The sequence below is a fragment of the Protomyctophum bolini genome (assembly GCF_963924005.1).
Source record: "Protomyctophum bolini genome assembly, chromosome: 2".
NCBI lineage: Eukaryota > Metazoa > Chordata > Actinopteri > Myctophiformes > Myctophidae > Protomyctophum > Protomyctophum bolini.
The window spans coordinates 38,482,900-38,604,808 of record NC_137863.1 but is presented as its reverse complement, the minus strand read 5'-3'; the positions used below and the strand labels follow the sequence as shown (position 1 = coordinate 38,604,808).

At 42.9% G+C, this 121,909-nt stretch overlaps 1 protein-coding gene across 1 annotated transcript; it reads right to left on the bottom strand.

The window, feature by feature from the left end:
- Positions 1–3,325: 3,325 nt before the first annotated feature.
- Positions 3,326–115,160, bottom strand: ppp1r16b (protein phosphatase 1, regulatory subunit 16B). Its single transcript, XM_080784177.1, has 11 exons — positions 115,024–115,160; positions 85,903–86,368; positions 54,276–54,346; positions 34,836–34,981; positions 31,548–31,651; positions 21,510–21,634; positions 14,195–14,320; positions 12,558–12,633; positions 12,239–12,368; positions 8,612–8,756; positions 3,326–7,386 (listed from the first exon to the last, which is right to left on the bottom strand). The coding sequence occupies exons 2-11, from the start codon at positions 86,168–86,170 to the stop codon at positions 6,853–6,855; spliced, it is 1,725 nt and encodes a 574-aa protein (XP_080640303.1). The 5' UTR covers positions 86,171–86,368; positions 115,024–115,160; the 3' UTR covers positions 3,326–6,852.
- Between the last annotated feature and the right edge of the window lie 6,749 nt (positions 115,161–121,909).

The window sequence follows — 121,909 nt, the reverse complement described above, 5'->3', positions numbered from 1 at the left end:
TAGACATTTCAGACAAAAATGTAAAAAGAACCACCTGCCACTCATCTGCTGAAAAAACTTAAGAGAGGTGCTGGAGCCACAAAGGGAACATGAGAAAAATAAAGGGAAGCTCCGCACACTCAGATCTGCGCACAATCAATGTATTTATTTAGCAAGCTTTCGGTCTACTGAAATTCCTCAGGCATCCCATAGACATTTCAAAAGGTATTTATTTAAAGACGGTTACGCCGTGGACAAAGCCAACTCGAGTCGTGACAACTCATGACAACAAACACAATATTTTGGACCAAACAAATAATTACAAAGAAGAAAAACAACAAAAAGTGTTGTAACCTGCCGTTTTTTTCTTCTTTCTAATTATTTGTTTGGCCCAAAAAATGGTGTTTGTTGTCATGATTTGTCACAACAAGAGTTGGCTTTGTCCGCGGCGTAAAACGTCTTTAAATAAATACTTTTTGAAATGTCTATGAGGAAAATGAACGGAGAATCATTTCCTGGGCCCTGGTAGGGGGGCGGGACTGCGACGCTCTATACTCTATAGCCTCTTGTGATACTGTCCTGGGCGATGGACCCTGTGCACACTATCACAAGTGTTTCTGTGCTCCTGCATGAATGGAAACCAAGAATGCGTGAAACATCTCTCTTTACGCTTAAGAGGTCTAGAGAGCAACCAGTCACAAGTGAGTGGAAGAGTCCAACCTGATTTATGCTTCGACACTCTTCAGTTGGAAATAGAATATATTATATGCATACAATATACAATGTTTGTGTCACACACAACGTTGTTGCAGAAACATAAATCAGGCTTTATACTCAGGCTATTTCCTCAACGGCTCTTCATCACCAAGTCTGTCAGACCTGCATGCATAACATGACAAAGAGTATCCATTTAGACCTCTTCAATTATGCATACAATGGGATGCAGTTCAAATAGCCGTGGCCAGCCACCGAGACCCCATAAATCCACCTGCTCCTGGGAAAAGAGCAGAGGTTCTGACCCATGATCAATCTGTCTTTTAGTGAATTAGCAGGTCAGTTCACGGCCATGTTCTCCTGTTAAAGGTCCATGTTCCTCCACACTGAATATTTATCCGTCTATATATCTTTCTACTCCATGCCTCCCTCTCAAGCTGTAGCTTAAGCCCTCCGTCCATGCATCCATCCATCTTTCCAGGTGGCGCGATGGAAAGGTACCTTCCCACCACTGCAGTTGAGGGGTTCGAATCCACCGTGGTGCAACCACGTACCTAATTTGGCCGTATTTGGGTGAGGGTCCAGGGAAGCCGGGCATGGAGGGCGATCTTTGTCCCTGCGCGAACCCTTATGCGCTGAGGTGACACCTGTCAGTGAGGAATGTTGAACGGGAGGAGTAGGACGGACGGAGGTGCTATGTCCCCTCGGTGTGGGCTCCTACAAAAGCAGTATAGGGTACAAAAGCAGTGGCAAGTAGTGGGAGGAATTAATTATTTGCATAATGACAAATTTGGGAGACAAAAAGATTATAAAAATCGATCCCTTCCTGTGAACAACAACCCATCCACCCCTCCCTCACACTTTGCCTCTATTCATTTGATCCCACTGTATCCCTACCGTATTGGGGAGGTCAGTGTCGATATCCAACTAGCTTGCTGTCCATCCATAAATAGTAAATACATATTTGACTCCCATTATCCCCTTAATTAGTGTGTTGGAATGTTGGAATCAGGCTCCCGTCCATCCATCCATCCATCCATACAATCTCCCTTCTTGCATCCCCCATCCATCCATCCATCCAATCTCCCTTCTTGTATCCATCCATCCATCCATCCCTCTGCGAATCTGTGGTGTGATCTGTGTCTTTATGCTATTTCTGGCCTGGATCCATTTCCCCTCTTCGCTGAAGAGGAGCGGAGGGTCTGAAGGGGTTGAAGGACTGGGGCAGGAGCCAGCTGGCTGGGCCTGAATACGGCCCTTCCAGGCCAGAGGCCAGCAGAGGCACAATGGGAGGGCCGTCATGGAGCACAGATGCAGCCTGGATGGTGCTTCTGTGTCTCAGTCTATATGCCCGCCACCAAGGGAACATAGGATGAGTGGCATATTTTCTCTAGACGTTGGGAGAAGTAGTTTAGTGTAATTAGGCAGTTTGTGTTTCAAATCTGTGGGCTACATTCAAAATAATGTACAAAATATAGGTGAACAATATGACAATAGCGCTATACAGCAAATATCAGTTTTCCTACCACCAGTCCACCACATAACACTCCCCTAAAGTGTTCAAAAATGCAGTTGTTGCTGGGCAGAAATTTACATCCACAGGGCTAGCCTAGTGCTCAAAATCTACTACTACTACTAATGTAGGATAGTAATATGAAATGTACTGTTGCCAAAATACGAGTTGTCTTTTACTGGCCCCTCTCCTCATCTCTGCCCCTTTCTAAACCAACTGCTGTGTCAAAGTAACGCCTCCACCACCACAGTGAAGCATTTAGAATTTCTGAGCCCAGTGACCCCAGAGCAAGTGAGAGGAAGTTCAGAGAGACAGAGAGAGAGAGAGAGAGAGAGAGAGAGAGAGAGAGAGAGAGAGAGAGAGAGAGACACACACACACACACACACACACACACACACACACACACACACACACACACACACACACACACACACACACACACACACACACACACACTCACACACACACAGAGAGACAGACAGACAGAGGGGGGGTATGCAAATCACCGGGTGAAGCAAGGCCTTGAAGGGCAGCATTACATTATAAACGGGGGCACATAAACGTAAACGGCACCATTAATGTGAATGTGACATGCATGTATTATAGTAGCTCGGACTTGCATTTAAAATTGCCATTAAATAGCAAAGAGCCCCGGGATTGTTTCATTTCACCCCCAGTGATGTGTCCATAGACTTCTGCTTATAGTATGCCAGGGCTGCACTGGCATACTAACGTGGAACGTGAATAAAAACAATGAAAAACTTGATATTAACCTGCATGAGATGCGTCTTTGAAGACTGGGTCACCTGTCTGGCAAGGTTAATTATGTGCAGTTTAACTACTGAAAAAAATCTTTTTGCATCTGCCCGTGTGAACCATAGAGTAATTGGACACCGAAATGCGGAAGTGCAAACGGGCGCTCAATGTTAAACTCCAGCGGCACGGGGTTTCCTCGTCATAAATCCACAGGTTCGCCAAAGAACCCTGAGGGTCCCTGGACCTAAACGCATGTTTTTTGCAAAAGATGGTGGTCCTTCTTTTGTTAAGACACAGCCTTGCAAATTCAGGAAAGACTATATAAAATGCTCAAAATATACAATTTATTCAAAATATGTTAATGCAACCATCAGTATTTTCCAGTAATTACAAAATCAGTAGTTCTTTTTTTTTTAAATAGTCATACTTGTTACAGTGAGGCCTGCATTCAGACAACTTACACAAGCCCTGACAAATCCTTCATAATACTAATTGCTCTTCATTTTACACCCATGGCTGTCCTTTCGCTGTCTAGCTTAAATGTCAGTGTTGACCAATTGCTATGGTTAAACTTTATGAAATGCATTTGAACGTCAATCCCCAATTAATTGATCCAAAGTAGAACCTGAATTTGAATAAAAATAAGGCATACTAAATTGAAATTAATTGATGGCCTTAAGTGAATTCAATTCAATTAATATGACTCAACAACCACACAAAAAAGGAATGAATATTGTAGATCATGTAAGTTTCACAATATACTACCTCTTTAAAAAAAGAAAGAAAAAACAATCACCCACAATGATTCTGAATCAACAGCAAAGCTTGAATTTGTAATTTGTAACAGTGGGGGGAGGGGATTGTAGTTGTAACAGTGACATAGGCCTAATGGAGTACTTGACTTTCCTGACAATTTCTATACAATAGCACTACTGAAGGAGATTTATACTCACAGCATCCCCCAATAACTGGAAATCTTTTCATATTGGTTAGCATAATGGCTATTTGTTTTCCATATTCCTAAATGAATGACCACAGTACAATGCCACAATAGTAACAACAAAAACATGGAAATGCAGTTCATGGGTAAAGGGCTAACAATAAACATATTTACAGTAATCTGTACATGTATTTGACACTGTACAATAAGGGGATGAGGCGTTAGTGGCATAGAGGGATACATCAGGCATTAGGGAAATGGCCACTAACCTGAACCAACAACTCATTACTGAATGTACAAAGAAAAAGCCTTCTCCACACGTTCTGAATGTTCAAACTTGTTCTTTTTTTGTATCATGGAAGACTCTTTGGCACTCGCAGAGAGATTAGAAGAACTGTTAAAATGGCTTGCTAAACTACTTCCCATTTCAAGACCTATTGACCTGTTGGATACAAACTGCAGGACAATATAGCATGCTAGTACCAGATAGTAGCATGTTATTGTTCTGTTGCATGCATGTTGCAGGTATTGGCATGTTATTGACCTGTTGTATAAATGATGGAGGTCAACAGTAGCATGTAGCATCATCAGTCAGTAGACTACATGGTTTAATCCTGGGAAGCGTCAGACTGCTCTTGCTCGGGTTATGCTCGATTTATACCCAGTTATGGGTGTTGTAGACCAAAAATAGACGATCTACAAGCCCACAAGTGGGCTATTTTGTGCGCGACAACCAGCGCAGAAGTATAAATCAAGCCTCAGTACTGCATGGAGGGTCATACGTTAGTCCAACGTACCAATAGTCCAACATACGTGGCCGGTTAAGACACCTGTGGCTTCCGCGTGCGGTTACGATTAGGATAGGGTTTGGGGTAGTGTGTCGGACTGTTAGGACGTCGGAACTAAAGATATGCACCCAAGCACATGTATAATTTAAGAAATGTATGTGTGGAATTCTCACTTTTACAGTAATACTGCAGGGTATAGCAATTCAGACATTATTCACTAACAAATTCTGCTACTCAAACAGGGACAGGAAAAAGGCCACAAAAAATGGCTAAATGTCTTTGCAATATATGTCTGAGCCATCCACCCACATACAATGGATTATTTTTGTGTGTCTCTTAACAACATCTAGATACAGTAAGTACACAATCCCCCCCCCCTTCCCCCCAAACCTCTTTTTCAACAGATGAATGTTAACATTTAGAATTTCTGTCCTACAAGGTGCTTTGCTGGAAGTCACATCAGCTCATCTGTTATTGCATTCGCTCTCCACAGCTCACACAGATAATAAATACACGCAACTTTATACCAATCATAACCTTTCTTCTTTGCACATAACATTATTTTAATATAAATAAGGAATACTAAAGCTGTACAATATTCTCAAACAATGCTTGCTTAAATTATCTATTATGGGGTAAATAAGCACAAAGTGGATTTGGCGTGACCTCTGTGTGTATGTTTTGGGAATGAACACGGAAGACGGTGAGGTGAGATATAGTCGACAGTTGGACGTTAAAGTTACAGTTTAAAAACACTAGTGCAGTATTGTATTCTTTGCAACATAAAACCACTTAAGCCCCATTTTTTTCTTTTTTGTAAATGCCCAATAATCTTTAAAAATTATCAAAAATGTTCAACTATTTTTCTTTTTTATTATTTTCAACTCAAAATAGATAATCTTTCAAGATTTGTGAGCTTCTAGATCTGCCATTTTCAGGACATAAAACTGAAAAAATAACACTTTCGCCTATTGCCCCACATGGGGATGCCAGGGTTAAAGTAGTTAAGTCTCTTGTGGGAGCACAACACTTGTGGGATATTTTAACACTGTTCTATGGCATTCCTTCCCTTTATTCAGACAGGCAGCATTTCATTTCATTTCATTTCATTTCATAGAGAATACTTCAGGAGAGACGTCACTCACTCATCTCTTTAGCTACGTTTTGCCACATATTTGATAGGCTACAGTACAACACACACCCAGATCCTTCTATGACGGCCTCTTATAGCCTGTTCGTGGCCTAACACCATGTAAAGGCTGTAGAACGTCGTTTGACATCAATGCGACCGTCCTAATAGAAAGGGTGTTAGAACATGGAGTAATGTGGTGATTGATTGATACGGTAAAAGAGTTGTTCTCTGATTCCTTGCACCAGGGTAGCGCATATACCATCTCACAACGTCCATTCATCCCATAAGACCTGATTGATAGCTAATAGTGGTATACCAGTGTCACGCATCAAATACAGCCGAGCTACAACGCAAACTTGTAGATCAGCTATTTGTGGTGCACTACACAGTATAAATCAGGCATAAGGCGAACTGGATCTGTGGGACAAGAAAACACTGCTTGTTCCACCTCTCCTTCCCTCTGTTCTCTCTTTCTTGTAAAGATTGTACCATGTTCCTTTGTTTCTTTTCCACAGCACTAAAACACGGGCCAGCATTTTGGAGCGCAAGGCCTCCAGTTTCAACAGGCATCGGATGGCAGAGTCCTGTTCAACAGGTGCAGGAACAAGCATCCATGCTCTCCTCTTACACGTGACCACAAAGGACCAGCAATGGCCCCCTATATCTCCTTGTCCAGGATGACGTTTAGGAAAGGACGTACGGTGCTTTGAGGACAGGAAGCGGCTCCATCCTGGCTTTCCTTCCCTTGTTTAATTTTCGATTTGAACAAGCGACGGCCACAGTGGTGATGGGACCCGGTCAGGTCTCCATTCGTTACAGGCCAGGAGTTTAGGGGGTTGTGGGGAGTGTGGGTGTGGTGGTGGTTGGGGGTCACAGTTCACGTACTGGGACAGGAACAAAACTCCCATCAGACTGGTCCCATTCCCCGTCTAGTGCATTCTGGGACCTCCTTCCTTCAGTAACTCCGCCCTCGCCTCCTGTGCGATCGCCTCCTGTTCCACTAAAGAGTCACACGAGCCGACGGCGGCGCTACGACACGCAGCAGCAGTCGCGGCCCTTGGGCTGCTCCTCCTCCACGGGCTGCTTCAGTCTGAGGATGGGCGGGTCGCCGCTGGCCGGCGTGTAGAAAACCGTGCTGCCATTGGACGAGACCAGAGGCATGCGCGGGTCCTCCGGGGAGGCCTTCACGTCGGCGGACAGCGGGTCCGCGGACCCGTTGCCGAGGTGGCCGTTGAGCAGCGGGTGGTTCAGCAGCTTGGCGGCGGACCTCTGCTTCTTCAGCTCCGACAGCGTCTGAGCGCGCTCCCGGGGCCAGGGCTCGTCAGCGGTGGGCTGGCTGGTGATGACCGCCGCCGCCTTGCTGTCGGGGGGCGGAGCGTTGCCGTTGGGGGGCGGAGCTTTGCCGTTGGGGGGCGGAGCGTTGCCGTTGGGGGGCGGAGCGTTGCCGTTGGGGGGCGGCTGTGGCGGCGTGGAGGTGGCGGTGGAGATGAGGCCGTTACGTTCCTTCAGGATGGTGGGCAGCGCCAGTTTGTCCGGCACGGCTACAGCCACTACTGGCTTGACCTGCAGGCGTGAAGGACATGGATAAGGTCTAGAGATGCTGAGGCATTTCGAAGGCCTGATTTCAGTTGTGGGCTAGACACCAAGTTTAACAAATATTTAGTCTCTGGGACCAGAATCTACAGTACACTGTGTCAAATGTACAATGAATTGCATTTTTATAATGAATTGCATTTTTATAGCGCTTTTCCAAGTTCATTCACTCATACATTTGGAGGTGAAGCGGCCAACAGTCGACGCCAGCGTCCTCACTTCCCACATTCACACACCAATGGTGGCGAGCTCACACCGACCGACTCATTGGAGGCAATGTAGGGTTCAGTGTCTTGCCCAATAGGACACTAGGACACACAAGGACACTTCGACATGTGGACAGGAGGAGCCGGGATTCGAACCGCCGACCCAGGGATCATTGGGATGACCTGCTCTACCTCCTGAACCACAGTCGTACAAATGGAACCAAATCCTTTTGTATTCACTCAGAGGTACAGACATGGGTAAGGGTCTATTTGGGCCCCTGTTGGTCCTTGGACTCAATGTTGAGAACCAGTGGGCTACAGCCTACAGCAGATCAACACCCACACCGTTATAATGTCAGTGCTAATCCAGTGCTTCAGCTATATGGCACACACAGACAAATATGAATTATAGCCAATGAATGTCATCATCAACACGTTATGTTGTATACGCTTTAACACTGTAAATGCTGTGCTGCCTCTGGGCGACTGAAATTCCCCCGTGCGATCAATAACAGGGTCCAAAACCTATAACATACTGTATACACAATAATAAATCTATCAAAACAGAATAACAAACGTATACATTAAAACAAAATTATATAAATATATATATATATGAGACAAAAAAGGGACTCCTGCACATCCAAAAAGACCCGTAGGAGGTGCAAGTCTAGTTAGCAGGTATAGACATGAAAAAGAGAAAAACCTTCCAAAGAAGGGACTGCACACTCCAGGGAACAGAGACTGACAACTTACTGCATCAACTTATATAAAAAAGTTGATGCAGTAAGTTGTCCGTCTCTGTTCCCTGGAGTGTGCAGTCCCTTCTTTTTCTCTTTTTGATATATATGTACAGTATATATATATATATATATATATATATATATATATAGTTATGTAAACATAAAGTTACAGACTATGCCTTCAATGCCTGTTGTTGAAGTGTGCATCAATAATGGTATGAATGAATCTCTACTAATCAGACTCACATTGACCACATGGCTGTTCTCCTGGTCAGACTCCTTCTCCCTCTCCTCCTCCTCCCTCCCTCCTCTCCACACGATGGCCTCCGTCTCGTACTCCTTGCGACACAGGTTGTGCCGGTCCGACAGGCTGGCTCGCCGCACCACTTTCCTGGGGATCAACAAGCACATATGGTTCACGCTGGGGCTGGACGCTATGAGTTCAAATGCCAAAACCTGTGCCTCGACTACGATTAATGAACGACTATTATTAAATAGTGAAAATAGCGGGTCAACAAGCTCACAACACACATTTGCTATTTTCACTATTTTTGTACGCCACCATTGTACAAATATGTATATAATACGGTCGATTATTAAAATAAAATCAATTTGATATTTTTCTGTTGAAAAAAAAATTAAAATACAAAACAGCTTCTCGATTCAATACATATGGTTAAATGACCCATCCCTTGTTCACGCAACAAGTGAGTAAGTAACAAATGTTAAATCTGTCATATAATTTCGACTCACAATAATTCCGGTAAAGTCATTCTTCTATTTGACAGGAGCTCTGACAGTCGTCTGAACAGCACGCGAGGCGGACAATGTCTCCAAAACACATTTTACACAGCGTATATTTATACAATTGAGGAGGAGGAGTATAGAAAGATTAGGTCTGTTTGGTGGACAGGCCCTTCTGATACTGTACAAGCCACAGGGCCTGAAACTTTACATACAGATCAATCTTCCCTGTAGAGGACAATAGTATCTTTTGATTCACTCACACCTTACTGAGCTAGTTCAAACACTACCCTGCCTGCCTGCATGGGAACCTCTGAGGGGATGAGATAACAGACAGACAGTCTCCTTACCAGCCAACATAGTTGACCATTTGACTTATTGGTTATTATGAATATTATGAAATTTGGATACCACAGCAGCATTACATTATAAAGGAGGGCACATTAGTAAACGGCACCATTAATGTGAATGTGACATGCATGTATTATAGTAGCTTGGACTTGCAGTCCAAAAGAGCAACTGAATACATTTAAACTATTCCATTAAATAGCAAAGAGTCCCGGGATTGTTTCATTTCACCCCCAGTGATGTGTCCACCTCATAGACTTCTGCTTTTTGTTTTAAATAAAAACACAAACAACGAAAAACTTGAAAATGTTAAACTCCAGCGGTACGGGGTTTCCTCGTCATAAATCCACAGGTTCGCCAAAGAACCCTGAGGGTCCCTGGACCCCACTTTAAGAACCACTGCCCTAAACATAAATGTGTTTTTTGCAAAAGATGGTGGTCTTTCTTTTGTTAAGACACAGCCTTGCAAATTCAGGAAAGACTGTATAAAATGCTCAAAATATACAATTTATTAAAAATATGTTAATGCAACCATCAGTATTTTCCAGTAATTACAAAATCAGTAGTTTTCTTTTTTTTTTAAAGTCATACTTGTTACAGTGAGGCCTGCATTCAGACACAACTTACACAAGCCCTGACAAATCCTTCATAATACTAATTGCTCTTCATTTTACACCCATGGCTGTCCTTTCGCTGTCTAGCTTAAATGTCAGTGTTGACCAATTTCTATGGTTAAACTCTATGAAATGCATTTGAACGTCAATCCCCAATGAATTGATCCAAAGTAGAACCTGAATTTGAATAAAAATAAGGCATACTAAATTGAAATGAATTGATGGCCTTAAGTGAATTAAATTAAATTAATATGACTCAACAACCACACAAAATAATATTGTAGATCATGTAAGTTTCACAATATACTACCTCTTTAAAAAAAGAAACTCACAGCATCCCCCAATAACTGGAAATATTTTCATATTGCACAAGCTCAGAACACACATTTGCTATTTTCACTATTTTTGTACGCCACCACTGTACAAAGATGTATATAATACGGTCGATTATTAAAATAAAATCTATTATATTTTTTTCTGTGAACAATTTCGACTCACAATAATTCCGGTAAAGTCATTCTTCTATTTGACAGGAGCTCTGACAGTCGTCTGAACAGCACGCGAGGCGGACAATGTCTCCAAAACCACCCGAAACACATTTTACACAGCGTATATTTATACAATTGAGGTTAGGTCTGTTTGGTGGACAGGCCGTTGTTATTCTGGTACTGTACAAGCCATAGGGCCATATTGGACTCATACTGTAGCTTCTATATGTAACCCGCTCTTCTCATATGGTCGTATATTGCAGGACACAGGTTCTCAGGGCTGTGAATAGGCCAAACAGACTAGACACAAATAACCCAAAACAGACATCTGTTCTCACAGCAGGGGCTAGCACAGGCAAAACAGAGGATCAAACTCTGCTGCTGTTGCGCAGAAACCAGCTATATGTCCAAAATATTCACTTTTCAGGAAATGAAAAATACAAAAACAATAAAACAAAGTACATGTTTTAGATTAACAACACAACACTGCTTCATCAAAGTCAGTATGGTGACTCTATATTGTCAGATACTTGAACGTGTCCTTATATTATCATCACTTTACCCAAATCCAGCTCAAGTGGAGTTAGGAGGTAATTGACCATTAATGTGGAGATTCATCATCCATACAAACTATCTAAGTCAACAAGTTGGAGTTAGGTGGTTTATCCGATAGTTCAAGGATCCAATGGAGTTAGGTTTAGTCAGAAGCGCCTTCTTAATACTTTTCATTGGTTCAATATTTGTAAAACCCACACACAGATGTAAAGGGTGTTCTATATATATAGATACACACACACACACACACACACACACACACACACACACACACACACACACACACACACACACACACACACACACATTTATTTATTTATTTGTTTCTGTCCGACAGCTATGATACAATTTGTACACAACGTCGCTGCATTGTTTTTTATAATGTAGTAGCCAAGTATAGTAGCCAGATTCCTCCTGTTCAGTGACCCCTGCTGAAAGGCTCTGCCCACAGTCCGTAGGTCAAAGGTCACCCTCCCCTGAACACAGGCCCAGAGTGTTTGCATAGGGTAAATGCTTGGCCAAACCAAGCCTCCTTTAGTTTTAAATGGCCATACCATGTTACATGATTAGCCCATTGATTATATGACACTGTTAAAGCGTTTACATTTTAAAACACAGATTGATTTGAGAAGTTTATCCAAATATAGTTACTGGAGAAAAGATTAATTGATGGGCAAAGTTCAAACGTTCATGATTTGATAAAGGGCAAAATGATAATGACTGAATAAAACGTAAACAAAGGTGAAATAAGGTATAATTATTCATGGGATGGTCCTGTGTTTATTTACCGTGTATGGTGAGGCTTTAATTCTATACTTGGTCGCCTACTGTTTTCACACCAAATCGTCACAGAAAATAGCCGATCTAGAAGCTCACAAGATGTTGCAATGAACAGTTGCACAGTGTCAGGAGTGATTTGGCAAATTGGTCTTCAATAGCGGAATTTCAACTTGATTTACTGACTTACATAATCCAATGCTTTAAATTATTCAACTCAACTGTTGCTTGGAACCTTTAAAATGGTGTGGCTTCATTGCTTTCGGACAGCTTCACACAAAAACATTTTACACTCAAACACTACTACTTGTAGTTACAGGAAGCCACCACCAGATGGCAGTACCTACCCACGGCTGCCTGCGCTGGACGTTCGCCTGCACAGCGAGGTCTTGTGTTTGAGTTGTGACTTCATGATGATGTCATGCTTGTGTTTGAGGTCCAGCAGGATGGCTCTGAACTCCTCATCCTCACACAGGTCTAAAAGCACAGGTTGGAAGCAGGGTTAGTATACGTAGTTTTGCATTTTCCATTACGTTTTACATTTTTTTTCGTTTTGACTTGATCTTTGGTCTGTGCTCTACATGTAAAGTGTCCTGAGACAACTTGTTGTGATTTGACACTTTAATAAAATTGAATTGAATTAGATTAGATTGAATTGAAACCTACCAATGGGCGTCTCCTCTAGGAAGGTCTTGGCATTGAGACTGGCTCCATGAGAGACCAGCAGCTCTGCCACATGCATCTGCAATGGAAGCACATGAACAAAAAGAGAATAGATCTTAAGCACACACACACAAAAGAACGTCAAATCAGTTCTTAGTAAAGGATACAAACTAAGCCAACATGTTGCAAGTGCATCAAATCACGTGAGACAAAGTCAATCAGTCACAATTAGTCACAATTTATACATTTGGGGTCTGTTAATTGGAAGTAATTGTGACTGATTGATCCTAGAAGCGCCATCAGTCTACGTTTTCATCTTTTTATCTCCACTGAGCACCTGGTTGGTTTCTGTGTTTCTCTCAGAATTTAAGTACAGTATGCTTTGTTTACCTGTATCTTGCCTGCATCGTGCATACGTGTGTACGTACGTGCGCGCGTGCATGCGTAAAGTGCATGTGACAGAGAGTGAATGTGCATGAATTCTCAAGCATATGGGAAGGCTTTTCTAGGATTTATGTGTATGAATGCCCAACCACCCTAGCCTGGCTAATAAGCCAGACTCAAATCACACGGCCGTGTGGTATTTGAGTCTGGAGAGGCTGTGTATGGATCGTGTTTCCCGGGGGGGCGGGTTGAAACATTTTCTCTTTGACGCAATTGGTCAGAGCTACTGTCAGTCAAAGGTCTCAAGCATAGAGCACCGAAGTCTGACGTCACTTTCAGTAGAGGGCGTCAGTCCCCAGGTTCATGTATTTTTTTAGTTGCATTGAAATCGCCATAGGAGGATTTTTAGATTGCTTCATATAACAACTGTGTTTGAAAAATAAACATGTCATCTCGGCCGCTTCACTCATATGGATATGAAGAATCAACTGACTGAGAGAAAACGCTAATGTTACTGCTGCTGAATTAGTTAGATTTTAGCTAGAAGCAGACTGTATCATATATGAGTGACTGACTGTTGCAAACGATACAGAAACACCTCCCTAACAATAACGCAGAGACAGCTTGTTTATTTTTGGACCACAACGCTTATAGTAGACGATATTAAGATCACCCCATGTTATTCTCCATAGAGAAATTACTTCCGCGAACCAGGGGAATCGTCGGGATGAGCGAGTTACGTCAGGACTTCGGTGCTCTATAGAAAGTCACTGTACCAAAGCCCGCCCATATTGCATACCGTGTCCCGATTGGCCGCCCCCAGTTCTCTGGTGTAGGAAATGGGCGTACAATTGAGCCTCTCCAGACCGTAATCCGCCGGCAGGCAATTTTCTTTTGCCAACGGCTGATTCGGTCTGGTTTATTAACCAGGCTACAACCACGCATGGTGGTGTTTGTGTGCAATCTCTCTCTCTCTGTGTGTGTGTGTGTGTGTGTGTGTGTGTGTGTGTGTGTGTGTGTGTGTGTTTGTGTGTGTGCGCGCGTGCGTGAATGCGTGCGCTTGCATTACTATACAGGTGTAGTAGAATTGAAGTCCTTGAAATTAAAATGGTCGAGAAACACCGATAGAGCAGTACAAATCTTCTCTTCCCTGGCACATCTTTTCTAATGGGCGTCCGCGGGCTGATATTAAAGTGTCGACTCTGGGGGTCCTTCCTTAACATGACAAAGGTTTGAGAAGCACTGCTCCAGTGTACCTGGCCCCAGCAGGCTGCGGCGTGCAGGGCCTGCCAGCCCTCAGAGTCCCTCAGGTCCATGCGCGCTCCCCCCTCCAGCAGCAGCTCAGCAGCCTGTACATAGCCGTTAGCCGCCGCGATGTGGAGCTGCAACACACACAGCACAGTTAGTAAGCAAGGAATTAAGTACATTTTATTGATGATCACGGTGCTCGTTGGCAGAACTATACCGTGCCACCGACCTGAGTGTTAAATAACACTTGTATGTTGTTAAATGCATCTCCACAAGGTCACAAGTTAACGCATGTCAACCAGGGGTCATCAATGTGTCTGTAGTACAAACAGTAGGTCTTGTCCGTGGCACATTTTTTGATTTTCTGTTTTATAAACCATTGAAATGTTATTATTTTTATCCCTGCAGACCCAATTACTGAATGTCAAGTCTCCAGGCTTTCTTCAGAATATGTATGACACTGATTTAATATGACACTATGGCACATTATGAGTCCACTAGTAGTACTAGTGGTGGTTCTCAAAAATGTTATTTGCAAGGACCCCCATATTCTGAGAGTGTACAAATGGAACCCAATGGACCCTTTGTAATTGTATACTATCAGAGTTACAGACCTGTTATGGTCATTCAAGGGCTATCTCTACGTGTTTTTGGTAATATTATTGTCTGCTCATTTTGTAAAAAATGTCCACCACAAATGAACATGGCGATGAGTATGACCCCTGGTCAAAACGCAATGTGTTGTGAGCTTGTAGACTGTCTATTTTGTCTGTTCTAGAAATGTTTTGAGTTCTGGGGTTCTATAAATCTTCATTTGCCTGGGTTTGCAGAACTCAGGGTTAGTACCGCCTCCTGAGCACGGCCCAAATTAGATTCTGAAAACCATATCTGAAACCAAGCCATAGCGTATGGAAACAAATCCAGAACCTGTGAAATATGTTACATGGCACTGTTCCACAAGATTCGATACACCACCAAGATACCCATGTACCTGTCTAGATACTTCTTAATGGTAACGAAGTCCACACCCACAACACCAGAGGGAGTGCAACGAACCATGTACAACCCAGATTCGGCACAAACAAGGGACTAAATTATTTTCGCTCCTATGCCACCAAAATGTGGAACACCCTACCAACAGTCATTAAGACATGCGAATCACTAACATAGCTGGAATGAAACCCTTTGTGTTTTAAGCTTGTAGGTCTGCTATTTTTGAAAAATCGCGAAAATGTGGCGCAAATCTTTGAATATATATTCAAACATTTCAACTCAAATCTTTGCTTCTGGGAGGTCCCTGGAACAACATATTTTCAAATTGGCGTCGGCGGGCCAAATACACATAATTCCGGGGGTCCTTGACATGAAATATTGAGCAGCACTGACATAGAAGCATGAGGTATTTCAGAAAACTGTCAGAATTTAGAAGACATTTTTAAACGTCAGGCCTAAATGGGTTAAGCTTTAGTCATACAATCTTTTTAACCTACTGTACTGAATGTCACCGGGCAGACACGTTTACACTGCAGAGTGTCAGAGCTGAGGCGAAGCTAGCTTAAAGCATGGATGGATCATGTAGGATTCTGGTCCACAGCCCAGACTAATTCAGCCACTATCGCCATAGCATTTAAACAGTGGTGGAAAGTTACTCAAGTATATTTAAAGGTTTCATGACATTCATTTTCATTTATAATTATTATATTTAGGCTTTTCTTTTAGGTTTTATGACCTCAATTACACCCAAACAACCTGAACTTTGAACCATTCAGTGGATTTTCTTTTCTCTGTGTGTTCTGAAGCCTTTTGAGCTGCAATGAAAACAGGCAAAATCTCTCAACAGTGACATCTGCTGGCAAATTGTTATGTCATACCGGTATATGGGATTTGTGGTCTGTTACATCACAGTCCACAGGCAAATCAAAGCACTTGTTTGAGCCTAATTATTCAGAAAACCCCAGACCACAGAAAATCTGAATGTTCTAAGTTACAAAAAATCTTTTGAAATGTCACTAGACCTTTAAGTATGCTAATTGATTCCTCCACACACATTTCTGTTGCCAGTGAGGAGCCTCCAACGGGAGGACGTAGTCGTAGAGCCTCCGTCCTACTCTTCTCGCCCAACACTCCCGGCTGACAGGGGCCATAACTGCCATCCCAACCTGTAGGAGCACTTGCAGTGAAAAAGATCACGCTCCCTGCCCGGCTTCCCTCCCCTGAACACAAGTCTATTCACCATATTTACACAGCGGCCATTTTGCTATTAAGTTAATGAAATAATGACACACCGGATGGCATTTCTTCCCCACCCGCAAATATGACGTGAGAGCAAAATGGCCGCTGTGTAAATATAGTCAATTGTGTTCGTATCCCTTTTTTGATAGGCTACTTTATACTTCTACAAGTCAGAGGCAAGTACACGCCACTACAACTATTTCTACTAGAGGTTCGGCCCTCAATATTTTTGGTATTGCTACATTTACTTCAGTAAAAAAAGTCTGAGTAGTTCTTCCGCAACAGCTTTTTTTTACTGTCCAAACTCCGGCGAGTGAGAACAACGCTGTAGCAGCGTGGTCTGAAAATAGATGGCCTGAAAATACTATTGTAATATTTCCAACGGATGGAGTAGAGAGGGAAAGTGCTTGAATGCTTTATGAGGTCAATCTGTTTGCGTGTGAATTGTGAAAGCAGATGCACTGTACCCCATACTCTGGATCAAATTGTTACTGTAGGGTGGAAACCATGTAAGTCCAAAGACGTTCCTGTTTTATTATCCTTGTGTTTTACTTACATTTGTGTGATACTCTTCTATTCAAGAAAAAAGAAAAACATACATACGAAGCCGAAATGTGGAGATACGAGGTTTAACAGCGACAAAATACAAATTGAAGCATCCTATTTACATCTGGGAAACAGAGAGAGAGAGAGAGAGAGAGAGAGAGAGAGAGAAAGAGAGAGAGAGAAAGAGAGAGAGAGATAGAGAGAAAGAGAGATGGAATCGGGGAACACAATAAATCTCGTCTCTCCTTTTGAAAAGAATGGGTGGGGGGGGGTTGGGGGGTGCTGTGTTCCAGTGCAAATTAAGTCGTGAAGAAAACAATAGATAGATAAATCACATCCCTGTGCATCATAGTGTATGACACAAGAGCTGTGTGTAGTGTAGTCCACACTTCAGGGCTATCTGGCTCAATAGACTATTGGGTGACTTCCTGTCCTGCCCCCTTTTCAAACCCTTTCACTGAATTACATTTTTATCAAGAGACATGAGCTGCCAAAGACTGCAAAACAAACGCCTACATGTTTGTTATGCGATCGCTGTGACATCAAACAAATAATGAAAGCGGAAGACCAGCGATCAATCAGAAACTGTGAAGATGCTTTACCGGTGACAGGGTAATGCTGCTGCAATATTGTTTCACATTGTAAATTTGGAAAAAAAGAAGAAACGTAGGGACCGAAACGTTGCCTTCTGAATAAGTGTAACACTCTTGTATCGAGCATATACCCCGTGTACGGGCGTATCTTTCATTCCTACATTTAAAAATGTAAAAAAAAACTGTCTTAATAATAAATGTTAGTTATTGTGCACTTTACATTTAGTCTCTGTCGGGGGGAAACCAGTCCAAAGCTGTGGATGCAAATGAGCTCAAAACGCGGTTGCAGATCTGCAACTAAAAGGAGTTCATTGTTTTGAGTGGAGGTTTGTGGCTTGAGCAGTTCCTTAAGATCTGCAAGCTCACGTGTCGCATCGTGAGTGGCTACTTTCACAACGCAACAAGTATGCAAATAGCGCTTAAGTGGTTTAAAAGTGTCAAGAGTATTTTGACAACTTTCACTGTGATGGTCTATGGTGTTTACATCCAACTCCAAACCACTTCATGGCATGACACTAACTGAAATGTTTGGAAAGCAGATGAACAGACTTCACAGAAAGCTCTGACGCGATCACGGCTGTTCCATCTCTGTGGACCTTAGATCTTTATGTTGTTGTTTATCTCAAGTGCAGAGACGAGGAGGCCTTTTAGAGAAATGTGTGGGCCGGTGTGAGATTTATCTGTTCCTGCAGGGCTCTGTTAGTGTCTGGGCTGCTTTTTATGACTTGCGATAAACAATTCACACCGCTACTCGCCACTCGCCAGACCCTACAGGGCGCGTACTTGTACATCAAGCTAGCTGCCTCACGCTACAGATGGCTCGGCAAGGCCTCCTTACTTATATAAAAGTATTTTCATAACTAAGTATGCTATCATGATATGCATTAAAACCAACACGAGGATGGGTCTTGAAATATAAAAGCTTAGTTCCTTAGCAATCCACTATGCCTTGCACCATAGTGTTTGTTGCTCATCGCTGCTGTCAGGTGGAAACCTCTTATGTCCAAAACTGTTTATTATTATATTAAGAAAATGCTGTCACTTGAAAATCCCAGAAGGGATCAAGACAGTTCTATAACCTCAATCAATCAATCTTTCAATCAATCATTCAATCAATCAATAAATACATCAATCAACCAATCACCCATCTATCCGTCCATTCATCAGAATAGACTGCCATTGTAAAAATGTATCTGTTCAATAAAAACATATTTGACAAAAAAAAGAATAGACTGCCATCACTGTTGAATGACTTCATCTGATTTCTTTGGTGACATGTTGACGATCAACATCGCTGGAATCAGATTGCTATTTTGGCCATGACCTTTTCCTGGTCACCACGGTAAAATAGAATCGCACTGTAAATGTCACAGCATAAGCCATGGATTTTTTTTGAATGCCAAGATCGGTTGGTGTCTCTGAACCAATTTTTATACAAAGACAATTACAGTTCTGGCAGAAATGACGACTCATATTAGATGTCGCATAGATGTGTCTTTCAAAAGTAATCATCAAAAAACTCTCTTGGGATTCAATTCCAAATTGAACAAAATCTCACCACTAAGGTTCAACTTTATTGTCAGCAATACCAGTTACAAGTAAAAGGCAAGTGGAATTCATTGTGCGTTCTAAACCCACACAACAGCTACACTAGCCACATCAATGACATACATCGTCACTATCAGGCAGAAACCTCTTATCTCCATATTTTTTACTTTTTACATGATTTGCTAAATTAATGAATGCCCTACTTCATCATACGAAAACTATTTTTTTATTTGAATCCTGAAAAGTAACAGTTTTGGACATACAAGGTTTCACACAGACAGCAACGAAATGCAACATTCTGGAGAACAGGAGATTAAGCAGTGCCTGACATTCACTCAGGCTTGAATTCATGATGAAAGTATAGGTGAAAGTTCTCAAAACATTTTCAAACATTTCCATTTTCTTGTACAGTAGATGGACTATTTGCAGTGGTAGACAGTAACTTAAATACTGTACTTTTTGAAGTATTTGTTTTTGGCAACCTGATGACTTTCACTCCGCTACTTCTGGTATACTTTATATACAATTAAGCAGATAGGGTGTGGTTTCACTTCAGTGATGCTTGCGGAACTCGACTTTGTCTCGTTCCTTACAGCATCACTGTCGTGGCAATAATCACGTTAAACCACACCCTCGAGTGTAATATTGCAATTATACAGTTACCCTTAAAACTAAGAAAATTGCTGAAAAAATATATTTTTTTAATGACAGATGTAGTCACTACAACCACAAATGTCCCAAGAAATTAGCTAGCCTAGCCACCGAGTTTGCTAGCACTCTGGGAGAACAGAGCAGCTGAATTCGCTTGACAGCAATTCGGTTTGATCCACGGCTAGAAGGCCGTTTCAACCAATCAGATTGCTTCCTCGAAACGACCTGTGGATAAGTGTATAAAATCAAGGTACATGCAGCTTAGGGACAAGTAGAAGTTCAGTCTTTCAGAGACCAAGTGCAGATAAGGCTATCTAAGCTCAATATTTGATTTTATCTTTATTCTTATGCATCTTGGTTTGGTTCTTGACTCTCACTTTGACCTATACCTCTACTATGCTTCATGCTCACTGCTGTTGCCACCATGACAGCTGCATTTCCCTCCAGGGATCAATAAAGGTTTATCTTATCTTTCTTTCTTTAAAGCTTTGCAGAGCTATATTGCCATTCCCAGCTAATCCAGTTTCTGTTGTTTCACGGTTCTACTTTTAATTCTACTTATCTATTTCAGTTAATTAGTTTCGCTTTAGTTTATGATCAGTACTTTATTTAGATTTTTTTTTTTACAAACACAGAAAACAGAAAACATAAAATACAAACACAAGTAACAACAACAGTTTCGCTTTAGTAAATTCAACATAATAAGCATCACACGGGACATTGTGTACACTCAAAATGCGCAATAGTTTCTTTTTTTCGTACATCCCCTTTCCCCGCAATGTAGTCGTTATGCCAATTGATTCCTCCCCACACACATTGTGTGTGTCACTACTGTATCATAACTGCCTCACATGCCAGGAGCCCCCACCAAGAGAACATAGAGCCTTCGTTCTACTCCTCCTGCCCAACACTCCCTGCTGACAGGTGCTGTCCCCAACCCGTATGATTAGGTGCACTGACACATTTCACCCTCCCTGCCCGGCTTCCCTCCCCTGAACACGGGCCAATTGTGTTGCTATAGATACAGGCGCTCGACAGAGCCAGATGCACCACGGTGGATTCAAACCTACAACCTCCGTGGTGGTGGGCACTTTAACACTGTCCCACCCCAGCGTCCCCGCTGTTAAACGGTCTTTAACAAATGAGGAACATTTGACTTTCTACGATGCATTTCTTCTGCTGAATGCTGGTAGTTGGTAGCTCTCATGTGACACACATACTGTACTACACGTGTATATGTGCTGCACACACATTTGTGTTCGTTTCCTACAATGTTTTTTGGGGGGGTTTTTTTCAATATTTTTGGGGCTTTTTTCTACCTTCATTTCATAGTGTACAGTAAGTTGACAGAAAATGGGGGGAGAGAGATGGGGAGTGACACGCAGCAAAGGTCATCGGGATCGGGAGTCGAACCCACAACACGCTGTCAGGCTGGATTAGCATCTGGGCCTACGTGCCCGGACCGCTAGGCCGGCCAGGGCCCTACAATGGCTATATATATAGTCGCTCTGGATTAAGAGCGTCTGCTAAATGCCTAAATTGTATACACCGCTGCAGCACTCTTCTCCCAACAGGATTTATTGGGACATTAAAGATGCGAGGAACATTTAAATGTCACACATTTAAAAGTGCGACAGGTTACGCCACTTTGGTGAATGCCATCTTGCAAGTGCAAGACTGTTGGCCCCCGTTGCGTGTGGGACGTTTCTTTTCTTCTCCTGCCCACACAAAGACAAACACGTCAAGGTCTTACCAGCGTGGCTCCCAGGGAGTCCTGTTGGTTGACCTCCTCTCCTTCTCTTAGCAGCTCCTGGATATCTCCCAGCATCCTCCTCTCCGTTGACGCCCGCGTCTCGTTGATCATCTCTTGGGTTATGCCTGTCAATCAAGGGATGTATAGATACATTAGATCAGTGGTTTTCAACCAGTGGTACGGGGACCACCAATGTGGGCCACGAGGGGGTTCCCAGGTGGTCCCCAGCTAGATGATGGAGAGTTGGTAACCAAATGGACCCTTATAGATCTTGAGAGTGTAAAATGAAACCAAACGGACCCTCAAAACATTATAGTGGCTATAGGCCATTATGGGAAATGTACACCAACTCATTTACATCAGAGAATGTTTTCATTCTGGATAAAAATCATAAAATGGTCTATGGTCTAATCCAGGGGTGCCCAAAGTTTTTTGACATGACAACAAGATTTACCCACCGAAAAAACATACCATTTCTAAAAAAGAGTTTAAATGAGGGGGCTGAGGGGGCTTTGGAATAGCAGCACTGGCATTACATATAAGACAAATGCACTTGTATTTCATTTATAATGCTACAGACATTTTTGTGCAACACTTTTGAAAACAAAATACTGCATTGTGGGTTTGAGTTGACAGGCCCTTTTGATGTTAATCAATCGTCATAACTCATCCATTTATTCCATTAGATTAGACTCTAATCTAATGGAATAAATGGATGATCAAATGCAGGAGTTTTGACGGTTCAACTAACTGTAAGTAGGGCAGTCGCCTTGCCCCCGCGCCCCTCGTCAGGAACACAGGGGACATGGCAACGTCAGGAACACAGGGGACATGGCAACGTCAGGAACACAGACAAACAGAGATCAGAGATGTCACACAATCCTGCTGACAGCTACAAAAAAGTCCATCACCAGAAGGTAAAGTTTTCAAGGATAAAGGAAAAAATCTATTTCCTGATTGACAGTCATGTGTTTTTGAAATTGTGCAGTGAGTTGTGAATGGTTGAGTGAACTGTTGCACTTCAAAGAAACTGTCAACTGTGAACTTAATGGGAGAAAATGGCAAGATTTTCACATGACTGTGCCCGTCCTACAACAAAGCGTGTCTGCCATAGTCAATATTGTCATGCCAAGGAAAATTCACAGAAAAATAAAATACAGTAAGTGGGTGCATTTAAAAAAACTGAATAGCTTGACAGCTGTCAAACTCAGCTTCCTCTGTAGACTACAAAAAGGGGAGAGGGGGGCGCTGCCTGGATACACTGTAAACCATGCAGTAAAAAGAGGGTAGATGGAAGGTGCTCTTTCGTAGGGTGAAATAATCAACTGGGGACAAATGGGTTAGGGCACATACCGCACAGGCTGTCTCCAGTTGAATTCCCAGCCGGCCGGACCATTTGCTGAATGTCAGTCCCATACTATCTGCATGTCTGCTGTCCTAGTCTCTACACCAGTGGATTACAGATTGCCTATTTTCATTATTTCTTATTTTTGTAGTTGAATTGGTCCTTAAAGTCTCAGAACAGACCAAGATTCTTTTTAAATCAACTCACTCTTCGGGAGCTATAATTACATTTCCTTCGTAAGCGAGTCACCACAACGTGTCAGAGTATTCTTTTTAAAGCTTCAACCTTCCATATTCAACCTCTTATGCAGAGTCGGGTCGAACATACCAATTTAAATGATTAACTATAACTTTACTTAACTATAACTTTAACTATAACTCCGGAAAAGTGCAATGGTTTTCCATTCCACAGGTTATGCTATGCTTAACATGTACTGTTACTTGTTCATCACAGCAAGGGTTTACATCAATTTGTACAAGAAAACGGTACAAAATAAAAGAATGTACTTGACAATAGCTCATCCCATTATTTCCGGGATAAAGACACAGGTCCTGGTCCTTGTTGGGCTTTTTTGGACATATTTGTGTTTAGCTGCAATTTTACCTATAGGTCTGCTACTGTAACATATTCATCTCTGCTGTTTTACCTATAGGTCTGCTACTGTAACATAATAATATCTGCTGTTGGGCAGAAACCTTTGTATTACAACTTTTTATGTGTTTTCTTTTTGTTGTAAAATGTCGACATACAAGAGAGTGTCACACAAGTAGTGTAAATAGCAGACCGACAAGCTCACAGCACATCACATGTAGATCAGCTATTCACTATTTTACTTACATATTTTTTAAGAATAGAAAAGGAACGGTTTTGGACATACAAGGTTTCCACCTGACAGCAACAGGGACATAAAGATGCACAGTATGCTGAAGTGCCTTCCCCTCACATGTAATGGCGTATGGAGTTTCTGCGGCCCTTGGCTCAGTTGGTGCCGTAACAACCGCCGTACATTCCACCTCTTAACCCATTCTGACCTGAGATCAGATTCATACGAGGTTTCCACGGGACACACACTGGTCTGATGAACCCATTCTGACCCGAGATCAGATTCTAAAAATGTCAGTCGTTCTTCGAATTTTTCAAAAATAGCAGACCTACAAGCTCGTATCGCGCCACTCGGTGGCGCGATACGAGCTTGTAGATCTGCTATTTTTCAATACATAAAGCGTAACATGATGCTAACACCAAAATGGGTGCCCGGTCAGAATGGGTTAATCCACCTCTCAACTCTACAATCCTGAGGTATTTAACTGCTCTGCAAATGTGCATTTTTAAAAAAACACTCATCGACTCTGAGAGAGAGGAAGCTTGTCGGTCAGAAACTGCGGTTTTCAAAGCCTTTGGGGGGGGGGGGGTTCAAAATATATCAAATTATTAATCAACTAGCAAAAATGCTGCACAAGCGTTTCTGATGTCATACTGTAAGATTTCACTCAACCTTCTTGGAAGCTTATGGCCAACTTCAGGTGGAGATGCCAAATGGCTTGAGTTAAACGTTATACAGCACAGACATTTCTGAATTAGGTCAAGGACGCCAAATGGCATAAGTCAAAGCAAATGCCAGCTATAAAGTGGGCTGCGGTTAACAACTTAAACCCTAGCAACCCCATTTTCTGTCTTAAAAGGCAAACATTCTGAGAAAATAGCAGATTGTCAACACTGCACTGGGCTCTGTCATGAACAAACATGAACATTGTGGACATTTAGGATTCAATACCTATACACAACTCTGTGAATCAGGCATATGTCCGGTGTCTGACTATGCTTCTGGTGTTTGGGGTTTCCGGGAATATACTAGTTGTAACAGCGTGCATCATAGAGCTATTAGATTAACGGGGATATTGGATGGGAACCTCCAAGCATCAGACACAAATGCCTTGTGGAGATATCTGATGAGAGACTCACAAAAAAGGTCTTTAACTGGAGAGGTGGTCAGCCCTGGGCAAGGGAACTTAAAAGTTTATTTTACTCTAATGATTTGTTTATTTTATTTTTCTAAATAAATTACAATGTAATGTTCATCATATTAGAAATATAATGTTCTCTAGATATAAAGAAAACTGGTGCAGAGACTGGTGCAGAGAATCTACCGCCTAATAAAGGACAGATACATCGTAGAACCTTATGTGAAGTACAATTTAAACAAAAGACAACGATCTCTCGGTCAGGAACATTACTATTAGCACTGGAGACTGGCAGGTTTAATGCCACTCCAGAAGAAGAGAGATATTGCTTGTTCTGTGAAAATGAGGTTCACCTTTTGTTTTTATTGCCCTAAATATGATGACATAAGGGAAATGATGGTTAAACACAAGATGTCTTCTATCTGTGGGGATTTCCTAGATTTAAATGACTATGAAAAAATGGAGATATGTTTTGCCAAAGGGACTTTTGTTGTGGCAGAATTTATTTGTCAAGCTTGGGAGAGAAGACAGAGTACGCTGTAATGAAATGTATTATGAATATACCCTGTAGCTGTAATATAAACGCAGATGTGAAAGGGTGTCTTATAAACCCATGAGGGTTGGGCACAATGTGTGCAGCACACGAAAATAAATAAACAATCAATCAAAGAAAATATATATACACCTAAATCCAATCAATCCCAACCCGATTTAAATTCTAATGGGGTGCAGAAGGGTGGCCAAACCCAATCAAAAGGACATTTCTTCCATGTATACACCTTGATTAGAATCTGATATGTTCTCCCCATCGTAAAGGCGTGGTGATGCTGTGGTGACGTTCTTTCTGAAAATGGCGGCGCCCATTCGCCCAAGCGCAAATGGACTCCTGGAGGCAACGCAACTTCATTAAAAGAGTCATTAGTCCGGCTCATTTACTCCAGCAGAAGTATAGTGCAGTGTGGAAGGCCAACTTCTGCTTCATAAACAACAGTAAAACAAATACAAATACTGTGCTGAGCAGACAAATATACATCTTCCCGGTTTTGTACCAAAAACCGAAGGAATAGTGTGTAAAGGCGGGAGGGAAGAATGCGAAAAAGTGGGAAAACACATGACGTGGTGACCATTTTTATAGTAATATTATGATTATACACAGCTAACCCAATTAAAAGTGGGCACATATAAACACCAGATCGGATTGATCTCTCCACATGTAAACACTGCATGGAAGAAAGGTGTTCATGTACAGCTACTGAGCATACGTAGATGAGCTGCATTCTAAAGGGAGAGGATCAAAGAGCTGTCAGATCAGAAGGGCCGGCTGCATATGCCGTGTGTGTGTGTTTCTGTGTGTGTGTGTGTGTGTGTGTGTGTGTGTGTGTGTGTGTGTGTGTGTGTGTGTGTGTGTGTGTGTGTGTGTGTGTGTGTGTGTGTGTGTGTGTGTGTGTTTCTGTGTGTGTGTGTGTGTGTGTGTGTGTGTGTGTGTGTGTGTGTGTGTGTGTGTGTGTGTGTGTGTGTGTGTGTGTGTTTCTGTGTGTGCGTGCGTGCATGTGTGCGTATGTATTATACATTGCTATATTTGTTGGTCAAATGTTCCCAAAAGTACAGTAGAATTGGAGAAATTTCCCCTGGTCCTCACGAGATAAACTGTTGTTTCATGCTTAAAATGGACGAGGGCAGTTAGGCTTACAATTAGGACCAGATTCAGTTTGGGGTTTTAGAGTTAAGACATTTAGAGGTTAGGTTTAGGGGTCAGGGTTGGATGTATGCCTGCTTTATACTTACAGTATACTTGTAGTTGCATGGTGGTGTTGCACACCTAAAAAAGCAGATCTATGAATTGGCTATTTTTGGCTTTAGGGTAAGGGTTAAAAATGGCATACCCTAAAATGTTGAAAACCCTCACAAGCACGGTAATACGACTGTGTGTTTGTGTGTGTGTGTGTGTGTGTGTGTGTGTGGTATTACTGTACTTTTTTACAGCACCTTGTATGTAAATGAATGTACTGTACGCGTGTCCTTGTATCTCTTATGTGGACATAGCGTACCTTAACTGCATTATTAAAATGTGCATGAGAGTGAGTGAGGTGGTGGGGGGGGGGGGGGGGGGGGGGGGACACTGTCCAGGTACAGTATCTGTGCGCCTCTGCGTGTCAGTGCATGTTGTTGGGTATCCCTGCAGTATATCCAGCATTGGGTTCATTGGGAGCAATTAGGCAGCTCAGTGCTCACTTTGATCGACTTAGTATTCACCTGCCACTGCTGCTCTGCTGGGCTAGACTGATCTTTATGTAAGCAAAGACTGGGCTAGACTGATCTTTATGTAAGCAAAGCCTGGGCTAGACTGATCTTTATGTAAGCAAAGCCTGGGCTAGACTGATCTTTATGTAAGCAAAGCCTGGGCTAGACTGATCTTTATGTAAGAAAAGCCTGGGCTAGACTGATCTTTATGTAAGCAAAGAACCTTACTTTTGGAAAGATTTCTCCATTGTAATCACACTTTTTATCCCCTCTCTCTCTCACACACACACTTCTGACTCCACTACATTCCTAGGAAGGAACTATTGGGACTGAAACATAGTTTATCCACTTATGCCCTATTTCTGACTTGAGTATATACTTTGTCCACCACTAGCTAAAGGGGACTTTGTCCTTGCCACTCTCACCAAAAACATGACACTTGACACTTAAACAAAATGTAACTTTGTTTTGTTTCTCTACATCTCACCTCTGCTTCAATCACGCTTGTCCTTCAAAAATGTAAATGTTACACCAAGTGTCACATTTAGATTTATAGTACACCATGTAAGTCAGTGGTGTAAACTCAAGTACTGTACTTGTTACTTAAGTACAAATTTCAGATACTACTCCACTACATCACCGAGGCAAATATTGTACTCCACAACAACTTTACTGTAAACTTTACTTTACAGATTGAAATTATAATGACAAAATATACAGTTTACATAATAAACACGCGCAAGTGCGCGCACACACACACACACACACCCACCCACACACACCAGTGACACAGCTACACACACACACACACACACACACACCAGTGACACGGCTATCTGCATCCCGCAGGGAGTGAGATGAGAATGTCCCTGGATGCCCTGCGGTGTCAATCAGAGAAATGGAACACTGTTCAATGTCACGCCCCCTACCGCTGTGTTCCAATCTGCAATCTGTTCAAGTGGCCAGGGCATTGCCGTCACACACACACACACACACACACACACACACACACACACACACACACACACACACACACACACACACACACACACACACACACACACACACACACACACACACACACACACACACACACACACACACACACACACACACACACACACACACACACACACACACACACACACACACACACACACAGCAGCAGCAGCAGATCTCTGTCACGACACACAACCCTTTTACCCACTACAGAGCCAAGGTCAGCTGATATAATCACAATAAGCTGAATGGGACAGGCCTTGTGGCATGTGTTTATGTACAGTATGCTGATCGATAGCAATACTGTATGTGTTTTATTATTATTCTATGCAGTGGGTTTGCTGGGGTGGCAGCATTACCTTGGAAGACGAGAGAGCAACTAATCAGAAAGGCTGGTTCCCTTATTGATCGATGTCACGTCACCCACACACTCTTTGGAGCAGTGGTTCTCAACTTGTGGGGTGGGGCCCACCGGTGGGCCACGAGGGCATTGCAAGTGGGTGTGTGTACACACAGAGAAAGACAATCCCTACGTCATTTGTGCACGGATCTGCACGTGCGACAAGCTGTTGGTGGACAAGCGCACGGTGTGCGCATGCGTGCACATGCATGTCTCTCCATTTCTCTCTCTGTCAATGTGTGTGCGTGTGTGAGTGCGTGTGTGTGTGAACGGTGTCGTCTTATTCGTGTCCACAAATGTGCTGTGTAACTGGAAAAATTTTACACATTTCATGCATGCACTGTGTAACCAGGAAAATGAGATGCATTTCATGCATGCACTGTGTAACCAGGAAAATGAGATGCATTTCATGTCGGAGCACTAATAACTATTTCATAATAGGTATGGCACAATAATGTAGTTTCATACAAATACAAACTGTACGGTAAATATGAAATTTGAGAGCATGCGTAGTTTATTAGATTTCCCATATTTTTGCATTGTGTGGAGGCTTTTGCTACTATTAGCAAGGACGGATAAACAAAGTAGCCTTCCTCAATTAGGGTGGCTTGTATTGATTGGTAACGTCTCTCAAGAGGCCCACTTTCCTTCCAATATCGCTGCGGTGGACAGAGCTTATTAGCATACCATTCAAACATTGTGTGACTGACGATATCATCCACACACAGAGCCTATACACTCCAGTTGAGAGCCCGTTCAGCATGGGGAGAGCCATGTTCTTAATAATCTCCACTCCAGCACCTCCTACACCATCCAACCAACCAACAGCTGGCGGAGAAGCTCTCGGTGATGCAGCCTGCATAGTGGCCTGTATTATGGACTATAGCTCACCGGCAGACATTGCTGCATCATCACACTTCAAAACAGCCTGTTCTGAGCAACTGTCTGACTGTCTGTGTTCTTTTCCTTTCCCTCTACAATGTGCTATCGGGCAGATAAGGACCTTCAGTGACAGACTCATCATCCCTCGACACAAGACTGAACAACAGTCAGTCCTTTGTGCCATTAAACCACATAACCTATGTGTTCTTTTCTGTCCTTGGATTAATGATTGCTTTGTACGCACTCTGCTCATCTGCCTGTCCTTGAATGAATGACTGCTCAATTACTCTGGGACTTTGTTTTGCCCATGGACTACTGGGATAAACGCTGTAGCTAGCATCATAATGTGATCATAACCAAAGGCGAACTACTGTAAATGTTTCCCTGCTATCTTTGGTTAGATTTGTCTATCGGTCACTATATTCTCAGATTAAAAGTCTACCTTCATCTGTACCCTTAGCTGTAGCAGCCTCATATCCACTATTGATATGCTAACCCTGTCAGTCCAAGTTTAAGGGCAGATTCCGTTTGATTCAGGGGGATTCACACTATGGACCCAACGACCCAATGACTCAAACTGTTCCTGAATACGATTGCTTGGTTCCCTTGGGTGGTGGGGGGTGGACCGTGTTGCCTGTCCCTTGTACACATTCAGATCAGGCATTGAATTGCTAATCTGGGTGCTTGTTTTCACCTGCCAGGTATCGGTAATGGGTATGCATACATATAAGCACTGTACTCTGCTTAGGCTACTCGATCACAATATGAAACCACCAGCAGCAAGAACACCCTGGCTGGCAACAGCGATGCCAGCCTGCCGTTGAAACCTTCCGCCGTCCCAGCGACAGAACACAGAACCTGCCGAGGCGGACATAGGACTATAGCCTGCAATCATGGCATGCTCTTCTGTTTATAATCTAAACACTGTGACACGTTTAAAAAGTGTTACAAATGTGTTACAAATAAGTGTTTAGAACCTAAACGCTTGGGGCGGGCCCCCATGACGATTATAAAAACATTTAGTCTCTGATATTGACCATATTTGACTATATAGTTGTGTATATTCGCACGTCTCTAATAGTTTTGATGAATTGAAAATGGTGGGCCCTGTTGTAAACAAGTGTAATGCTTTATGGTGTCGTCCACTCACAGTTAACAGTTGTTGTATTGAGGTGTACTTGAAATGTACTGTAATTCTGCAAACTGTTAATAAATCAATCAATCAATCAATCAATCAAACCTTTGATTCTTCCGCACCCGAGTACACTTCATTCAACTGTATTCAATTGCAGCGATTCGTATCCGAGTACACCTCAATCGGTCCCGAGACTACCTCCATGCAGTCCCGTTGAGTGATCTGCTCCGGGGAACGGTACGCAGCATTCACATTACCACAGTATCTGCCAAGTGGTCCTGAGTGCGCACCGGGACCGCAGTGTGAATAATCTGAATATGCCTTAAATTGTTTATATGTAGTGTAAGGCCCGGGATTCGAACTCAGGTCTCCCGCGTGAAAGTCCAATATCTTAACCACTAGAAGAAAGGGATATCCCTTTGGGGTATCCGGAGAACTCGCCAGTTTACCAACTGGCTGCAGGGAAACTTCTTCATCAATATCTTCATCATGCATGCTGTCTTCATCAGTGTAGTAGGTCAAACCCACAGATGTTATACAGTTCATTTCCAAAGTGATCAAATTGTTTTGTGCAATTAAATGGTCAGCTATTCAATGATAACAAGTTGAGTATGTGAATACCAATGATAGTAGGCCTACCAATTCAGGATATTGTTTACTAATGAATTACATTGTTTCGGTGCTTTGGTGTTTCGGTACTGTAGCATTCCTACTTCATCTACATCTTGTTGTGTGTGTGCATTGTGCAATCAATCCTTGTTAATGCACAGACATCTCAAAGGAGGACTGCAGAGAATGTTCCCAGAATGCACGCATGTACTGTGGCTCGATGTTTACATTCCCTTTGCCCTGCTATTTCAAACATTTCCCAAGGTTGGGAAAAAAAGAAAAGCCACCATTCCTTGATTACTATGTTTCTAAACAAAACTGTTCAGTTTGAGGCCTTTTTAGGACTGGACTTATGCATTTCACTTTAATTTAAAACAGTGTTTGCATCATGCCCGTCTTCTGTGTTGAAGGCAGAAGCTGCTGTATTGTGCGTGAAAGGTTTCCATAGGTTAGCTTAGCACCGTACCTCTGTTAGCCATGGCCGTCTCGATGATGTCCAGTGTGGGGTCATCTTCACAGAGGTCATAGGGCATGTTCCCGTCAGAGTTGACCCCCAGCAGATCTGCGCCGCTGCGGAACAGTAACAATTTAGGCATTTATCAGACGCTCTTAATCCAGAGAGACTTACATTAATTAAGCAATAACAAAAAGCATGGCATACATATAAAAAGTAGTTATCATGAAACATGCGTAAGCTAAGAACGTAACAGTGGACTATCTATGTAAACTATAAATACTATACTATATTATACATGTGTACTATAAAGTGCTATAATTACATAAAATGCAATTCTAGTGCTGTCTACGTAACAAGCTATAAGTCTGTTTAAAATACTATCGAAGTCTACATAAAGTGCTATCTAAGGGGCTAGGCTAGGGCAAGTGCTACGGGCCATGGTGGAAGAGGTGGGTTTTCACTCAGACTACGGCGGAAGATTGGGAGTGAGGCTGCCGTTTTGATTGTGACAGACCAGAGATCTCAAGAAGTGGACAAAGGGTTCGATGCTCTAGCTGGTTAGCTAGTGAAGTGTTTCTCAAGTTGGGAATCTCAACATCTTTAATTTCACGGGCCCCCAGTTCAATCAGAAATCCCAGTTCAGTCAGAAATCTCACGAATAGATTGTAAACCATTTTATTTATGAAATAGATTTTGGCGTTCAGGCTGAGGCTATGCTATATAGTATATACAGTACTACTTCCTGCTCAGCACATTTAGAAGACAACCATTTAAGAGCAGAGAGATTTATACAAAAACCCTTCGGGGAAAACAGAAATCTTAGGGAAATGTAAAATCCTCAGTGTTAAGTTACATCCCGTAACGGTCTATTTGGTTCCCAAATATCAATCATTTAGCTGGAGACCCCCCCTAGAACAGACCCCACGTTGAGATCCAGTGAGCTAGTGTTCCACATCCTTAGCTTCATACAATCACTTTGTTTTAATCTTTTGCAGAAAATACCAACCTTGAAATCTTATAAAGAGTGACATTCATTTAACAAATACGTACACAATAAGAGAGTTTGTGGTCAGACATTGTTGAACCGAGTGTGTATATGCTACTAAATATGCCGTGTGAGCTATCCTGTAGGGCGGGAACCCCTTTTTTTGTTTTAAATACTTTAGCTACTGAAAAATATCAGATCTACAAGCTCATAGCGCGCCACTGAGTGGCGCGCTACGAGCTTGTAGGTCTGCTATTTTCGGAAAAATCGTAAGAATGCGGCACAAATCTTTGGATATATATTCTTTCAGAGCAAACCTTTTTTGTTATTTCAACGTCAGGCCTAAATGGGTTATAATACTAGATGAAAAATGAGATATGCACCACTCAGTACATGTACAGTACGATATTCCCTGCCTTATTTCATTCCCCCCACTAAGCTACAGTACAAAATGCTTCCCCCACCCTTGTGGGCTTCGTTTAGCTACTTTCACTTTATCTTGCTCTAATCCTTAGATAATGTATGCATGTTTTGTCGAGTATTATTGTGTTAGTTGAACGTTAGCCAACTTCAACAGGAAAAAAAAAAGTACAAAGGAAAAGAAAATGAGGATATTAACATGGTGAAACTTTACCGCCAGCACAAGGCAAATAAGCCTGATAAAGTCAGAACGACGGCGTGTCTGATTTACACATGACGTGCCATTTGATGTTTTCATTCCTATCCATTTACAGTAGATAAACACTTTGGTCTTAGAATTGGGAGCCAAACATACATAATACCATGGGCTTTTATCTTTCATTTTGAACTGTTCTCTGTTCTGCTGGGTGAGTAGCTTAACAGGTCCCACGTGTCAACAGATGGCAGCAATGAGTGTTTGTTTTTACAATATTTACAATTTAGTCTTTTCGGGAAACAGCCCACGGGATTAGCTCTGAAGCGGCCCAGAGGATGCGTGTGTGCGTATCCGTGTACGCAGCACAGTGTATGGATTTTCATATAGCCCGTAATTCCACAGGTAGCAACAGTGTGTATGAGTATATACAGTATGGGCCTCTCACCACTTGTCTTAAACGCTCTACTGTATTGTATCGCATTGTATTGTACTGTATGTGTCATTGTATGTTTAGTTTTACTACCATTTTAAGAGTCTGCTCAGGGACTACAGATGTAAATTAGCTTATGGCTAACTCTGGCACATTTACATGGAAGTGAAAACTGAAATGTTGATTAATGAGCATTGTCCCTGTCAAATAAATAAATAAAATAAATAAACATTTAGAAAACTGGGCCTCATTTGACTCTGTACTTGGACCGCCTTTTTTTTAATTATCTTGTATATGTGGATCAGGCAATCCATGATTGAGGGGTGGTACATTCACTGGCACTTACTCAATAAGTCTGAAATTATGACACCAAGACACAAGTCTATGACACAAGTGAGGACACCTGTGTTCTGATCAGTTCACTCTCCACTGAGTGGGTAGATAGGCGGTCTGGGAATAGGAAGGTCGCCGGTTTGACCCTGGGCTTGCCCAGCCTGTATCAAAGTGTCCCTGAGCAAGGCAGTAAACCCCTAACTGCCCCCTGGGTGCTGGTAAAAATAGCTGCCCCACTCCTCCTAATAGTTAGGACGGGTAATGTAGAGGATGAATTTTAGGAATGGGCAAATGGTTTTGGGTCAACTTAAACCCTTAAGGCCTATTCATAGTCTGGATTTTCGGTGATGAGGTGACCACCACTCCGGTGGTGAGCTGACCACCAGAGCTGAAATAACGTTGAGCGGTGGTGAGTAAAAACAGAGAGAAGGGCTGGAGCGGTTGCGGTGGTTTGCTCTTCACCGCAGCTCGTGACGTCATGTTGTAGTTCGGTGGTCACCAGAAAATCCAGACTATGTATGAGCCTTTAGTTGGCTGGTGTCCCCCCAGAGGTCTATGTTCGGTCTGCTCATTTTTTCCCCTCTACATCAAATATTCGCCGAAAATAGCCAATCTACATCTACAAGCTCACAATTAGTCGCGCTGCGGACGGCTGAAAACTTGCAGATCGGCAATCTTTTGCTCGTCTATTTTCACAGAACGTTAGCCTATCATGACATGCCCAGAATAAGACATTATAGCCCACAAACACCAACACATTGCGACAGGGCAGTGTGTTTCTGCAGGGAAATGGTTGGTTTAAAAAAAACAAATACAGGGCAAAGATCCATACTATGCCTTTAAATGGGTTTTACAGGGTCCCAGAGAAATGGAGAGAAAAAAATCTAACTGCGGGGTTTCCTTGAAATGAAATGATATTGGATAAAGTCTTACTGTGCGATCAGTATCTTCACCAGGCCTGCGTGGCCACAGGTGGCAGCAGCGTGCAGCGGGGTCCACAGCTCGTTGTCCTGGGAGTTGACACTGGCCCCTCTAGCAAGCAGGATCTTCACCATCTCCTCGTAGTTATCTATACAGCACTGGAGGGAGGGAGAGAACAGGAGATTGATTCAGTTTTTAGAGTTTTCAATAAAACATGTCCATTGTCCATCTTGTGGGCGTGTGCGGGCAGATGGAGAGCAGGAGTGGCATAATAAAGTATAAGGAACACAAGACACGGAGCTCACCAGAAGATATACGAGAACAGCGGGGTGCAGAGGGAGAAGAGGAGAGGCAACAAAGAAAAACGGAGTAGAAAAATAAGCAAGAAACTATACAGCACGGTATAGCCAGTGAAGCATTTCTGTTCCAGTCCTCTTCGGTGCTACTGAAAATATCTGACGAGCCGAAATCATTTCGGCACTACAGCTCCGAAACAGCGGTAAAATAGGAGTATGAATCGGCCCTAAGTCCCCTTTTTTATTTCTAGATCTGCTATTTCCACAATTTTTGACAATGCTTGAAAATCTAAACCTTTTTCAACATGGAAATGATTTGTGACGATTATGCAAAAAGAAAACTGAGATTATGTAATAATTTAAGACAGGCTTAGTAGTGATCCACACACTAACCCGAACCCTCCTGGTGAAACCCCTCACTGTCAGGTGAACCCTCCTGGTGAAACCCCTCACTGTCAGGTGAACCCTCCTGGTGAAACCCCTCACTGTCAGGTGAACCCTCCTGGTGAAACCCCTCACTGTCAGGTGAACCCTCCGGGTGAAACCCCTCACTGTCAGGTGAAAAGAAGTGGCTGGCGACTCCAATGTGAGTCAGAGGAGATGTGGTTGTGTACAGCCTCCCCAAAGCAAACGGCTCAGGTTGACACAAGTGACACAGACAGAGGGAATTGGCAAAGTCACAATATGGAGAAAATGGAATAAAGAAACTAAAAAATGCGCCATTCAAAATCCTCATAGGGTTGCGTAGAGAGACCCGCCCCCGCCTGCCCTTTGCTCCGTGGTTACCAGACTGTCCTTCGAGGTGGAAAGTATGGTGACACTGTCACTGACGCAAGGTCAATACGAGTCCGTGGTGGGAAATATTGCTCTGTGTAGGCTCTGAAAGAACATATATTCAAAGATTTGCGACACATTTTTACGATTTAAAAAAAATAGCAGACCTACAAGCTCGTAGATCTGCTATTTTTCAATAGCTAAATTATAACATAATGCTTAAAACACCAAAAGAGGTTCCCGCCCAAAATGGGTTAATTAAAGAAAATAAGGCTATATGGGGCAACACAAAGAAACAAGCAAAACGAACTAAACATAACCTTAAATAAATTGGCCTAACAAACACCAACTAACCAAACAATAATAATAACAATAATGGTTACATTATGATTGTGTCCGGCCAACGAAACATGAAAAAATAATGGTTACATTATGATTGTGCCTAACCAAAAGACGCTTACGAAAAGCAAGCTCCCAAACTGTTAAATTATACAAACACACTTCTTTTTACAACTTAAGCAGGCCTCAATGTACTAACATTATCACTACAGAGGCAAAGAAATAGAAAACCTTTATCTAAAGCTCAGGGTGCTCCAAACCTTTAGAGTTTTTGACACGGCAGCAGCGCCCTGGACAGTGACAGTCAGGGGGCGGGTCTTTATACGCAACCCCATCGGGGTTTTGAATGACGCACTAATAACAATCACCAGGCAGGAAGTGTAGAAAGTGACCAGCGAACACTAATGTGCAATGAAATCCCCCGGCTCAGAGAACTGTGTGTGGAACATTAATTGCTTTGAAGTACTTCCTGTACTTTCTCATAGCTGAGTGGGTAGATAGGCGTTCTGGGAATAGGAAGGTCGCCGGTTTGACCCTGGGCTTGCCCAGCCTGTATCAAAGTGTCCCTGAGCAAGGCAGTAAACCCCTAACTGCCCCCTGGGTGCTGGTAAAAATAGCTGCCCCACTCCTCCTAATAGTTAGGACGGGTAATGTAGAAGAGGATGAATTTTAGGAATGGGCAAATGGTTTTCAGTAAACTTAAACCCTTAGTTGGCTGGTGTCTGCTCCTTTTTCCCCCTCTACATCAAATATTCGCCGAAAATAGCCAATCTACATCTACAAGCTCACAATTAGTCGCGCTGCGGCCCGCTGCAAGCTTGCAGATCGGCTATTTTTAGCAAGCGTTCGTCTCTTTTCACCGAACGTTAGCCTATCATGACATGCCCAGAATAGTGATGCTATCCAAAGAAGAAGCATAATGTCAAAACATGCAATTATACATGATCAGAGTGAGCCATTATTTATTTTTTTCCAAAGAGATCAAAGGAGGAGAATAGCGTGCATGAAGTGGGATTGTATCACAACTCTTCTCTTCGTTTTAACAGCATATTCCACTGAGCGCATTCTTCTGAATGCATTACAGCTGCACTGGAGGCAGTCTTGATGACATCTAGTCCATTGTGTGTGTGGGTTGAACCCCAGATGTCAGGCCTTATTGGAAACACACACAACCATGTGTGTGCCCACGCAAGCAGACACCAACACACACACACCGACACACACACACACACCGACACACCGACACACACACACACACACACACACACACACACAGAGCCGATGCTGACTCTGCGTACACAGAGTCAGCCAAACTGACAGCCAGAGACACACAGAGAAAAAGAAACAAAGTATTTTCCATTTAAAAGTGGGTGTGATTATAGGGTGGGGAGGAAGGGAAATTAAAAAGAAAATCCCGTGAAAAGCAACCGGGATGCCGTCAGCGTAAACTTGTTTTCTCCATCGCTGCTAATTGGCATGAGCTGGGAAAACGAAGACAACGGATGAAGATGCAGAGTTAGAGATATAGACAGAAAACACTCCAAATCAAGGAACCACGAGAAAATGAGCAGAGGAAGTGATCCATGGGGGGCGGGCGGGGGTGTCCATGAATACCAGCATCATCTATCTAATCTAATGCCTAATTCTGTGTCACGTTTTGTGAGCTGAAAATGTGTTCTTTTCGTCAAGCAATGTGAACGCATGAATTAGCCCTAAGGGTCCAACCCATGTGCTAATTTGTCATATTGTGGGAACTCAAGGAGAAGCCAGCTCATGACCTTTGTCGCATGGCATGCTCTGCGTGTTTAGCAGCTACGCAATGAAGCACAGAATGACTTTAAAAAGGCTCAAATTGGCACGGTGGTTAATCATTTCTGTCCATGATTCTAGCAGAGCTGAACAGTATCTCATCGAGACATAATAGACCAAATCTATGATGCCTACTGGCGTTGAAGCCATAATCTTTCATTCATATTCAGTTCATATCTTTTACTTGCAAATACATTTTAGTCTCCAATCTTCCTACATTCATTTAATCAATTTATTGTCCAGATAATGTTCCACAGATGTTTCAATGAGCGATGAATATATTAGCTCATAAAACACGAGGCGAGATGTAGAAAAATCTGTATAGTATCCTCGCTGTTGAGCAGAAACCTTCTATCTCCACATTTCATCTTTTTATGATTTATTTTTTTCATTTTCATAAATTAAACTTTCATAAATTAATCCCTATTTGAGTGGCGCTCACCTGTTGTGCACAGAAGAAATCATAGCACAGCAGGACAATCATTCAGGGAGAGCCAATGTTCAGAAGAGAACCATCTGCTCCTAAAACCACAGCATGTGATCTCGTATGGCTACTTGAAAATAAAGTGTTTTGTGATCTTGAGTTGAAACCTCGACAACAGCGACGGTATGATGCTGCACACTCCATGATGGACACACACAGGGTGATAGATTGGGAGGCAGCATTGAACAAGAAAATGTTATAGAAAGAAAATCAGGGCCAGGCCCTCTAAAACCTGATGTACTCCTCTTTTCGTTGTTGAGCAGAGTTTACCCAGCCTTGAATCTCATTCTTGAATAGCATTTTTAGATACTGAAGTAGTATCAGTTTATGGTAAATTAGATACGGATAAGAGTGAAAAGAGTGACAGATGAGTGACAGGTTTTAGATGAGCTTTTTTTAGATGAGGCCTACTACATTTACATAGAACTACAAGAGGAGAGAAGGCACTGAGTTCACCACGGATTTCAGTGTATTAGAGTCAGATAGACAGACAGACAAAACAAGTCCCAACATTCCACTGCTTGTACTTGTATAAGTTAGTGACAAATAAAACTTTCTTGATTCTCAACAGAGCAAAGGAGAAAGAAAGAGAGAGGGGAGAGATTGTGTGCGTGTGTGTGTGTGTGTGTGTGTGTGTGTGTGTGTGTGTGTGTGTGTGTGTGTGTGTGTGTGTGTGTGTGTGTGCACTCGCTAGTGACAAATAAAACTTTCTTGATTCTCAACAGAGCAAAGGAGAAATATAGAGAGGGGAGAGAGAGTGTGTGTGTGTGTGTGTGTGTATGTGCGAGCGAGCAAACGAGCGAAAGAGAAATTAGAGATAGAAATGTATATCAAGTGGATATGTGTTACAACTGGAACAATACTGTTCTGTTCTGCTAGCAACACTGACATGATTGCTATTCTATGTAACAGCCATATACCATTATACTTGACAGATTGATTGTGCACCTTTCCATTTTCAACCCCAAAGTGAATCATGTCATGCAGTAGTTTAAATAATAAACAACAAACTATACTATAAAGATTGTGAACTTGTAGATCGGCAATTTTCACATTATTCATCTGTGTTGAACCGAGTAAACAAAACTCTTACAATTCCAAATATGATTTTGAGGGGTCTCGACCTGAAAAGATTGAGAACTACTGGCCTAATGCATACCAAAGTGAAATAAAATAAAGTTTGAGAACCAGTGGTGTAAATAAAACAGTGTAGCCTTGCTGGTCTTTCCCTGGGCAGTAGCCTCTCTTGCAGCACTTGTTTGTCTGAATACATAATGAAGTGGTTCAAATGTACACTGTGTATTTGTATCTGTATCTGATTTAGATAAAAGGGTGAAGCGAAGGTATGGGGAGATTTAAATGCTGAGAAGATGTGTAACGGAAAAAGATAGCTAAAGCACGTGAGAGAAAGATATAGGGAGATTAATAAAACATAATGAAAGATTCAAGAGCTTTTAAAGTGGCGTGCGGAGCGCTCACACAGAGACGTGTAAACAAGACAACTCAGACGCCAAGGCGACATTTCAGGCAAGGAAACGGCTATGTTTAACACACGCTCAGATAAGGAATTCGATAAGAGAGACAGCATGAGGGGTTGAAAAGGACCGAAACCAAGAAAGAGAATGTTTAATAACTTCCTGATGGAGCTTTCAAAAGCAGAAGTCGGCTGCTGTGGAGGTCATTGGATTAATTTCGGTGGACTGTTAGTTCCTGTTTCATTACTGCCCATGGGGTTTGATGAGCAGCATCAAGTACATTAAATAGAGGAACATACTGAAAAATTAACAAGCCAGCAGAGATTGATCACAGAAGGGTCTACTTTATTTATGTCACGCTATAATTGAAATGAACCTGCCTGACGGCAACCACGGCCGGGAGACAAGTCTATAGTCTGCCATATTCAGCATGCTGTGAATCAGAAACCAGCTGTGGATGCCATTTCTGTATTAGAGTGTTCTGGCCAACTACTGCAAAATATTATCGATATTAGATCAATATCAGGATATGCGTCTAGATGTTGTTTGAGTTTCTTGAAAGGCTGTGAGCTTGTAGATAAACTAAATAAAATGTGTACCACAATATGGATATTGAGGTATTTAGACAAAGATATTGCAATATTTAATTTTGTCCATTTCACCTAGACCAATATTTCTAACTGAGGATATTAGTTCACAGGGAATAAAGAACATAAACGACATGAACAGGGTGGAATGGAGAGATACAAACTTGCCACTAATCCGGAAATCTAGATTAACCTACATCTGCAAGCTCTGGCCTGCAAGGAAAAAAAAATCTGCCCACATAATGTTAGCTGCTAAACTAATCTCTCAGCATTCCTCAACAAAAAAAATACTTGCACCCACAAGTAGCCACTAGGCTAATCTCCTTGCTTTCCCCTGTAGATCCCTTGCATATCTCCTCCCTCAACGGAGACAATGACGTGCATGAGTAAAGTAATAATGTGCCTTTCATAAACCCTCCATGAAAACTATTCAAACACAGAGATGTGAGAGCCGCCCTGACAAAGGCCCAGATTATGTCCGACAACAGAGGACACAGTGTTACTTGAACCTGCCTGTGGGCTGGGAGGCCTGCTGTGGCTCTGGCCTGAGCAGCTACGTGGCTGGGAGACTACATGCGCTCAGACCTGACCTGGATTACAGAGGCCTGGAGGAAAGAGACTGAAATGTGGACTGAATGGTTTGTGGGACTGCAGTTGTGGACACCGATAGTAAGGCATCAATGGCATGGGATATGGAGTTCTCAGCCAATAGCCAACGGTCTAGACTAGAGAACCTTTTTAGCATTTGGCAATATAAAAGGCATATATGCCTGATATATTTGGCATAACTAGGGTTGGGATCCTTTAGGATTTTGATGATTCCAGTTCCTTAATGATTTTCTTAAAGGTTCCTTTTAACGGTACCTATTTTTTCTACTTCTTTTATTTTTCAATCATACAGTATTGGACACATTATTTTAGTGGTTCTCAAAGTGAGGTCCAGGGACCCTCTGCGTTACTTGAGGAGGTCTCCTTGATCCTTACAGGACTGTAACTCTGAGAGTGTACAAATGATGTACACATGGACCCTTACTGTCTTACAGGTCCATTTGGTTCCAATTGCACACTCTCAGACTTATGATGGTCCTTGAAACTAAACTGGTAACACTGGTATTGTATTTTGTACTAGAAGCTCGACCCACCTGCGGTGGGTGGTCTAACTACGGTCCGCTGCCGTGAGTTTAGAAACTACATCTATTTAGAAACAAAATAGAAGTTTATGGACAAGCGCCTGCCCTGGCTCAAGACCTTGATGTTCCTCTGTCACTCCCGAATAGGGAAATCTCAGAAAATCACACAGACGAAAATGATCTTTAAAAATGAATGAGGACGTTGACAATGAAACAGGCAAGAGGAAGGTTGAAGCTGGGCTGCCAACTGGAGGGCGGCTGAGAGGAGAGATGTGGCATTGAACATCTATTGAAAAGACTGAAGGGCACATTTCCTCATTTCCACATTTCCTCAGTCAAGTTAATACTTGACTGAGGAAATGTGGACAGAGCAGCGGTGAGGTCTCGTAACGTCAGATCTTGTGATGGAATCTGAAATGAATCGTATTCAAATTAAGCGGTCCGCTAAGCTAATGCATCAGCAGCTGGGCAGCTGCAGAGTTAACGGCACATTGTGGTGAGGCTTGCATGCTTGTCTCTCAGCTCCGTACTGCATATTTAAACTTTTACAGTGACTGGACCACTGAAGCCAATGTCTTTAGAAAGGTCTCTTAACCACTATCAAACTGGTGCCCCTATTTTGGGCATGTCGTAATATGGCGAAAACATTGAAAATGTTCCCAAAACAACCAATATATCAGACCTACAAGACGTCTTAGTGACCTTGTAGCTTGGCTATTTTCACTATTTGTCATCTGACGAATCAAAGTAGTTAAAGCTGGGATCCATAACTTATTTTGGTGAGAATAAAACATTATTCTTTCTCTCTTTTTGGGTACAGGTTTAGTTCCGACTTCCTAAACCAGTGGTTCTCAACCTGTTATGTGGGCCGTTGAGGATGTTGCCAGTGTTCCCCCCAACTAATTAGCAAAACATTAAGATTGTAATGACAATTTAACATGAATGAATATATATATATAATATAATAAATATAGATTTCAAGGTGTTTTTTCTTTACAACGTATTGCTTCTTTTTTTTTAAATCACTGTGATACGGATAAATGAACCCAATGTTAGTTCCATTGATCCAAGTTGGAAGTTAGAACATCAATAAACATGCTCTGGAAAATGCACGGCTGCCGTGTTAAGTGGTCAAACGGGTGGACCGCGAACGCTAAAGACATTCAGTTGACAGTCGAGAATCACTGTCCAAAAAGCGCTCTCTGTTATAGCTCAACAGTAACATGCGCTCGTGCAGGGGTCCCATGTTCGCTGTGAGCTTGTAGACCTTTTTCTGCCGGGCAATACGTATGAATCAGACAAAAGTCAACCAGACAAAAGTCAACCAGACAACAGTGTGTGTGGAGCTGTGGACAGTAGAGGCTATAGTCCCAAAAATGGCACAACACACAAAACAGGTGTGATTAGAACCATCCCCAGGCGAGTTCACTATTCTCTCTCTCTCTCTGGCACACAGAGGCGCACAAGCATGCCATGCCCTGCCAATTCCCCCTCAGAGAAGTCAATCTATCCCGACACAAATCGCATCCCCGTGAAGTGAGGGCTAGTAAATTTGATACACACTCGTGCTCTCTGTCTCTCTCTCTCTTAAGCGCGCGCACACACACACACAATTACACATTTTCTGATTGTCACACCCAAAGCTATCAAGGTGCTTCCATGAAACATTAAATCCACCTCAAGGGGCTGAGGAGATGATAGTGATTGAAGCGTGCGTGCGTGCGTGTTTGGGTTTATTTATTTGGGTGTGTATGTCTGGGTGTGTGCTGCGGGCCATCTTTTGATTAATGTCCCATATCGGTGAGGGGAGGCCAACCCTACGTGGGTATGACATCTCATTTAGAAAAACATTAAACATTATCCCCACTAGCCTTGATCTCTCTCTGATCATCTCTCTCAGTGTCTCTTTCTGTCTGCCTCTATACAGTAATAGCATATCCAGTGTGTGTGTGTGTGTGTGTGTGTGTGTGTGTGTGTGTGTGTGTGTGTGTGTGCGCATCTCTGTAGTGTCCACAGCTTGTCACAGGTTTTTTTTTCCTGAGCAGGTCGAAATGAAAAACTTCGTCGTGTCAGATCTGTCATGGTGGCTGATAGCATAAATATAAAAACTTGTCATGTCAGATCTGTCATGGTGGCTGATATCTTAAATAGCAGATTATCTGTCTTCATGTCCATCCCACACAGCCCAGCTGACACAATCAAATCTGAAAGGTTAAACTGATCTCTTGCCTGCCTCCGGCGTCTCTTCTCCACTGCTGTCCCCTCCGGCTGACTGGTGGGAAGACCTCCCTCTACCCGCTACCAGCCCAGGGCACATGACTTATCCTTATCCCTGATCCTAAAAACTATTTGTCTTAGACAGCTCTATGTGTGTCCCTGGCTGTGTCTGTCTGTCTGTCCGTCCGTCCGTCCACGGAAATTGTTGTTGACCAATTGTGTTTGTTTTGTCCGGTGGGCTTAAGGTTCAGGAATTATTTACATCCAAATTGAAGCTCGATGCTGCCAAGATTGAAATTCAAGGATATAGATGGTAAATGGATTTATATACTGTAGCACCTTTCTAGTCTTTCTGAGCCTTCAAGGTGCTTTGTAATATATTCCACATTCAGCCATTCACACACCGATGGAAGAGGAAACCGTGCAAAGCAGACACACACATGGGAGCATTTAGAGTGTCTTGCTCAAAGACACGTCGACACGCAAAGCATAAACAACTTTGTTGTCCAGAGAAAGGTCCAACCTCAAAAACACGTTTGTGTACATCAATTAGGATTTCTCTGCAATGTGGGAAGTGAGGGCGAGAGGATGATGATGCCGTCTACAGTGTGTGTGTGTGTGTGTGTGTGTGTGTGTGTGTGTGTGTGTGTGTGTGTGTGTGTGTTATTAATATACTAGTGAGTGAGGGACTTACTATCTCCACAAGTATAGTAGAATGTGAAAAAAAGACAAGGGGAGAGAAATCGATGTTTTGTCGTACATTTATTTCTTTTTCAATGGTGTCCTAAAATGTTGATGTCCTCACAACTTCAAGTAAAGGTCAGTAATACAAACATGTGTGTGTACGTGTACTGTATGTGTGCACGCATGTGTGTGCATTTGTTTATCATAAACAGTGATACATTATCCAGATTACCTTAATGAACAATGATGTGTGTAATGCAGAAGCATATTATGCATAGTGATTCTGCAGCTACCAAGGAAAGGTTCAAGGACTGCACACCTACAGTGTAAGACACAAAATGCATGAGCTTGAATGGCTTGGCCATCTCCGAGACTCATTTAGATTCATTGATCAATGACACTGCAGCAGCAAATACCAGGTGATGATATGTATTACAGGCACGATAGAAATAGCTACAGTATACAGTATTTGGTGTGACTGTACGGTGTGTACAGTGGCAAAAGTATCGACGGTGCAACCGGTAAAATTCACCGGGGCCCAGGCCCAGCCCAACTGGTTTAAAAACAGCTTCAAGTCTGTACTACTGGCCCAGGCGGTGGTGTAACCGTCTGGGCACCCAACTGGTAATCCAGTCGCAGTGTGCCGCGGGTTCGACTCCCGAGCCCGACTCGGCCTTTACTGCATGTCTTCCCCCATCTCTCTCCCATTTCCTGTCAGCCTACTGTCTGTCCCTTCAAAAAACCAATAAAAAGGCGTAAGCCGCAAAAAAATAAATCTTTAAAAAAAGTCTGTACTACTTCCGTGTTGCATAACAGTGACATCACAGTCCACTCCTTCCTGGTATCTTTGCCACAGCCGTGTGTTACTGTGTTCATGTAGCGGTCGGCAGCACAACAAAGCTCAGCTGTAGCCTAGTTTGTCATGCTCCGTCGCACTAATGAAACACTAGATGGGATTATGTTGTCATGTCAGCATTCAAGTACAACTATCAGAAGATGTAACCCAGGGTAAAGTAATCCGTCACTGCAAGAAATGTTTTTCCATCTGTCCAAAGTCTTTTCTGATAGTCTGCAGGCTGCAGCCCTGCACTTATACATGTAGACATTACAGATGTTTGATTGAAAGTGAAACATACCAATTGATTTAAAGTTAAACATACATACAGATTTATTAAAAATGTACTAACAGATCGCTTAGGTACAGTTCAAGGAAGTTACAGTCAACTGCCCACGTTTGGTACAATGAAACAAGACGCACCTTTTCAGGACGTGAGCCCCAAAACGATCCTATTTGAACTGGGGGTCCAAAACCGTGACTTAAATATTTACAAAAACCTACAGACAGACTTAATGACTTTCGTCTCCACTATTTTGGGCACTATTGGTGAAAATATTCAAAATTCTTCAAGATCTTCTTTCAAAAATAGCTAAAATAGCCGATCTACAAGTCAAGCACGTGACATGGCCATTTTCTCCATTTATATGCAATACTGTCTTACAACAGTATCATTAAGTATGAAATATGGCAGTCGTTCAAAACAAAAATCAATATGGCCATGCAAGAACTAGAAACGATACCGTTGGCCGGGATGCTACTATTGACAACCTAATTCTGAGGCAGATTAAGCCAAAGCAATATCGTTTTATGCTTCTCAGGGTTACTGATGCAAAGAGGTGAATCAATTTTTGGGGTGAGCGACATCACAACATCGATTGGTTCACAAAAGCATGTCCACTAAAGAGGCTGCCAAAGTAATGTGTAATACTGCCAATGTACACACACACACACACACACACACACACACACACACACACACACACACACACACACACACACACACACACACACACACACACACACACACACACACACACACACACACACACACACACACACACACACCTATCCATTCTCTATGTTCATTTTCATGTTTTGTGAAAACGTACTGATACAAAACGTTCTACGTAAGGCTGGAACCTAGAAATGTATGCAAGGTCACTCAAACATTTCTGTGAGAAGGCTTTAAGGACATAAAGGAGTTATATTGGAACATTATCTGTACTATAAATAATATAGAGATGGTCAGTAATGTATTTTATCAGCCCTACAAAGCCAAAGTGTAGTAACTACTAACCTAGCCTTCATGATATTAGCGGATACTATAATGTTATATCGTGAACAGATACAATTTGTGAAATATCACTTAAGGTCCTTAACCCATTCTGAACGGGAACCCATTTTGGTGTTAGCATCGTGTCGTGCTTTAGCTATTGAAAAATAGCAGATCTACAAGCTCATACGAGCTTGTAGGTCTGCTATTTTTGAAAAATCGACTGAACGACTGACATTTTTAGAATCTGATCTCAGGTCAGAATGGGTTAATCAGACCAGTGTGTGTCAAGTGGAAACCTCGTATGAATCTGATCTCAGGTCAGAATGGGTTAAGGCAGACTGGCATCGATGAACGCAGACGCTGTCGTCTGGATCAACGACAGGTCTGCTCCAGCTCTGCTCATGAGGGCTGTGATGACGCAAGAGTAAAAAAAAAAGCTCAACTGAATCCAGGTCTGGTCAGTCACGGGCGTGTGCACGAAACGAGCACACACACGCGACAATTTTACGGGATCATCACACCCCTCGACTTCTCCTCGCGGCCAGAAAAAAAGAGTTACTGCACTTTGGCTTTGTAGTGCACAAAGATGATTCAAGGTTTTTAATGAACGGAAGAGATTAAATTAACAATTTAGCAACATAATCTGCATGGCGACAGACCAGTGCAGTGGATAAGTGGTTAGAGTGTTTGACCTGCAAATGGGAGGTTCAATTCCCAGGCGAGTCATATCAAGACTTTATTTTTATTTTTTTTAAGGTACAGTATCATTGCCTCCTTGCTGGGCACTCAGCATCAAGTGTTGTAAGCACTAAAAGTTAAAGTACTCATTATGTAGAATGCCATTTCACGTTTTCATCTTTTGAAAATAGCTGAGAGCTCAGAATGCATCTTGTCTGTTTTCAAATGGCCGAAATGTATATGGGGCTTTGTAATAACAATCAAGTAACTAAAGGTTTTAAATAAATGTAGTGGAGTAAAAGTACAATATTTGCCTATGAGATGTAGTGGAAATACTCAAGTAAAGTAGAAATACCTCAAAACTGTACTTAAGTAGAGTACTTAAGTAAATGTAAGTAGTCACTTTACACCACTGCTTGAGACATACTAGCATGTCCAGGAGATATACTTGTCTTGTACATCAAGTTGCCTCAGCAAGGGAACAGGAGAGTGAGTCTGACGGTGACCTACAGTATGGGCCACATGCATGGCTCAAGAACAGGAGAGTGAGTCTGACGGTGACCCACAGTATGGGCCACATGCATGGCTCAGGAACAGGAGAGTGAGTCTGACGGTGACCCACAGTATGGGCCACATGCATGGCTCAGGAACAGGAGGGTGAGTCTGACTGTGACCCACAGTATGGGCCACATGCATGGCTCAGGACAGGAGAGTGAGTCTGACGGTGACCTACAGTATGGGCCACATGCATGGCTCAGGAACAGGAGAGTGAGTCTGACTGTGACCCACAGTATGGGCCACATGCATGGCTCAGGAACAGGAGGGTGAGTCTGACGGTGACCTACAGTATGGGCCACATGCATGGCTCAAGAACAGGAGAGTGAGTCTGACGGTGACCTACAGTATGGGCCACATGCATGGCTCAGGAACAGGAGAGTGAGTCTGACGGTGACCTACAGTATGGGCCACATGCATGGCTCAGGAACAGGAGAGTGAGTCTGACGGTGACCTACAGTATGGGCCACATGCATGGCTCAGGAACAGGAGGGTGAGTCTGACGGTGACCCACAGTATGGGCCACATGCATGGCTCAGGAACAGGAGAGTGAGTCTGACGGTGACCCACAGTATGGGCCACATGCATGGCTCAGGAACAGGAGAGTGAGTCTGACGGTGACCCACAGTATGGGCCACATGCATGGCTCAAGAACAGGAGAGTGAGTCTGACGGTGACCTACAGTATGGGCCACATGCATGGCTCAAGAACAGGAGAGTGAGTCTGACGGTGACCTACAGTATGGGCCACATGCATGGCTCAGGAACAGCTGGTTCCCAATGCTGCTTAGTTACTACTGGTGATGAAGGTGAATGGCATGAACACTGTTTATTTAATCTGAAATCAACTCACGAACATTAATACTGGAAAATTAAAAGTAAATAGTAAAAAAGTAAACAACCAAAGTAGGATCAATTAAATAAAGAATCATGAAGACATGTTGGAAGAACACTGAACAATATACAGAGTACTGTAGGTCAAATAGACATACTCTTTACTATATTGAATCAGATCATAAAAACGATGATATTGCAAATTACTTGCATTCGGAAAATGTTTTCACCATGGTAAAAAAAAGTATAAATAATAATGAAATCTGTAATATACAGGGCAATTATTCTGTGGAATAAGTTTCGAACTTCCATAACAAAAGAGAAAAGAAAAACTAATTTAAAGATTTCAAATGGAGATACATAAATAAATAATGTGTCAGTAATTGTGTACTTGATTTAAAAAAATAAACATAGATAAGCCTTCAGGCTAATCCAAACTGTCAACCTTCCACATAGCAGATAAGTATAGCAGATAAGTACTGTGGCTCACAGTGATAATGGAAAACAGCCCACACAGAGAAAGCTTGATTAATTAAAACCTACAAACAAACACACACCATGCCATGTGAAGTTGTTGTAAACATGTACAAATAAGCTTTTTACCATCTCGTGATTTTCTTTGATTTTTTTGTATCAACTAGTAGAATACAAACACCACATTTGCCGGCCCTGGTGTTGTGTCCTCGCCTCACTAGTCCCTTTCATCAGATTCAGAATAGTCTTTATCCCAAGAGGGGCAATTTATTGGCAGCCCACTGCAGATCACACATGACACCAAAGAACCACACGCACGGAAGCAATACAGTATGTCAGAGCCTGAGGCAACAGACCAACATCCCTAAGGCAACAAGTGAACAAGTTGCAGCAAACAAATCAATAAAAAAAAATAGATATAGCAGTATGTGTGTTTTGTGACGCATTGTGAGCTTGTAGCTATTTTCCCCATCTTAAATTGGTGGCTTCGATTTCCAACTATAACAACGTTCCCAAAATATGGGAGGTCATGCAGGTTTAAAGTCGTTAAAGCCAATACATACATTGACAATACAAGTGTTCCGTTTTAAGCAGTGCTCGCGTTCTCCAAATAGTTTGTCTACTAGGTCAACATCATAGTTCTGCTGGGCTGGTTAGCGACTGTCATTTTCACGGGCAGATCAAAGAGTCATAAAATATTTTTTTTTTAAAGAAAGTCCGCGGCGGGGTGCACACTAAAGCTCCCTTAAGTGCAATGTATTGGTACATCTAACAGTAGTGGTGACATCTCCGGCCCATGCTCTTCATCACACTCTGATGATGGCAATAAATTGCACTTAAGGGACTCTACAGAGCCTGGGCATTCTTTTTATCGCTGATGATTGTCTTCCTCCAGTACCCTACCTTAAATGGTCTGTGGATGTGTGAGTCTACGGTGTGATTGTCCTCCTCCAGCCTCTACCGTACCTTAAATGGTCTGTGGATGTGTGAGACTATTATGTGCTGTCAGAGCAAAGACAGTGGTATATTAACCCATTTTGGTCTGAGGCCTTCTAAATACGGACCTAAGACTTATAGTAGCATAATAGCAGCATCAACATTTTTGATTTCTTTAATACTGTACATACTTCATACGTACATACAGTATACCAAAAGGGGTTCCCACTTCCCACCCAAAATGGGTTAAAGACACCCCCCAACCAACACTATACAGTATATATACAGTATATATACTAGTAGTACGGTGCCCATTTGTGCTATCTCTGCTTTATCAGTACCGTACCTTCATTAGCAAACAATATTATTAATTTAAGATTTCAGAGTAACCCACTGCTGGTATTTTGTCTTTGATTTCATGATTCTTGCAACTTTTTCTTTATCCTTATCTCAGAGAACATTCCGAGTACATATTTCTTAACCCATTTTGGTGCGGGAACCCCTTTCGGTGTTAGCATTATGTTATGCTTTAGCTATTGAAAAATAGCAGATCTACAAGCTCATAGCGCGCCACCGAGTGGCGCACTACGAGCTTGTCTGCTATTTTTGAAACATCGAAGAACGGCTGACATAGAAGCTTTTTCAGAAAACTGTCAGGATGTAGGAGACATTTTTAGAATCTGATCTCAGGTTAAAATGGGTTTTAAATGTAATACTGCCGTTATTCAGTGTAATGCACTGTCATCAATACAGATTCCTCATAATGTGCAAACGCAGACAAATCTATTCACGACAGATATAGGGAATAAACTGGGTCTGCATTTGATGTGTGTTTACCTTGCTTATGCTTACTGTAAGTCTCTCTGGAGAAAGAGCGTCTGCTAAATACTTTCTTTATTGTATTGTAAATTGGAATAGCTCAGTTGTAGATCTTGGACTTTCCTGTGGCTAGCTTGTGATGACATCCCGTTGATTTCCATTAGAAAAATAAAGTAACAAATATATGCATAAAGACGATGATATGATTGTGAGAAGTCAGAATACATTAATTTGTTGAATACGGAGCGTCAGAAACAATTTGAATGCTCCATTACACAGCAGTGTGTCAAATACTATTCCTGTAAAAATAATCTCTCCAACAAGCAACAATTTAATTAAAAGAGAACAGTATGAGTACCCAATATGAACTGTGCAGATCCTGCAATGTTCGACACTATTCACTATCACTGAGTGAACACCACTGACCAGACTCTTGTAGTTCTTAAATTGAACATCATTTGTTCTGATGATTTGTCATTTCCTCCACACGACCGGGAGGTCCCGACCTACCGAACTGTGGAATAAACTCCCTCTTGCGGTAAAAAAGAACGGCATACTGTACCGCTGTAGTCTGAAGACCCACCTCTTCAGACTGGGGTTAGGATTTTAACGATTCCTGTTCCTTAGCGATTCCCTTTAAACGGTCCGATTCCTTCACCATTCTCGCTATGAGCTTGTAGATCTGCAATTTTTCAATAGCTAAAGCATAACATAATGCCAACACCAAAAGGAGTTCCCGCCCAAAAGGGGTTAAATGATTCCAAAGGGGTTCCAAATAGACCCTTAGAAGTCTGTAACTCTGAGAGTGTACAACAAATGGAACCAAATGAACCCTTGAAAATAAAAAAACGTTTGATAACCACTGTTATTGTAATTGTATTGTAACCTCCATATATGGTCACGCCTCGTGACATCACGCCTCCATATAATGGTCACGCTTCGTGACACGTCACGCCACCATATTATGGCCGTCTCCATATATGAAGATCACGACACTGACCTCATCAAACCCTGGCTAGCCATACATGGAGAAGACATGGATCATAATATGGAGCCGGCCAGCAACTCTACATCTGACCTCAAACCTCCAATGCGACCTGGCTTCTCGCCCTCAGGGCGTCTCTTACTGGTTAACATACTGTAAGTGTTAAACAGCCCTATATTCTGATCAGTAATAATTGCTATAGTGTTTTTTTCAGTAAAAGGGGTCTCCCGTCTCTCCAGAACTGTAATAAACTGAAAATGCATTATCCTGATTGGATCTCTTATCCAATCAGGAGAGCGAACTCATACAGGATAAATAAGGATACTTTAATGAAAAATTGGAACTGGAACACCATCAAATTGATTACTAAACCTACACTATAAGAATATAGAGCCTTAACATTTTAACAAAAAACTTTTATTTGTTAAAAATATCCCTTACCTTACCTTAAAAGGAATAAATCACCCCAAAAAATACTTGTTTTCTATCAATTACTCACCCTATGAAGCCTTGAATACATTTTGTTGCATACCTGAGTCAATAATCCAATATTTGACTAATTGAAGTTAATAGGAGGCCAATCTTAACAAGATCAATATTATATTTGAAACTTTTTCTTTGAAACTTGGTTGTTTAAAGTAATTGTTCTTGTAGTTTTGCATTTGGTCTCCTAACACTTCCTATAAGCCTACATTTGGATTATTGGCTCAGGAATGCAACAAAAGTGTTTTTTGTATTTTGTATTTATTTATTATGTTTGCTAGGTTTGATGTTTACCTGGTCTTTGGAGTTGGAGCATGCACTACATTGTTCTCTTTGTACTCAACTTATGTGACTATTTATTACCCTGTTGTTTGTTGACCAGGGTCCATGCTTACTCTGTTTAGTCTGACCTCACACTCTGGTTAAGAGCATCTGCTAAATGCCTAAATTGTACATTTTGCTATTTTAAAAGGTTTTCATGATAATTGAAAAGGGAAATGTTCTCACAAGGCTTCCACTTGACGGCAACGATAATGTGTTTACTCCACTTCCAAATACAATTTATTTGTTTTTCACCTCCGTCGGAGCAACCTATCGTTGTTGCTCTGTATTGTATTGTTTTGCTGTACACAACAGTACTTATTCTATTTCTTACACTTTAGCTGTACTTTGTAACCTTAAGTGGAACTCTCCTTTCAACTGAACCTGTCTGCCTGCCTGCCCGCCCGTCCGCCTGCCTGCCTGCCTGTCTGTCTGTCTGTCTGTCTGTCTGTCTGTCTGTCTGCCTGCCCGCCGGTCTGCCTGCCCGTCTGCCTGTCTGTCTGCCTGCCCGCCCGTCTGCCTGCCTGCCTGCCTGCCTGTCTGTCTGCCTGCCCGCCGGTCTGTCTGCCTGCCCGCCCGTCTGTCTGCCTGTCTGCCTGCCCGCCCGTCTGCCTGCCTGCCGATCGATCGTCAACCAGGCTAGTAAATGGGGTTTCCATCACCTTCTCTAGTAAAACCAGAATGAGAAGAGTGGCAGGGTCTTAATTGGAATGTGCGTTGGCAATGTTGACAGCAAATCATTTAAAACTAAAGCAAGCCCCTTTCGTGCAGCCAATGCAGTGGCCTATTCGTTGGCGTGTCATGTGAAAACGTGCACAGATCTTGTATGGTGGCATATTTGTTGCTCTTAGTCTTGCTCCACAGTATTTTCTTGCGGCAATGCAAGAACAGAGAAGAAAACAGGAAGATGAAGAGACAGAGGGAGAGCTCGCACAGGTTACAGGAAAACTAAAGAAATATCTATATTTACTATCTATATACTGGTTTTCAACACTTTTCATTTGAAGGTCCACTATTTTATTCAGCATGGACCACCATTTGATGAGATTTTGCCTCGCCCCAATTCCATGCTGTATTGATGTTGGTAACATAGGAGAGACAACAGGCAAATGTTGATCAAAATAACAATTATTATAACATTTTCTAATTGTGTGTAGACTTCCTGTAAATTAAGTAATGCAGATGTTTAACAATAATTAAATTCTTGAGTGTAAAATGAAAGAAATTGACCCGTAAGAGTCCATTTGGTTTAATGTTACGCTCTCAAGAGTTAAAGATCTACAGTATAAGGGTCCATTTGGTTACCAACTCATCCTTTAGCTGGGGACCACCTGGAACCCCCTCAAGGATCACTGGTGGTCCCCGGACCGCTGGTTGAAAACCTCTGATCTACGTAAATGCATGGGTGGAGACAGACCAACTGTCAGACTACAGACTACAGACAGAGAGACCATCTCACCTGATGCAGGGCAGTGAGGCCATCTTCATTGCAGAGGTCCGGGCTCACGTTATTCTTCAACAGGTAGCGCACTGGTGGAGAGAGGGGGAAAAGATAACACTTTACACTGTAGCTCTGTAGGAGGCTATAATCCATGATGGTCAACTCGCCTGCTGTTAGAGCTTAAATTTACGCAACTTGTCGACTATTCAACTAGTCGCCTAGTAAATCCACTAGTTGACCTCATTGGTACTAGTTGACTAGTTGATGAGAAAAAAAGAAATATATATATACTTTTTTTTCTCCCGTTTTTGTAGGACTCAAGATCAGATAGATTATAGTTATAGTCACAGTACACAGTTTTTAAATTAAATGTACAAATATTATTTAAAAAAAGGGGCCTAGTTAAACAACTAGTCGACTAAGTAAACTAGACAACTAGTCAACTAGACAAAAATCACTAGAAGTGAAAGCCCTAGCGTGCATGCGTATGTGTGTGCGCGTGTTATTCTGGAGCTAATCTCACAAACCTTTTTCTGTTTTTTTTTCCTATAATTTACTATAATTTCATAATGGTTGTCAAATAACTTGGACTGAAACCTTTCCCAAATCATATTGTCGCTGTTGGTTGGAAACTGTGTATGACCAAAACCGTTGTAAAACTTTTTAATGCAGTGAAAATAGATTGAGCTTGTAGATCTGCTATTTTTACTACTTTTGTGCGACACCCCTAGGGCAATAATTTACAAAAGAAAACGTTCTGTCCAACAGCAACGATATACTGTATGTCTAATATAATATATAATATGTCTCCAAGAAGCACTTGGGAGCCATGCCGTTAGTACACAGTCTTGTACGTGTGCATAATAAGTAACTGCCATGGCATTTACAGACACCTCTAAAACAAATCCAATCTTCTCCCTCCATCAGCCATCACTGAAAAGCACAGACTTTGTGATGCTACAGTACATGCATACCAATGTGTAACGTGTACTATAAGCTGCTCTATTGGAATGCTCTCTGCATTTCTGCAGCTTTTCAAACAAATGGGACTTTTATGACGTTGACCATGTAATAAAATTGGTATTAGGTTTGAGTAACGCCTCCATTCCTCATATTTTACGATGGAAGCCTATCTACAGTATCAGTGAGTCTTCCAGCTTAGCCTATACTGTGCCCTAATGACCTCACCAATGAATCTGCCATCCATTAATCACATTGCGTCATACTACTTGGGTCAGCTGTGCGGAATCCCAATCAATCACATTTATATCAGCTGTGCCAGCCAGGATGTTTAACCAACAGACATTTGTGGGGGTGGATGAGTGACTGGTGTCTGATTGGTGGCCCGGGTGTGGAGGCAGGTTAACCACTTTCAACCCCGGTGTACCTATTTTTGGGAATGTCATTTTGGGTGACAATTCAATTAAAAAATCTTCCCGAACTACACTTCTTTTCCTTATCTTGTTCCTCTGCCCCAAATCTCTTTGCTGAAAGCTCACAAGCTCACAAATGTGTCACAACGCACCGTGTTATAGACCAGCTATATGTCAGCTGAATCTGAAGCCTATTTCTTCAGAACGTCGGCCTATTATTTAAAAATGCCCAGAATGGATGCTATAGGGGTTCATTCATGTGGGTAAGTGCTAAAGCAAGGCCCAGAGGCTGATGATGTAATGCCGCTTTGAGGATTATTCTGTTTGTCTGCCTGGTAGTCCAAAACACATAAGCTCCTTGAGTCTGGAACCAAATTATAATACCAGAAAATCACAGAATATCGGCTAACACAAGTTACAAAACAGGAAGTTTGCTCTCGCCTGCGTTGTTTCATAGCCATAACCACCAGTGTTGCCAGGTCTGCTTTACTATAAACGACTTTGGGCTTCTGTAAAGTCGATCGCTTGTGAAATTATATATATTTTTACCAGTGGCTTGAAAAGCACTGGTCTATGAATAGCCTTGAAAAACTTCGACATACTGACGCGTAGTTCTGATTGGCTGCCTTTCTACGCAACCCATAGGAGGGGGGGATGCAACCAGACACGTTTAATGCCATAGTCGAAACGGTTGTGCGAGAGGTGCCGCCGCCATGATGCCTCAGCACAGAAAAGCAGAGGCTGAGCACACCCGCTGATTTAACAGTAACACATTCGGACGAATCGCACCCCCACGCAGACTACCGCGGACCCCCGCGCCGACCTCCGCGGGGACCCCCGCGCTGACCTTCCGCGGGGACCCACGCACCTCCGCGGGGACCCACGTTGGACCCGCCGATCTGCGGACCCCTGTGACTTTGACACATGATGAGAGATGTTCTTTGTACCTGCCAAGCCAATGTCAACACCACAACCAACAGCTGTGTGTGAGGTGCGACATATAATGGCTTGGAGAATGTGCTACCTGAGAGTGCACAAATACAACCAAATACAAATTACAAACAGTCCATTTGTGTTTCCATCAGAGTTTGTTGTTATAAAAGGGTCCTTTGGTTCCATTTGTAGTAGGCTTAGGCTACACTGTCAGTTACAGAGTCACCTCGACAGATCCTGTTGTTGTTAATCAACGGCAATGGCGGTAAGCGTAGTATAAAGAAATAGGCTTCAATTGACCTACATCTACGGCAATGGCGGTGAAAGAATTAAAAATAAAATATTTACATTTCATAGCACAATTCTGGAGATATAAGGCAGCCACTAGTGGTAATTAACTGATAATTGATCTGTTCTTGTCGCAGTGTGACACGTTGTGAGCTTGTAGATTGGCTATTTTCAAATAACTGCAGAATAACACTGTATAAAGTGGTTAAACTGATTTTGAAGCTTATTTTGGGCTCGTTTTCGTAGACCTGTCCACTTATTTCCCTCGCAAAATCTCGCTCCCGTTCAGGAAACGTCTGTGGCACACAGCAAGGGTTCTGTTCCACATCATTATGCCACCGTTTTCTTTGGCACACTTTTTGGCACATTTCAGAGAAATACAATCACAAGTCTCCCTCCTGCCTTAATACATCCATCAGACTCTTTTGGTGTCAGCACATTCAGAAGTGGCCTACAGCATATTCCTGCTTTAATCAGCATTTATCTGTGTGACTGTGAGTGTTATCCCCCCTCCCTACACTCTGGGCTTATTATTTAAGGACAATTCATACTCCAGTTTTAGGTGAAAAGGTGACCACCGAAAAAATGACGTCACGCTGCGGTGATAAGCGACTCACCACCACACATCTCTCCGTTTTTACTAACCACTGTTTCAGTGGTCACCTTGTATCACCTAAAACGGGAGTATATACATAGGCCATAATTTAGATCACTTCAGATCAATAACTGAGAGTTTATTGCTATTGCTACTACTTGTACTTGCCTGTACCTCCTCCTCTCTGTCTCTCCTCTCTCTCTTTCTATCCACCAACACCAACACCCTAGAGTCGGGTTCTGCTTGACGTTTCAGAAAGCAAAATGGCTTGCTCAGGGTTGGATCTCTGTCGGTTCTCTGCTCTACATGTAATGTGTCTCGAGACAATGATTTTTAACACTTAAATCAAATTGAATTGAATGATATTTTACTTTAAAAATGTACTTGTAATCTTTTACACACACACACACACACACACACACACACACACACACACACACACACTTAGTTACTACTGTACAGTACTGTGTTTTTGTGGGCCTTTTTTGCCATTCAAGTAAACAGGGTTACAGTATTCCTGTTATCTGAATACTATTCACATGACTTTTGATCCAAGGTTTTAATCATCCATAATCTTTTGGATAAATGTTTTCGAACTAGTTACATAATGCTGATTGTTTGTAGCTTTAAGACTCCCTGAAAATGGAAACATAATAATTCATTATTTGTTGTCATATTCGTCGTGCACCCATGCAGGGGATTATGCAAGCACACATCACATGATTTGTTTTTTATTAGTTTTAGCAGTCAAAGGTCATTTGTTGGCCTTTTATTCTTTATTTAGACAGGATTGTGCTACTGAGAGACCCAGAGAAACATTGGACGGAGATACGGGAGACCCGAGGGGAGTCGGAATTAGGGCTCCAAAGATTATTTTCTTAGCGATTATTCTATTGATTACATTTGCGATTATTTAATTCAATGCGTTTTTGTTTACACATCAACGCAATTTATTTTATAACTACTTATAGCTGCTAAAAGCAATAATATGTCAACATTTTAATGACCTTTTTTTTTTGTATTCAGACAGCCAGCAATGAGTAAAACACTCTAAAGAAATGTAGTCTCTGTGACACATCTAGGGGCCACAATCTGCATTCAAAGATGTTCCTAGAAGCTTTGTCATTGGTCGATTCGCCTGTCTACTACCCGTCTACCTAGAGCTGTCACAAAGACAAAAAATGTCTTGGGAGCGTTTCATTTAAAAGCCACCTGTGCACAAGTGTTGACACTTAACAATGCACCTGGTTTGATCAATGTAGTGTCAAATGAAATAAACATATCATCACATAACACCGTAAAAAAGGTTTCCAAACTAAACAAAGTTGCTCGTATATGCCGATCACGTTCTTGCGCATTAGTCTCAATCTTGTTTTTACCACCAACCTGAATTTCAGACATAAGATGTATATGACGACTGTTCCTGCAGCATTACACGAGCGGTGCTAGCTGAGGTAAAGTGGTTTTAATCCAAGCAGCGGGTTGCAGGGGAGAGTGTAATTTTCTATTAAATGTATTATGTTTTGTAGCAGCTTAGCTGCCGCAGATAGGGGCACAGCTGTTCTCATTTAACTAAAGCCTTTGCCACAGTAAAATGCTCAGTATTACTTTATCCATTTGTAACCCGGGGAGTGTGCAAAATAAAACGCAACCAAATCGACCCGTTGGTTGCATTTTATGCACACTCCCCAAGTAAAATGAACACGGAGGACTTTATTTTTGTAGCCATTGACCTAGAGGAAGACAAATTCTGCATCCATGTGTATGACTACCACATTATCATATTATGACACTAATCCCATGTATTTATTTATTTTTAAGCAGAGCAGAACTTAATTATAAGTACAAACGCGCACACGGATGCCGTGGGTCTGCACAGCTTCTTTTTGAAGTCGCTGCGAGCTACAGAGGTTGGGTGCCATATCGTGACAGGTGATTTATTACATCCATGTCATCAGCCACCTGATGACACACACACACACACACACACACACACACACACACACACACACACACACACACACACACACACACACACACACACACACACACACACACACACACACACACACACACACACACACACACACACACACACACACACACACACACACACACACACACACACACACACACACACACACACACACAATATTCCACTACCAAACACCACACATTATACACAAACACACGGACATGCATACACAAGAGCAGATGTCCATATACACTCACTCTCCTCTCTTTTTCACACAGTCACACACACACACGCACACGCACGCACACGCACACACCAGGTGTCTAATGGGTTTATTGCTCGGACAAACACAGTCCAACAGGCAGGCTAGATGCTGGTACAGTACATGTGGTTTCCATATACACACATCCATCAACACTTCACAGTTGCTTCCTGGTTAGCATCGCCAACGCTAGCAGACTGTCAGTAGTGAAAGTCTGCGGTTATGGAAACCAGAGCTTATGCAAAACTGTTCACCTTCACATGCACCAATATATACTACCATTTATACAAATGAAACAATTAACTTAGAAGTAAAATATACACCACTGGGCAAATAAAAAAAGGTAACGATACACAACAAACATAATTATAGAATATTGATGGCCTGTGATTAATCTCCATTAGAATCAATCACACTACTGGCATCGCATGCTCACAACAAACTCAAAGTTGCAGGAACAAAATAACAGCAACTTTATTAGGAAAATAATTGTTAAAAAGGTTAAATACTGGTTGTTTAAAGGTTAAAGACAATTACATTAACCCATTTAGGCCTGACGTCGAAATAAAAAAAAGTCTTCTGAAAGAATATATTTTCAAAGATATGATAATTTTCACGATATTTCAAAAATAGAAGACCTACAAGCTCGTACATGAGCTTGTAGATCTGCTATTTTTCAATAGCTAAAAAACATAATGCTTAGTTAAAACACCAAAAGGGGTTCCTGTTCAGAATGGGTTAAGGCTTCTGATTAGGAAAAGATTCATGTTGGGTTTAGGGTTATAGGACTAGACATTTATAGGTTTGGTTTAGTGGTCAGGGTTACATTTATACCTGCTTTATAACATAATTGCGTGCCGATGTTGCAGCACAAGACATTGTGAGAGTCTGTGTGTGTGTGTGTGTGTGTGTGTGTGTGTGTGTGTGTGTGTGTGTGTGTGTGTGTGTGTGTGTGTGTGTGAGTGAGTGAGTGAGTGAGTGAGTGAGTGAGTGAGTGACAGTGTGTGTGAGAGGCTGAGAGCGTGTGTGCGCATGCAAGCGGTAGGTTTTGTGCATGCATTTCTCATCATACATTTTCAATGCATGAGCTGTGTGCATAACAGCACACAGTCTCCAATACAAGTGTTTTCCATGCATGGGCAGGGCTGTCACGATGACAATTACTTGTGATTAATTGTGTTTTTGGCATTTAGAACATCATTGGAACATGTAAATAGACAAATTCCACAGGGCAGATATGACAAATAACTTATATTACATATGCAAAGAAATGACTGACCTATAATAACTTGATTAAACTTGGTAATATCAAATTATTGCAACTAGAAATGTAATAATTGTGACCCACATGTGTGTCCATGTCCATAGGTCTCCATGCATGTGTCCGATATATACTGGCCTTGCAGACAGCCATCAATAATAAGCACACTCTGTATTCTCTTTGTTTGAGTGTGGAGAAGCAATCAGAAACTGACAGCTGCCTAATGGTATCTGTCAGTGGCAGAAGTCAGATAGTTTTGGCAGGTCTTCTCTCACAAAGACACACACCCGCCCGCCCGCCCGAACGCACACACCAACAGCAGCAACAGATTATACATTTTGAAATATGCATTGGACAAAAAGGCAGATCAAAGGCAGAGAGGGAGATCGACACACAGTTGAGATAAGCAACACCAAAGCACTCAAAGCAAAACGAAGATGTACACCCCCATCCCCGAAATGGAAAAATATATGCATTGGTATTAGATTGTTTGCAGTGGCAGACACACACATGAATGTAGTTACGGTATGATGCGTTGTATAGAAGATAGATGGCTTGATCGGAAGGAGAGAAGAGCAGAGAAGAGAAGAGAAGAGAAGAGAAGAGAAGAGAAGAGAAGAGAAGAGGAGGTACGGCTCAGTTCTAAAAGAGAAAGCTCCCGCTCCCTGTAAACGCTCCCCAGGCTTCTCTTTAAAACCCCTGTAGTCTTAGTGAACTGGACTTGAGTTACAACTCAACTGTACTTTGATGTTATACCTGATGAAGATGCAATGACATCGAAACGACGTTGTCGCCTTTACCTGTATACCCTGTAAATAAAGGCTCTAAACTGCCGGAGACTGCTCCAGTGCCTTCCGTCCACTATATACCAGACCTGTTCCTGAGATGCACTGAACCAGCCTAACATAGGCTTGAGGCGTGGTGGAACCCTGTTGTGCTGTATTAGTAAGTATTGCAATCCAATTCAAGCGAGATAAAACATTGAGAGCTTCTCCTCTGCTGTCTGCACTGCAGACAGGGCCTGCTGTGTTGTGGCGTAGCTGTGGAAAGCCTGATCCAGTCTAGCCCGCCATGCACAGCGACTAGTCTCTGTTTGTCTAGCCTGGGGGCCCCTACTACTGTAAATCCGGCACTGCTGCAAAATTAACACATGCACCTGTACAGTAGGACAGTTCAAATGCCATTACAGTATACGTGCTGAACAGCTCTCAACAGTTGAAACACCATAAGAACAAAAGGACGAAAACAATGACAAGAAATCTTTGCAGTAGTCCTTCAGCACACTAAAGCAGACTTTCATGATAGCATTGTGAAGCCTTGTTAGTTTGAAAATCCGTCATTATCTTGAAAAACATCCGTTTATATTGTGATACACTGTTGCATAGTTAGCGTGACAATCTGCTCATTTCATTTCATTCATACAGACAATAAAGTAGGCTTAAATCTCATTACTTTGACTCCGCTTAGCCTTAATGGGAAACATCAATCTGTTCCTCAATTAAAAGTGAACTGATAATTCACAACTACTTTACTTTCCTCTCCCGAGTTTTATGATAAAACAAATGAAAGAAAGAATGCAATGGATTAGAGCACTGAATGGGAGGGGAGAAGAGGGAGACTGATAGGCAGCATTAGGGGGAGGTAGTAAGAGAGAGGGGACATAAGAGTGAGTAATGAGACAGAGTAATGAGAAAGCAAGATAAAGCAAAGAGGACGAAAATGCAAGGCCACAAAAGGAATGAGTGAATGAATGAATTGCATGTGATATATCACAGCAAACGTAAAGGGCTTTGAAAGGAGACACCAGAGGGGAAGAGCGAGACAGGAGAGCAGAGATATTAGAGCCGGTTGGAAGTTTATGACGCACAGTGTAGTATGGGGGTGATGCACATCAGTCTCATCCACCAACCGCTAGGATCAGTGGCGCCAGGGAGGACACGCACACACGCACAAGACATTATTAACCCTACCTCTAAAGCTTGCGTTATACGTTCTGTAGTTGCACAAACATTGCGGATCTACAAGCTCTAAATTGTATAGAGGGTATGCGTGTGACATCATCATCAAACCAGGAAGTGGAGGGAACGCCTACTGAGTGGCAAAAAACTACTTTCTGGCCTTGACAGCCCATACTGTACATCCAAACAGAAAAGTCCTATCTGATTGCATTAAACAACGTTAAACAATGTTAAACTCACTTTGCATGTTGCTTTGCCACTCGATGTGCCATTCACTTTAAGCATGCGCATACCCTCTATTCACACGTCGTTCAAGTATAAACCAGGCAAAACTCTAACCCTGATCCCCAAGCCCAACTTGGCAACGGCTAATACCCTAACAGCAACCTGATCTTTACCGCATATTGACCCTCAGCGTAGTAAAACAAGCACGCACGCACGCACACAACTTTAAATTGCGGTCCATCAATTTGAGGGTCACTATGGAGATTATCTGCGTGGTTCCAGTGGCAGCAGAGAGGGGAGGCAGTGAGTTCCTAGGCGGGTCCACTACATTCCATGAGAGGGAGGAGAGAAAGAGAGAGAGAGACAGTGTTGCCAGGTCTGCTTATTCTAAGCGACTTTGGATTGTTTTCCTGCAAAGTTGCTTCTAAATATCGGTCACTGCGGGTTGCGTTTTTTTTTTGGGGAGGGGGGGGGGGGGGGGGGGGGTGGGCTTGTTTCTAAAGTGCAGTTGCTTATCTGGGCTTGCAGCCTAAAGACATTTTAATTAAACCTGTGGTTCTCAAACATTTTCACGTCAACGACCGCCCAAATTAGTCCGGTGTGTATTCGTCCGTGGATCCCCATCTGAAAAGATTCAGTTCCAATAGGAAACCGCAGGCTGGGACTAGGGGGCCTGGGCCGGCCTAGTGAACCGGGCACCTAGGCTGCTGATTCTGACAATGGGTCACGGGTTCGACTCCCGATCCCGTTTGCTGTGCGTAACTAAAATGCACAAAAAAAACAAATAGTCAAAAACAAAGAGTCACTTCGTCTAGGCTCCTTTTCGTGCACCCGTCAGCTTGTTTCTCTCACAACATCTGGCATGCTGCTGTTGCCGTTAGATGCTTCCCAACAGATAAAAGCGCAGCAATGAACAACAGCAAGGGAAGTTTATAGACCCACCCCGTTCCTTCCTGTTGTCCAAGACGAGCGCACCGATAACACCACTGTGTATCTCACTGTGTTTCTATAGCAGCCATCTCGGTTCCGCAGCATTTAGCAGGCCCACATACACACACACACACGTGCGCACACATCACAGACAGGTGATGTGTACGTGTGTGTGTGTGTGTGTGTGTGTGTGTGTGTGTGTGTGTATGTGCTTGTATCCATTGTGTGCAAGTGCATGTTTGTTTTTGCCTATTTGTTTGTATTCTTTGTGCATGTGTGTGCGTGCGTGCGTGCGTGCGTGTGTTGGCAAATAAACCCCCGGCGGATTGAGGCCACATCCGCTCTGAAGACACTTCTCATTGATAAGGCAACGGTCACATCATGACAGCCATGTCCTATATAAAGTCGCTGTCAGGTGGAAACCTTGTATGTCCAAAACCTCTTCTCTTTGTAATTATAAATTTAAAAACACTTGAAAATAGTGAAAATAGCAGATCCACAAGCTCACCAGATCTTTTCACTGCGTTTGTAGGGCCTTAATTTACGGGGGGGGGGGGGGGGGGGGGGGTATTTATAACTATAAATATTCAACATAAAAAGTTGTATGTTGAATATGGAGATACAAGGTTTTCTGCCTGACAGCAGCAAATAACCTGCCCATTTCTCCAGAGTTCATGCAGGACTGCCCCTCTATCTCCTGCACAGATAACAAAGTCTGCTCTTATTAAAGACCATAAATCTGCCTCTCATAATGCAGCGCTGGAAATCAAGCCTGCTAGACCGTGACGAGCGTTTTCTTCTCAAACCTTTCCATGTGAAGGATCCTCTTAGACCGACACTCAGTCCGAATTTTCATTTTGTTTCACTTCATTATTCCCACTGAAAGCCCTTCCCATGGCAGCGGCGTTGCCAAAGCGGTGCAGCCTTTGGCGATTGGTTCACACCAACGAATCAAAATCGTCACAAAGCAGATGACGTCATTGTGGTTAACCAGGTTGCTAACCAAACAAACACAGTAAACGAGCGATATACTAGAATGTAAACAAACACGGTAAAATATGTCGGATGATGATGTTTCTAAAACCTGTCCTTTTTGTAAAGAAACTATTTATCATATGGCGATTTAATAGTCAGATCTATACGGTTGCAAGTTACCACAGTGAGGGCAGCCATGTTTGTTGTTTGACGTCATCGAGTTGAAACGACGCTGATGGCCAATCGGCCGCTGTATCAGATTTTCAACCAAGTCTAACATCGCCATAGAGACAGTCACCAGACCTGAATCGCCGGAACATGATATTTTTATGGGCGTGACTAGCGATTCAGGGCTGGAGCCAGGCTAGGATCCTCTAGTCTAAATTAATATAATATATTTTGCCGCAGATCCCCATCTGATAAGATTTTGGGCAAAGATGTGTGTAAAAGATTTACAAATTATTTTGTAATGTTTTAAATGTTTCTGAAATAGCAATTCTACGAGCTCATAACACGTGTTGTGAGCTTGTAGATCAGCTATTTTTAACAGCCAATGTATAAAATAGGGTTATAGTTGCTATAGTAATAGTGACTTTAATGCTATATTAATTTAGCTAGTTTCGCTGCAGGGACCCCCTGGAACCCCCTCAAGGACCCCACTTTGTGAACCAATGTTTTAGTTGAGTCCTCACCTGACTCAACCCCCCCCCCTTTTTTAACAAATAGAAAACTAATTTCAGTTTAATATTATCAACGACGGCTGCCCATTTTAACAAAGAACACTGGTTTAAATTCTATTTGACACTGTGGATGCTCTCTGGACATGCATGCGGGGGTTTAGCTGTAGAGCTGATTTCATCATGCTGACTCTTGTGCTCAGTAAGGCCCCTGGTCACCACGGCACTGATGAGATGACATGCAACCGCAGGTGGGGGGACAGCAATCTTACTGTAAGAGGGTCCGTGAGTCTGCATACGATACATCCAATTGAGGAATTAAACATTTCTCCAGTTTGTCTCCTCTATGTTGAAAAGAGGAGGCACACGTTTTGTTAAAAAAGTTTTTTATCTGAAGTCTACAATATAAAAACACTGTGACAAGTAAAAGGCCTGTATTCAAAATTGCACGCGAGTAAAAGGTACCAAATATACTTGCAGTATAAGTGAAAGTACTCAAATATTACACTGTTTCTTTTCTTCAGAAATACGCACAGCCGTACAGATTAAGAACAGTACTGTCGGATACAGTAATACAAAGAAATAACACAGAAGCACCCAAAATAAATTGCAGCTCTGCAAGCTGACAGCGTGGCGTGGTGTGGCGCGTTGTTGTGAGGTTGTATCGGTGTCTTATGTATAGTCAGAGCTAGCTATAAAAGAAGTACAGGCCCCTGGGGGACCCCAGGAGAACCAAGTATAGGGTTTAAGTGGTTAGTATATGCAGTTCCTTCATTGCTTACTGCAGTGCAGTGAGGGGCACGCTGTGCTGTTATCCCTCGGTGTAGAACTTAACATTACAATATGCCTATTCAGCTCTGCTCCAGCCTCAGAGCAGTGGTACTTAAAGGAGAATGCCATACTAGAAGGCTTTCTTACCTTTATTTGTAGTTGTTACGTCCCCACCAAAGAGGTCCAGGTGTTATTTTGTGCAAAGGTGCATTATTGGCTATTTCCCCTACCATAAGACCTCATTGGATTGCATTGAATTGAATGGGGCATTGGGGTGTTGTTCGCCTGTTCGTGTTGTTTCCATGGCTCAAAAACACTTTACTACTTTTGAGCCCCCAATTGAGGTCTTATGGTAGGAGAAATAGCCAATAATGCACTTTTGCACAAAATAACACCTGGACCTCTTTGGTGGGGACATAACTACAAATAAAGGTAAGAAAGCATTCTAGTATGGAATTCTCCTTTAAGTACTGTACTTAAGTACAATTTTGAGGTACTTTTACTTTACTGTAGTAGGCTAGCCCATATCTCCCATTTTCAGTACTTTTACTTCACTTCATTTATTTGAAAACTTTTAGTTACTTTGTAGATTTAGATTATTATGACAAAGCATACACTTCAGCCGTACACATTTCGGCCATTTGTAAATAGCAGATATACTGTACTGTACAAGCTCACAATGCGTCGATCTGCTATTTTCAAAATACTTTTAATTATACATTTGAAAACTTGAAATGGCACATTCTGTATAATGATTACTTTTGCTTTTGGTACTTTAAGTACATTTAGATGCCAATACTTTCACTCAAGTATATTTTGTATTCCGGAGTTGTATTCCAAAACCATGAGCCCCACAGACGGTAGCCTCTGTAATGATCTGCTCCCTCTTATCAAGGCTCTGTGCTGCAGTATCAATAATGAAATAGTCACCCCCAGAAATAATGGATTTGATCAAGAGAATGTAAAAACCAATGTATTCGCAAAATAATGTTGCACACACAGCACACACACACACACACACACACACACACACACACACACACACACACACACACATCATCAGCTATACTTGGATTGCTATAAATATCGGAGAAAATGAATTAAATCCGCTCTTCCAGTCGAGTAAGAGTCTTTATTAATAGAGATAGTGCTCCGCAGCAGCAAGTATAGTGGTGCTCACAAGTATAGTTCTACAGGCACGCCACACGCACGCACACTATCACGCACGCACACTCTGCCAACCACTGCACTGATTTGTTCATTGATTCGACAGGTATTTGATATACCACCTTAATTCACTGCGGATTAAATCAGGGCCATATACTGTAACTTCCACACCCTGGAGCGTCGCTTACCGTAAATAAGCTCTTCTGGTTACTGTCTCTCATCACGAAGCACCACTAAGCACACACAAAAGAAAAACTCAAGCGATTCACCCAAACTGACATTTATAATTACGTTTCAGTCTATTTCTGGTAAAATAGCCTTTTTCTCTCTCTGCCTTGCCGTCTGCTGTGTAGAAAAAGTGGGCCACATGACAAGAGGCAGCTGAATGACATTGGCTTTTTAGTAGGACGTTGAGGAGGGAACATCATTGTTATAATTAGCATCCCGCTGTGTGTTTTATAATTATCGCCCACATGATGAGCTATTAAGGGGTGTTAATTGTATGTTACACTGCTTTTAAATGATGCAGTTTTAGCGAGTGAGGCAGGGCTGAAAACTGTAAAGCAAGCATAACAAACTGTGACAACTGACTATTACCACGGGCCATGTATGCACAGTGGTTCTCAAACTGCCACCAGTGGGAGGGGCCCGCAAAAACATTGATATTAAAATTTTATATTGTTGTATTTTTGCTTTCAAATTTAAGAAAATGTGTTTGCATTGGGGTATCGATAAATACAACGTTACTTGTCATCCAAGCCGCAAACACAATCGATTGATCGATCATTCAAACAGACACAGTCTGAACATGGCCCACCCATCTGGCCACGAACTCCCTTGAGATTTCCAAGTGAGCCCTGGTCCAGACAAGGTTTAGAACCATGATGTACAGAAAGTGCAGTTTAACCACACAAAGAAAAAGCAACATTCAATTGTGTTTGGACAGCTGGAGGTCCCGTTGAAGGAGAGGAGGAACAGTGCCTTCGGGTCTGGAGACGAGGCACTTCATAAGACGACGAGAATCCAACTAGATAAAAGGCATTAGGCGGGCTAAGGCAGCATACAAGAGGAAGATTGAGGACCACTTCAGGAGCAATAACACAAGGCAGATGTGGGGTCAGCACTGGTGCTCCCAACACACAGCCCTGTGGCTGTGTGTTGAGCCCCCCTACACACTCTACACCCACGACTGTACTCCCACCCATCTAGTAATGCCATCATTACGTTTGTGGATGACACAACAGTGGTGGGACTCACTGCGGGAGTGGACAAGACTTGCATACAGGGAGGAGGTGCAAGGGCTGTCAGACTGGTGTGAGATGAACAACCTCATTCTCAACACCTCCAAGACCAAGGAGCTGACTGCCTATTCAGCCTATGTACTGTACACCAAGGGAGAGGAGGTGGAAAATAAAGGGTCTCAGACTTCAGGTTCCTGCCGGGCATGAACATCTCGGACAACATGACCTGGAAAACAAACACCACTGCACTTCAGAAAAAAAGGTCAACAGAGACTGTATTTTCTGAGAGTGTGCTGAGGAAAATGGACCTGGCAGAGACTCTACTACCGTCTTTCTACCGCTGTTCCATTGAGTCAGTGTTGACCTGCGGCATCTCTCTGTGCTCTGCCAGCTGCACGGTGGCAGAAAGAAAGGCACTTCAGGGGGTCATATAAACTACAGGCTACACAGCCCAGAGGACCATTGCATGTCCTCTTCCCTCCCTGGAGGACTTCTAAAAGAGACACTGTGGCAGAAGAGCTACTGTAACGGCATCCTCAAGGATTCATCCCACCTGTTTGAACCTCTGCCCTCAGGGAGGCGCCATAAGGTCATGAAAGCAGGAACACGCAGACTGAGAAACAGTTTCTACCCCAGAGCTGCCATCCTCTAAACTCTGCACAGACCTTGACATTTGACACTTTATGGACCTTTTATGGACCCATTGTGCAATGTCGTTTCTTTTTTAATGCACTGAGCTGGATCGCTAATTATACTCCATTTCGTTGTCACGCACAATGACAATAAAGATATTCTGATTCTGATACTGCATAACAGGATGAAGAAGTCAGAGTAAAAGGAATAAAATTGACCATGATTGTCAGCATTGTCATTGAGAGACGAACTCGGGAGGCGAGCCACTGGCCATGGACCGTTGGTTCTGTGTAACAAAGCGATATAACTGCCATGGGTGAGATTTACAGAGACACGGGCAACACTTTGTGAGCCATAAACCCAGACTGCACTTTAAGTAAAACAGTACTTAAGGTCCACATGTGTGCTCAGTTGGCCAAGCAGTCCAATCCCATCATTGCTTTTCTGCTGCATCTCCCCTAGTTCAATGCCTCCCTCTCAGTTTCCAAAAGTGTTTCCCTTATAGGGAATAGGCGCGTAGCCTGTCCACTTTCCTTTAAATAAAAAAGACACTATAATGCTATTAGGTTCATTAGGAATAAAAACATTCAATTAGGCTTCTATGTTACCTTTAAAACACAACAACACAAAACAAAAACTGATCATTCATGTGGGTTATTAATGTCCGTTAACTTTGAGTGGAGCTTTTCTTGTCTGTACAGATTTGACCAAGATTTCAGGCAAAACATTGGAGTCTTTCTGAGGGTGGATTTTCCATTGAAGAGAGCAAGCTCATGGTAAATATATTTTGATGCTTACAAACTCCTCAGAATATTACCTACCATTTAGGTTTTTATGCTAAAAGGGCAAGATGCTATGATTATGCCCAAGTTAAAACACAAATATGAATGCACTTAGACTGCATACAGTAGACTCCTGCCAAGGCCTAAACGTCTTCCCAATTTCCTTATTCCAAGGTGTGTCAGTTGTGCTGCCATGGGGTCAACAAAATCAATATGATGTTGGCATCATAACCTCCTCAGCAGGGGTAAAAAAACAAAAAGCATTGCCATTATTGCGTCAGGTTATTGTATACAACGTGTGATAGAGCACGGATTGAAACAGCGCTTCATCATATTACACTATGTTCCATCTGAGCAACCACATCCTTTTCATGAAACCTTGCTCTTGATAACCTGAACCTTGATAATAAACTGTATACATAATTTATACTGTGTGCATGTACACTGTACAGTCTAGCAACAGCGCATATGAGTAAGTATACAATATATCAACATCAACAATAAAACGTTTACAGCTGCAAATCTTTACAGGCATCTGTGGTTATGTAGTGTAAATACTGTAGGGGGTAGAGGGAGGAAAGCAGAGAGAGAGAGAAAGAGAGAGAGAGGGATAAAAAAAGAGACACAAAACCAAGAAAGAAAGAACGGTCTCAGATACAGTACACACAGCCTAGGCATACAAAGACGAGAGCAAAAAATCAAATCAAATCAAACATAGCTCAGCCCAACCCTAAGGGGTGAGGTATCAAAGCTAAGAGAGAGTGCATGAGGAGGACAGAGGCGGAGAGAGTTTTCTTTTTGAAGTTGAGAGAACACCATGTTCGGTTAACGATGCCCCCGATGCCCAATACGAAGGGAACACGGAAAGCTTGTTAGGCAGCTGACCCGTGTCCTCGTTGAAATATGTGACTACCATCCTCCAAGGTCCTCAAATCAACGTCCACTTGTTTTTCCCTCTTGTTTCCAGGAAACACGTTTTAATTAACTAAAAAGGGGGGCCGAATGCTGCCGTGAAGTAGGCATTGGGTACGTCTGTCTCTCAGTCAGCGAGTGTATCGTTCCATGGCAAAGTGCTTGGAGAAAGTCGTCTCTGTCGAGTGGAAACCTCGTATGTGACAAAACTGTTTCCAAATTCCAATTCGAAAGTAGAAAAAGCAGCACATCTACACGCTCAAAGGCAAAGCGACGAGCTTGTGGATCTGCTACTTTTGAGTGACTCTGTAGTATGACCGAGTAGTGTGTTCATTTATGGACGAGTTAAGAGGTCGACGAAAGTGATAAACGCAAGCATGTAAACAACATCTCTACTTCAGCGCCAAGTCTTCTAATGTCCCCACACTGCCCAGCCCCAGAAATCTACGTTCTCATGGCTTGCGTGACCTTACCACCACCACACCCCCTCTAGTCCACACTCCACAAAACGGTCCCTTAGGGGTTACCGTCGCACATACATACATACATACAGTCAAGGTCAGTCCTTTGAGCTTGCCTGGTCTGACATCATCATTCCTCGGTTTGCTAATGAGGCTCATTATACCATTCCCATTTCCCACTTGGTCAGACGAGGCTTAATCCTGCTCCGATAATCCTCCGACCTGTGGCAGTACTTATACTACTAATATACTAGACCCAGTGGGGAGAGAGGACCACCCCATGGGAGTACTTATTATATATACTAGACCCAGTGGGGAGAGAGGACCACCCCATGGCAGTACTTAATATATACTAGACCCAGTGGGGAGAGAGGACCACCCCATGGGAGTACTTAATATATACTAGACCCAGTGGGGAGAGAGGACCACCCCATGGCAGTACTTAATATATACTAGACCCAGTGGGGAGAGGGTCCTGTCTGTGGCAGTACTTATACTAGACAGTAGAGACCTGCGGATGAGCTTTTTTGTCACCCGAATCCGTGTGTGGATATTCATATCCGACCATATGCATCTGCATTAATACATTATTCCAATTTATCAATCCGCAACCATCCGCGGATTGCGGGTGGTTATATATTATTATATGTTATATATTCCTCTGCCTAGTAGGAAAGTCTGTGAAAGATTTCACATAAATTGCACGCTGCGTTCATGATTTGAGGCTTTTTGTTCAAAACGGGCCAATCCTACCAACTTTGAAAGCCAATGTTAGCCAATTAGGATGGAATATGAAATATCGGACAGATCCGGCTTGAACACATAGAGATAGTGTGAAACGTCGGCCTCCTGGTGGCGCAATGACAGGCCGTTCTGGAAAATTTGGGGTGTGTGTGTGCAAAATTTGGCATCGACCGGGTTAACTGTGCCGGAGATTAGCTGGTAACAGACGGATGGACGGACACACACACACACACACACGGACGGAGTGCAAAACATACTCTCTCCCCATGCCTTCGGCCTGGTGGAGACAACAAAAACTAAAAAGTGTTACGGTGAGCAAAGCCGATCACAAGTCTAGGAAATAAGGTTGTTCACGTTGATAACAGCTGATAATAGATGATCATAATGTTATGGCTGTTAACGGAAAACTTTATTCCAAGGGCAGAAAACAAGTTTCTTGGGTTCATGGCACTCATGGCACTACGCACTAAGTTCAAACTCAGTCTAGTTATAGCTTAAATACAGAGCAAATCCACATGCTTCAGGTTGGCAGTGACTCATACATTGTAAAGCTCTTTGAAAAGCGTTGAGAGTAAGACTAGAAACACACTATATAACTGCCAGACTCCACTTGAGCTCTGATGCAGCCTAGCAGCTCTGAGATACAAATGATTGGACGTCTCGTATCTCTGCATCAGTTACCATGGAAATAAGTCAATTTGGGCGCCGCCGGGGCCTTCCCAGGGGGATGCCACTGATGTGACGGGAGAGGATGCGGACAAATAAGATAAAGGACAGTATCCTACACAGTATGGAGGATATTTGGTAGAAGGTAACACTCTCTGCTGCCTGTGCAGATAACTCTAGAGAGCATCTAAGTCACGACAGTCAGCAAAAGATGTTTCAAGTTCTATGAAACGAATTTATACGAGCAACGGTATAGGCAGCTAAGCTCCTGAACACAGCAGAGTCAGAGAAATGTCTTTCAGCCAACAAACAGCTTCAAAAATAAATATAGAATATTTGGTTATTCAGTCACACTTAACCCTTTAAATAAATAGCAGATCTACAAGCTCGTAGCACGGCGCTAATTTTCAACAGCTAAAGTTTCAAATAATGGTTAAAGTGGTTAAATGCTAAGGTGACACAGATGCGTTCCTATGATCTTAATGGGTTAAGGGCCAAATTACATTTTTTCCCCACAATTATGAAAGCTGAACAATCTGGAAACCAAAATGATTAGCACTTCCAAATGACCGGGCCATCCTCTGACACAAAACACTTTTCTCATGTGGGTTCCCTTCAGTTTTTCTGCCCCGATAACCTCTGGCAGAACTAGCTATGTCCATGGCTGCCATGAGGCCTGGGCTTGGGCATGAAAGCAGCGCAGTGTGGTGCCAGTGTGTGCCAGGCGGAGGCGGGGCCATGTCATGAGGACGGCGGTGCCCAGAGCAGACCTTCAGTGACGATAGTGTCTAACGAGCCTCGTTAGGAATGTTAATTTGGAGAGAAGGGAGGGGGGGGGAGAGAGAGAGAGAGAGAGAGAGGAAAGGGAACCAGAGCGAGCAAGTGTTCGTTTTGTGGACTAAACTTTTGTCAGCTACCCCTCGACATACGCCATGTCCTAGAATGAGCGAATAAGGGAAGGGGAGAAACGTCGCGTGATTCTCTGTTTGACTGCAAAAACGTTCATGTGTGTCTCAAAGAATATGTTTATTAGCAGTATCTCGGAAAATTTCGAATATTTGGCGATCCCCTTTTAAAGTTTTCACTGCATCGGTGGTTGTTGCAATCACCTGCACTAAAATACTTCACCATATGTTGCGCTATGACGAAAAACCCCATAAGATTAACATAACTATGTGTAAGTTCCCTACTGCAATTCCAATGGTAAGCTGTGTTGTTTTCATCCCATGAAGCAATGGTGGTTTCGGACACGCCCCGAAATACCCGAATGTGTCTCTCTCAAAGAATAAAAACGAAAAAAAAACTAAGCTCTGAATCAACTGTAGACTTACTCGACTAAAACTAGGATGCCCATATGAATACGGGCTAAAAGAGAAAGTGAGACAGAAACAGAGTTCCACATATAGGAGCTCCTTGACAGAGAAAGCCCTGCCTCAGTTTGCTATGCTGCAGACAGCCCGACTGACAAAAGCTAGAATAACAGTAACAGTAACACAATAACAGTTGAGTTGCTATAAGAAAGAAGTTACCACGGAGCATAGCACATTATCTTTGAGTAGAGAGAGGCTCATCATTAGATTAACCACATGCACCGTAGCGTAGCATCCCTATTCTGGGATTGTTATAATAGGCGATCGTTTAACAAAAATAGCCCGCAACAAGCTCGCAATGCGAATGACCAAGTTGAACCTTGAACTGAGCACTATCAGTCAGTGGACTCATCCACCGTCACAGCTTAATGCACTGTGCAGTGTGCATGCATGTCTTTATCAATCATCATAATTCAGTTCAGTTCAGTTTATTTTCGGAAGGAGGACATACAGTTCATACATAGCACACATAGTTTCCATCTTTTTTTCTTTTTCTTTGTCTTCTACTGTACATCCTGACAGTTTTCTGAAAAAGCTATGTTTCTATGTCAGTCGTTCTGTGATTTTTCAAAAATAGCAGACCTACAAGCTCGTAGCGCGCCACTCAGTGGCACGCTATGAGCTTGTAGATCTGCTATTTTTCAATAGCTAAAGCATAACATAACACCAAAAGGGGTTCCCGCCCAGAATGGATTTTAACATGTGAACTCCACACACAATATACACCCCCCCTTCATTGCATGCCCACGAGTTTGGTTAGTTGGAGCCACTTGTAGCCAAGCGGTGTATGGATTGGTGAGAGTTACAGATAAAATAATGTTCTCTTGTTGCCACGGGTCCTCCTTCACAGCAGCAATGCACTGGTCATTACAATCTATACCGGGGGAATTTAGACCATGACCGCCGTGTCCATATAGCCTGTGGCGAAAACACTAAAAAGACTAGTAAACTTCAACAGTAAACTTCAATTTGGGAAAAGTGACAAATCTTCTTTGTCAGTCCCTATACATTATGCCAATGCTCAATGCCCAACGTGCCCTTTCCAATCGAGTGGCTAAAGGAGGAGAGGAGAACGATGCATGAGAACGCCCAAATAACGGAATAAAATGCCTCTGTCCACCTATTGCTAGTTATGTCATTGTTGCACACTCAGTGTTACCGTGGCTTCTTGCCCTCACGTTATTGATGAGATCGTTTTGTGATTAAACCCGCTGCACGGTATTGAATACACACACGTACATGAAGAACAACACAGGGTTATATCGGTGCGCCAAGAAAGTCTATACAGCCAGCCTTGCTGCGTCTGCTGCTGGCAATGCATTTAAATCAAAGTTATTTATAACTCTGTACCGTTGTGCCAGCTCTCTCTCTCTCTCTCTCTCTCTCTGTGTGTTCAGCCCTGAGGCCAGGTACAGCGCGCTACGACAAAGCAGAGCGCAATTAAGACAATTGGAAACAAATGCTGATCAATTAACCCCTGGCACAGCAGAGCCCCAAATCACACACCCCTACTACCACAATCACACGGACAACCAACTAACAGCCTATAAAGCCACATCGTAGCGGTCCTTCAGGGCTACAACTGTGACTGCAGATCCTATAAAGTGTGGCAATAAGCAGCTTAAATTTGGGGAATTCAGTCCCTGCATATGCCCAATGGCCAACATGTGCGATTTCAGATTGTCTGGCCATCCCACTGAGCAGGTGAATGCATGAGAATGGAGAGAGTTCACACAATTGCGACAATCAGTGAAACATCATCCCCATCAGTCCTTGCAATCAAATTTGGGACAAAATGTCAAGCGTCGTCTTCATCAGTCCTTGATTGGGAGTCGAGACGATCAAATTTGGGACAATAACTGATAAATTGGTCCCCGTCTGGGAACTGGGCTTCATCTCTGGTCAAGTCAGATGTTCTCCTTCCTCACTCGCCTGAGTGTGCCAAAGGTCAACGCCCGTCCCCGACTTCAGGATACTTTCACATGCATGAGAACGGACTGAGGACAGAGTGACTTTTCTTCACTTTACAGTGGTTTATATTGTTGCCATGATGTTATGCTACACAGACAGTGGGCTCAGTCGTAAACTTTGCCAACCCAGATGGCCACGGTCTTCCACAACAGCTTGCTTTAGGTCAGTCACAGTACAAATCTGCCACAAAGATCTCATTGACCGTCTCTGTGTGCACTGAGGGCCCACTATATCGTCTCCAACGACGATCGAACGAGACACTGTCTCCACTGAGGACAGACGCGGCGGGGGTGACAGTTAAGCACATGTCCTCTAGCGTCCCTATGGCAAGGAGAATTCAGAAGAAAATAGCAAATCTACAAGCTGAACACGTTGAGGGCTTGTATGAGCTATTTTCATTGACGTCTAACCTCTACAGCCCCTACAGCCTACTGAAGTGTGTGCACAACAATTAAGGAAATATACACTCCGACACTTACAAACCGTGCACACACACACACACACACACACACAGACAGTCAGTACCCCAGGTGAAGGAGTTTATGCATCATCTCGGGGTCTTGTTCACGACAAACGATCTGATGGGAGGACGGAAGGAGATCAGCCTAGAGAATCGGAGCGGCAGGGACGGTATTGCAGTGGCTGTACCGCTCACTGTTGTGACGAAAAGAGAGCTGAGCCAGAAGGCAAAGCTCTCCGTCTACGGAGCAATCTTCCTTCCTACTCTCACCTATGATCATGAAGCGTGGGTCATGACCGAAAGAATAAGGTCACGAATACAAGCGTGGACGAAATGAGTTTTCTCCGACGGGTGGCTGGCATCTCCCTTAGAGATAGGGTGAGAAGTTCAGTCACACGAGAGAGACTCGGAGTAGAGTCTCTCTCGCTGCTTCTTCGCCTGGAAAAGAGCCAGCTTAGGTGGTGCGGGCATCTGGTTATAGGATGCCTCTCGAGTGTCTCCCTAGGGAGGTCCTCGATGCACGTCCCACTGGGAGGAGACCCCGTGGCAGACCAAGCATGAGATGGAGGGATTACATTGCCACACTGGAACGCCTCGGGGATCACCCAGGAGGAAGTTACTAATGTTGCTCTGGAGAGGGCAGTCTGGAGCTCTCTGGTGGAGCTGTTGCCCCCGCGACCCCGACTATGGATAAGCGGTTGAAGATGGATGGATGGATATGTGTACGTGTGTGTGTGTGTGTGTGTGTGTGTGTGTGTGAAAATATCGTCGCTGTTGGATGAAAACCTTGTTTGTCCAACACTGTTACTTTTCAGGAAATGGAAAAAAAAAACTTGTTCTTGATCCACTGTAATTATTTAGCTCTTGTTAATACTTTTCCTTTGTTAAATATTTAGAAAAGCCCACTACTTGTCAGCCAGTCCATATAAGCCCAACTATACTGATAAATGTTGGAGAAACTGTGACATGATTGGTGACCATACTGCCATATATTTAAAACCAACCCCCCTACTATTGATCAGTGGCTACAAAAAGTTAAACAAATATATAAGATGGAATACATGACAGCCCAGTTACAAATTATGCTCCCCAACTTCAAAAGGAGATGGGAGTTAGTGGCAGATTATCTGGGAGTTAGTGGCAGATTATCTGGAAGCAGATTCTACAAATGGGCAGAAACGTTCCCCAGATACCCTAAATTAAAACCTCCCATATCACTGTGAAAAGTAAAGGTTTGCCCCCAAGGCACTCTCAAGGCAAACAACACTACTATATATTACTACTTTTTTCCCCCTTTTTTCTTGTAATTTATTTTACTTTTACACTTAAAAAGAAAAAAAAAAGGAACTGAGAGAAAAGGAACATGTCTTGTAATATGAAATGAAATTGCCTGCAAATTATTCTATAATGGCAATAAACAAGTTAAAAAAAGAAAAGCCCACTACACAGGCATGCTAGTATAAGGTAGAATATGTTAATGCAAAAATCACGGTGGCTGTGAGACATTTCCAAGGTCATGTCTCACCTAGACACAGGATCTAACACCATCTTCGACTCAATTGAGCCCCAGGCAGGTTCCATTATCTCCATGGTAAAAAAATGTCAGCACTTGCACAGGAAACCTCTGTGTGTGGAATGTAGCGATGCGAGTGAAAAAAGTTAAATTTGGCTTTGGGTGACTGAAAAGACTACATACTTCATGAGTCCTATCTAGACTTCTTCAGGCCACTGTGTTACATCAATATGCCTGGCAGGCAGATAAAGCCTATATAAGGCCTCGGAGGGGCAGCCTTACCAGTCTAATAGAGCGAGGGAAGGAAGACAAAAAAATCCCACAGAGAGCCAATTTACACACAAATAAAAAGGAGAGAAGAGAATGGAAGCCTCCCACGCCAGTTCTGTTTCAAAGAGAACTTAAGCACTGCTTGTGTATGTTCTATACTATCTATATAAAGCAGTTATTCCTGCACTCAATGCATTTTTTTTTAGGATGATAATATAGCAAGGAAGAAGACTGTGGTGAGCCAGCGACCTAAGCCACACTCCTAAAAAAGGAAATTGGAAGTTAGAATGTGGCTTCGTTTTCTCTTTTTTTCCGACAAGCACGCAAGTTGTGATTTTCGGTCGGGACAAGACTGGCAATTAGCGAATTGGGTGTTGCCACGTTAAACGGGTGGATACATAATGTGGGAAAAGCATGGAACCATAAAGTGTAGACAGCCTGAACAAAACAAAAAGGGATGGTTTATATGTTTCTGCAGCCAATTTCATATGCATGCACGTCCACGCACACCCATGCATGCACGCACGCGCACGCACGCACACACATGTCAGCCTGACTTTTTTTTTTTACTAGAGTTAGACATAATTTTGGTAAAACCTCTTACACTATCCAGGAACACGGACACTCTGTTCCTGCACCAACGTCCCATGTCTAAATGACTCAATCGCAATGCAGGTTAACTTAAAACGCTTTGATGTACCGTGAGAGAACATTTTCGGGATTTCAGTTCGACCATAGACTGTAAAGAATGTATGGTGGAAGAGAGCCCTGCCATCACACCACTATAATAACTCACGTCTTTACTGTGAACTAAGTTAATGCGACATATTGTCTTTGGCCCCATTCTACTTTCCTAATCCCCATTAGTGGGATATTGGTCACTTGTTTCTCAACTAGTGACACAATTTTACATTAAACCAGATCACTAATTCTGTAGGATTGGGGTCAGGTCAAAGGGCACTGTTCACGTGGTTATACAAACACTTAATTAAAACCCTCCCCTTCCGAGTACCACCACGTTTAACTGCCTGGACTCTGTCCTGCAATTGAGGAATAGGAACCGCATGACAAATATAATGTACCCATAATAAAAAGCAACACTTGAACGCCACTGCAGCATCATTCCCTATTTTTGGCAAAGAGAATTGGTGTACTTGTACTGTGCAGTGAAAAGATGTGCCGTACAATTGCAACTCATGTCCTTTTGACTCAGATTAAATGGTTTAAGTGGTTAGAAACACAATTAACTGCATGCTAATCTGCAGATGATCAGAGATCTCCATCAACCGATACATCTGGGGACTTCTAAATTCAATATGTGGACTAGAACAGTGGCAAGAATGGGCGCTGACAAATGCTGTACGCCCAGAACTATTCAGCGTTCCAATATGGACTGCACTCCATTTGTCTTTGCATTGGTTCTGCAATGCTATCATTTTTTATTTCCGCCCAGTTTTAGCCCAGACTTCGAATTTAGTTAGATGTCAGCAGACAGACATACAGTATCAGTGTGTCTATGTGTGCATGCGTGTGTTTGTGCGTCTGGCAACGAATGTATTTGCGCGCATGTGTGTGTGTGAGAGCGAGAGCAAAGTGCTTGCTGATTGTCCGTTCTGTCCGACCCCCATCCTCTGCACCTTTTGGCAGATAGACGGCAGCTCTCTGGAGGGAGAATGAGAAAACATATCAATCTCAATTGGCCCCAGAGAGCCACGCTGCAGAGACGCCGAGGCGTGGGGCAGTCATTTCACAGCCATCAGCCATCATTACCTGGCGGGACACTAAAGCGCCCGACCCCATGGGGTTGAAGTAATGACCCGGACAGAGGACACCATCCCGTTCGAAATGGTCGGGTGGAAACCTTGCATGTCCAAAAACGGATAGCAAAAATATCACAATGCATCGCTTGGAGATCAGTTATTTCGCTACTGTTCTGTGACACACACAATTTGCAGAAACAATCTCTGTGAAAGAACTAAGAAGGGACATCCGCACACTGCCACTTGCTAGTTCAGAGCAATTTTATTGAGCAACGTTTCGGTCTTGCGACAATAAAATTGCTCTGAACTGGCAAGTGGCAGTGTGCGGATGTCCCTTCTTTCACATTGTATACTCTCTGTCATCATCGCACCTGCTCCAAATTGCCTGCCGGGTGTGCGGAAGTCTTCTCTCTACAGAAACAATCTCTGAAGTGCTCACAGTATATGCAAACACGCAAGCGTACTGATCCCTTCTCTATTGCTCTCAGCATCTTCTTTATCATATACAGTACACAGAGGCACACGCACACATACTTCAGCTCAAGAACTAATCCTCTTCTGCCACATCTTCTAACCTCCGCTCCCAGCGGGCGCGCGCACACACACACACACACACACACACACACACACACACACACACACACACACACACACACACACACACACACACACACACACACACACACACACACACACACACACACACACACACACACACACACACACACACACACACACACACACACACACACACACACACACACACACACACACACACACACACACACACACACACACCCTGGTGCATGGACATGGTAATTACGACGCAGTGAAAGAATGACAGGAAACGGCCCCTCCCTCCATGTCCAATCAGGGATTAAAAACGAGAGTTGAAATCTCTCATGTGATTATAGACGGTGGGTCCATGTGTGTGTGTGGGGGGGGGGGGTCAGCCTCGGGTCAAGTTCACTGCACTGCAAACTGCACGCTGGCCAGTTTATTAAGTTGTTCATTACCGACATGGCCAAATGGCCATAGGACACCATCACCACACTACAATCAGCATGCCACAACCTCCATTATTCCAGTATAGTGCAGCTTCGCCACTGAACGTTGCATTATGATTTGTGCATCTTTGTTAGCGGACTGAAGATTAACTACAGCTCCAACAGGCAATGCAGTCTTTAAAAAATAAGACATCCGTTATTCCATCTGTTGTTACGATATCCAAAATCCAAAATTGTATCTAGTTTTTTGTCAAAATATTGGCATATTTCCCAGACAGCAAAATCTCGGTTTTCTAATTCTTCCGGTCTTTGTTGGAAATAAATAAAATAAATACATTTTAAAAAGCTGTGTTTTAGTTTTAACTTATACTGTACATGTAGTCACTTTCAGACTGTACTTCTGTACTGTACTACAGACACATACAGAAAAAGAGATTTGAATTGTATGGTCTGTGAGCAGCATGATGGAGAATGGATCAGATTGCTTGCTGTGGACACCAGAAGGAAAGAGAGACGAGATGAATAGAATCATGAGATTCTATGCCAGTGGGGCAACGTGGGCAGACTTCACTCTCTCTCTCTTCCTGTTGTTGGCTCCGTATCACACACACCCAATGCGTGTGGCTTTACAGATGTGTAGAACAGAGCTCAGGCGCTGGCAAGAATCAGGACAACAGACAACACTTTCACGTAACAGCTGTTAGCTCATTAACACAAATTAATGAGCTCAGTGGTCACTGCATCTTGTATAATGATTTACAGAGGCGGCATCCTTCTTAAGGCTCATGTGTATACAGTATACACTTAGGATTTCACTTATTGGTCAGTTATTAACCCCTTTTGGTGTTTTAAACATTATGTTATAATTTAGCTATGGAAAAATAGCAGATCTACAAGCTCATAGCGCGCCACTCTACGAGCTTGTAGGTCTGCTATTTTTGAAAAATCATGAACATGTGGTGCAAAGCTTTGAATATATACTCTTTCAGAGCGAACGTTTTTAACTCAAATCTTTGCTTCTGGGAGGTGGTCCCTGGAACAACACATTTTCAGATGGGGGTCAGCGGCCAATTTCATATATTTGTGGGGGTCCTTGACATGAAATATTGAGAACCACTGATATAGAAACATGAGGTTTTTCAGAAAAAAATACATTTAAAAAAATACTTTTTTTTAAATTTCGACGTCAGGCCTAAATGGGTTAACATCCCTAGGACTTACACCCCTTCGCACATACTATAATTAGCAAACACAAGTTAGCTATCCATCCTTTCCCTTCCCCACAATGCTCCAGACTACTTATGTAGACTCTTTTTTTCTTACTCCAAATCTAAAGTGACCGGTTTCTAGCAGAGGATTTTAAAGTATTGTAACTGCAAACCTACTGTACTATACTGCTTTAATAACCTTCTATAGCAGGTGGGTGTGAGTCTGCAGGAAGAAATATCAGCAGAGCTATTTGTTTTCGCCTGCCGTGCCATAAAATTGGGGTTATGAAACAGGAGCCATCCAATTACAATGTTTTGTTTTTGTCTCGGTCTAAAATTTCGGATGATTTCTCGCCTCAAAAACGGTCCAATAACCACACACAGAACAGAAGCAACCCTTTGCTTAATGTGTGTATAAATAGTATACAGAACTATACACATTGCCTTGACCGAGCAGAAATGAAAGGCAATAAATAAATTGCCCGGTAAATTGATGCAGCAGGGTGAGCAGCGTTCTTGTACATAGAAATATAGTGACCGAGAGAAACATTTCTTCTTTTTAAAATATCCTTCAGAAAGAGAGAGCACAGAACACTGCAAGGATACAGCAATTCAGCATAGAGGTGCACTGGTGCAGTAAGTGATATTTTATTGTTACAATAAGTGTTAAATACCGTCGCTCTATGCCGTATTCCCATAGCAATCACTGCTATAGATTATTCAGTAACAGCGGTTCTCTTTAGTGAAGAGAGCAATATTTCTTTCATGTCAGGATACCAATTCCATCCAATCAGGACTGGAGAGAGAACTCATGCAGGAACAGGATAAATAAGAGAAATTGGAATTGATTAAACAGAGCAGACAATGGAATTTGGAACCCTATTGAAGCTGACAAATGGAGAGTGGTCTTTTCGTTTTAACCAAAAACATATTACTTGCAGCATATAGTTTTTTCCACTACCAACCCACCAGTAGGACCAACACCATCTGCAACAGCACCAACACACAGGGTAAGGGTTCAAAGTCTAAGATACTGTCCTAGACGTTCTGTTCTGTTCTGTGTGCGGCCGATGTGGAGCAAACAGCAGAATATAGTGAAAAGCTTTTAGTGTCATTCAATAAAGCCATTTAGTGGCACTTCATACCGTATCACCACTTAAATCTGTCGGAGGCAAAAGCAGCAACAGTCTTAATGACATTACAGACAATTGCTGAAAGTAATTCTAATGGTCCAAGATTTGGTTCAGAACAGCAGCCCTTCTATCCAATTAGGCCGACTAGCCTTTGAACACCACCTGACTGGATTTAATCTTGATTTAGATATCCCACCACAGTGAAATCCAATAGAATATGCAGTGGTAGAGCGTGTGTGTGGCTACTTGATTGAGAGGTAGAGCTGAAGTTAAATGGAGCGAGGGAGAGAGAGAGAGAGAGAGAGAGAGAGAGAGAGAGAGAGAGAGAGAGAGAGAGAGAGAGCTCGGCAAGTGGCATGCAGCAAACGGTCAAGCAGGTTGGGAATAGAACCGGGGACTCACTGTAGTGACTCCAGACCAAACAAACTAGTCAAAGACTACTAAAAACTGTCATATTGCAAAAGACTAGAATTGTTTAATCAGACGAAACATAATTTTTCCCCATGCAAATTGCAAAAAGCCTGCAGCACGCGACTCACTCATTCTCATGCCAGTTGCCGCGTGTTTCCACACACGCCACCACCCGCCTCCCCGTTCTCGACATGACAGCGCGAGCTGCGAGCGGAGAGAGAAGAAAATGAATCCGCAGCATGACAGGCAACGCTGAAGCTAAATAATATGGATATAGGTCTAGTGCTGGTTGATGTGTTTGTATAAGCGTTATCCTATGTCCTGAGTCCTGACGTCACTCACTCATCCCATGGTTCATGGAAGTGTTTCTCTATGGAGAATAACATGGGGTCATCTTAAATCGTCTCAAAAATAAACAAACTGTCTCGGCAATATTGTTGGGGAGGTGTCTCTGTATTGTTTACGATAGTCAGTCATTCATATTTGATACAGTCTGTCGTGTAGTCGGGGCCAGAGGAGCGGGTAGGCGGGAGGGCCAGAGGAGGCGGGTATAGCGTGCCACCGAGTGGCACGCTACGAGCTTGTAGGTCTGCTATTTTTGAAAAATCAAAATGGGTTAAGGCATTAGAGCTTATGTGGTACGTGCCCTAACCGCTCGGATATTGGGTCGGCCAACATTTAATATAGCTTACAACAGAAAAGAATGCACATAAGGAACTTCATCTTTTCTCCCACAAAAGCACAGTTCCCTTTCATCTAAAGCGAGAGAGAAGTTAAGTGAAATGTGCCATATCTGATATGTCGCTTGTTACCAGAACTATGGCTCGTCTCAACCATCATGGCCAGAGAACAGAAGCAGCCGTGCCATTGGCCAGAAAACAGTTGGTGCCAGAATACCGTTTGCGTCGGTAGGAAACAATTATCTCAACACAGCACGCACGACACAAATAAATTAAAGTGTTTCATCGCAGTGTGACAACTCCATTATTTCACCATGATGAAAGGTTCTACGAACTTCAGTTGTTTTAAGCATCTCAGACCGAGCTAATCATTTCACCGACCTTGGTAGTGTTACATCCAACTGAAGTACTAAGGTGAGTCTGAAATGGCTGTAATTATTCACATCCAGTCCAGTGAACAGAACCCAAACCAGCCGCCTCCATGCTTTAGAGATTATTTGTGAATTACCTTCCACTTGCCCTGCTAAATGTGGTTTAGCTTGTGCGTGCGTGTGAGTGTGCGTGCGTGTGAGTGTGTGTGCGTGCGTGAGGGTTCATCCTAGCGTTTGACTCTAATGAGTCATGTTTCCGCTACAGGACCAAACAGAGCTAATCAGGCATAATCAATTTCTGTGTGACTCATTTCCTCACAAGTCAGCCCCACCATACCACCGGGTAAGAACCCACCTGTAGGCCTGTCACAATCATCACATGTTCACCTGGTCGCAATTCGTTTGTGCTAATCACAATTATTTGGCATGATTGTTATTAGAATCATTTCCAGTCATCTGTATAAACACAGCTGGACGAAATCAACAGAGCATTTTAGACATTGTTCTGTTGGTGTAAAATGGATTACAAATTGTTCAAATATTCTTTGTTGTTTGTATGACAATCGTCATAATAATGGTGACAGGCCTACCCCCCTGAGTCCTGACCCTGCCATGTGTCAGGTGACAGGTCCCACTATACCGTCGCCCGCAGGCCTACGCACCTTCGTCTGGGTCGTTCCTGGCGGAGGCCTCCAGCAGCGCCACGCTGGCGGCGAACGACACGTGCCTCTTGGCGGGGTGGCCGCTGGCGTTGCCGCCGCGGTTGCCCTTCTTGTCGGCCTTGCGCTTCTTGCTCTGCATCTCCTTCTCGTAGACGGCCCAGCGCTTCAGCTGCTGCGTGCGCCGCTTCTGCGCCGTCCGAAGCCTCTCCAGGCTGGGCACCTTGTCCAGCTGCTGGAGCTCCTGCAACAGCTCCAGGTGGTTCGCCATGGCGCCTGGAAGAGCGGCTAGGTCGGAGAGGGTGGCGGGCGGCCGGTGGTGGTTACGGAGATGGTGTGCGTGTGTGGGGGAGGGGGGTTAGGAAAAGACGGTGGTCTTTTTCTAGCGAGGACTGCACCTTCGGCCGTGGCCTCCTCCCATCTTCAGCAGCGTTTTTTCACCCCTTGCCGTCACCAGAAGCACATTTCCCTGCAGGAGGTTGTAGAAAGGAAAGGAAAAGGAGATGAAAGAAGAGAGAAGAAAAGAGAGATGGGGGGGAAAGAGGCAGAGAAACATGCTGGACGTTAAATTGAGGAGTTAAAGGTCTGAATCTATAATGTGGGTAAACAGTAGACTCTTTCTATTGTATTTTGGTGTAAGACACTTTCCGAGTTCACCCAGCGACTCCATAAGAATAACAATGCTAAACAATAAACCACTTCAACATACAACAATCACACCGGAAATCAATATTCACCACAACCTTCAAATTTCCCATTTCACAGAATTAGATTGGAGCTTTAAGTCATGCCGAGTCCATAGACAAGACTCAACCACATACGTTTATAGTAGGCTACAGTTTATGAATTCATGGGGAAATAAAATGCAGAAGAAGGCACACTGTATGCAGCCATGCAAGGAACGGTCGCATACACTGGAGACACATTGAGGTTTTAGGTACTTATCTAGAGCTCAGCTAACTGCTTTGACCGCAACGATATTAGTGCTTCCATTCCCGGCGTTCTCATCAATAAAACAACAGCTTATGTAATGGTAGTACCGTCCGTGTCAATACTTTATGTGGCACATGATTTGCATGACATTTGGATCACTTTCCTTGTCACACTAATAACATAGCTCCAGCTGCTTAGACAGAGGATATCACCCACTCTTCTTGTCACGCTGCTAATAACATAGCTCCGGTTGAGGATATACCACCCACTCTATAGCATCATGTCTGTGAAACAAATGACACAGACAATCATACCACCGTTACATCCAATGCTAATAGGATCGTATCAACGTGAAATTTGTATTATGTACAACATGTGGACAGGGTGCCATGAACATCCCCAACGTCCCTATTTTGGGCAAGTCATCATACGGTAGGTGACATTTTCTAAACGTTTTCAAAAGTAGTGAAATGTACAAGCTCTACAAACTCACGACAGGTGTCAATGGGGGCTTAAGTGGTTAAAGGAGCACTTCAAGTACTGTGAGTGGATTGAATTCTTTCCATTTACACGCAGAGCTGTTATAGTCCTTCATCCGTTTACCACTTCCTGAGATCAAACTTTGATGACTTGGGAGAGTTTCCTTTTCCATGTCTCTTGGTGTCATTATTAATTTCAGTTAGCAGTCAGGCGTGTAAAGAATGAGAACTTTATTTTCTAGGGGGGTGCACGAGGACCCCCTCCTGGGGCTTCTACTACATCTACATGTAACTATTTTAACATATTAATTATTGCAAGATTCTGAAAAGGAAGGTTAAGATAGAAGGTTCAAGCTTATTTCCAACCAAACAAGATTAGTACTGTATATGACATTTTTTTTAAAGGTTACTGTATCTCCCATCTTCAACTAGTGCAAAACAGAGCTCCTAGAAGAAGTAATTTTTTTATTATTCATAGTCTATCCTTTGATTTTGACTGTACTCCCCTATGGCTGTGTACTTAGTCTTACTATTGTAAAGCAATTTGTAAGCCCGTTTCAAAAAGCACTTCATAATTAAAGTTCATTACATTATCATATAATAGAAGCAGCATCAATGTAGTGATGGTGTCTGCCGTCTGGTGTGGTGGAGTTTATGCCGAGCGTGTTCTCAGATATACGCGCGCACACACACACACACACCTCATCTCTCTTCCATGAGAAGTCGTCACAGCGTGCCAAGTTAATTAAATTCAGGCAGGATGTGTGACAAATAGGGAACGCTCCATGTTTTCGTTATGTGTCTTTGATAGTCAATTACATTAGCTTCAGCTGTGGTAGACCCAGGAGCATCAGTCTGATCAAGTTTAGAGCAAAAAGGTAATTAAATGATTGGGAGTGATTAGTGATATTTCAGAAGTCATAATAGAAGCTGGGCCATTGATATGCATACAGTAACGTGTGTATCGTTCCACTGCTGATGCTCCGGTATGTCACACAAGTAATGTACATTGTGTGTGAGAAAAACAAAAGTGAATAACAATACATTAAATACATCAAATAATCCCTCAATCAATGTCACTTCTCCTTCAATTATCACACATGCGTTTTGCATCTAATGCATAGGCCCTACATTCATGTAATGTGCATTATTTACAGTAACAATTCCCTAATGTAAAGATATTAGGGTTGTATGGTTTATAACATTACACTAAACAATGTGTGCATACACACACACAGACACACACAGTAAATTCCCAGTTTGAAGTCGACTCAGAAGAGTGTACAAATGCAAATGGTTCCATGTGTGCAGTCATCAGAGTTAAATTAACCACTTGAACTCCAGCATCCATATAACTGGGAGCGAACATTAGCCAAAAGGCAGTTCTACAAGGCCACACAGCATCACGTCGCCATGCATTGTGAGCTTGTTGATCGGCTGTTTTTGGAGAGAAGAGATTTGTGTAGTCTGTAGACAGAAAAAAAGCAGTCTAAACTACAGTACGGTCCACTAGGAGACAACCATCACCCAACTGCTGAGAACATGGACAGGAAGCCAGCTGTCTAATCACTTCCGTCACTCTCATTCTACATGATTGTGTGTGTGTGTGCGTGCGTGCGTGTGCATTCTCAACTGGCAGCCAAGTGGAATTCCTCCAATCTCGTCCTTGCACACATACCGTAGAGTAGATGTTCTGTACTGTTCTGTCCCAAAGTTGTCAGATATCCAGAACTCGACAGTAACAGTTTCAGGCACACGAACGCGTAAATTCACATTTCGCTTGTCCAGGCACAAAAGTCACTTGTCTGGGTCAAAATTACTCAATTTACTCTAATTTACTTTTTTAATTTAGTTTGTGAATGCATAATGCAGTAAAACAAATAGACTGTTTGTGTTGCAGCCTCGTCCTCAGTCATTCAAATATAAACTAAATTAACTTCTCAAATTTACTTTTCAAATGTTACATGACAACATAACACAATTCGGTGTCATGTTTCACCAAGCATGTAATGCATTGTTGACATTACACAAGAATACTTCTGTTTACTTTTTTCATTTAGTTTGTGAATGCATAATTCAGTCAAACAAATAGACTGTTTGTGTTGCAGCCTCGTCCTCAGTCATTCAAATATAAACTAAATTAACTTCTCAAATTTACTTTTCAAATGTTACACAATTCGGTGTCATGTTTCACCAAGCATGTAATGCATTGTTGACATTACACAAGAATACTTCTGAAGAACTTCTGATCTTTTACACACTTGAGGCTGAAAGCCTGCCAGATGTTGACAACAATGAATGAAATGCACACCAATTAAACAAGCAATAGCAATTTAGCTTAGCTGAATCTCTCTAATCTTGCCTGCTCTGTGTTTCATGCCTACTGCAGTGCTGCTATGACTATGACCCCTTGAATTTCCACCAATTATAAAATGTTCTATGTACTAGGATTATAGATATAATGGTATATCATTTGGGAATTTTTATATTGTAAAATCATGATGTCTTTTCCTGGTTTTAAAATCAATTAAGCCCTGCCTGGCTATTTTATACTTTCAGATATTGTCAATGTTAACGTCACAAAATATCGATAATTATCAAGGTATTAATATGGTTAAAAACTATAAACTATATCAACTATTGTGATATTTGATCTTGTCCATATTACAGCCCAGCCTCTTGAATCATGTCCGTCTACATTACAATAACTCAGCCAGCCTGCCAGCCGCTGCTCAGTGTCCGCTGCACGTGTACATCTCTGTTGTGACAACTGCACCGTGGCTTAAAGCGTTCATCACAGTGGGAGAGAGCCGGGAACACTGGGGAGACCCATCACCTGCAGTATCACTCGCTCCGCTGTCCCAGAGTAAAATATAGGCCCCGCGTTAATGTATGCAGTGCATGGCTGCAGTTCTTGTTTGGCGTCCATATAACCGCCACCTGTTTTTTACGAGGCATGAGTGATGATACTTGATTAGAAATGTATACGCCTACGACTATACATAATTCTTTCAAGCTGCCTTTGTTCACTATGATGGATGATGATCCTTCAGTTCTGCGCTACTTCTGTCATGTCTCTCTGAGTGCAAGAGTGCAACAAGAACATGACATCAATACCGACAGGCCGAGAGGCACAATTTCCCCGTTGACACGAGAAGCATGCGTTTGCACCTATCCTGGATGAAAGCATCTGCCAAATGGAATTAGTCAGGTATAGGCTACACCTGACACTCATTGACAATCTGTGAGTGATTATGATAAGGGCCACGCAGCCACCCACGCAAGTTGTAGAACTTTGGAGTATATTTTGACACTGTACATTTGCTAATTTATCTTACTGCATCTAACTATTAGGAGCAATGGATGCTGGGTGCTATTAATACAGCACCCGGGGAACAGTTACGGGTTGTGTCTTGCAGAGGGACATTTCGACACATAGATTAGGCTTTCAGCTATGGCTGATTTAATACTGTGTCACATGCCCAAAAATAGCTGATCCTCAAGCTCACAACGTGTCACATCCGCAACTCGTGTTGAGCTTGTAGATTGTCTATTCGGCACTCAACAGCCTCATACCACAGAGCAAGCATAAGATGAAAATCCTGCAGCCATATGTTGTTCTGGTACATTCTGTCTCGCTAGTGTAGCACACAAGATAACTTAGACTTTGACGTTCGGCCGTGTCGCTGGCCGAAAAACACAACAAATCCATTAAGTAATGATAGGAAACAGATGCAGCAGGACGTGTTAATATATGCTGGCTGTGCTAAAACAGGAAATACAAACGACATGTGCAACGTCATGCTGGTGAAAGAGCAGACTGCTTTCTTTGAGGATGTGGTTTTTTTTCTTTCCATCATTTTTTTAATATAAAGCCAGGTTGTGAGCAACAGCACATGCACACAAGTTCCACAGTGCCGATTGAATGTTTAAACTCAGAGCCCCGACCCATAATGTCAGGGTTAATTGTATTTTTTATTAATGGCTCAATTTGTACCTGTGCGAATAAAATTGCGACCAGGAAATAAAAGTGTCTGGTGGCGGGGGGTGGTGCTGATATGGACAAAATCAAATGATGATTTGACAAAATATGTCGATATCTTTATTGTGACTATATTGGGAGGTTGACTATTGTTGCTTTCACAAAATATTTACACAACAGAAACACTCGTATCACAATATCCAAAATCCCAGATGACATTGAATCTCATGTTCTACTGTCTTAAGCCCGACACACACCGGCTGCGTCCCCCGCGCGGCGCACACAGCCGCCTCCATTCTTTTCAATGAACCTAACGCACACCGGCTCCGTCCGCCGCGCGGAGCCGCGCCGCGCCGCCCGGCGCGCCGATAGAACACAGTTCTATTTTCCAGGCGGCGCCGCGCAGCAACGCGCCGCGCCGCAGACGGTCGCAGCCGGTGTTTGGTGGGCTTTAGTGGGGCTTGCACTTGCACCTACAATCCTACATCCTCATCCCTTGTTCCATCTGTCACTATGACACAATGAACGAGGAAGAACCATAAAAGGCAAGTATAGCATGCATACTGTACAATGTGTACATATGGTACAGACACGCATATACAGTAAGGGTGCGTTGCGTAACATATGGCAGAGACACGCAGTCCACACATGGGTAAGTAGGAATCTGAGAAAGATACACACAGACATCGAAGAAACAAGACTGACTTGAATATGTCATTTACAGGTTGGCGATATATAATAGTCCTATAAAGAAAATGAGTGCATCCGTTTCACTCTGTGTGTGTGTGTGTGTGTGTGTGTGTGTGTGTGTGTGTGTGTGTGCACCTTGCATCACCAGGTTTGTACTCCAAACAGGAGGTGAAATGTTGACTCTGTCGAATGAATATACCAAGGATTCGTCAGCAACTGACTATGGTTTATAAACAGCTTAAATGTTGCATAGCATAACAGTTGACACATCACATCGCTGTTGAATCCTTGGTGTCTTTACCGTTCACGTGTATTCAGTGAGCAGCTGCAACAGCGTAACAAGCCGCTAATGCCACTAATGAAACAAATCACTACGGAACGGAATTATTATTTCATGCCAAAACATTCAAGTATCAAAATATGTCGAGATGCTGTCGCTCCGGTCCTCCCTCTATCCTATATAACTCTATGGGGAACCCCTGCTCTAATGTGTCCAGACCAAGGGGCCAGCTAGGCACTCCAATGTTGAAGCGCTGGGCCCTAGTGGTAAGAGGAAGGACTGCAGACGGACCCGTGGATTCATGACGAGGAAACCCTGTGCAGCTGACTTTAACATGGAGCGCTCGGTTGCACTTCCACTGACATGAATAGCGGAGGGGGTGGAGCTTCGCGCCAGATCAGTCTCTATCCTTTTAATACTCTATGGTCCAGACTCCAGAGCCCATAGTTGGAGTGGATGGCGACATTGGCGAGCCATCACTGGCTGGCCTCTTGACAAGGCCAGCCAATGAGGAGAAAGTGAGGACTAGTTGCAGGTCTGTTCATGGACAGGCTGACTAGCCAACCTGAAAAAGGCCACAGAAGTGTAGCTTGACATTGGGACCTATACTCCATGGGGAGCTAACACAAAGCACATACGAATCCCATATGCTACATTTTATGCTGAGGGCTGTTATTCCCCCTCCCTCTCATACACACTGTGGTGGTTGAGAGCATGCACGGCTCATCTCTCTCCTACGAGGAGCCGTCTCAGTGGGCAAAGTGAGTGAATTAACTTCAGGCAGGATGTGTGACAAATATGGAGCGTTCAGTCTTTGCTTTATGTGTCTGTCAATGACAGAGACCCAGGAGCATCACTTGATCAAATTGAGAGAAATGGAAATTAAATTACTTTGAGTATAAACGCACACACACACACACACACACACACACACACACACACACACACACACACACACACACACACACACACACACACACACACACACACACACACACACACACACACACACACACACACACACACACACACACACACACACACACACACACACACACGTACGTTTAGGTCTACCAGCAAGCAAGTCTGCAGTAGGGATGGCTAATTAATCGTTCATCATATCAGTATCATATCAGCAGGAAACCGGTGGATTGTGCAGTCCGGGTAGGGAATGAGGCATTGCCCCAGGTGAAGGAGTTCAAGGATCTCAGGGTCTTGTGCCGCACTGTTGTGAGTGACGAAAAGAGAGCTGAGCCAGAAGGCTCAGCAAATACAAGCGGCTGAAATTAGTTTTCTTCCACGGGTGGCTGGCTTCTCCCTTAGAGATAGGGTGAGAAGTTCAGTCAAACGAGAGAGACTCGGAGTATATAGAGCCGCTGCTTCTTCGCCTGGGAAGGAGCCACCTTAGGTGGTTCGGGCATCTGGTTAGGAATTAGGATGCCTCTCGGGCGTCTCCCTCGAGGCACATCCCACTGGGAGGAGACCCCCGGGGCAGACCAAGAGCTTTCTGGAGAAGCTCTCAAAAGGGTCAACAAGGTGGAAAATGTTTAAATAAAAATACTACATTCAAGCATGGTTGGTGGGCCAACATTTCAATAACGGTGCATCCGTACTATAAAGAGGCATTGCTTTTTCAAATTCAGTGTTTATATGCCTTTTTCAGAATATACTGTAGTAACATCAATGGCAATTTTTGGAGAAGTAATTCCAGTCCAGCATGCTTCAGGCAGCAGAAAGCATAAGAGCTCATCTATGCTCAACAGGGTCAACTTGCATCAGCGAAAATACTACCTGCAGGGCACATCAGGAGAGACTGCCCAAATAAAATATACAGGAGCACTCGACTGGCCTGCGCGTATTTTGTTTTTGCAGGGGTGCAAACGGTTTTTTGCAGTGGTTACCGACGTTTCGACTTTCATTTTGACTCTGGGGAAGGTCGATAGTTGAAACATCACTTGGGCATTTCTCTACTATATATAGTGATGAGGCCGTTTTAATTTTGGCACGGCTATATCATGGCTGATATCAAGCACAGAATGCATGAATGGAACTACCCACTGATTTGAATTTGTTTTTTATTAAACATATGGGGGAAATTCTGCTTCACCCAGCTGATGGCTGCTCAAATGTCTGTATGTCTGTATGTCTATGATGATGAATGGGGGGGGGGGGTCAGTTAGCAGTTGTGCTCTGGACTGCAAACGGTCTTGTTGTCCCCATTAGTGGCATCAACACGTCACTCCCAGGGCCAAAGCATCACTTCCAATGCTGGAGACGTGTCACAGAGACACACACTAATGCATAACATCAGTGACTATTTTGAACCGACAGTAACCCTCATACATTATGCAGACCATTAAACCAATTTAAGTAAATAGCGTGAAGATTAAGGCCTTCAGCATTATAAGCGCTTCATCTTGTTGAGTTTGCTGCACACTTAGGCTATACTGCTACAGTCAGTGCCCTTATACTGTAAGTGGTACACAGTAAAATCCTTACGTTTCAATTTAACTCTGAAGAGCGCACAAAATGGTGCCAAATGGACCCATTTTGGCTCCATGTGTACACTCTTCACTTTACAGTGGTCTTTATCCAAAGCTATTCACAATGTGCGTTACATTCACACACCGGCGGTGGAGGCAAAACCATTCAAGGCCCCAACCTCCCGTCTGCGTCTTGCTCAAGGAGACACTTCGGCACAAAGCCAGGGGGAGGTGAAGGATCACCATTCCGTGCCGTCCAGCAGGTGGTGCCGTTTGCCGTCTAACGCTTGCCTGATCCCATGTGAACGCAGCATTATGAGATCATGACAGCGCTGCTCGTCTTGGCACCCTGATGACGAGAAATTGTCAGTACAAAAGGGGTTGACTTCTTCCACAGTCTCCCTCTGATAATCTTCACGCATGTCTGTGTGATGATATCAGTTTTAATTGACTCTAATATCTCTGCAGGCCAGCTGGACTTGGGTCATCTTGGACCCTCTGATGTTATTACAAAGGTGATTTGGCAAGGGGGGGGGGGGATCTATCACAGATGTTGACCGTGGAGAAGGAGGCACCATGCTATGGGTGCATTCATGAATCCACTCTGGACTAATAATAATAATAATAATAATAATTTTAGTTATCTATACCGTTTTAGAGGATATTAGACCGTGAAGAGGAAGAATATGCAAATTAAAATATATTTGTGTAAGATAATAGATCTAAGTGTCTGGTTTGTGCTCTGCGCAATCCCAGAGTGCAGCTTTCTGAACTTAAAGTATCAATACTTGTCGCTCGCCTATTTTCTCTGAAGAGATTCCTCTACACCAAATCTCTTCGACCCCGTACGTACGGACCCCGAGCCGAGGTGGTCAGTAAAAAGTAAAACAGTTGAATAATAATTAATTGAAACATTTTTCATTTCCAAAGGAGAAGAAATGTCATCAATATTAGAATATGGATTATGTCATTTCCATATGTTGATCCTTCCCCATCCATCCTTCAATGTCTCCCTTTTGACTGATACCTGTCCATTTAAACTCTGGCCCCAAAGTTATTTGTGCAGCCGCGCCCGGCAGCCAGCGAAAACTAGACTTCTCAACAGGCCCGAAAATTAAGGCCCGGCCCTACCTGTGCCCTCATCAAACCCTGTACACTCAAGACACTGCCACCGCTGCCACCCTTAGATATCCATATATGGAGCTGACCTGTTCTGACATTCCATATGTTGAGATCAAAGCCTGTACACTCAAGACACACTCCATATATGGCCAGTGCACGAGACCTCGCCCCCAGGCGTCTTACTGGTGTTAATGTTGCCAGAGCCACATTAGAACAATACTGTGGTTTGTATCCCATGTTTCATGAGGAGCTGCAAAAGAGAACACAAAAGTCAGTTCCCGACATAGACAGATAAGATGTCCTATCAGCTCATATTTTTTAATGGTGGGAGTCGGACTAAGAGCTAGAATTTACTAAATCAATTTGAATTTCCAGAAAAGACAGATGCTCACATTGGCTGCATTTGAGGATAGAGTCATAACGTGGATTGATTTGGAGAAAGAATACATTAAGTCTAATGGACCCAAGTCTCAAAAGGGACATGCAGTGACTGAACAGCAATAGACTTTCATATCGGGTGGAAACAGAGTATGTGAAAACTCCAAATCAGTAACTTTAAGGGAATGAGGCGGAAGATATCTGTGCTCAAGTCGACCCAATGTACTTATTATTTAGTCACAAATCACAACACAAGCTCTTGTTAATCGTTTTCATTGGTTAAATATTTATAAAAACCCACAGAAAGCCTTAACCACTTCCAACCTGCCATTCCTATTTTCAGAAAATTGCAAAAATAGGAAAAAAGCTCACAACCTGTTGTGACGTGTTGTGAACTTGTAGATTAGCTATTTCCGGTATCCTTATCCACAACATTGTCATGCAACAAATTGTAAAATAGCCATTCATTTATGAAAAGAAAAGAAAATATGCAGATACAAGGTTTCTGCACCAACAGTGACAATATTTCTCTCTCTCTCTCTCTCTCTCTCTCTCTCTCTCTCTCATAAGCTCCTGGTGGAACATTTTGGAGAAGGAGGAGGTCTAACTCCAACATGGCCCCAATCAGCCCTGTAAGCACTGAGCAGGGGAGCCCCTCATGAGACTGGATAAGGAGAAGACAAGAGGGGATGAGTGCAGCAAAGAAATATGAACAAATGGCTCAATCTAATGGCAGCTGGCTTATGGAGGGGTAATCTCTACAAAGGAATCAGAATACGCCCACGCCTGATGAGATTTTAAATCAGGCGCTGGCACTATACGGTTGCCCGACTGCCCATGGCAAGTAAATAAAACAAGTGCAGGGCTTTGCTTTCAGGTTGCCTGACCGAAAAGTGTGTTTGAATGGGGAGCAACTGTCTTCATTAAATAGTATTGGTTATTCATAAAATAACAAAAATAATACTACCCTTTTACAAGTAGCAATTGTGCTCATTCAGACTTTCAAAGTGACTGCTGCCACTCGATTTGGATTTGAATGAGTTTAAATTTCTTTAAACAGCGATTAAGCGATTACAGTATGTAATAGTGGTGACAGGCCCAGTTTGACAGGCTTTCCACTGTCTGCAGGAGCAGACAACAAAACAGCACAGAGCTTACACTTCCTCTCCGTTATGACGACCAGTCGGACAGATCAGGTGCCAAAAACCAAAATACAAACAAACTACGCCTAGCAAGTACATGCACATGGACGCATATAGGTATTAATATTTACTTTTGTGGCTGTGTGTGTGTGTGTGTGTGTGTGTGTGTGTCAAGAAGACTTGGATTCCAATGCTAAGGAAATCAGACCTTGCTTTTTTAAAACCAAATGTCCTAATTTTTTTGTGCTTTCAGAATTACGTAGTCCTTTTTTGCATGCATAGCTGCATACCACTATGTGAAGGCATAGATGTTAAACATTGTCAAATGTAGTCTTTTGTACGGACCTGTAGTCAGTTCTAGTCACCACACTGCATTTACAAGTGAAGAACGTTGTGTGTTCGTGGCGAGCGTGCATGACATCAGGGCCGCCTCTGTGAATCAAATACTTTTGTTCCAGGGCATCTGATGACCACTGTTGTCCTTTCAAGGTCCCCTCCCCTCTCAGCCAATACATCATACGAGGAGAGAGGCCGTTATCAGACTCTGCCTGCCTGCTGCATGCCCACACAGATGTGAGCACAAAGCGGTGCACACAGGCAGTGACCGAGACTTGCATGCCGCAGTGCACTAACACGACCAGGAAAAGCAGGCCGTCCTCTTATGAATGTGTGAGCGAAAGGTCAGAAAAAGGCCTATACAGTGTACAGTATATATATATATACACACACAAAACACAGGCACAAAATTGGGAGTACATGCATGTTGCGCATGCACACATACATATGCACTGAAACAGTGGCCCATCACGTTAATGGTACGGTCTCTGTAACAGTTTATGACATTTAGCAGCAACGAGGCGTGCGCTGTGTCAGTAATAGTCCAGCAGAGACAGTGATGGTACTGTGGCACACAATGGCCCACAATGGCCCTGTGTGGCTGTGACTGGCTGTGACTGTGTGTGACTGTGTGTGTGTGTGTGTGTGTGTGTGTGTGTGTGTGTGTGTGTGTGTGTGTGTGTGTGGTATAATGGGCTATATCTTGCGCACCCCTTAACCCTAAACTTTTTTACTTCTATTTTAAAAAAAAACTTTTAAAATAGTTCAAATAGCCGATTTACAAGCTCACAACGTGTAGATGTAGATCGGGTAGTTGAACTATTTTAAAATGATTTTCAAAATAGTAAAAAAAAAGCCCCATGTGTATTTCCCTATATGTGTGTCCTTGCGAGCTGCCTGCACCCAGAGAGGCCCATACCACTCTCCATGTTATGAGAGCATGTGTGTGTGTGTACACTGCCTGCTTGGAACTATCCCCCCCACCCCACCACCAGCCCCTTGGGGCCCCCTGAGCCATTGGCCCAGCGTTCCAATCCAGGCCAATGCCTACTGTACGTCTCCAGGTCCCACTAATTCATCTAATCACTTCGTAATACCGAAGGCAGGCCAAGCTGATTAAAAAACCCACAACGACCACTCAGCCAAAAAGCAGTTAGCAGCACTGCAGTGGGGAAGACAAGGGACCAGAAGATATCAGTCATCGACTCATCGTAACGTGTTGAAAATGTAATTTTCTCATGTCGTGCACAAACTGTCATTTACCCACCCTCATAGAGTTGGGTTTTATTTTATTTTCCCCCCCCATTTGAGAACGCTTTATCAATGGCTGGCTTTGCTCCAGAGTCATGGAACCATTTTAGCAGCCCTCTAGGGAAACAAAGGCAGACCTCATACAGGATTTCAGCAGGGTATTATTAGAGCGACACAAATTACATATAATCACATATTAGACGTTAGCTCCCATTACCAATAATCGTATAATCATTTGCAATGCATGCAATATTCATGTCATTAAGTTTTGTTGCGGTAGTTGACAATGGTCTACGTGATTTCAGAGCCATAATGATCCCTCAAGAAATTATCACCAATTGTGACAAAATATTCGGATTAGCATCGTTTTAGCAGTAATAATGTGTCCCTGAGCTCGAAAGAAAGAAATCAGATGAAAAGGCTTGGTGTGGAGACCTTTTGATTCAGCTTACCTTTTATTACGCTTGTTTGGGAAAAGATCTGGAATTATAGTATTATTATCACCTACAGATAATTTCAGGTAAAGATTCAGCATCATCGAATTTCATGTTTAAATTCACCTCATATAGACGTATAGTAGTAATGTCCAAAGCCCCAGCAGCTTCTGGTGTTATGCCTTTAACATAACCTTTGACTGTACTACCTGTACTGTTAATAAGTATGTTAATAAAGAATTCAATCAATCGATGTTTAACCACTATTCATTGACCGGGGTCCCGCAGGTAAGGGGTTTTCATACTTGGCCCCCTCCTTTTTGAGTGGTGCAACCACTCCAAGGAACAGCAATGTCCGTGTGTATGGCCATGAGCACCAGTATATGACTATTAGTACCAGTAGGGGCGCTGTTTGCCAGAAACAGAGAGAGAGAGATAGTATTAGTGCTGCACTGTTGAGAGAGAGAGAGAGAGAGAGAGAGAGAGAGAGAGAGAGAGAGAGAGAGGTGGGGGGGGGGGGGGGAGAAAGGGGAGTTGCACCACTCAGTTCACACGGGTGTGATTATTTTCAATCTACACCAAATCTCTTTGACGAAAAATAGCTGATACAAGCTAACAATGTGCGACAGCAGCGACACATTGACAAAATGTATTCATTCAGTTTGAAATCATTTTGATCAGAGATTAATTTACATGGACGCTAAATAAAAGTAATCCAAATTTACATGGCTCAAAGCCTTTAATCGCAATATTACTTTTTGACATGCACAGAGTGGTTCTGCCTGTTTTTAATCTGCCCGTTTTACAAACGGAGACCAACCAACCAGAGAGAAACGATCGGAATAAGTGTTTTACAGGCTGATATTTTCCTGTTGATCTGAATGTCAAAAGCTGTACTGTATACCACCTCTCTCAGCCAGAATGAAAATTCGTTCCCATCTGACCGGATCTGAACTTTCTCATTTAAATTGACATGTTTACACAGAACCAGTCATTCTGAATGTAACTGGAACATTAGAGTGTAAACACGCTTACTGTGAGCTTGTCGTCGATCTGCTTTTTGCTTCATTCCTTTTTGCCAGGCATAAAGCATGCATAAAGCACACTCACACGGCCGCGCTGAGAGAAGGAAGCAGACCAAATCAATCCCTGTGCACAAGGGGACTGTACACAGTGCTCATCTGTGACTAAAGAGTTGTGTAGGTGCTGGCCTAAGGGGGTTTCCAGGCCCTGACAGATAGTACTGCCAGACAAATCAATGTAGTGTATAGTCACCTTGAATGACAAGAGAAGCCGTGAGAGAAGATGTGAGACGTATTTTAACCCATTTTGACCTGAGATCAGATTCTAAAAATGTCTTCTATACATCCTGAAAGTTTTCTGAAAAAGCTATGTTTCCATGTGAGTCGTTCTTCTATTTTTCAAAAATAGCAGATCTACAAGCTCGTAGCACGCCACTCGGTGGCACGCTATGAGCTTGTAAATCTAATGTTAACACCAAAAGGGGTTCCCAACTTCCCGCTCCATGGTAATGGTATCAACAAAGGATTGTTATTTAGCACATGTTGATGACTTGTTAGGGTTTCTGTGTATTTCAGTCTCAGTTCCGGTCACGTCGTAAAGGGCCCAGACACACCGAGCCTGCATCGGCCGGAAAGTGATCATTGAGCCTCCGTGAGAGGCCGTAGTGTTTGCGGTGTATCTCATGTCATTGGCAGTAGGCGGCCATTAGCAGCCATCCACCCGACTGAGCATGTTAAATCAGCGATGGGGGGGGGGGGGTCGGTGGTGAGAAGGATGAGCAAATCAGAACATGAGAAGACAAACGGAAGTGAGCAGCAAGCCAATAATGACAGATAGAAATGCAGTCCGCACACAGATGCAATATTGACATCAACAAAATGGCCGTCTCTGTGAATGAATAGCCATATCTATCTTTAAAACAGGCAATCTTATCAGTTGCCATTACCTAGGTGTTTTAGGGCTTTAACTTATTTGCGTTAAGGCTACAAACCGGCAAACAGAGATGTTAGATTTTCGAGAGTAGGCAGCTTTTAAACTCCCTCCCCCGGCCCAAACCCCCCTAACGATTAAGACCGCTAGTTTCACCACAAAGACCCATGATCATCATTACACATAATGATTATTACACATGATTATTTTGGATCCCACGCTGTATTTTAAGTCAGTGACAGGAGTGACTGCTGACCCAGCACATGGCCCGGTGTACAGGAAATAGTTGGCCACAGATTTGACCTCCAACATCTCCGAGACTCTGACAACGCCAGCCATTAGCCGACACATGACCCCTGTTATTGTAGGTCTAACTGATGCTACACAGGCCAGCCTTCAGGGGGGTTGAAAGACAATACCAGAGAGAGAGAGAGAGAGAGAGAGAGAGAGAGAGAGAGAGAGAGAGAGAGAGAGAGAGAGAGAGCAAAACAGTCGCGGTGAACACTATTGTAGGCTTACGATTATTTTCAACTATAAAATGATTTGATTTTATACAAAGTTTGTTTTTGTCATACCAACATCTTGTGTTTTTGTGCCCGATGGTAAAGAAATCACTTCTGTGCACGTTTTTATGTGCACGGTATTTTTATGTTGCCAACTGCTGCCAGCTTAGTTACATTGTGTGTACAGTGTTGACAGTGTTTGGTCATTTATTTGTCCTATGGGTCCATTTGAATTTGGTTCATTTGTATACTCAGTCAAATTAACACTTGGGATTTACCAGTGTACACAGAGAGAATAGGAAACAAATCAGCAGCAGTCAGTGGTAGAAAACACCTTGAGGGAGACGCGTACAGACGGGGCAGAGAAAAGATGGCCAGTGGCCATGCTCATTCACGGCACGCTGACAGGAAGGTCATGAACAGTGTACAAACAACAGCTCAGTACAACAGTGGTGTGCTGTACAGAGGGGCAACTGAACACACACAACTCATCGTACATTGTGCCGCGTTCACACTGGCAGATGCAAACGATTCAAATTAAGATGCAAAGCTACACAGCGTATTTGTAGCTTTGTACCTTTGTAGCTGAAGTTGAAACCAGCCCTTTTGCAGCAGCTACAAACGTCGGATCATGTATCTATCTTTGTATCTTCATGTCGCTGGCTTCCATTGAAAATGAATGGTAGACTGTATCTTTGCATCTGCCAGTGTGAACACAGCATTAGAGCAGTGAGTGAGTGTGAGTGTGAGTGTGAGTGTGAGTGTGAGTGTGAGTGTGTGTGTGTGTGTGTGTGTGTGTGTGTGAGTGTGTGCATGCACTCTGTGTAAAAAGTGGACACCTGTTGCTTTCCCTGTACGTCACAGCATCCTTTTTTAGTCATAATTTGTATATTCACTTTAACCAACAGCATTTTGATTCTGTTGAAGACCAATACTGGTGCAGAGGATAAAAACAACACTAATGTCGCTATATACACTATAAAATGTTGAGTGTTCATTTTATGTGTTGAATGTGTTAGTTTAACTGTAAAGCGAGTCTCAGAGGTAATTTTTGCTGTGCAGGCTAGTTCCTGTATGAGACAATAGCAGTAATAACAATAATCAGTCTTAGCTAATTTATTTAAACAGACAGGAAGAAGGTAGGAAGGAATTTTTAAACAGAAACATAATATGCCTCGAGTCTTTGTTGCTTGTTGTTCCTGACTGAACTGATTTGGCAAAAAAAAAAAATTTGTCTTCTGCTCTCTTTAATGAGCGGGACTTGACTTCATCAGTGGGGGAGCTGACCGAGGAGGAGAGGAGAGAGAGAGAGAGAGAGAGAGAGAGAGAGAGAGAGAGAGAGAGACATTCAGAGTAGCAGCTGCTCCTGTATGCATACAGATACACAGAAAATAGTGCAGGCTTCACTGGACCATGAATCTCCACAGACTGCACACCAGAACTAGCACAAATATGCATGCACCTTTGTGCACAAGAACACACACATGAGAATACTCATTGTGGAACACACACACACACACATGAGAATACTCATTGTGGAACACACACACACACTCCAGGAGCATGCACCTCACAGGGGACTGGGGTGTGGAGGCAGATATGATAGTTCTTCACAGGAACTACAACTGCTCTGAAGGTCAAACCCTTTTATGTCTTATGCTTGTTAAGAGATGAAAGGCTGACAGTGTAAATTCCTTAGCTTGCATCATAGCACACAAAAGTTGCTCTATTACTTGAGGTAGATAGTAAATGGGGGAGAGAGAGAGAGAGAGAGATGGGGAGTTACACTCATTAAAGGCCGTCAGGATCGGGACTCAAACCTTTGACAAACACACATCTTAAAGCCGAGACGTGAATTATTCAGACCAACTAGGGTTGCAGGTCTGCTCTGAGCCTCGCCAGCGCAATGTGTGTTTCACAGATACAGTACATCTGTATGCAGAGACTCATTCTCATTACGCTGTGAGGGATATAATAATAATACAGGTAATACCTGGGTGACTGATTACTTCAAACTTAAAAATTCAGAAAAATGCCTCTGACCAAGCCCTTGACTGGCATGAGTCTGTATTCATGCCCGGAGGAATACTTATACTGTACATAAGCATCAGGCTATGAAAAGGCTACAGAGAGAGAGAGAGAGAGACAGACCACTTTATGCATGTACAAGAGGAATGGAGTGATGGCGAATAAAGACAGGATAACCGACTGCCCAAACCTCTCTCAAGTGGGATCACTTTTCTTATCTCAAGAAAAACTCTAAGCCAAGCCGTCACAGCATTGCACCACCCCTCCCCTGCTCCAAATCTCCATGCCAATCTCCCCCCCCCCCCCCACTCCATTCCTCCATCACTCTCTCTTCCCCTGACGTCCCCCGAAGAGGCCGTTTTTATTCGGTCTGGATTACTTGTCCTAGTTGGCGCTGGGCGTGCTGGTGGGGAGAGAACGTATTTCCTCCGGTGATGCCTTGATTTAAAGTGCTCAGGTCAATCTCATTCTGGGTCACAGTCTCCCCTGTCGTCGGAATGAACCAGGGCAGTATAGTAGACACACAGACGACAGCACTGCAACCATTGACTAGTAAAATAACTGTCATCCAAACTCAGAACAGAGCTGACACCGCATAAGCACAGCAATGACTGGGACAGGCCTATCTTTTCCCATCAAGGCAAGAAAAAACGGAAACACACACACACACACACACACACACACACACACACACACACGTACAAAACACACTCAGCCAAACTCAAGACTGGTTTGAGAGTCCAGATAAAGTATTGGCCACTAGACAGTACATAATCCATCTGTGTGCAGCAATCTCATGAAATATGCATTGCATGTAGTATCTCTAGCCAGGACTTTTCCCACAGGAAAACGGGCCAATAGCTCTGCCATTGACCCTGTAGTCAAAAATTCCTGTTAACCGACTTTAAGCAGTGTTGGCCAAGCCTGGCACAGCCAGGTCAAACTATGGCATAGGGCCGCAACACCCCCGCTATTGTACTGCCTCCAGTTAAGTATAGCCAAGCCGACATCCGACTACGGTGACAGAGTTGTAGTAGGTCAGAGGAGAATCGACCCCAGATTACCGAACAGGCGAGGGTGTGAAGCAAGCTAGGGATTAAGCTCACCCTTACTGTACAGCTAATTAAGCCTCTTGTTTACTTCTGCCCATGTACAGTATGCTTTCATATGCTCGTTTCCTGCAGAGGAACACAGGTCAACAATAGCAGCCTTTAACTGGAGCTTACGCGAGTAGCAGGGTAAGCTAGGAGGTGTCAGAGATTTTGTCCTGTAATAGAAAAGGCTACAGGTTTGATCCCAGGCAGAAATCGTAATCCGTTAACCCATTTTGGGTGGGAAGCCCTTTTTGGTGTTTTAAACATTGTTATAATTTAGCTATTGAAAAATATCAGATCTACAAGCTCATAGCGCCACCGAGTGGCGCGCTACGAGCTTGTAGGAGAATCGTGAAAATATTTATTTCAGAAATTTTAGAGGACTTAGAAGATTTTTTTTTTCATTTTGAGGTCAGGCCTATGTGAGTCTAACAAGTCCTTGGAGCTAACATGGAATGCATTACCCTGTGATATCACGATTTATGACATTACTATGATCTATCACTGTTTGAAAATAAAGAATTAAAGCACAGCGCAAATCATAAATGTTGGGCAGCATCAGGGCTGTCAAAAGTACTGATCCTAGAATTAATAGCATGTAATAAAAAGAACACTTACTGCTTCCTCTATACATCAGCACTCCATGCCATCTTTACAGCCTTGCTCACTCACTGCCAGTCAGTGACACCAGTACAGTACAGTAGGAGGTACAGTATGTTCCTCACCACTTCCCCTGCACCAAGCCGCCCATGCACCAAGGGTGACTAACCAGGCCTATCGTAGCAGTGCTTCCTCATGTTTGCACCTCAAAGCGTCAGGTGCTCTGTACCAACTACTATTGTTTACAAATCACCCCCGTGTGAAGTGAGGGACGCTCTTATCATCATATCTCATCATTCATCACTTTTACTATTATTATTATTTATTATACATACAAACATCCTCCTACACTTGAGCATCATCTCATTCTGGCCAATCACAATTTGCGTCCTCACTGCGTACTTTGCTCAGCGAATCAAATCATCGCTATGGGGTGATCAGCCAATCAAATCAACGCTATTATTCACACACACACACACACACACACACACACACACACACACACACACACACACAAAGCTGGGCATAGGACGGAAAAATAGGATGCGATGCTAGTGCGCGGTCTAGACGGCACCAACCGGGGGACTCCTGAATGGCTGCTCTCCTCTCCTATCTAACATCAGGGTCTTGAGCTCTGCAGTTTAGTTAGCTAAGCTGTAGCACCGTGACCGCAGTGCATCTACGTGGGCGCTGCGCTTCTCTTGCCTTTCCTGGCTTTGCCCTGGCTTGACTCCCATTGTGTCAGTTTGGAAATTAAATAAATAAAAACCACTTATTTAGACTTCTCTAATCTCTAGGTATAGGAGCTGCCTTTTAGCATAACTCTGTATTCTTGTACTTTTAATATTCTTGTACTTTTTGTAGCCTTTGACCGTCAGCATTTCATTATTTATTTTAATGTGGGGGGCTTTTAAGACCCATGTTTAGCTTTTGCTTTTATACTGACCGTACAGTGTTTTGAAAGGCGCTTTAATATATTAATATTATGCCCAGGGCTTATGGGAAAAGCCATTCTACAAATGCAATGGCAGCAGGAAGTCCATGCTTTGATTATAAAAAAGGAGCAGATCCCACAGCAGGGGTCCAGACCTGTCCTCATTGATGTCTGTAAAGGTCTGTACTCCTCAAAATGTAAAACCCGGCCTTTACTCTGTGAAGTAAAACCGTTTAGGGAAACAGAAATCAACCTGCTGGTTACTGACATCAATGCACACAGACAGCTTCTCTCAGAGGCTGTATATATATATATATATATTTTTTTTTTTCCACTTCCAAGCCCCTGCTATACTAGTTATTTCAGTAGAATTACCATATTTTCCCTCTTTTTCACGTTGGAGGACCCCTACGGGTCAAGACCCCAAGGTTGGGAAAAAACCTGGCCGAGAGCCTCTCCCCACAATAACAGCTGGTTAGAGACTGCAGGCCCGGCCCAGGGTGGGGCCTATACAGCCACCCATCTACACGCTGCTGTGCACCGTTTATTTTGGACCAATCTGGCTGTTTATTTATAAAAAAAGGGTTTAACCACAGCACACCCTGTTCTGCTGCTTGTAAATGTACCACCCCTGTTGCATCTGCCCTCTGTCACAGTGTCACCGGGAAAGCACAATTATCCAATCACTTTGTTTTGTCATGAATCTCAATGTTGTCACTTCCATTTCTTCTTTAACCGCTTAAGCCATATAGGGTTAGGAATGGATACAGGTCCAATATTGAGGATCCAAAATCGGTTCCATCACATTTGGAACCGTTTACAGAACCGGTTTACACTGGTCAGAGCTGGAATTTGGACTTCATATCTCTGCTATAAAATGACAATACGGGCTGTTCCCAAACGTTTAATCTAGTAGCTCACAACTAGTGAGGTTGGAGATCTGTTATTTCCACTTCGCTTATTGTATGTTTTGCATGAATAATGAATGACGTGCTAGGTTGAAAGTGGTTAATATTCTCTCTCTCCCCCCCTCTCTCTCTCTCCTTCTTTTTTTCCTTCCTCTCTCGTCCTATTTTCCCTCCTTGGCTGTTACATGACCAAAGAGCGGATCCATCCACGGGTTGACTCATTTCACTGTAATGATGGTGTGAGAGTCCTGAGCTATAAGACCCAGCCAGAGCAAACAAGACAGAGACGCAGCCCAGCCTGCAGTCACTGTCATGTCTAATCCACTGCTCCGGCGAGATGTTCAGCCCATGTCAGCACCGCTGGCATAGTCAATGTCATAGTTCTACATTCTGGTACACTGGTAGCTTCTCTTGCTAGCCTACAATTTTATAAAATCTACATAAGATTTCATAGACGTGAAGAATCTGTACAAAATAGGATTCAGTGATTCCCAAACAGTGTGCCGTTTTTTTTTTTTTTTTTTTAGGGAGCGCAAGCACAGCGTTGTGTGTTTGTAGCACAGAATGTGCTCAGCTGATTGGCTGAGCACGGAATGTGATATATGATGACCCAATCCCACAAGTGTGATTGTTTTTGAGGGGCGATAGCCCCTGCTATGTCCAGCTTTTGGTGTGTGTAACACAAACATTAAATGCCATTGACAATGAATGGACAATTTTGAGTGTTTGAGTAAACAAACATTGATGACGAAGGTGAGGACGCAAATTGTGATTGGCCAGATTGAGATTATGTATGATGATAAAAGCGCCCCTCACTTCACACGGGTGTGATTTATTTATGAGCATCTGCATATTCTGGACAGGAAAATGTGTTGCCAAACTCCATACTAGCAGTAAACATTTGCCAAGTCATTGATAGATCTAACATCGTAACTGATAAGATACAGATCACATATCTTACGCTAAGACCTCATGGCTCATGGTGATATGAATGTGAGGTAGATTAGTACATATGGCAGGTATAAAGGAAATCTGCCTGCGTCTTATCAAGGAATGAACACACAATAGTGTTTCAACACCAGTTGTCCTCTTTTAGGATTCCTAAAAGAGGTTATCTGACAGACTTGTGTTTTCTCATTAATGTTTCAAAGGGTATAGCTGACACTTTGCAGATAGCAGGCCCACTTTAAAACCGAAAGTTTAGCCAAGAACATCGATTAGAAAAAGGTTAAAACCGAAAGTTTAGCCAAGAACATGGATTAGAAAAAGGTTTATAAAGCCCTAACAGACAAATACACTGGCGGCGAAACAACTTATCATATTTTAAGCAATACTGATAACTTTCTGACACCCACACCTCCCACCTATAAAAACGTTTGGTGTGGAAGTCGCCTCGCCTTCACTGTCTGTACTCATGTCTGGATCCAGCTGGCTTTTGACCCTCCTGCTCCACAGGAGGTCTCTGGCCTCAGAACACCCGCATTACCGTTTTGACAGGTGTGTACCACGCTGTCATAACTCCCCACCTGTCACTGCACCGACTAGTGTGGGTCGCCTGCTTAAAATCCATTCAACAACTCGGAGAGAAGTGGAACTGGGAAATGTGAGCAAATAAACTGGAGGGAACTAATGCGAATATTGTAATGCATTCTCTGGCCTTCTGCAGCACAATCATACAGGAATTGGATTAGACAAGTCTGTCTGTGTGTGTATGTGCGTCCTTTTAAAGCCAGTAGGGCCGAAGCGCACATAAAAGGAAAAGGACACACAGAGCTAACCCGACATAAAAGATCCAATCTCCAAACAGCATATAGAGTGGCGGTCCTAAAAGCACCACACTGGGACTTTTTCTACAGCACTTTCAGTGTCTGCAAGATTTTGCCTTTGAAGTCCAACAGCTGTGTTCCTATAATGTAAGAGCCATTCTTTCCTTCCAAGTTAATAAGCTATTTTACTGTCTTCACAGGCTAAATGTGTTTACCACGGGCTGTATGGATACTACTAGTGAATGACTTAGTGGGCAAATCCTTGAGCATTATTATGAAAATACCGTATCAAACGTTTTCAATAATATTTACCTAGCCGTAACCATGTCATACTAGGGTCTACTGGCCCTGTGAAGCTCGCACTGCTTAGTTTCCACAACAATGTGAGGAAAAAACCTTCACAATGGCCCCTCAGGTCAAATGCCTTCCTGAACACCGAGTGCAACCCGCACAACGCCATGAGCTCACTTCCTGTTCACAATGATTCACTGTTTCTGATTGGTGTTTAGATGATTGGTGTACTAGTACGAGGAGAAGCCTGAATGCACCCAAGCCACAAAGCAACACAGTGCTAGGTCAGCGAAAGATGCCCAAACTGCAGTACACTACAGAGGCTGCTGTTATGAGCATAGACGCATGAAGAACCATATATACACTACAGAGGCTGCCGTTATGAGCATAGACGCATGAAGATTAAGAACCTGCATGGTGCTCATGACGGGAACCCCTTTTGGGGTTTCATGCAATTCAATTCAATTCAAAGGGCTTTATTGGCATGATAAAACATACGTTTACATTGCCAAAGCAGAAGGAACAATGCAACAAATACAGCAATACAATCAAAGCATTATGTTATGCTTTAGCTGTTGAAAAATAGCAGATCTACCAGTGCCGCGCTACGAGCTTGTAGATCTGCTATAATTTGACTTAATTATAAAGTATTTGCGTCTGGGAGGGGGGGGGGGGGGGTCCTAATGCTCACCAACTACTGTCCAATGTGTCTCATAGGGAGGCTTTGGAATTAAACTTCTGACTTTTTGTTTTAATGGTACAGCCATGGCTAATATTTTACCATCATAAAGTTCTAGGAAGAGAAGGCTGCTATAATTGGTTCCATTTAGCTTTAAATCCATACAGGCACATATATCAGTAGTTGATACTAACGGTTTTCGACTGCAAGTAAATAAAACGTTCGGGCAAGTGGGAGTTGGCTTTCAGGCAAATTGAATATCATTGGCTATTCATGAAGGACAACGCTACCTTTTTACAACTAGTAGCATGCACTCATTATGTTTTTCAAAGTGACTGTCGCCACTCTGCAATTATCGATTGGATTTAACATTCATTTGTTATACAAGATTAAGGATTTACTTTTCGGGCAAGTAGAACATGACCTGTACTTGCCTGACGGGTAAGTGCCTCTAAGACCTTAGTGTCAACCCCTGCATTATGTAAATGCCCTCATTCAAAATCACATACAGAATCTCTCACAGACCCACAGAAGGCTGGAACCATTGTCGCTATGCGATGCGTTGAGCTTTGCTCTATTTTCACTATTTGTTGTATGACAAATATACAGTATAAGGCTTAAGGTGTGTGGCGCAGTGGTAAAAGTGCCTGCTCACCACCGCAAAGGCTGTGGGTTCAAATCCACAGTGGTGCATCTGGCTTTGTCGAACAAAGGAGGTGATACTCGTCATTGCACGTATTCACACACAGAACACAGAACAGACAACACATAAATGTGTGTGGGGAGTAAATAATTGGTATAATAACTAAATTGGGGAGAGAAAGGTGTAAGAAAAACACACAAATGGACACATCTGTATTCTGTACTGTTGGATTTGATTTCTCAGTGAGTGTTTATACTAGGTGTTCGGATCACCTGATTCAGACTAGATATGTTGCTTATGGTAAGGAACGTTTTAAGGTGTATCTTATAACCGTACAATGATACAGTATATCCCTATTTTAGAATCAGACCGCAGCAGAGAATACATTTTAAAGAAAAATCAAGAAAATATGCCACTTCCGTACCAACCCAGCAAAATCATGCCTTTGGGGATAATGTGAAGTAACACCGACTGGTTCCATTAAACTGAAATTAAATCCAGCCTAGACCGAAATAATAAACACAGAGAAATTGCCCCAACCAGTAACACATCAAGTAAGATGGATCTCTCTTGCTTTCCTCCTCAATTATGGCAAGTTGGCCAACAATAAAAAACAAATGTTGAAAGGTATGTGGGAATGAAATATGGCCTAATAGGAGTACCGGCTGAATTTTGTGGGAATTTTGTGCACATTGTGTGTGTAGTTGTAAGATAAGAAATGAGGCAACAAGAGTTCAAGGATCCCTAATGGGCCTACCTCAGCAGAGTGACTTGCACCTCTGCTTGCATGCCACCTGAAATCAAATGGATTGATCTGATTTAGCATAATCACTTCAATAGTAAGCAAAGCACAAAGGCCTGAAGCTAATCTTAAGGAAGGCGTTTTGAAAGGCATGGGGGGGATTAGGATCATAATTTTAATTCAAGCATATGAAACAGAATCTAGTGGCAAGTGGCAACAGAAATTACATTTTCCTTTTTGCATCCAAACGGTAATAAATTGCCTTGACAAGGGGGGGGGGGGTTTGTTTACATGTTATGATGCCAGTGAGAGCGGCTGAGCGCCCAGCTCCACTCCAAGCTTGATTTAAACTAAGGAATGAAAGAACACCTCCCGAGTCCCAGGCCTCTTCAAGTTCAATATTTCATGAGTCAACAGCCAAAATCACTGTGTCAGATGATTTAAACAGTAACACTTAGTGTACAACACTACAGAGAATACTGCTGTCGGGTGGAAACCTTGTATTTCAAAACCATTCCTTTGCCTTCCTTTACAAATAGTGAAATTAATGGCAGCGACGACATTATGCAGACAGCTCTCACCAGCAGCGCGGCATACGGCGGCAGACCGATGGCGTTTCTAAGAAGAGATGACACAGGCCGCTCACACAGACACTCAAAGGAATCTAATTCTGTCATTACACTGCACGCAGAGAGTAGACTAATGGTTCATCTCTAAACCACGGGGGTAATGGCTCACTTTAACATGGAGACGGCAAACAGCGTGTGTGTTCATACAGTATGTACTGCACCATGGGTGCATGATCTTACGACGGCACAGTGTGCCTTAGTGACCACATGCTAGTGAGAGAGAGTGTACTGTACATCTTTGAGTAATGAGGGCAAATGCGTGTGTGTGAGTATGTGTCTACAGCGCACATGTACTCGTTTCAATGCTTGCACGTGGATGTGGACATGTTTATTTATACATTGGATTGTCTAGTCTATGTATGTATACATGAGCGAGCACAGTCACCAATGTGTTGGGAGGTGTGTGTCTGCATGCATCGGTTAAAGTAAACAAACACTAGTTGTGTGTATTATTGTAGCTATGTGCTGGGATGTGTACATGTGTATCTGCCAATTTGTGCATGAAGATGCGCACATCTTCATGTGTGTGTGTGTGTGTGTGTGTGTGTGTGTGTGTGTGTGTGCAGAGGCGGAAAGTTCTTATAACGGCAGGGGGTTCAAGCAGCGCCCCCCCCCCCCCCCCCCCAGCGGTGGAAAAAAAACGAGTTTTGTTTTTTCGAACAAAAGCCACCTTATTAGCATTTGAATGCGGCATGCGCGGCGGCCCAACACCTATCTTGTAACCCCTCGTAAAGGTATGTGACTATACGTGCATGACAACATGACCACTGGGGAGGGGGAATTTCAGTGGACAGTCAGTGGGTGCATAATTTACTGCAGTGCATATACCGGTAGATATATTTTGCCAAAATGCAGTGGGTTCAGTCGCGCCTTTGCCAAAATGCCAGGGGGTTCAATCGCGCCTCTGAACCCACGGAGTTTCCGCCACTGTGTGTGTGTGTGTGAGAGACACACTTGAGTGCATGTGTGGGCACTGTCTAGTGTCTAACAGGCCCTTTCCTAACACGAGATGACAGCCACAGTGCAGATGCTGAGCTATACAGTGGAAAAGGAAAGATGTCTCACATCAAACATTTAAAGGGTAAAACAGAAAGGCAGTCACAGGAGATAGCGCCAGAACAACACAAAGGCTCATCTAGACCAGCACAGGCCCACACGTTGTACGTCTTGTCTTGTGTTCTGTGAAGCTGACAAGCACGTCCCTACGAGACCTGGTTGCACTTTTAAGGTTAAGAAGATTGAACGGAAGATTGAACGGTGGCCGCTATAGGAAAGAAAAGCCATCGCGTCTCAATCCAATGGGTCACAGTAAAGTTCACGGCAAAATCATCCGTGTCAATCGAGTTGGGAAAAACTGACCGAGACAAACCGGGTTCATCTGGGTCTATGTTTCACAGTAAGAGGTGAATAAACACTGATTGTGTTCTTGTCTAGTTGCCTCAGCACTTCCTTAGAGAGATGATTGTGTGTTTAGTTACTTCAAGCAGATTGGAACCAATCAACTATGTGATTGTGATGGGAAACGGCGATCTTTGTTATTATTATAAACGAAAATGAAATCACATTGACTAGTAAAACATAGACATGTTGTGCACAAAATACAAAAATATTAAATTAATAATTATATGTATGAATGGAATGTAGGCATTTACCAATATATTGATTATATCTATTATTAATTTAGAGGTTTGTTAACAAGTGCAGCCCAATTTGCAACCTGTAAGCATCCTCACACACACACACACACACACACACACACACACACACACAATAACCCTTAAGGCATGTTGTTTCGCAAAAACAACAACAATAACTAGATATTCAATGCTTCCTCATGAGCAGTGTGTAAAACCCTCAATGTAAATGAATCAATTTCTAAACGTACAACATTAATACTTAATATATTATGAATACAATAATAGAGCGTATAATACACACTATTACACAGGACCACAATGGGATTATGAAAATAAGCCCTCTGGGATTTTTGTGGAATCCTTTTAGCACCATTGTATAATTGTACCACTATACTATTTCCAAACTGTTAATAAAGTATTGAATAAATCAATACTGACAATACAACTAGTACAGTGCATCTGCAGGGTTCGAGGACTCAATATTCTTCTGATACATACACCTTGTGTAGGGTTAGCGTTAGCCCCATGACATATGGAGGTTCCATATGGGGCTAGTGTAAAGTAGGACTTGTCTGGGACTACTGCCTGAAATGAAGCTCATACAAGTGCAATATCTCAGCCATTGTTTCTTGACAGAACGGTACAAAATAATGTCGTCTCTCATTCGGGGACATAAAAGTTACGGACTGCATCTTTAACCCGCTACCTCACTAACCACCATCACGTCGGTGTGTCCAGTCCACTCCAAACTCCGTGAAGTAGCGGAAAAGTGTCACATCTTTGCAAAATTGCAAGCAGCAAACACAACTATTGAATGGTATAATTAGTAGGAGTAGTAGTAGTAGTAGTAGGACCCCCTCCGGTGAGTGTGCAACATTGTAGCGGAGTAATGGCAACATCCCGCGGAGTGAGGAGGATGTAAAGCCCCGTCTTGCGTCTTTTAAACCGAAAGCCCTACAATTCGAGCGCTTCCAACATAAACAAACGCCCGGTTAGTTACTCTTTTACTCGTTTCGGCAAAGTGAGGTCGCTAGCTAACTGCTAAAAGAACTAGAGAAGGGCTGGCATGCTGTTTCCCCTTCTTCTTCCTACCGTCTACCACTACTGAGGAGTGGGCAAAAACCCTCCACTTCTCCCCCCGCTCTGTTAGTTAACATTTTACTGATCGGATCGGTTGACACGTGTGAATTGTATTGTTTCCACTCACCCCCGCGCTCCGTTTCAAATCAAGTCGCTCCGATGTGATTCACATGGATGTTTGAGTAGTATTCACCATGTCCTCCTCCTTGTGTGAGTGTGTGTACGCGCGGATGGATGAGGTTTAACTTGTCCCGTTAGTAAGAGAGACTGAGCATAGATGGGTTGTGGCTGCAGAGAGAGAGTCACTCCTTGAGGGCGGGGCGGCAAGGCAAGAGGGAGGAGGAGACTTCTTACACGGGACAAATAGCAGATCTACAAGCTCACGGTGCGTCGCACCACTTACGGTCTATAGTGGCACCGTGAGCTTGCAGATCTGCTATTTTGGGGGGCGCGACACCGCTGTACGAAGTAGACGACTTTGGAGCACAATACAGAGAAGACCTCATGATGATAGAGACGGCCCTATTCGGGGTCCCTGGAACTTGGAGCATCCTTTTTTTGAGTGGTGCAGCCACTCCAATGAACAGCAATGTGTGTCTGTCTGTCCCTATGTTTAGGTACCAACAGGTGACATAAGTGGCGCTGTTGAGCTTCACACTGTGCACAGGTGCATGATGGGAAGCTAAGGTTTTAGTGTAACACCAGCACAGAGCACAGTGCAGTTTACAGACTAGGGCACACGCACAGGTGCACATTGATGATTGATTGATTGATTGATTGATTTATTAACAGTTTGCAGAATTACAGTACATTTCAAGTACAACTCAATACAAAAACTGTGAGTGGACGACACCATAAAGCATTACACTTAGTAATGTAGGGCCCACCATTTTCAATTCATCAAAACATTTAGAGATGTACGAATATACACAACTATATAGTCAAAAGGAAATCATCATAGGAAATAGGGAAAAGAAACATATACAGTGAGGGGGAACAGGGGTGGGTGGGGGATTCAGATTTTACGGGGGCCAGTTTTGAATTGCAGCCGTAGGTGCCCTTTGAGAGCAGTTTTGAAGGAGTCATGGGATTTGCATGTCTTAATGACTGTTGGTAGGGTGTTCCACATTTTCGTGGCATAGGAGCGAAATTAATTTAGTCCCTTGTTTGTGCCGAATCTTGGTTGAGATGAGAGGCAGTACAGTACAGTACAGACTACATAACGTAGTCCGACAGCCAATAGTCCGACAACCAATAGTTCCACAGCCACTAGTCCGACAGCCAATAGCCCGACAACAATAGTCAGACAACGAATAGTCCGACAGCCAATAGTCAGACAATCAATAGTAATAGAGTGCCAAAGTCCTGACGTCACTCACTCCACTCATCCCCTCGATTCCCCTGGTTCACGGAAGTAATTTATCTATGGAGAACATAGGTCATATTAAAATCGTTTTAAATAAGCATTGCATTAAATAAGCAACCAAAAAACAACTGTCTCTGCGTTATTGTCAAGGAGGTGTCTCTGTATCGTTTGCGACAGTCAGTCACTCAAATATGATACAGTCTGTTTCTAGCGGAAAACGGCCGACAGCCGCGGACAGAAGAAGCTGTCCGCAAGTGTGTTAGTAAGTGTGGCAGCACATAGCAGTAACAAAAGCGATCTAAAATCCTCCTATGGGGATTACAATGCAAATAAAAAGTACATGAACCTGTGGATTTGCGCCCTCTACCGATATTGACGTCAGACTTCGGTGTTCTATAGTCAGACAACCAATTGTCCGAGTCCGACACACCAACTGCACCACTCAGTTCGGACGGGTCCGTTGTTTTTTTTACTTTTGCTTTCTGAGCTGTCCAAATATGATTTAATAATACCAAGTCGAGATTGAATAGAAAATGCTTGAATTTGCCATTTCCAAATGCTAACATACACAATAAAAAAAAACCTGTGGGACTGGGTAGCTACTGGGACGTAAGTCGGGACTTGATCACCCCGGCTGGGTCACCTGAGTGAGGGGTATGATGTTCGAGAGAACCGAAACCCTGATGACCTTGGGATACATCACTGAGGATACGTCCCAGGTGCATCGGGCATCCATGCAATGTTTTCTTTAGTTCCAATTATGTCTTATTTATTCAGAATTACAAATGGATACATTAACACTAAGTCACCTTGCCATCTTTTCTGCAAACTCTCACCAGTGAACATATTTACTTTGGCTCCCATTGTGCTTTTATGTTTGTGTTAACTGTTAACGTTCGTGAGATGCATGAAAATGAAACTGAAGTTGAAGCTGAGAATGACATTTGTTAACTTCCTTTCTGGTGAGTATAATATAAGAAGAAAGAATGTAGGGGCGCCCGCTGGCCAAGCGGTCCAGGCGCATGCCACATAATATAGGCTTTGGCCTAAGAGCGCGTCGTGTGTTCGAGTCCCTTTCATGACGACCTTTGCTGCGTGTCTCTCCCCTTCTCTCCCTCTGTACTGTCTATCTTCACTTGATACTATCAATAAAGGCAGAAAGTCTAAAAAGAAAGAATGTAATTCTTGCCTTCCTACAGGAGTTCTCTTTCTCTCTAGAAAATGTTCACTTTCTCACATCACGTCACCTCTCTCCCCCCAACCCCCCTCCACCGGCTGGGAACCGGCTCAGTTCTTTTTGGCTCCAAAATTGAAACGTTAATTATGAATTGAGTGTGCAAAACCATACCTATATAAAATTATTATCACCATGAATCTTCCCCAGTTCATTACTTACACAAAGACAATGATTTATTGTTTTACAAATCTTAACATTTAAAATATGCAAATTAGTCATTATATAGGAAAATATGCAGACAATTTAAAATATGAAAAAGCTACTACTGTGGAAATATATTAATTTACTTATATTGATCCTATAAACAATTTAATATAGGTAGGCCTATATGTAGGCACTCAATGCATAATTAACGTCCAATGCTGGAGCTCTGGCTCATGAGCTAAAAACTGGTTCTGAACTGAATCGGTTCCCAACCGGTGGAAAGGGGGTCAATGTTGACATGGCTACATATCTGTAGCCATGTCTGTCTCTTGGTCTGCATGTTTTTGAGTGGTGCTAGCCACTCCACTCCACACACACACGCACGCACGCACGCACGCACGCACGCACGCACGCACGCAGTTCAGATTTCTTTCTCTGCCTCAGATACCACATCCTCTGTCTCTCACATCTAGGCTCAGCTTTCATCGCAGTATCTCTGCTTCTAATCTCCACCCACCAGGGTGGATGTTTGGAACTATACTGCTGGTGCTTCCTCCACCTATATGCCAGTGAGCAGCCAGGGGACAGATAATGCGGATGCCACAGTAATATGGGTCCTCAGGGATGACGGAAATTCAATTCCCATGCATCCTTCTGCTTCATTAAAGCTTCTAGCATGCCAGCTATGTTCCTATAGGCACTATAATATCATCATCTCCGTGAAGATGTCGCCAAGCATTTGGAAAGAAACTGGTATGGAAATCAATCAGAAAGGTTGTGGGGTCTGTGATTAACTTACTTTGCCTCACAGGAGAGTGGAGACATTATGATCATCTTATAATCTACATGCAATGTCACAGAGCAATATTTATGGGTCACGCTATACAGTAAAAAAAAACCCATTTTCTTTTCCTACACAATAAATTGTATATATTTTAATCAAACTTGTAAAAGAATTGTATACATTTTAAAACAAACAAACAAATCTAAGAAATTCCATAAATACAAATAATAATAATTAAAAAGCAGTGAAAATATAGCTGATCTACAAGCTTGTGTGCTTGTATGTCTATTTTCACTAGTTTGGGTCGACTAATCTCTCTTTTGGGTCTCGGGCTAAAATGTTTGGTAACCCCTGATCTACTGTATAGAAGATGTACTGTAGGCCCACACACACACACACACACACACACACACACACACACACACACACACACACACAAACACACACTGATCTCCCAGGATTAAGCATTAGAATGGACGCACGCATGCACACAAGCATGCACTCGCACACACGCACAAAGTAAACGCGCACGCACACGCGCACACACGCGCGCACAAACGCGCACGCACACACAAGGTTCAAGGCTACACAGTTGCAGTTTTTCTCACTTGTTCGAAAGCTACGTGGCTAAAATAAAAGCCAGTTCCTTATAGGCTTAAACAGACGATATGGCCTCACTATGCAGAAAGTCAGCGTTTGATGTTTCATCACACGTACCACTGATCTGAGAAACTAGGTCAGCAGTGTAGTGTAGGTTGATGGAGTGAGGCATTTGTTCACTACGTACCTCCACACTTCTTCTCCTCTCCCTCATGGCTGCCTGCCCCATTGTGGCTAGCATGGTGAGATGTCCTCAGAATGCACTCTTTACATATTTCATGGTCTCACGCCATAACTGGAGGTGTCCCACTTTTCAGAGAGAGAGAGAGAGAGAGAGAGAGATGTTTTATTTTATTGTATTTTAACAACTCATTTATTCATGGTGGCTACATTCGTTTTTACAATCACAAACTACAAATACAACACTACTAAAAAAAACACATCAACAAAAGTGATTCCCATATATTTTAGAGAAAAAGTACACCTTCATAGTCCATTATGCTTTTGAACACATCGAAGTCCCCCATTTTTTATTTATATATATTTATATTCAAACAATACTTATGCTCTAACTAAATTCTTTAAAACTGCTAGAGAGTCACACCTCTGCCCAGTGCCCTCAATCCATTGGGGGAAAGAGTAAGAAAGAAAGAAAGAAAGAAAGACAGACATTTTTTGCCTTCCTATGGGAGATCTATTTGTATCTAGAAAATGTTCACTTTCTCTCACACCTCTCTCTCTCTCTCTCTCTCTCTCTATCTCTCTCACACACACACCTCTCTCTCCCTCTCTCTCTCTCTGTATCTTGGTCTGCATGTTCTTTTCTCTGCCTATACCACATCCTCTCTCTGTCTCTCTACACGCTCAGCTTTTTTCACAGTATTTCTCCTAATTCACTTCTCTAGCCTGGCATCGCTTCTCTGCTTCTCCACCCATCTCGGTGGAAACGTTACAGTCAAAAAGTGGTGAAATATTGTTTGTCATACAGGCTCTGTCATTGCCGTTTCAAGGAAGGTAGAAAGAAACAAAGAAAAAACATCAATATGGGCAATACATACATGAGGTGCATGATGTATACAGGTGTGTGGTTAACAATAGCAGGATGAGGCATTTAAATAGCATAGATATGTACATATAAGGACCATGGCTTATAGAAACATATTGAAAGAGAGAGAGAGAGAGAGAGAGAGAGAGAGAGAGAGAGAGAGAGACTGTTTTTGAATCGACCTGGCATTAATAAAAAAGCACCAATATGGACTTAGAGAGTCAGCCACACCCCTTCAGTCACCCTCGGTTCAGTGCTTTGAACCAGCTTAAAAGAGCCATGAAATACTGTAAATACAGTAATACACATACACATACATCCTTCGCAGCACAGACAAAAATGACACTTCTCCAGTATAATAGACAATAATACATCCAGAGCCAACTTGTTTTGCTGCTGGCCTCCTTTTCCCGAAACAAAATTCCATCAATGGTTCCTCAGCTTGTGTGGTGCTTTTTGAAAGTGTATTGCAAGCAAGTGAGCCACACAATGCGCTGTATGGCTAAGGCTCTAAAGGAGTTGCTCTGACTACCATTGATTTCCTTCCCACCGCACTATCTCCATGTATTTATCTCTGTCTCTCTCATCCGCATTTCTTTATCTCTCGTCCGCATTGCTCTCTCTCTCTCCCGACCCGTTGATGGGATCAATGCCTGTATAGACGCCACAAGCCACGGGTACACCCTGTCGTTTCACTGGTTAGTTATTCAAAGTCTCATTATCGACTATATACCTGGCTTGAAGCTCTTTTTGCAAATCAATCATGTTTCACTGTGAATGTTAGTAATAACAATATATCTGAAGCTTTTACCGTTGACCCCTGCCTCTCCTGGTCAAAAGCACTGAACTGTGAGGGATCTGTGATCAGGGTGACAGAAGTTGCATTTTACCACAATTTCTTGGCATTTGTTATGCCTTTCCTTCTCCTTTCCTCATGTCTTTAAATAAGGCCAGCCTTGCGGCTTCTGTCTTGCCTTCTATACTACAATGGGGTGGAGTGTGACATCAGCACAACTGAACTCTGAAAGCTTATTTTAATGCATAAAATAAGTAAAAAAGTTAAAAAATAAAATAAATCACTGAAGGCACAGCCACATGCATAATGTAACTTGTGCAGTGACACTGAATGATTGGTAAAGATGAGGCATTGTACATTTTCAGACAGACATAGTCACACAGTTGTCATGCATGCCTGTCTATCAAATTAATACATACAAATATGTACATACTGTATATATTTATACAGTATGTGTATGTACATATTGGTGTGTGAAGTCTTGATACTGCATGCCATTGCATGCGAGTGGTGTGTCAGGGCCCGGGTGTGTTTTCAAAAGTGTGTGTGTGTGTGTGTGTGTGTGTGTGTGTGTGTGTGTGTGTGTGTGTGTGTGTGTGTGTGTGTGTGTGTGTGCGTGCGTGCGTGCGTGCAGAGGGCTGCCTCTACTCCATTTATACTCCATATACTCCATTTTCTGGGGGACAGGTAGCTATTTCACAGCCATACCACCAGTAGTGTTATGTGGCTCACAAGCCATTTTCCAAGTGCAGGATCTTGTTTTCAGCAAGAAGTTATGCTCCTCTGTTCAGGTGAAGTTGGGGAAGGGCTTCCCATCATTTTAAACCATGCAGTTGAACCCTATAGCGTCCTTCTTCTGAGCATGTCATAATAGGTGAACATTCGACAAAAATTAGTTCCGTTTGTGAAATGTAATTCTCACCTGTGCCTTCTGTAGAGAATGTGTTGATTTGTAATGCACAGTGCAGTGCACATAGTCAAATCAGTATTATTTTCTTGGAAATATATGTTTGTATATTTTCCCATGTTTGTTAGTACTCT

Coding starts and splice junctions, on each gene's coding strand:
- ppp1r16b (XM_080784177.1), bottom strand. CDS start 86,170: ATGGCGAACCACCTGGAGCTGTTGCAGGAGCTCCAGCAGCTGGACAAG. Junction 34,982..54,275: donor GCCTCACTGCCCTGCATCAG/GTGAGATGGTCT, acceptor CCCTCCCTCCAG/TGCTGTATAGATAACTACGA. Junction 12,634..14,194: donor CCGCAGCCTGCTGGGGCCAG/GTACACTGGAGC, acceptor CTTCCATTGCAG/ATGCATGTGGCAGAGCTGCT.